The 144,179-nt window shown below is 35.7% G+C and overlaps 1 protein-coding gene across 2 annotated transcripts; it reads left to right on the top strand.

Moving 5' to 3' along the window:
• The first annotated feature begins 71,593 nt into the window (after positions 1-71,593).
• Positions 71,594-132,634, top strand: Triqk (triple QxxK/R motif containing). Of its 2 annotated transcripts, none has more exons than XM_076924148.1 (5): positions 71,594-71,733; positions 82,311-82,462; positions 113,772-113,850; positions 125,913-125,998; positions 131,549-132,634. In XM_076924148.1, the coding sequence occupies exons 3-5, from the start codon at positions 113,790-113,792 to the stop codon at positions 131,660-131,662; spliced, it is 261 nt and encodes an 86-aa protein (XP_076780263.1). In that variant the 5' UTR covers positions 71,594-71,733; positions 82,311-82,462; positions 113,772-113,789; the 3' UTR covers positions 131,663-132,634. The 2 variants fall into 2 exon arrangements, with proteins under 2 accessions (XP_076780263.1, XP_076780262.1); XM_076924147.1 differs by having other exon boundaries at positions 113,769-113,850.
• The last annotated feature ends 11,545 nt before the right edge of the window (positions 132,635-144,179 follow it).

The following is a 144,179-nucleotide window of genomic DNA, read 5'->3' as shown; positions in this document are numbered from 1 at the left end:
CTTCTCAGACTTTCTGATAGGCTGTAAAGCCTCTGTTGTGATAGACACAAAGGCACCGAGCTACAGTGATGTTATCTGCCCAAACCAGGCAAATGCAAATGGCAGGCTTCAGTTCTTCTCCATTCCCACCCCCAAATCTGGACTGTTGGTTGGTATTCTTTTATATAGCATTAACTCCAGTTGTCAGTTACCCCCATCCATTTGAAGTTTCATAAAAATAGTGGATAGAAGTTATTATTTATATCCATAGTTCCTACTACTGTAAATAGCTAATATGCTGGCTACTTAATTTGTGAGATAATCCTAGAGTGACGTGTTTACAACTGTTTAACAGGACAAACACATTCAGAACTTTTTTTTTGTCTCCTCTTTTAGAAAGTTATCCTTTCAGATCTACAATCACCATTTTCTCCTTCTATGGAAAGTTTTTTAGTACTTGGGAAACTTTAGGATTTCAATATATGTTTAAAAACAGACGATACAAATTCAGACTTTCTGTTATAGATAAACAATAACACATGTATTTTTTTGCAATTTTGATTTTTTTAAATGATATGCCTATCGTTTTTGACACTTCAGAATGAATCTAGTAAAGGGAATAATGTTAGAGTAACCAATAGGTTGAAGAGGAAGCAAAAGTCACGAGGGGATCAATTAACGTGCATATATTTTCTTTTGAGTGTGATAAAGCCTTCTGTGAAACTCCAATGAGAAAACCATTGTTAATACATAAGGAGACCATCCAGGAGATGACTGTGTTCTCCAGAAGAAGCCAGCAATCTGCAAGTGGGTGGTCTAAAATGTGTGTGGGACTGGAAGTGGCTTCTCTGAGGCATGAGTGATCATTTTGTTATTGCTAGAAATGAAGATTTCACAACTGTCTCAATCATAATGTTCCTTTTAAATGACTTCAAAATCCTTTTCTCTCAGAAACATGTGGATTTTTACATGTATCTCTTTGCTTGACATGAAAATGAGTCTCCTGTCCTAGTGAACTTCAGGTTTCTGTGACCTGGTGTTTGAGTGGGATAACTGGAGCCCCCTGTGTTTTGCTTCTGGATTTCTCATCACTAGAGTTATCAAATTTTCTTTCCTGGTTGTGAATATTTTGGCCTGGACTTTTACCCACAGGGCAATTGGGTTGAATTAGATTATCTTTTATGGTTATGTCCCAAAATAGTAAACTAGTTGAAGAACACTGAATATTTGTCTAACAAAATAAGACAAAATTGTTTTCTTTGCTTTCCAGTTTGCTAATGCCACTGGGTCAAGCTGTGCATGAATAATTCTGAGTTTCTTCATTTCTCTAGTTAAGTCCAACTTTGAATGAGGCAAGATTTGCCTCATTTTGCTTTAGGAACCAAATAAGAGAGTCAGATTCTAGGAAGGAAATATATTCATTGTATTGAACCTGGACAGACAAAGCACCCCGAGACCAGGGTACTGTCTTCAAGGTGGTAGCTATCACTCCTGGATTACACAGATGAGGACAAAGAACAGGGACAGGAAGTGATTAGCTGGAGTCACAGACATGGTCAAATTGTGCGGTTAATCGTTATCTCAGGTCTAAATCTGAGGGATCCTACTGGCATCAGAATAGATGATTGACTGTAAAGCTTGCTATTACTAGAATTTTAGACAGGCTGGGGAGGAATGGAGGTCTCCGGAATACAGGCTGGGGATAGACAATAGAGTTGTTCAGGGAAACAACTGGGTCTTCAAGTCATTCACTACTGTTTTATTTCATCACTTTAGTGCATTAGTTTATTTCAAAGAGAGTCTCACTCTCTAGCCCAAGTTTGCCTGGAATTTACAGTATAGGCCAAGCTGATCTCAAAACTCATGATGAACCTCCTACCTTAGCGTCTGTGCTGAGATTACAGGTGTGCATCACCGCTTCCAGCTTCAAATTATGTACTTTAGAATAACTCCTATTACTTTGCAACTTAAAGGAGTCTGTCTCTGTTATTCTAAAGTGCATATTTATTATTCAAGATACAGATCAATGTATTGTATTTTAAACTCTAACATTTGTATTTTATTCAATGGACCATGAATGTTTCATAAGCTAAAATGTGATTTTTGAGGGATGTTTTTGGAAACTTATAAGTTTTCTTGATATAAAAAAGAATGTCTAGAGAATTTAAAATGAGATACAAAATCAACCTAGACCAGGGCTCATTTTATGGAATGCAAGGACATTCAGACGACTTAAGTTTCATCAAATCATTTTTTTCTTTTTCTTTTGGCACTGCAATAGCTAATCTATAGTGCAAATATGTAGTTCTTCACAACTCAAATGTCCACTCAAAGTCTGCTTTCCTTCATTGATATTTTTATATATCTGATCCCCATTTACAGTGATGTTGTTATATTCAGTCTTCTCCCCCTTATAGATACTTGACCCTGCTCTTAAATGAGTCTCTGACCTTAGGCAGCTTTGTAAAGAAAACTTACTGATCATAACCACTCTGTTTTTAAATAAATAGGAAGCATGAGGATTCAGTGTCTATTTTCATTTGGTACTTCCGGTTTAACTTTATTTTATGAAAATGAGGTGGCAAAATGACAGTATGTGAGTGAGGGATGGAAGACAATGTTAGTTTTTTTCTCTTTAGTTGTACATATCTGATTCTATGGCTACACAAGCCTCAGCCCACGTAAATGAGTAGAGGTTAGTGAAATACCCTTTCTCTCTCTCTCTCTCTCTCTCTCTCTCCCTCTCTCTCTCTCTCTCTCTCCTTCCCTTCCTCCCTCTCCCTCTTCACATTTTTCCCCCATATCCTTCTCCCTTTTTCCTGAATGCTCTGCTTCAAGGCATGGACCAATATATTCTGTTTACTGCCCTATACAGAAAACTCTCAATAAGCATTATTAAAAATATAAAAATATATAGGACATTCTTAATGCCAAGCCAAGAACTAGAAGTTAAGTACAAAGGATTCAAATACAATATCCCATTACTTGCTTTCATTATGTATTTAATAATAATTTATAGAAGTATCTATTATCAGTTAGTTCTTTGGGTTCTCTGGAATGATGCAAAACTTTGGGCTTACACAGAAACTACAGAGAAAAACGTTGAAGCCACTGATGTTATAGCCAACATCAAAGTATCTGATTTACTTTAACTGGAATTCTGCCTAGGTAACTTAGTTGTTTCTATTTCACTTTTTCCTGATAAATAATGATCAATCAGGTTGAGAATCAATATTAAAATGTTACAATAGCAAATTGTTCCGGAATAAATGAACCCAAAGATGTAATACTATCAACAATATATAAGTAACAGCATTCAGAGAGCACAGTATAGATATGTAAGTCCTGAGGAAATGTATGATGTTGGTGGGACATTTATTAGAACTATCACCATCATCATTATAAAATGGAGTTTATTGTATCTATTTCACAATATTGTCTCTTAAGTTAAAGAGATACAAAGTTATAGTTTGGTACATTTTAGTGACTGTTGTAAAGTATTAGTTACTGTCAACCATATAGCAAAACATGTATTCTCTTCTAATAAATGTGGATGGAAAAGACCAAAGAACCATTGAAGTCCCCTACCAATAAATTTATGTAAAAAGAGGCAGACAACCACCTCTCAAACCCAAAATGTCAAGCTTGTAAAAATAGTATTCTTGGGAGTTACATTTGATCATTTGTTAAATATGGGGATATAAAATGTGGAAATCCACATTCAATGCTTCAAATCCCTAAGCTGGTTTAAAAGGTCAGAGGAAGCCTAAAAGGACCTGACATTTTACCTTTAAAAGTCTGACTTTTGGACTTAAGACTTAACATCATTTCAGCCTGAATGACCCGAAGGATAAATACAAAGCTGGTTTCAGTTGAACTATTTAGAAAGCAGGGGATCTTCTAATTTGTAAGATGGCATTCAGAGACCTTTTTTCCATTAAGAACTCAATCGACTGAAAAATGATTTCCTTGGGTATTCCACAATCTTCAGTGCTTGTGTAAATTCTACGCAGGAGGTGGGCAATGTGCGAAGTTCAATACACAAAATGCAATGGTACAAAGGAAGAAAACTAACTCAAGTGACACCGGCAGCTGGGGTGATCACCTGTAAGCAACACACACTGCCTCGGCTTATCAATTTCTCCTGCAGGTTAATACCACTCACGTAGCAGATAGCCATGAGCCTTTCATTTCTTGAAGCAAGCTCAGTGCCTTTGTCAAGTGATCATTATGATAAATGAATATTTATTGGGTACCACCTGGGTAGATGTGACAAATAGACTAGAAAATAATTATACAACAAATGTCTTGCTATAAATTATACTTTATGTATATTTACAATATTTTATAGGACCAAGTGACTGCATCTAACTTTTCAGAGTTTGCATAAAAATGTCCCTGGGTAAAGGAATGAAGCATTATAATTACAATTCTAGAATTACTTCTGCATATTTTGTACATAAGTACATATGTGTCTAAGTATAACATTAAACCTAGGTTAAAACTGAGGCATGCTCTATGTTTTTGTATATTTATTAAAACTAAATTTATTTTTGCCTTACTGATAAGATCATTAACATTCTCTTGCTAAATTAAAATTTAGAGAGGTTGAACAAGTTACAATTATGAATTGTCTATCGGAACATTGCCTTAATAACATAAAAATAAAGTTTTTCTGAAGAGATGAAACTGTCCTTGCCTATTATGGTAATTAAATTAATGCTTCCATAAGATTTTTCCAAAGAATATTTAAATATAAGTCAGAGCAATGGACATATTTCTCTAACTGAGACACTCCAGGCTTGATTCTAAGAGTTATGATTCACTTTGTCCTACCTTAGCAATCACACTTTAAAAAGTTTCTGGGCATTAAAGATCTCAGGTAGCTTGCGCAAGCATTGGGTAAAGTTTCAGAATTTTCATGATTTGTGAGCATCTGTTTTTTGCATCTACTTAATATTTGCTGAGACTATATTAAATTCATACCCATATAATAGTCTCTGTGGGGGATTCTAAGATAAATGTTTATCCTGGCCTTAATGTAACTTTTTAAATACAACAGTTAATTTCCACATTAATTTTTATGAATCTAAATGTTATCAATCATATAGGATTTTATAAAATAAACCTACTTGCAGGCATCTATAATCTTTCACATACAAAACCTGCTAACTACCAATTTTTAGAAAACACTGATTGCAGAGGCTTAAGCTGGCCAATGTGAGGTGGTCCCTAACATTAATGTTTCAGTGTTACCTTTTAATCTGCATGATACCATAGATATGGTAATGAGGCTGTTGTTGATCCAACTAAGTTATCCTTGTCTAGCTTAGGAATGAATGAGACTCAGACTATTGTTACTTCATTTGATTTTGACAATTACTAATTTACTTTTCTAACTGCTGGCCTAGCTACTTCCCCAATAGTGTACCCCAAATACTTGCTGTTATTCCTGGCCATGTGTCCTGATTTATCTCCTTTCATGGTGGCTTCCTCCTCTCGTGTGTCCTCCTTTCTATCTGCAACCCACCAAACAAATAACTCAAAACACAACTACCTCTGATCCCTCCAGTGTTTGGCTATAGCCATTTTCATTTAAACAATAGGTTTACATTAAGGAACACGGTTTGCACATCAAAAGCTGGTAAACATGAGAATTCATGTAGGCAACTAGACAGAAGTTTGCATTACAATGTTTAGCAATGGACCAAATCTCAACATGAAGCAGGATTATACCTTTTCCAAACCCCAGAGAGACTACTATAAATGGTATCATGGAATTCTTTAGTCCCTTTGAATAGCTCATTCACGGGGAAATTGGAATAAGTTTTTAATGATAAAGGAAGCATGCAGACTGATGCCTGAATGGAAAAATGTCATTCTTCCAGCTCTTCTTGTTATAGAGTGGGCTTAGATTTCAGATACTGGGAGCAGAGGATGAGTAAGAAGTGGATGCAGGTGTTGTGTTCTCACCTTATGTAAGGCTCTGAAGATAGATTTCATGGTGTTAAAGGGAGGCACAAATTGGTAAATATGTTCTAAGAAAGGAACTGGACCAGAGCAAATCAACTTCTATTTTTAAAAACAATTATGTCAAAATCCATCAATTGGTGTAACAAAAATAAAGTTATTTTAATAGAACATTATCACAGGATCAATGTCTCTCACCTGAAAAAATAACAGTTTCTCCTCCATTCCGACAATTATTTTTGATAAATGCTTCTGCTTCACCTCAGCATAATTTCTCAGCCAGGTATTATTATGCTGTGACAACCTTCTATTCCATTGTCATTGTGTCAGGTTATTGAAAAGGATAATAAGTAGATATATTTGCCTTTAGAATGTTAAGAAATAAGTGGCATTCCTATTTCTTATTTATAGATAGTACTTCTTAATTTCAAAGAGTGGTTCTGTGATAATTAGATTTTTATATTGGTAAAAAAAATCAGAGCATATGGCAGTAGTACAGTTTTAATTTTCAAAATTATTTTCTTCTGCAAATATAAAAATTTAGCAATCATCACTAAAATGACTATGTTTATTAAAATAGGAAAACGTCTCATTAGTCCCTTGAATATCTGATCCATTATTTTCTAATTAAATAATATGAAAAAGTATTTGGAGTTTTTCTCACACTTGAATTGACTGACAGTCGGTTTCTCTCTCTGGCCTACAGTTTCCATGTAATGAAGTTCTTCTTTTCTGAAGCAATCTCAACAAAGACCATAACAAGTCAGTATAGAACTCAGGGAAACTCTTTGATGTTTATGCAAAGCTGTTAAAATCCAATAACTGTTGAGAGGTGTGACAACCGTCAATTCATAATTAGTGTTGTAGACATTTTATGCCACTTTGTTGAGAAAAACAAAGGAAAGATAGCCCTGTGCAGTCACCAGTCCTCTACAAAGAAACAACAAGGAAAAAAGTGTATAACTGTTAGATTTATAAACATTGTAAGTCTTTCAACAATAAATTTTAATGTCGGGATGTATAAATTCAGCTCCTCTATCATTTTCTAGAAATTAAATTTGGGAAGGGTAACCTAGCAATGCATAATGTAGGTAAGATAAATTCACTATCAAATAATCTAGAGGTTAAAATAAATTAACTTGATTTTTCTTTTCACTTTACAGTAGTAGATACTAAAATAATGGATAAAGAACAAGTGGAAGAGAGAAAACAAAAGTGATATTACTTAGTTAATCTTTAAAGCATGCAAAAATTATGCCATGCATTATTTATAGATACATTTATTTTTAAAATAGCCTGCAATGGTACGTACCTGGAGTGATGCATCCTAATTTCAGAAAAAGCGGGTTAGTTCTCAAGAGGAAAGCAATAATGTGATCAACGGAGATAAAGGAACGTCAGCATCAGTTTAATGTTGATTCCTTAAGGGAAAAAAAAATGTGCTGCCACAGAAGAGAGGCCAAGTGTCAATTCTTTTACATCAGTGTGTGTATGCTCAAGTCCCTGGCTGGATTTCCCTTTATGTTTTAAAATATTTTTGATAATAAAAAAATATTAGTGAAATAATTGAATCTTTTCTTATGCATCACCCTAAGCATTCTCTACAATGAAGTATCTTCCTTTATTGAGCTTTTATTATGCAGAGATTATGGAACACTGCACTTCATCAGGCATTTTAGGTATTTAAGATCTAGGAAAGTGCATTCAGTGCCTTATAATCTGGTTATATCTAAGCTCTCACCTATTCTTTCACATGCTTCCTATACCCAGTAGCAAATGCACTATTATATCTTAAGAATGCCACCTTCACCTTTGGGCATCTCTGTGAATTTGATTTGCTGTAGGATTCTGCTGCTGACTGAGAGATACACTAATCGGGCTTATTAGTAATTTTAGCTGTAGAGTCCTGAATCAGTGGTTTTTAGGCTAAAAACAAATATATATACATATATATATATATATAAAATATGTGTATATATGTATATTTCTATATGTATATTATGTATATGTACATGTATCATACATATATGATACACATATAGAGAGAGGAAGGGATAGACACAATCAAAGAACATGTGCAACTTGTAAAAGTCTAGATAACATACATTTATTTTTAATAATGTTATCACCAACCATCATTATCATTTGATCTGATTTTACTGCAAAAATCTAGAAATATGGTCATTTAAAGCAAATTAACATGGAATTTAAAAATATTTTTATATTCAAATATGCATGAATTATGCTTTGATAAAATTAAACTTTCCTTCCCCTCTAGTCCCTCTTCTGTCTTCATACTGTTTTGCCCTCCCAACATCATATACTCTCTTTAAATTTAGTTTTTTTTTTTTATTTTGATTTTTTTTTACACTTTGCTTTGTGATCTAGTAAAAGTCTTATAGGTCTGTATAGGCTGGACCTTGTTTGTAACTTTGTTTACCTACCAGATTCCCATGGTGTTCATGTAAAACCTCATAGGATTAAGAAAGTCACTAATGGGCTGGCCAGATGGATTAGTGAGTATAGGCCCCTCCCACCAAGGCTGGCAATCTCAGTTTGATCCCAGGGACCTATAGGATAGAGAGAAACAACTCCCACAATTTGACCTCCCCAGGTATTCTGTGAACACATGAATATCTATTTTCATACATATACATATGCACACACTGATACACAATAATAATAATACATGAACTAGTTTAAATATATATACATAATATATGAAGAAATCCCTGAAGGTCAACGGACACGTTGTTCAGCCCACTGACACTTGTGGGTCTTTCTGTAAGACTGATTCTTACCTGTTGTTTGTGTATTCTACTAGACTTTGAGAAAGGCCGGGAAACATCCTGATTTTCCTGAACCTAATTTTGTTCATCTTAGTGTATAAAGCCTTCTGCCTTGAGAAGCAACACACAGCCTATGTGGCAGTCCTATAAGCCATACTTGCTGCTGTCAGTTCTCAAGGAATTGTGATTTGCGTAACCTTTTATCTGCCTCTTTCTTTGGTCCCATAGCCTCTTCTTTCTTTGGTGACTCTTTATCATAAATCACAATCAGATTTTCTAAGATAGGCAAGCCTCTAAAGATTGCTGCTATGAATATTCTCAGGGTCCAGACCTTAACTTAGCCAGATTACATCTACCAAATAGGTTTATCTGGGCTTAGAAGAACCTTCTCTCTCCTAACCATTATGGCTGGCAATCTTCAATCTTGACATGAATCTTCTGCATGCGTGCGTGTATATATATATATATATATATATATATATATATATATATATATATATATATGTGTGTGTGTGTGTGTGTGTGTGTGTGTGTGTGTGTGTGTGTGTGTGTATGTATATATATATATATCCAGATATATTTAATCATATATGCTTATGCTTAAAATAATCACATACAGTTCCCTTAAAAAATAGAACCTTTTCAAGACCACTTTCTCATCCTCTCATGAAGACATTCTGTGGTGGCTCCTTAAACTCTTTGTGAGAACCCCTTACCCATTTTTCCAACACATGCTCCCTGCTTCCTCCTTTTGTCGTTTTCATATGCAGTGTCTTAGCCAAAATCTTTAACCTTTTAACCATTTTCTCTTTTGTCTCTGATTATTCCTCTTCCTCCCCATCTCACTTTTCTCTCTGTCCCCTTCCCTCCCCCTCTTCCTCTCTCTCTTCCTTCCTCTCTTCCTCTCTCTCCCTTTCTCCTTGTCCATCTGTTCCTCTCCTTCTTTCTCCCTCTTTATCTCCCCTTCCTTTCTTTCCTCCTTCCTTCTCTCCCACCCTCTTCATCTCCTCTCCCTCTTTCCATTTTTGCTTCAGCAATTCAGAGCATGTGAGAATCAAGCCTGAAAGCCTGAAGTTTTCCTTAGAGTGGAGAAAATGGGGACATTGAATAAACAGGGCAGAATGTTTTGTGACAAGAATCAGAGGGTAGAAAGGCTGACAACTGTAGAGAAATTTTTAATCCAGAAATGTGGTTACATTTGCAAGAGATCACATCCAAAGACCTAGATATGTGTGATCCAGCTGGAATGTAGTCAGTCCCTTGGTATATACAGCTTTAATCCCTCTGGCTGGCATACTCACACCTTCAGTACTAACCTTTATAGGTTGTTTAGGATAACAATGATGTCTATTGAGGGTCAGACAAAGTGATAAATCAGAGAAAGATTTGACAGAATGAGTGAGGGGTAGGATATGCCTAAGAGGACAGACAGGAAAGAAAGACTAACTAAGACCAGTGCAGGGAGAGAGTTGGAGTGTAGTTGAGTTCATTTAAGTTTGGTGCAGTTAAGTTGAACGCAGGAAAGTTCAGTTTAGTTTGGTGCAGCTCAGTTGAATAGAGTTGAATTCAGTTAAGTTCATGCAGCTTCTTTTAGTTCAGTTCTGCTCCTGAATTCAGTGCAGTTCAGTTCATTGAATTCAGAGGCAGTTTCTCCAAGCAGATCAATTCAGTCAGAAACTGAATCAGTCAGCTTGGAGAAGAGTTTGAGCCAGAACAAATAGTTGAACCAGCCTGATAAAGTTCAAAAAGAGCTAGAAAAACTGAGTTTATTCAGCAGTAAATCTTGATGCTGAAATGTACTATGCCCAGTCTGAAAGCTGCATCCATCAGGGTCCATGCTTGCAGAAGACTAGATTGTATGGAGGCTAGACGTTTTCAGGCCTAGACCTAGGGATAGTTAGAAACTCTTTGGGCTCAGCCCAAGCCTTGTACTCACAAAGCTGTGGATGGTTCAACTCATCTCATCCTTTCATCTGAGGAAATAAAACCAACATTTAAAGACATGTTTGGAAATACTATCTAGGTCACGAAAAAAGATAAGAATGATGAGAAAAGACACTTATTTTCGGGTGCATGGAACACTAGAATGTCTCACAAAGAATGAGGTCCTGGTGCAGCCCTAAGTAAGTGTAGTCAACCGCTGTGACTCAATAAATCAATGTGCTCCCAAATATAAAGATTTGCCCCTTTGTGTTTAAAGGACAGGTCAAACACAGATATACAAGCACATAGACATGTGGGCATACACATTCACATATCCAACCTTGACTTTGGGAAACTATAGTGTTTTTCTAACATTCATTACCTGTTCTATAGGTGATATGGAAAGCTAGGAAATGTGACCAATTACCACTCACAGAATCAATGTAGGTAGACTCTAGTTTTTACATTAAACTTAATGGAATCATGGTTTTATTTAATAGTGTTCTAGACAATTATAGCATTTGAAGAGAATAGCACACCGCAATACTGGTTTCCATTTTATTTATTTCCAAGTCTTCAAAGCATCATGTGTTACCAAAAATTATTATTCCCGTGTTTCCATATATATGAAGATGTAAGGCAGATGGTTTCTGAGGTCCCTTCAAATACTACCAATGTTTAATAATGGGGGAGAGGCATAATAATAGTTTGTCTCCTAAATTCATTAAGACAAAGATGCAAAAAATTGGATAAACCTTTAAAACTAGTGATAAGTGCAAATAAATCAGTATAAAAATCAAAAGTGGCTAAATTCCAAAAAAAATCTTTGTCCACAAAGAGTACAGGTCATAAGATGTGAAATGACCGTCCAAATGTCTGTTTCTGGTAGATGTGGGAGGGTGGGGTGTGTAGGACTTAGGCTCCAGATGCACTGTATTTTAAAGCACTTATTTGCAGGAACTTTTTTGAAGTTCGGCTGGTACTACTTTACTCATTCACTCATGTTTAGATTTCAGAAACAAACAATCTGAAAGCCATTCTGAAAGAAAATTCCTTCCTCCACAACATAGTCCATAAACTGAGCTGCAACCCTTGCATTTTTCACCATCTGGTCCACAGTGTGAAATGATATTAGTAGCATGTCAGGGAATTTTCTCCTCCTTTCAAGAGAGAGAGAGAGATAGACAGGGAGGGGGAAAAAGAAAGAGAAAGAAAAAAAAATAATCCCAATCTATAACATGAAGAGTAGTAAATGAAACATCTGCCTTCTTGAATGAGTAGATGAACTTTGCAGGCTGCAAGCTGCTGGGGTTTGTCAAATATATGTTTACATTGCTGACTGCTGTGAATTTTCAAGATGGTGACATGAAATCGACTTACTAAAATATCTTTTTCAATTTTTCTAAAACACATGCTTCTTTCTTTCTTTCTTTCTTTCTTTCTTCCTTTCTTTCTTTTGTCATTTTCTTTTTTTAATGTCTTTGTTCCTGATGAAAAGCTTTGCCAAGTGAGACAGCAAGATGTTAAGAGTTCCGCAAAGCTGACATATTTGAGCGGAGGAAAATTATCTAATAAAGTCTGCCAAGAGCTGGCAAGGGCCTCTTGATACAGTCCTAAAGGCTAACAAATACCAACACAAGTCAGAGTTCAGGGACGGGATGATGCTACCCATGTTGTCAAGGAAAGTTCTGCCCAATGGATGATTGTAAGCCTTACTAAACTAAGTCTTAACAAAATCATTAGAGACCAGGAAGATAACATTTCTTATAATATAATAGTTTCAGACAAAAGAGCACACAAACTAATAAGGGACTTTAGAGTGACTAAAGAGAGTTCATAATCCATCTGTAAACAGGGTTTTCTTGTGAATTCCACTAACAACTCACATGCACAAATAATTAGTTATTAATTTGTACAATTTGGTACACAGAAATCTTTGTTCCATTTCTCCTTTCTGCCATAAAGTCTAGATAATAAACTCAAAGCAAATATTAACATCATGAATAGAGATGTAACCAGAAATCAGTCTATTCTCTACTCTTGAATTAGGAGGATGGCCTAATTACAATTGACAGTAAAATTCACCACAGAATATAGTTTCTTGTGAGACACATTCTAAGGTTCTATGGATGCCATGTTTTATTACATTGTCTTGGGTCTAATATCTACTATAGTAAGTTCTTCTCTCTGTGCTTCCTTTCATAAACACATGTTAAGTTTCAATTTTATAGATGACATAGGCAAGTAAAAGAGAAACTATAATACAGAGTAATATGGTGGACAGTGGGGATATTTAAAAAGGAGTTGTAGTATCCAAAAAATGGGGAAATTAATCTTAATATCGATGTCAAGACAGGTCTGAAAAAAAAAAAAGAACAACATTTAACAAAGATCCAAAAGATAAATGTGTTGCCCAATCAAAGTAGAGAGGTAGATGTGTAAAGGTTTTTGGCAAAGGTACAATTCAAAGGACAAAGTGAAGAAGAACACAAATCACTGAGAGAACCAAAAATAACTCAGTGTCATCAAACAGCCAGCCATAAAAGTAGAAAAATTGCAAAGAATAAGTTTAGTCAGCTACTCAGAAAAATTAGTTCATCTAGAATTTTGGTCTTTCAAAGGCAATTAAAAGACATGAAAAATTATTAACATGCATGTTGTACAGTCAAATGTTCAGCTGTCCAACTATCATTGGTAGGTCTTTCATTGGGATAGTAGGTTGGAAAATCAGTGCTAAAATCTAGGAGTAGAGAGACTAAATATTTCAGGAATGGAAACAGGGAGAAGTGTTGACTAGCATTAGAAGTGCTGTAGCTGGAGGTTTGGGTACAGCACTGCGCCATACTAGTGGGGCTGTATTTAGGAAACTTCTATACAAAGAATAAGAAGTCTCAGTTACCCCTTCTATCATTATCATTGCTCCCAATCATTCCTTGATGCTCTTGAAAAACATGTCAGACAGAGGCATTGAAGTTAGACTATGTTAAAATATAAACCAAATTGGTAACAAATATACTCAGTCCAAAGCCCTAGTCCCACAACTCCTGGGTCTTTTTCTTCTTTACAGCTGTTCTTCAGGTCTTACTCAGAGGCCATTATGGCTTCAAAGGTTATCTTTCCCTTCAGAAAAATGTGTAATGTATTTTGTCTGGTAGTTAATTATTTCTCACATACTTCTGAGGCCTCCTGTAGAGGCCTCTTCTGTGTATCTTACTCCAGCCCAGCAGCCTGTATAGAGTAAATTTCAATGAGTGTTTGTTAGGTAGATCATTTTTAATGATCTCTAAGGTCTCATTTTATAAGAAGCATAACTTAGAATAAGCCTTGGAGAAACTGGGATTGTTAATCACATGAACCTATTCTCTTCAACAGAAGGGAAAAAATGACGTCTGGTCACTTGGAATGGCAGAGTCAAAAGTGGTCGGTCAATTAATGATTCCTTGCTATTCTGTCAGGAGCCAGCCTCCACCCAGATTCCCACAATATCTTTAGCATCATTTCATGCCCTAATTCTATAGTAAATAGAACACATTTCTCATTGAGTGATAGAAATATTGCAGTCTGAACAAAATAAAGTTGAAGCATCATGTTTGACTGTGGCAGAAAATTCAGAATTTCAGCCCAGCAATGTTGCTTGCCAACTGTCTTAGTCTCTCTGGGATGCTGCAACAAAGTGTCACAACTTATGTGGCTTATAGAGCCAGTGCTTACAGCTTAGAAGGGTGAGAGGTAACAGAGAGTGACTGGCAGTGCTTGAGGGAGCTGCTTTCTGATTGGTGGAGAGCATCTCCTTGTGCTTTCAAATAGCAGGAAGGTGAGACTTCCCCTGGCCACATTCCTTGTAATGGTGCTCCCCCAGGAGGCTTCATTCACCCTTATGACCTAGTCATCTCCCAAATTATCTCCCTGCTAAAAGGATTACATCAGAGGTTAGATATCAGCATTTGAATTTTTGCTGGAAACAAACCTTCAGATCATAGCTTCAGACAAGTCTCCGTGGGAAACATAAAACAAAACAAAAATCAAACTCTTGGGCCTCAGATTTCTAATTCATGATGAGATTATGAAAGGATTTGTCGAAGTAACTGCATACCACAGTGGCTGATATATGATTGATAAAATTAAGTCATGTTTGTGACTTTATTTTATTAAATAAGCACATGTTACGTGCTCATTACAAAAGTAACAGCAACTGATAAATTAAATGAAATATATGACAGTCTCTACTGGGGAGCAAATGTCTTTTAGCCACTTGCAATGACTTCAGTGGTAAGATATAAAGGCAGAACTCAAGATTCCATACCAGAAAGTCAATGCTAGAGTCCTCTCTTAACAAGAACTTGTGTTTGGTATTAGGTAAATAAGCTTTATAGCATCAACTGCAACTAGTTAACCACAGTTAAGAAGCCAAGGAGGGCTTCTACTTATCTTTAATTTACATTTCAAGTCATTGCAAACAATTAGGTCTATGCTGTGTATTCTTCCTGCAGAGTGGCAATGTTTGCTTAAGGATTGCTGAAAATGAATCAAAATTCCTTGGAGAATGTAGATTTCAGGAAAGCAATATCGAAAGATTTAGAAACTTCAAATCCATGCTCTTTCTTCTGGACTTACAGTTTCTGTTCATTTTAATAAAGGATGCCTAATTTTTCTTCTTGTGGCACTGAATTGGTTTTGTCACTCTGGCAGACTCCTTCAGCAATCTTATCAAGGAAGATTCATTTAGCATCGTCCTTCAAGGCTTAGTTAGTGATGCTTCAGATATCACATTGAAAACTGAATGTATTTAAAGAAATGACTTGGATATTTTGAATGTAGTCTATATATAACATTTCATCCTCCCAAGGAGAGAAAAATATCTATAAATTTATTGAGTTTATATACACTAGTAATAAAATTGGTATAATTAAGCTTTAATCATATAATTAAGTTTTAATTGGTATAATTAAGTCATTTTTACACAAATTTAAAAATCCTTGTATGAGGCACCAAAATGTTTTTTAATAGTGTTGTTTTGAAAGAATTTACTGAGGGTAATATTTGACATGTAAAATATATTAGTCTCATTAGACATTTAAAATGAAAAGCAAAAATGAAGGGCTATTTTTTTCTATAAGGCGTGTGTTTCCCTTGATTATGAATTATTAAAATTTCCAGATAAATTCAAGGCTTGTGTCAATGTGGAATGCAAGTATACCCAACAAGCTGAGTGAGTTAATATTGCTCTCACAACATTGCTCAAAATTGACCATGACAAACATATATTTGTGTTTCTATTGGCAAATTTCACTTGTAATGTCAAATGTTAAAATGTGAAAGTATGTCTTCATGGCAAAACACCCAACAGAAGCAGCTTATGGTGAGAAAGATTTATTTTGGCTCATGATTTCAGAGGGGCTAGTCCACATGGAAGGCCCAGTCCATATCTGACTTCAAGGTGCCTGGTGTTTCTTTCCTCCAGTGGTCCAGGGATCAAGAGATGCCAAGGCCCTGGACCAAAGAGCAGGAGATGCCCAGGCTGTGGGCAGGGTTATAACTTTCAAAGTGATTTTAGTGCTCTGTTGTGTTGTCTAGGCCCACCTCCTAAAGGTAACCAATCCCCTAAAACCTGTTCATCAAGTAATCAAACCATGAGCTTGTGAGGGACATTCCAGATTCAAATAATAACTAAAAATACAAAATTTTAACTTATCAATTATACTAGAATAAATGTAAAAGAATAAAAATATTAATAATTCCTAAGACTTATAAATACTCTATCAGAACCATGCATATAACCACAGACTATTAGTCATTGGAGATTATCTCCTAGAAAAACAAAACATGACCCTGCCTTCTAGAATCCAATATTCTAGTGTCAATAAGAGAAATGTGATAATATAAACATTACCTGTAATAAGCAGAGAAAGGGAAAATAAATGGATAAGTTGTAAATTTCACTTTATAAAACAGAAATTAATTCCAAATGAATTAAACAGTTAAATTTTGTAAGAATTTTAGGAGAAAATATAAAAAATACAAATGAACAGTGCTTTGATCCTTGAATTTGTATAGAATACATAAGTATAAAAGAAAAGTTAAAATACCCAAATAAAATGATCGACACATTGTGTTTATACACAATAACCTGTCCACTAAAACTAATGAAGTAAAAACACAAATGGCAATATCACTCTTATGAAAATACTGAGTAAGAATTAAAATTTGAAAAATACATTGACAGAAAAGATTTAGCGAGTAAATAAATAACTACTAGTATAACAAATAGGTAACTGCTTTGTTAACCGTGTAACAAAGTTAACTTTCTCATAATCAAGATGAAAAGTTAAATAACTTTAGATACAGAAAAATACTTAAAAGTATATACTCTGTCAAGGATGTGGTAAGATTGGCAGTTTTAGTTAAGACAGAAGTATGAGTTATGGGCCTCTGAGATGGTTCAGAAGGTAAAGGCACTTTCTGCCAAGCCTGATGATGAGAGTTTGACCTTCAAGACCCATAAACTGAAAGGATAACTGGCTCCCCATCAGTTGTTATTAAACCTCCTCACGGACAGCATGGTTTGCATCCCTGTATACACAGAGTGGGATGCAGAAGAAGGGAGAGAGAAATGTAGTTTTTAAAGCATTTAAAGAAGTAATTAGTCAGGAAACAGTATCTTTCATTTTATGAAAAATGTTACTGGGGCTGGAGAGATGGCTCGGTGGATAAGATCACTTGTTCATCAACCATAATGTTGATGATTTCACGTCTTCAGAACTCACACAGAAAGCTGGTTATAGCCATCTGCATGCCTGTGCACTGTTTGTTCACTGGTTATCAGCCTATTCCAAGTCTAATCAGAGACTCTGTGTCAAGAGAAAGGGCAGAGACAGACACAGCAGACACCCTTTGTTCTTCTTTGGTCTCTGCACATGCCCATATCCATGCACCCACACATTCAAGGATACACACCACATCACACTTCCAGGCACACACACACACACACACACACACACACACACACACACACACACACACACACACACAGTTATCTGTGAAGCTGTGGACGAGCCTCATTTTTATTTTCTTACTAAAGCTACTGAAACATTACTGTGACACCAAGAGTCACTATACTGGGAGAAAGCTGATCAAAGTTCAGACATAGTGGGGTTAGAAGATTCTTAGTGATATTAATTATCTTATTCCATTTTAAATGATGTCTTAACTCATTGTTTGAAAATTCTACTCAAGTTTACATTGTCTCTTGGTCTTATCCATTACCTTCCAGTCCCTCAAACTTCCCCTTTGTATCACCAAATCATTTTCTTCTGGAGTTCATTTCATTTTATAAATGTAATTATCATTTCTATTATTTTTAAGACCAGTTGGCAGTTGACAGCAGCTAGGGAGGGAAAGTCCCTTTTCTTAGGAATATGGCTGCTGGTAGGTGGCCTAAGCCCCAGTTGGTAACTCACACTCATCCTCACACAGTCAGCTGGGTCTTCAGTTAGGTGTGATTTTGGATTGCCACTTCCTCCCTGGAACTGGCTGGCGCCTGTGAGACTAAAACCCCTCAGGGCCATTCTAACACAGACATGTTAGAGTTGGAATTCAGCTCTCTTTTCTCCCAAACTTTAGAAATCTCTGGAAAGGTCTTCAAGTAGTTTTGCTTGCTTTTGAGTTGTAGATACACAGAGAAAGCTGCCTTTAGGTGGGGTTGAAGGAAGACAGAGAGTGAGAGAGAAGAGAGGGAGAGAGGGTTAATAGGATAAACCACTTATTTTAATTTTAAATGTTTTATTTGAATTCTTTATTAATCTTATAGTGTAGCATCTTTGGTATTTTGTCAGATTATTTTTCTGATTAGGCTTTAAACAGGGCAGCTATACTGAATTCTTAATTTGTTTTCTCTGGGTTAAAATGTTGCAAAGAGCCCTCTGCCAATTGTTTGTCTTCCTTCTTCACACTGAAGGAAAAAAAAATGTTGTTTTGCTTTAGGATTAACAAGGATTGATCTGGTAACTAAACAAAGGACAATCCAAATGTACCCAAGAATAAATATAACTTTGAAATCAAGAATTGGTTTGGTTTGTGTAGAGCTTAAAAACAAAAAGATGTAAATAAAAAACTCAGTGTAATACACTACCTACAAAACAAAACAAAACAAAAACAAAACAAAGAAACACCCATAGCACAACAGCAGTTAAAGCAATAAACTCAGGTTTTAATCAGAAATAATGCAGTTGAGAAAAGAGAAAGACACTAACGTGGAACCAGGCTCATTTCTGAATAAAACACACAGAGCTGTAGGAATAGAGAGTCGCCAAGTAGCGTGGGGACTCAGTGAAGATGGAATCACCACGAGGGGACGCTGGAGGAAGGGCAAGTCCATCTAAACTCAATACAGAGAATTCTTGCTGAAGGTAGGTGGGAACATCAGACATGCCCTGGGAAGTGCTCATAGACGAACAAGCTAAAGAGCTATTGAAGATGATGGGTTATGGGGAATGATGGGATTTGAGGCAGTTAGGCCTAGGAAGCGGGTAAGGAGCCTCAGACAACCAGAAAATTTATACCAGTTTTAAGATATTTAAAGATTTATAACTAAGATATTTTTTTTTCAAATTTAAGTGAAGTATTATCTTGATATTTTTAATGTATGCAACAATACTTAGTCATGGTATTAAAATACAATATTGATAAATATATATTGGCAATCACAAAGTATGTCAAAGCCTCCGTTTGTACAGTGGAGCCTTTCTAGGTCAGTGCTACAGGTACTTAGAGTTTTGAGGCTGAGCTTGTGCCCTAAACAGGGTCTCTCTACGTAGAACAAAGCTGGTTCTTTGCAACCCGGCTTTGGTGTAATGTTTCAGAGAAGGTAAGTGATACCATAGCTAAGACACTGCTTCTGTAGTTTTCTTCCTGTAACTGGTTGAACAGCTAAGATTACTTACATGGTTGCCTTACTTTAGGAAAAATATCAAGTTTTTAGTTACCGGACCCCTTTTCTAATCAATCAGGGAAAGTCGGCGATGCCGATCACCACGGCAGCTAAGGCAGCCCTACCTACAGACAATGGTTAACGTTGTCCTTAGCAGTACTATGCAAATCACTGCACATATTCTCGAGGGCATCCTCATTTCTCATTCAGGATTCATATTTCCTGACTGCTCCCCGCAGCAACTTCGAATGTTCTCAAAAAATGTCTATTCTTCAAGGGCAAGAGTTTCTTTCTGCTTATTCTCAGTACCCGAAATAATCAGTGCCCACGAACTGTAAGAGCTACTGAGTGCACGGGTAAAGTCATGTTTAAATCAAATCATGTTGCTCTCACAGAATTTGAGGGGCAGTTACCAGGGGCAGAAGTTAGCTGGCAAAAGGAAGAGAAAAGATGACCAATGGGTAGTAAATAGTTAGGTTAATATATGTTCTAGGGGTGTGATAATCCCAGTGAAAAAAGCTTTAAGAAAGGATTTTGAATGTTTTTTTATCATAAAAACTGATATTGATGTTTGGCTGCAGGCATCTGCATCTGTATTGGTAAGGCTCTGGCCGAGCCTCTCAGGAGACATCCATATCAGGCTTCTGTCAGCAAACACTTCTTGGCATCCACAATAGTGTCTGGGTTTCATGGCTGTATATGGGATGGATCTGCCCCCCCCCCCCCGCGGGGGGGTGGGTAGTTCTGGATGCTCTTTCCTACAACCTCTGCTCTACTCTTTTGTCTCTGTATTTCCTTTAGACAGGAGCAATGGAGGGGTAAGGGGAAGGACTGGAGGAACTGAAGGGGGTTGCAACCCCCTATAAGAACAACAATATCAACAACGAGACCCTCCAAAGCTCCCAGGGACTAAACCACCAACCAAAGAATACACATGGAGGGACCGATGGCTCCAGCCGCATATGTAGTAGAGGATAGCCTTGTCGGGCATCAATGGGAGGAGAGGTCCTTGGTCCTGTGAAGGCTAGACGCCACAGTGTAAGGGAATTCTAAGGCAGTGAGTCTGGAGTGGATAGGTGCCTGGGAGAGCACCCTCGTGGGGGGCGGGCGGGGGAATGTGATGGGAGGTTTTCTGGGAGGAAACCAGAAAGGGGGAATAACATTTGAAATGTAAATAAACAAAATAACCAATAAAAAAATTTTTAAAAAATGATAATGATTTGAAGAAATATGTTTAACTAGATTTAAACATAATGCAATTATCCATGCCCTGAGGTGGAGCACATCAGCATATGTAATGGGTTTTGTTTTTGTTTTTGCTTTTGTTTTGCACCAGTTAGAGTTAATTTTAAAATTTCTCCGACTGCAGCACCATGTTAGGGCTTTGCTGAGACACAGGGGTCGGTTTCTCTCTTTACCATTACCATCCATGGATGAATGGATGGATGAGAGAGAGAAATTCCTCCTCCTTATTGTCATTAAAGAATTCCAACTTGATTTATAGTATTAACTACACATTGCATTACTATTGATTTGTTTTAGGAAGTCAATAAAAAGTAAGAGACCTCACTGTAACTACAGAAATATACATGGCTTTTAAAATACATTATCTTTAGTTCATTTTAATAATGAAATGATAGAATAGTATATATTTCCTAACTGGTTATTTTTAAGTATCATCTAAAGAATAGTACAAAAATCAGATCAGAGTCATAAACTTTGGAGGAAGTATTTCAGTTTTATGAGCCCCTTTGACAACTATTAGTCTATTCAAACCACTGGTGAGATAAGGTCTGTGCTCACCACGTCACTGAAAGCTTAATGTCTCTCTTGCAGATGTGCATGCAGAGCCCACGCCAAATATTTCACTTAAGGGCACAGTTTTCTTAGCAGGCTCCATTTACGCTGTTCCTCGTTTGAGAGTTTATCTAAAAGACACATTCTGAGAAGCCTCTTCCTCGTGCAGGAATTTTCCTGTCCTGTTTACATAGGTATCATAGAGTGATGTTCTTGATACACATTGCTTCAGTTGGAAAGAGCTTTGCCAAAGAAAGCAGACGGGCAGCTGTTTGTACAGTGCATAATTTTTTTTTTTTTTTTTTTTTTTTTTTTTTTGCTAAATATGGCTGCACCTGTGTAAACACATACTACATTTCCAAGAAATTCCCTGCAGCTGCAGAGACTTTCAGACCTAGCCCAAGTAGTGATTTTTATTAAACCATATAATGTATTTAATAGCTTTTGGTCAGTTGTCAAATTTCAAAAATTATATAAGAAGGCTCATTTATTTTAATATAAAGCTTTTATTGTATTTTTCTACAATCTTAATATGAGGTTGAATTTGCTTCCTGTTTATGCTTCATAGTGCCTTAATTATACAAGTTAGATTTAATTAGCCAAAATGATGTCGTGAACAGAAACTGACACAAAAAAACAGTGGTGTTTCTTACGCCTTCATTCATTCACTCCTTCATTCATTCATTCACTCATTTTCTTTCATTCTCCCCAAAGCATAGTCAAGAAATGTAGTACTTGTTTATACAACATATTGATCCATACCTATTATTCTTTTAAAGTTTTTTTCTGTTACTATAGATCATGCTACTATGGGAAAAAAATGACAACAATGAGCTGGTTACATAGTACTGCTGTACTCCATAGAAATTCTGTAACAGCAATTATGTCCAGTGAGTTATTCATCAATATTGAATTATATTACAGTATTAGAAAATAAACTTAAATTTCAAATTTTCTATAATTACTTATTGCATTAAGCCTATAAACCACTTTCGTAATATATAAATAATTCCCTCCTTGTACACTTCCTTCCCATCTTATCAAGGTATACTTGACAAATAAAAATTACATAATTTTAGTATTTGAAATATATTTTATACATATATACATTTTAAATGTGTTTTTCATAATGACATATCCATCATTCTAGGTAGTTGTTGTTTGTGTGTGAGTGTGTGAATCTATAAGTATGTGTGTAAATTTGTATGTGTGTGTTTGTGTGTGTGTGCTTGTGTGTATATGTGCTATGTGTGTGTTTATGTGTGTGTGAGTGTATGCATTGAGAGAATATTCAAGATCTACTGCCTTAGTAAACTTCAAATTATAACATATTAGTGTTTACTATAGACACCATGATGCAATATAAAATCTTTTGAAACAATATTACAATGAAACTATTACAGACTTTGACCAATGTTCTACATTTCATCCTATCACATGGGTCACTAGGCAATCATGATTCCAGTCTTTTTCTATGAATTCTACTTTTTAAGAGCTTACATATAATAGAGTTCATGAAGTATATATGTATTTTTAATTTTCAGGGCCTGAAAAATTTTAATTAGCATTGAGTATCATTCAATGTGCAATAAAAGACAGGTTTTTTTTCATTTTAAAAAATGAGTAATATTCAATTGTATATTGTGTTTTTTTCCACCTGTGCTGATCCTGATGGACAGTTAGATCTATCATATTTCTTCTCTATAATGAACATGGCTGCAACTAATTGAGAAGGTTGCTGTCTACGAGATAGTAATTTCATTTCTTTTAGCTATGAAAGGCTTATTTGATCATTTGATAATTCTTCCTTTAATAATTTGAGGAAATACTATATGACTGCACTGATATGCATTTCCATAAACAATATACAGGGGCTTCTTCATCTTCACATTCTGATTGGCAGTTGTCATCATTTCTTGACAATAGCCATTCTAATACTAAAAAACTCTAACTGATGTATGAAGTTAACTTGTAGCCCATGCTGGATTTGTGACACTCCCCTTGACTCAGAGTTCCCTTCCATATGCGAGGATTATGCCTGGCTCTTGACTTGCTTGGCTCTATGCAATAATGTTGAGCATCTTCTCATATACATGCTGACTAGTTGTTAATGTTCTTAACAGAAATATCTACTTAAACCTATTTATATATTTTAATCAGATTATTCATGTTTTGTATGTACATGTATTAGGGTGTATTTGTACATGTAGGCATGAGTGTATAATGTGGACAAATGTCTGCACAGGTGTCTTTCCTTCTCAATTGCTTTCCATTTTATTTTTTGAGAATTGTCTCTCACTGAACATGGAATTTGCTAATTAAGCAAGCCTGGACATCCAAAAAGCCCCAAGGATCTCCCTGCCACCACTTCCTCATCACTGAGATTGCAGGCAACATGGCACCTGTCTTTTTATGTGAGTCTCAGAATTTGAACTCAAGTTCTCATGTTTATGTAGCAAGCACTATAGATGTAGCCAATACGCCTTCCATCACTTATATTTCTTGTTATTGTGCTGAACACCTTTTTGAAAGGCTTCCTAAAATATCTGGCTTACAAGTGTTTTCTTCCTTAATATAGATTGTGCATTTTTTCTTTTACCTGTTTCTTTTAGTCTCAGTCACTGGTTTTGTCTTGTTTCCAATGGTTTTTTATTCCCTGAATTCTTGTTATGTTTATATTTGGAGAATCAGTCACCTATTCCAGTTTTTGGAGACTGGCTTTGAAGACAGAAATTCTGTATGATCTTTTACATAATTTCTATAAATTCACCACTTCCCTCTTTTTGTTTTTTGGAGTTGAAGGATGCCATGATTTCTTTTCTGTTGCTGTACAAAAATATTCTGATTAAAGCAACCTAAGAGGGAAAGGTTTCTTTGAGCTCACAGTTTCATATAGCCGATCATAGTGGAAGAGAAATCAAAGTAGCAGGAACTAACGGGAACTTGTCATATTACATGCAAAACCAAAAATATAAAACAATGAATGCTTACATATATCCCAGTGCTCAGCTTGTTTTCTCTACTCTTATACAATTTAAGATCCTCTGCCTACAGACTGGTACCACCAACAGTTGATGACTCTCCCCATGTGAATTAATGAAATCAAGGTGATCCCCGAATTACAAGCCTGGAGGCTTATCTCCCGGGTGATTCTAACTTAAGTCAAGTTGACAAAAAGCAGTATCTGTAACAGAGGGTTATATATCTTTTCTTTATCCTGTGTGGGTTCCCTGGTCTCAGTGATTTTCTCTGGGGTTCTGCTTTGCAGTCTTCAAAGTTAAATATCTTCCCCAAGTCAAGCAGTTCCAGTTCTGAGTCATGCATCTGTTCATGCATAGTCTACTGAAGTTCATGTTCAGTATTTTCCGGGATGCTCATAGGATGCCGGTTGCAAGGTGATAAGGAGGATATAGTGGGCTAGAAGCCCTGAGATAGTTGAATCATGCCCTGTGGTTGAATATGTCCCAGAAGACTTAAGGGAATGCCTCTTGGTGTAGTTAGTAAGGTAGCCAGTAGATGTCATAGTCTTATGTTGACTCTTCTGTCCCAGTCTCTATCAGATTCCACCTATTTCACCATTATTAGCTGCCTTTATACTACTCAACCAGGAAATCCCTTCAGTATTTTTAGTGTGAGACAGGAAGGTTGTCCCTTGGGTAACTGTGGAAACTGTACAATCACTACTCTCTTACTTTTCTTCCTGGGAGAAATATCAGGACCATGTGGTTTTGTTTTATTGGATATTTTATTTATTTACAGTACAGATGTCATCCCCTTTCCCCATTTCTCCTCCCTAGAACCCCCTATTCTACACTCCCTCTTCCTTTATGCTTTTATACCATTTTGATTACATGCATGTAATAAGATCAGTTCTAGGTTGAGGGTCTAGCAACATAATAGATGCAAATACTCGATGAATAAGCAATACAATAAACACAAATAGTCAAAGAAAAAGCAAAGCATTAAACCTAGTTACATGAACACTCCCATGATCACGGTTTCTAAAGGCTTATCAGGATGACCAAAGTATCTGAGCCTACATCCCTATCCTAGTCCAAGGTCATTTTCATGTCTGAAGCATACTTCCTTGTTCTAGTCTAAAATTTAGAATCCTGTCTGAAATTACTTCTTTGTTCTAGCCTAATATTTAAATCCCTGCCTGAGATTACTTCTTTGTTGTAGTCTATGATTTAGACTTCTACCTGAAATTACTTCTTTGTTCTAGTCTAATGTCAGATTCCTGCTTGACGCCTACTTCCCTGCCCTTGGCCAATGTCATATTCCTGTCAAGCAGCCCCTTTCCTTGTTCTTGGCCCATGTCAACTTCTTGTCAAGCAGTCCCAAAGGCTCTACACCTCTCCCCCCTTTTTAATTTTGTTAACAAGACTGAGCCTGTCTTAGATCATTCTGACAGGAATGCCTTTCTTACCTGTCATGGAATATGCATTATCAAAGGCAATACATTTCTGTCTTAGGTTGGTAAGGCTCTGTCCAGAATCTTACCCGTCCTTGGCTTTCCAGCCTGATAATTTTACTGGCCTTGAGCTGTTCTGCCTTTGGGTAGAGGTGACATGAGACAAATAAAACTATTCCTTTCAATGCATCTATCCATGGAAACTTTTTTCTCTGGGACTGCTCAGGATCCTAAAAATTACTTTGGCCCATGGTGATTGTCAGAGTTGATGTTTACTTGGAGAAGGAAAGGCAAGGCTTAGACACACCTACTCAGCTGTTCTGGTGACACATTCCTTTATATCTCTGTGTCTCCATACCCTTTTAAACTTTCCATCATAATATTCAAAGATAATGAAAATTATATTTTTAGATCTGTAGGGAAAGCAAGAAAAATACTTAAAACATGCTTTCAATGATTTTTCTATTTGAAAAGATTCAATTTATGTAAAAACAACAAACATGCAGTAGAATGCCTTCAATGCATTCAAGTCCAGAACAGATCTCTAGCTACTATGCATAGTCAAGTGGATGGTAATCTGCTTCTTGGAGAAATAACCTGCTTTTCTTTGTCAAAAAACACCTCAAAAGGAAACTACAGATAACTACTTCTCTAAGTGTGGCCTGGCACCACTGCTGAGTCTCTCAAGGTATGCTGTGTTTATAAAATTACAAAGATGGGATTTGAGGATTTTGTCAATACAGGATAGTGAAAAATCAACCATGTGATAAAAATACGCAAAGCACAAAACAGAACCAACCAAAGAGCTGCACTGTAGCATGAAACAAAAGATTCTATTGATATAGTTTATGTTTTATATTGAAATTAACCTTTAAGAAAATATCATTTTGTAAAGCAGAGGACACCTTCACCACTCTAAAAAGATAACCTACTAAAAAGTAATGATCTTTGCCAACTGGGTACCAGATTGGAGATTTATATTCAGAATACGAATAAACAAAAACAAAAATTCAATAAAAACTTTCAAATCATCCAAACTAGTAAATAGTCCACTGAACTGAACAGGCAATTCTCAAAAGAAGAAAGACAAATTACCATTAAATATTTGAAGAAGCATTCAATATCCATAACAATCAGGGAAAGGTAAATGGCTACTCTCATGGAAACAAATGACAACAAATTGTAGTAAAGATGCAGGGAAAGAAGAGCATATCTGATTTACTATTGGAAATGAGAAGTTGGACAGCCACTGTGGAAATCTACAAAACAAACAAACTAGAAATAGGACTCCCAAGTGACCCAGATGTCATACTCCACTGTACACATACATGAAGGATTTTTATCCAGAATATTAGACAGACAGTTGCATATCCCAGCAGCTAGTCAATTTAAGTAGCTTATGCTTCTGTTTGCTAAGGGTCAGTAGGACGCTAAAGATGTACATCCAATCAAACAAAACAATTTCCCTAAAATACTCTTCGTTTTTGTTATCTGTGTGAAGTGAGATGATCGTATATACTTTAATTAAATAACAAATTGTTAGTAGATCATATGTGGACACAAATATATAATCTATTGTTTTCTAAGGATATAGGCGTAAATAAGATTGAATATAATGGAAAATTATTCTTCTCCACTGTGTTTATATATGCTTGTTTATGAAAATATAGCAATTTTGTCATGTACTTATAATTACTTAAAATAGTACAGTTATAAAATAATAACAATAAATAGTATTTTAAATTAATGAGCTAATATTTATGAAACTAATAGCAATTTTCAATAGATACAAACACATTGGGAATCAACACTATAACAAGTTTTAAGAGCACATTTTTTTTTTCAGAATAAGAATCTGAGAACTGCTATTTTTCTACTTTGAAGAAACTGGAATATTTGAAGAGAAATAATACTGTTTTAATCTTTTATCTTTTAAAAATATATGTTTAATCTTAAGCTTTTTACCTGTGAATATGTGTACTGTGTGTATAGTGCCCATGGAGACCAGAAGAGGAGACTTGTGTTTTATGGATATGAATTACAGGAAGTTGTGGGCATCCATCAGGGTTCTGGGAACTGAATTGGAGTCCTCTGTAAAAGCAGCAAGTACATTTACTTAACCAATGACCGTCTCTTTTACAAATTAAAGCATAAGAACTAAGAATATATGCTAAGAGCTGAATCAAGTCATAAATTGTGCCATCATTTATACCCCAAATCTCACACTCATAATAGATTTTCCTTTTGTAAAACCGCCTATCTATGATTACATGCTGCTCTCATTGAGGCTTAAGTAAGCAGTAATCCTGGCCAATTGTGTCTCTGAAATAGACATTACTCTTTATATTACCAAGAGTGTTTAAAAGAATGCCTAATACAAGTTAACCTCTGCTTGTCCTAACATTTCATTCAGTTCACTATTTATAGACTTAAACTGTGTTAAACCAAGGTTTACATAGTGTTAAATCAAAGTTCCCTTAGTGAATTACTCTCTCAAGACTGGAGAGGGATTTTTTTTCCTCTCAAAATAACAGAAAATCTTTGGCATAAAATCTCCATGTTTATGTGATCTTTACATTATTATTGATGTTTTAACGCAGCTTTTACATTCACTTCTACATCCCCATTGTTAGCACAATCAACAAACTTGTTCTCAGGCACAGAGTATAACAAGGAAACTCCTGAGAGGATAATACAGGGTCATTCATAAATGATTATGGGTGTAAAATGTGCTCTTGGCTGTTGGGATAGGGAGATCGGTGCTGGTTCTGGAGTCTGCGTTTCTCTGTTATTTGTTGGCTTTACTAGGAAGCTCAAATTCAGATTTCTTAATAGGAACACTATCTCAGCCTGTGTGGGGGTCAAGTAAAACCTTTCTGTGATGAGAGCATGCTCCATATGTCTAAGTGTGATACTCAACATCTTGCCTGGTGATGCTCACATCACTTCTCACGTTAGCCTTTTCCACATTGATTACAGTTCACCATTGACTCATACAAGCAGCTTTTCAATATTCCCTCTGTGATTATGCTCCCTCTTTATTTCCAGATGTTCTTATGTTTCTCCAGTGTTTTCTGTTATTTTTAATTTCTACAAACGTACATTTGCAGAATATAGTGAGGCTATACAGAATGGACTGAATGTCTTCCAGGAAAATCTTGAGGATAGTTCTCAAAATACAAAAATAAAAGTCTTAGTTCTGTATTATTTAGATTTGTTTTTCTTGATCTCTAAAAACCTGAAATGGTTTAATATCTCAGAAATACATGAGGATATCTAGTAAGTACATATTGATATGTTGTGAATGTATTGAAAATACTCAGTTTCAGTGGCATGTACATTGAAATTGTTTTAATACAGTTAAATATATTTCCCGTGTTTCCTTCAAAACATCATCTCATGATTTTTTTAAGTCTTCTCAAACCTCAATTTTATTCATTCCATACACCTGGAATCTTTGATTCGCCAGATACCAAGCACTTAGTGTTACTAAGTATTTTATTCAGCGTTAAACATTTTGATAGATTTTTCACATTGAAAATGGGAGATGAGCAAACTTAGTTGAAATTCAAATTCAAATTATCAGAAATGCACAAACCCAGAAGTCAAAGGTTTTTTTTTTTCCACCAGTGTTAACACTGGGGACTTTGGTGTGGTTTTTCTATAGCAGCTACTAACTATTTTTTTTGGCCCTAGAAATTACCTGAAATATTTTCTCTCTGTCTCTGTCTGTCTCTGTCTCTGTCTCTCTGTCTCTGTCTCTCTGTCTGTCTCTCTCTCTCTTACTGCTTCTCTGCTTAAACATAAAGAACCAATCACAACTGGTCAAACATCCAGTGTGCATTTTTCTTAGCTCTGAAAGTCTTTGTGCCACAGGCAAAAGTAACCTAAAATTTGTGTTCTTCTAAAAGTAACATAAATCTCCAGTACCTTTGAAATTATAGATTTACTACGCATATTACTGAAACATTCATAGTGGTGTAGCTATGACTGATTATAAATAAAATGATAAATTGAAGCGCAACTTCAAAGGAGATGGATGAAATTTCTGCTGTATTTAGTGTAGGAAATGTTAAGAAAGACATTAAAGAGGTACTAGGGATTGTAGAGCAAGCTTGGTATTACTGAGTAGCAGGTTTATAAGTTATAATGTAGCCCCAAATCCTAACCTATCACACTTGTTAAAACATGCTGGGATTAATATTACTTAGATAATATATGCCATTCAGAATTTGTTTTGTTCTCTGTATAGCTCAGTTATACAGTTTTCATCTATCCTACATGTTTTGATGTTAAAGGCATTTATCTTCTATTGTAGACAAAGCTACATAATAAAATTGTACTGTATAGTAATTTTCAATAAATGAACATAAAGCACATCATAATCATAATTATTCCAAAGTAGGCCTAGAATGCTTAGCATAATTTTGCTGCCAACAGATAGTTTTTATTACAAGTAAGCTTGAAAACATTTGAGAGTGCACTCTCCCCCATGGCTGTCATTAATCTCTTTACCCCAATATAATGCAGGAAGAAAAAAATAGCCAGTGGTATGGAGGTGTGTGTGCTCTGCCCCGATATTACTTGTAGCCTCCCATTTTACATCTTCAATACCAGGCTCTAAATTAGTAATAGGGAACAATAATACTCTAGCTGTTTGTATAATACAATTGTTTTCAATGGATTCTACATCATCTTTAAAAATAAAGTTATTGAACATTCAGCTTATAGTAAAATGACGTTCCGTTTTATTTATGATTTCACAAATTATAAAGGTATGTCCCTGAGCTCATATTTTGGAATTTTAAAATGAGTCCTTATACCAAATTTACTGCTATCTGAATGTTTTTACCATTTGATTTTCAGTCTATAAACCAGAACCCTTTTATGCATAGAATCATGTAGCTAAACATCCAAATACATTGCCCACCCATGCGTGATGATTAATTTTTTATTGAACAAAGCCTTAAAATATAGAGCATTAGTTGATTATGTGTAACCAAATGATGTTAGATGTCCACGGGCAATTATCATAAAATATTAATGCAATTTTATCTCACAAAAAAGATAAAAATATGCACCCACATGCTTTTTGACTCAGTTCCTTCATTTTTTTTGCACATTAAAAATGCATATCAGAGCTTCCAACTCAATTGCTTCAGATATGGAGTTGCTTTATTTTTGAGAAACTCTAAGTTTGCTCGAGTGCATCTGAGATAGTAGGAGTCACACAAAGTTCCTATGGTAACGCTTCCTGAAAGCTAAGGCCAACTCACGTTCCTTTCTTTAATAATACATTTAGAATCCTTATTAGAAAATGAGCTACAGTGTAGCACTCAGAGATAAACTATGTTGCAGTAGTCTCTTGAAAAGAAGATAGAAATAAGTTGCTTAATAAAGTCTCAATCATTCCTTAGGTTAGCTAATAGAAGCACCCGTGGTTATAAAATTAATCAGTCCCTGCTATTACTGCAAATTGGTGGAGATTGTATTGACACATCTTCATCTGCATGTCTCATCAGAGGTGTCCGTGCCATTTAGCTATGAAACCCTGGAGGCTTCCTCTGCACAGAATCTTATAACACTTCAATTAAGGGACACCAAGCTGCCAGGCAGACAGCGGCACATTTATTTCTTGATGACTCCTTAAGTTGTGCCACAGGCCTATCATTAAGAGAATATTTTTCACAGCAGGTTGCAAAGATCCTCGTGCCATTAAAAGGAATTGAAAAAGCATCAATTTGTTGTTCCCACCTAACACAGATATTTTTCATTGCTGGGACAGCCATTAAAAACAATCTGTTTTATTGCATTCTGAAAAGATCACATGAAGTACACATAATGATTTATTTTAAAGATGACATTAGGATTAAAACCACTGTGAAAATGTACTCTTTGGAATAAATATTTAGGAAAACAAAGTTTAAAATACACTTTTTTTTTTACACCAAATTATGAGGAGACTTTTATTGATACCTTGAATGACTTTGATGGTGCCTTGAAAGAATGTTTTTTTTGAAAAGGATGAGGGTCATTGGAAGACATGTTTCAGAAAAATGCAGGCCTTGAAACTGCCAATGGAAATTATTTGAAAATTATTAATATAGGAATGAGTTCTCAGGGACCTAATGGCTCAAGTGCTTCTTTGGAAGGAACTGTGTGGGGATCTTTTGAAGGATGAAGTTCAATGACATTAATACATTGTAAAATTCTGATTTTCAGTCAGTATGACTGAAAATCAACTCTAGCACTCAATTCCAGTCATTTGGTTATACTAAGGCAGCTAGAAACTATAGTACCCATATGACATTGCGGGAGACATTCCAATTTCCTTTGCAGCATTTCTCATTACCATACTTGGTCACTATTGAACAAAATGAGGAAAAATACATTGTGCTGTCTTCTTTCTCTTATTGTTTATGAAACTTTAGAAGCTTTTAGCAACGTCTTTAAAGGAAATGGAAGAAATAGCTCATCACTCTGATCAGAGTTGGACAGATTTTTCTAAACAAAGACAATTACAAAGTAGAAACAGCTTTATAACAATGCATTTTATTCTGTCTTTGTGTTTTAAAATGTTAACAGCCCCCGTGTTGTATCAAATAGAGTCCCTGTACTAGTATTAGTCTGAGACTTGCCAACTTATGGAAGTGAGAGATGAGAAAACATGGACAAGAAGAACTCTGTGAACCAGAAAACATGGACAAGAACTCTGTGAATCCTGTGGTGTGCCACTGATGTCACTTCAGCCTGTGTCATTCCTCCTTAGGTTAGTGGATCATTGGCTGACAGTGCTCTGCTGACTTCTTTTCTGTAGGCTGTCTTAAGCAGGATCTATTCCTTGTGAACCAGGTCATTTCTTTCTCCTAGAAACAGCCCACATTCAGAGACTAGTCCATGGGATGGGAGCTACACTGGCTCTGTTCTCTTGCTGCTGCTTCAGACCTCTGAACATCGCTCTCAGCTCTAGTTATGCCCTTTGTGATGAATGCCACACAATACAAAGTTCCCTTTCATCTAGAATGACGACTGTCACTGTAAACTAATGTTAACCTATTCAGCATAGGAACACACCACAATAAACTTCCTACACGTAATTCTCCATGTCAAGTCCAGTCAGTCTCAAAGAATAGGCTTAAGAGATCATGACACCTGCCTAAGGTGGAAAATTTGATTTGTTATTCATGAAAGGGTATACATATGAGTCAAATAGAGACTTATGCTGCCATGGAAGGTCTTGTACCAAAAAAATAGGTAAACTCAAGGAAAATGCCTTGTAGGATGTATGTTCTCATCATAAATAAAATTTCCCTTTGCTTCCTGAACATGTCTGGATTGTGGTTGGGTAAGAGCCTGGGCTGGAAAGAGTGTGAGAGGAGACTGGGAATTTGTATGGAACTGCTCACCTCACCATAGTTACAACTGAACCACAGGCAGGGTTAGGAGATGTTACCTAAGACAGAGAAACATTGCAACAGGGAGTTACTTAACTAAAGATCTGGGATTATTGGTTTTGAGAGAGCCATGATGGATTTAGTCAGAACTCTGATTTAGTGTGTAATGTGCAACTAAACATGTAATAAAGCTTATATTCGTGGCATGGATCTATTCTCTCCATAGGGCTTTCCCTTCCTCTCCCTTCTTCCATCGATTGTCTTATTAACTCTTTTAGAAATAATGGAACATTATTAACTTGGCAATTTAAACTCTCTGATCCTCAATTTTCTCATGGGTAATGAGGGGATAAGAATTTATTTTACAGGATCATTTTTCCATCATTTCCATTAATTCATTCACTCACTAAACAAATATCTTTTGATCCTTCTCTGTCAGCTCAGTGAACCTTCCATGTTGGTCCCCTCCATACTAAAAAGGGGCTATGAATTTAATGGAGAGTAAAAAGAAATTGAAAAATTGAAAACTATAAACTAATAAAAAAGAATCATTAACTTTTTATGTCATAGACCAGGTGAAGGACAGCTATTAAATAAATAATGATGTAAATACATGTGGCACAAAATGTTTGTTCTGTGCCAGAGAGTAAAAAGACAGCCTCTACCCTTCACAGGGACTTGTACAAAGACCAGAATGTCTACAAGGCTGGAAGGAAGAGCCAATCATATGGAAATGCTCCTCTGAGATGTTAATAGCAGTGGGCCAAGTTGGAATGATGGAAAGATCACACTGCAATACAATTCCAACTGCAACTGAGGCTGAGTCAGAAGAATCACACACCAGGGTTGATTTAGACAACTTAGTGAGGTCCTGTTTCAAAATAGAAAAGGGGAGTGTGAGGACTAATATATAGCTGAACATATAGCTTGATACAGCCAGATCAGGCCATAGTTCATTCTCTAAGAACCTAGCACTGTGAGAAAAGAAAGGACAGACAGGAAAAGGAAGGAAGAGGGAGACATAACATATTTTTAAAGAAAAGGGGAATGGGGAGAACATGATAGTGAGGAAGAGAAGCCGGTGAAGGAAGAGTCTGAGCTACAGCATGGAGACACTCAGACTATGGAAGTCAGTATAGCTAAGAAACAAAAGAAATCTTCCAACAGCTGTAAAGCAGGAAAAGGTAAGGGATCTGATGTCTGGTTACTCATATTTAATTTGATGAACATGGTATTCTGGAAAGGTAAGTGGGGTCATAATTTTGTGCAAAAGGATTGACTTCAAAAAATAGCTCATGTGCCAAGCTTACTTAGTATTTTCATGGAGCTGGTGGAATTTGCTTGCAGTTCCCTTGGACTCTTGTCTCTTTTGTATCTTCCTCCTCCTCTTACACTTTCTAGCTCCCTCTATCCTAATAAGTGTTAGCATGACTTGAGGAAAACATTAAGGGTCAAAAATCACTGTATTCTTAAACAAGAGTCTATCAAACAGAGCCTGTTGTACTCCTGGGAAATTTGTGCTGTCCAGAAATACAAAGGGAGTTTCCCAAACTGTTCTGCTAGGTTTTATGGGACAACAAAAAGTAATCCTTGTGTACATGGTATTGTTGGAGGAAAAGGAGAAGAGATTAAAAGTCACCTGAGAGATGAAATTATATATAAAGAGAGGTCCAGGGTGTTGGGTGAACCAGAAGGGGTAAGTTACATGTGAAATGACAATGATTTCTGAAAGGGAAGTTTGAATACCAGGGTATCAGTCTAGAAAGTGAATATATTTTAATGAATACTTTTAATGAGGTATAATAGAGTCCTTTGTTGACAGAAAAAGGGAAAACATGGAAAAATAAATATTAAGACTGTGATAATATTGGTATATAAAATACATAGACAAATATGTACATACAGCAAACTTTACTTAGCATAAAATTATTACAACAAACAAAAATACTATGAAAATATTTGTTTGAAATCTTTTTAAGCAAAAAATATTAATTAAGTTGTAGGTGAGAAGAAATAAAACAAAAATAAGGAAAGTTTTGGGTATAATAGAAGAATTACCATCCCAATTTTTCATAAAAACAACAAAGAATATATTTACTTCTGGCTACTCTTTCTGAGCTTATTAAAAATTGTCTCACTACAGTTTGTTTCTTTTGGATTTATTGGCACACGAATTAGCAAATGTGTTATATGTGTATTTTGGTCACTTTGATGCATGTTCCCCAGACCACCATACTTTGGAGACACACAAGGCTGTTAATTCCCTTGTGCTCCCTTTGAAGTTGGCATCTGTCCACATTCCCATCCACACATAAGCACTGAAGGACTTTCCTTGTCTATGCATTAGTTTGAATTTTCTAGAAATTTCTATGAATAGAATAATACAACAAAATTCTGGCTTCTTCCGTTCTGTGTAATTACCTTGTGATTCATAATTTTGTTTTATGTATCATTACATAGTTTTATGTTTTGTTAGACTATATTACATGATAAGAGTACATTACAAATTGTTCCAATCACCTGTTAATGGACACTCAGCTCATTTCCACAGCCTATCTACTACCAACAAGGCTGTCATCACTAGCAATGTACAAGCCGAATGTAAATATATATTTTAATTTATCTGGTAAACACTTAGGCATGGAAAGACCAGATGTCATAGCAAGCTTATAATTATTACAGAAATTTCCAAAATGTTTTCTTAAATGATTATGCCATGTGACATTTCATTACCATGTTTTAGACAAACATTTCATAGAGTAGCCTTGTCAAAGATAAACCGCACCTGCAGTCAGAGTTTCCCTGTAATGAAAACAAAGTTTAGGGATATCATCTAAACTGCTGTGTCCATGGAACAAGTAGGAAATCTACGACCTGTGTGTGTGTATTGTAGAATTTGAGGACCTTGTCAGAAGGCTCCAGGGAAAGCTCTTAGGAATGGATAATTGTGCTATCTCTCACTTTGAATATATATGATTCTTGTCTATGGATTTGCTGGCCTTTGCTTGACTTGGATAAATGAATAGAATGGAAAATTATTTTAGGTCAGGAGATGGTTCATTGGCTGTACAAGGTCAAGGCAAAGCTTTCTATGCTTGACTGGATTGCAAGCCATGAGCTGATATTGATTGGCGAAGAGATATACAAGACCCTGTGATAAACTAACAGTCTCCTTAATTTAAGAGAGTAGCTCTAATTCAGATGAAGTGCTACTTAAATTTGTAACCATATCCCTGATTTCATTGGTTTAATGGCTTTTTTACTTTCACTGTTGATTTTGTTTCAAAAAACAGATAAAGATTCAAGGACCAACAGGAGGAAAAACAGCTGGAGAAGGAAGAGGATAAGGCACCTGGAGGAGGTTAATGGATGAAAGTGCTCTCTCTTTGTTTCCATTTTTAATAAGACAAACACATTATGTAAAATTTAAAATGTGAGAAGTGTACATAGATGTGGAGATGCAGCCTCCAAGAGGCACTTGTGGTTTTTGATGCTGCTGTTGGCACTGTTTCTTCTTACTACTGACCGGCACTTTGGTTACTATTCCAATGCCTGGAAGAGCAGAAACAATGTCAAAATCACTGCACCTGTCTTAGTATAGCATCTCATCACCATAGCTACGGCAAACCAAGAACCATTTGCTCTCCAGAGAAGAAATGGAAGGCATGGTAGACACTATTTGGGTGCTAATATCTAGGGCTGCAAGTGGTCACCACCAAGGTCACCATTTCTTTCTTTTTATCACCAGCAGCTGCATTCACAAATGAAAGCATGATTAAAAGTTTTTGTTGTTTTTTGTTTGTTTGTTTGTTTTTGCAAATTATTAAGGCTAATAGTGACAAGGCCCTGCAATATTTGGGAGATAGCTTTAACAAATTATTAGCTATTGTTTGTTTTAAAGTAAAATTTCATTGTTCATCTTATATTTTACCTGGCAATGTTCTTGCCAATGCTCTCTCCATAGGGGACTATGACATCCCTCATCACTGTGGTAGCAAATTGTAATATCAAAGCTTACAGAAGTAGGACACTACATTTAAAATGAGCCATCAGAGATCCACAAACTCCAGTGCGTTCTTTCAAACAAGGTTACAGTGTTCTCTGTTTACAGAAGCACAGCTCCAGAATTGAGAGTCGTTACTGTAACCAGTGCCCCAAATAGTCATGCTGGGGCAACTATCTTTGTAGACAAACACTGAAGTAATTAGAAAGGATAACACTCAACATAATGAATACATTAATAGTTCACAACTAATGCTCTTGTCCTGATTCTGTATTTCAGCTGCTGTAAGGGTATTGTATTAGTCCTACCACAGCACAGCACAATAACCGGTGATGCAGTAGTAAACAATTATTATTAAATATTCATTGCTTAAAAGATATGCAAGTAGAAGATATGCAGCCAGTCTATTATTTTAAGATGTGAATGCCTAAATATATATTTTGAAGTTTTAAATGTTTTCTTTGTTTATTTTTGAGATTTTTGTTTAGTTCATTCTTAATTGGCATATAGGTGTACTATTTCTGATATACAGGATAATAATTCGGTTGATGTCTAAAAATGTGTTTTGATCAAGTTAGGAAAAATTAGAAATTCTCGCACCTTAAACATTTATTATGCCATTGTGTTGGGAAGCTTCCAAAGACTTAATGTTCACTTCAGTGTTGTTTGCAAATCAACACAAAGTGCAGTGACATTTCCATTTTCCCATCACATAACTGAACAAGTCTGAAAAATTATTATGAAGTTAATATGACTATATTAATATAAATATATTTTACTAAAGGAGAATAGAGTAGAGGGATGCTCACTGTATAAAATATACATGATATGAAATAGATTTAAATAAACCAACTTTCCAAAATTCACTGTTAAATGCAGTGTAGTACCAATAGAATCGCAAGAAGTGGGTGCACATGTAAATGACTTTGTGAGTGTAAAAAGACTCTCATGACTGAGATCAGTCAATGCCTTTAATTTGTTTTATTCTATTACGCTTTGATTTCAAGAAAATCAGGACTCACTTTCTTTGCAAATATCACCACTCACCCTAATTGTCACTGACTCACTTATTGTTCAAATGTCCAAGGGTTTCATAAATGTAAAAATAGTTTCATAGTTTTTCAATTCAAATGAGGTTCATGTATTTTATTTATAGAAAGTCTTTTTTTTTCGACCAACCATTTTTTCCTGTAATTTATTGAAGAAATTAAGTTATCTCTCTAATAACATTTCTCATGGTTCAGAATCTGCTAATTGCATGTAATACTGATTTCCAATTTCTCTGCCTTAGATTTTCTTGTACATTAGTAATTTAAATAGAAGCTGTGAAGACTAAGTTAATTTTTCATTACTTGTTTGGAAAGGGTACTTTCTAGACTCTTCCATTTAGAGGCACACAGTGTCTGTCCCATTGCATCTTTCTTTGATAGTCTAGTAGTCGGGAGTATGTATAGTCTATAGTCTACACAGAATAGATAGCAAAACAGAGATAACGTTAGTAACGTAATAGGAGTATTTCATCATTAATTGAATGCTATTTTAAAAAGCAACATTTTTCATCTGCTATTCAATCATCCATTGCGCATCCATTTGTCTAGAAAAGGCATCATAAATATGTCATTACATTTGCTGACACAAATGTGACAAATACAAAATCCTCCTCCTTGATATGAAGACTCAGTTCAAAACTTAGTAAATAATGTAGTTTGATATTGACGTAGATACATGAGGACAAAGCAACTGAATGGAATAAGGGTCATTAGAGTAAATATTCATCTAAATTAAATTCTAATAGAAACATTTAGTGTAATGGAGACATGTAATTATTTACAATGAAGAGACATCTTTTCTTCCTCACGATTTCCTGATCTATCCATACTTAATAAATTTGGAGTATCCTCCTAAATATTCAGATTTTTTTTAAAGCTCAGTGTTTTGTTTTCAAAATTGGTGATTTTTATATTATTTTCATATCATTCATTTCATTTCATATCATAGCTGAGTAATGGTCAAATGGACTAAGTGTGTTTCTGAGGACTGCTGACAAAACAGATATCTGAGGGGACAACTTCTATGTCTAGGGAGTGTGACTCCTAATGAATACAGTATATGAAGGTACCTGTATATAGGAATATTACAGAGATGTTCATGCTGTCAGACTATGAAATAAAATGGGTGCTAAAACCACTAGTTATTCATTGGAATGCACAAAAAAGTGGAATATTGTTTCACTGCATTAAAAAAAAATACAGGTTTAATTGCCAGCACACACGAGGCAGTTCACAACTGTCTCTAATTCCAGTCCCAGGGAGTCTAATGTCATATTCTGGCCTCAGTGAACAGCAGGTACATACATGGAACACAGATAAACATATTGGTAAAATGCACATTCACATAAAACTAAAATTTAAAAGCTGCATGTTAAAACTGAACAAATGACTCTATGCATGATGCCTAAAAGAATTCTCCTTAATAAAAATGTGGTCACTATGCTTTTTCCAAACTTCATTCCTCAAACTTTGTAAGTTACTGGCTTTAAAAAACAGGATCTTTGTGACTGACACTGTTCTCTAAATATTCAGCAATTTTTGTTTACTGAGCACCTATGGCGTGTCAAACATTCTTTTAGGCACTGACATTCTAGCCATGGAAATATTCAGTTTTCATAGTACTCATATAAGAGCAAAAGAAATCACATGCAATACAGTGCTTCTGGTTTTCTCAGAGTCTATCGTTGAAAGGATCCGGGATTGAGTGATGGAGAGGTATATTTTAGGAAGACTGAATAAAAGACCTTTGGATGAGAACAAAACTGGAATAGAGACCTGATGTGAGGGAAGAGTCAAGCAATGCAGTCAGCAAAGGAGAATCCTCAGCATTTATTATTAATGTACTCGCTATAGGTTAGCACTATATCAGTTTAAACTCTAAAATGAGGGACAACATGCCAGCACTGAAAAAAAAAAATAGATGTTTTAAAAATTCATGCATTGCCAAGAGTATGTTTCTTTGAAAAAAGAGGAAGAGGAAGAGGAAGAGGGAGAGGGAGCGGGAGCGGAAGCGGAAGCGGAAGCAGAAGCAGAGGCAGAAGAAGCAGAAGAAGCAGAAGAAGCAGAAGAAGCAGACGAAGCAGACGAAGCAGACGAAGCAGAAGCAGAAAGCTAGATACAGGCTTTAGTAATACTGCAGGGTGTTTTCTACTTCTGGTTTGCCAATTCTTTCAGCCTTGAGTCACAGCAAAGTTGGGATCTCTTACAGATATACCCAAATTTTATTTGCATAATATCTTTTTCTAGAGTACAGTTTAAAGGAGCTGTCTGATATTTTTGCTTAGTGTGTCAGTCACCTTTGTTTGTTTTTAATGAAGAGTGCTTATTTTGAATCCATAGCACAAGTAGTTACAGTTTTTTGGACACCTTTCCCCTGAAATCCCTTTCTTCTCTAGACAAAACCTCAATGAATATTAGGTGTAGATGACTATTGGCGAAAGCATACAGATTCTACCAAAAAACCCTAAGCTTTTAGAGTAAGTGCATTTGAATGTTTATGAGGACATTTAAGTTATAATGAGTAAGGCAGAGGCAGGCGGATTTCTGAGTTCGAGGCCAGCCTGGTCTACAGAGTGAGTTCCAGGTCAGCCAAGGCTATACAGAGAAACCCTGTCTCGAAAAAAACAAAACAAAACAAAAGTTATAATGAGTAATTTAAGGGTTGACTTCTATAATTTTTCAGATGTCCCAAATACACTTTCCAACAATTCTGCCTATTTCTGTGTTCTGTCATCAGTCACTGTTACGCAAATTCACTGCATGGCCTCTACACGGATATGCTGTTTTGAGTCACTCTGTTTCTGAGTTTCTAAAGGCCAGAAGACAGATTAAAACTGAAAATCTCTTACCCAACGAAGTATTTCTTGGTAGGTCAATTGAGCACATCGTAAGAAAGGATAACAAAGGCCTAATTAATGAAAATGACAAAATGATTAAAGAAAATGTATAGAATGAATATTTAGGATATCTTGATTGCCAAATGTACATCAAAAATCACCAGGAGTCACTGGGCTACTTACCCTTTCTTTACCTTCTGGATACCCATTTACTTTTTAATTTACTAAGCCAATCTTTATCCAGCAAGGACTTGTTAAGCATCTGATGCTAATCTGAATGATCTGTTATCAAAGAAATTTTCAAAGCATAAGCATTGATAGGTAATATGGACACCTAAACTACTGTGGTATAATTTGATGATTACACTGTTAATTGTGTAAACCTTGGTTTAGTAAAGAGGTGAGGAAGGCCTAAAACTTGAGCAAGAGAGAGAGAGAGAGAGAGAGAGAGAGAGAGAGAGAGAGAGAGAGAGAGAGAGAGAATATCAGCAAAAGCATCCTGAGAGCATTTTCCTTTGGCTTTTAATGATAATTCTAGTGTTACTAAATTAGAGCTCTAAGCTCAGAATATCAATTCTCCACGACCATCACATAGATGGTCATGCATTTCCTTTAATTCTATCATTAATTATAGCAAAGCAGTTGGAGTCACCACCTCTTCTGGCCATTCCCAGAAATGCTCACCTCCTCCCCTCTCTTAGCCAGTGGTTTTTCCAGGAATAAGCAATGACATAATCTGAACTACATAACAATAGTATCAAAGCATTAGGCCATTCCTGGAAATACAACATTCAGAAATTGAATGTCCAAAACCTGAACCGGGCGAAGGTTTCACTACATATGTTTGAGATACCCCTAAATTATCTTTCAAAGCAGAGACATCGTGTTTGTAGGGAACCTTCTCAGACTTCCAGAGAGAAGAAATAGTCAACTGGTTTATAAGATGCTGTTGATTTCTGCAGCAATTTCCTTCAGAAGAGTAGATGAGCGTCAATAAATGCTCATTCATGCTGAACTTTTGGTAATCGACTCACAAGGAACTTTAATGTAATTTGTTTTTACATAAGATAGGGTCATAAAATGCATCATTTTTCTTAGCCAGTTCATACTTGGAAGATTTATCATTAAGAGGTTTTATTCAAGGCCAGACACTTAAAACAAATCTGAGTATTTCTCTCCCACTCTAGCAGAATCTTCCTGGTAAAGAACTGAAGTGCTTCAAATACCCTAGTAAATTATATTTTCTCATTTGGAACATTGTAATAGATTTCTCTACAGAGTGATTTATCATACAACAATTAGGAACCCAAGGGAATTAGATGACCATTTTAAATTTTATCAGCTTGTTTCAATAAACTGTTAATGTGACCCTAATGTTTGGGAAGCACTTTGATATAATCAGATTTCGGTTGTTCAATCTACTGACATTAATGGCTACCTCATTAATCATGGCATTCTCGCTGAGACCTTGGAAGCTGAGCTAAGTTCAGTGCACCGGTTCTTACGATAATAAAAACAGGCAATTTTCGGTAGGGAAATATTCTTACTTTAACTACCAAACAGGTTTTGTTATTCCGTGGGCACTAGCAGGGGTGACTGAAGCTCACAAAACAACAATTAAGATGCCCTTAGACACAATTCCCAAAGTAGACATTTAACTCAAGTTCTCCTTCAATCATTACCTAGTGATGATTTTTATTATTTAAAAGTATAGATCTATATGACAAGATCTAAAATGGGCCAAATGATTAATACATAATAAATGGATGTCTTTCAAGCCCTGGTTGAATTCTGATGCTTTATGCAACTCCTGCAGAGACGAAATGTGCCCTTCTGTTTTGAAACTCAGAGCTAACCTGCAGCACTCTTTCTTAAAGGAAGCAGGGAAACTCGATTTATAAGTTTTTGTAAAATTGTGTGTAAAAGGTAAAGGTTGATTTTAGTACTTCTGATTTTTTTCATTTTGATGACAGACATCTATGCCCCCCCCCACCATCTTTTAAATGTCCACAGAGCTGAGAGAAGCAGTAAATATTGTTTTTATAGAAGTTTCATTAAGTTTCCCACAAGGATTACTGGCAAAGAACGACTGTCAAATATATATCATAGCAGCTTCTAAAGTTATGGTTTTATTTTATTAGTGTTTCTTGTTAAATTTAATAGAACAGGTACCTATTGGAAGAAGTTTATAAAACCTAGTGTGGTTAGCTGAAAAGAAACAAAAAATCAAAAGTACTCAAGTCATCCTGAAATGTTCTTTGCTTTAAAATGATCATTTGCAGGTTCAAGGAACTCTCATCATTCAATTTCTGGATTTATATTATTTTCAGAGATGAAACTGTAGGAAACACAGCCATAAAATGGAGTATAAAATACATAAACATAGAAACAAGGCTTCCCCTTCCCATAATAGTCTTTTTAAAATGTAATATACCTTAACCACCAATCCCATTTTAGTTTACTTTTTATTTATATTATCTGAGTGCACATTCTAGGCAGAGAATTGTATCAGAATTCTGAGTCCCTTGCAGAAATTCCAGTGCAAAGAACTTCTCATATTGACATGAAATTGCATATTCTACGATGGTGCTGACTGATCCATTCAGTCATTAATATCTGTTGAGTACTTTCTGCTTATGAATGTTGTATATTCTATAATTTGTATTATAAAAATAATGAGGATAATTTAATAAACTTTATCCTTTTAAATAAATTATATGTATTTCCCTTTGTGTTTTGTACTCTATGACTGTATGTTTGTTAAAAGAGTAAATGTGTCCATAGGCTAACAAATTATATAAAATATAAAAATATAGACAATTATAGCCCTCAATTGAAGACTCTGCTGTTTCAGGACAAATCATTTGTAGAGGAAAAATTTTTTTAGGAAAGCAAGAATGATATTTGGTTGCTTTACAACCTGATTAGAAGGCATAGCTGTGTGTCATTGTGTGTCAAGTTGCAACTATTAACCACCCTATAAAAATGTTCCTCTTCGTATGTGAAAACTATGGAGATCATGAAAAAAACACTGTGTAGTTCTTCTACAAGGAGGAATACAATTGACTGACAGGCCCAACTACTGTCACTGACAGCACACAGCCACTTTTTGTCCAGGGTCACTCTTTCCCAAGAGGCTTCTAGTACAGATATTGTCCAGATGTTGTAAGAATCAGGACTCCTCTGAAGGGCAGTTTGGTTGATAGTTTCTACTGAACCCACCAGAGCACTCTTAGGCTCATGCTGCAGAGTAATACTCTTCCTGCATAACCTTCCTCCTTCTTCTTTCATATACCTAGATTTGTCCTGGGGTCTGAAGGCTGGTTTTCCAACCTTCAGACCCCAGGACAAATCCAAGCTTCCTCCCCTTTTTCCTACCCATGTTTCCTTCCAGTAGATTTTAACTGTGATCTTTACACCTTGAGGTCTGCAACACATAAAGTGTTGTTCACTGCTTCCTACTAGCTTATATATGTATTAGCAGTTTGGTTCTTATCTAAAAGAGAATTCATAGCTCTTAAAATGATGCATTTCTAATTGTGACTTTCTCTGCAAACACACATAGTAAGTACCTTCACGTTTATATTTGGTTTCTGGGGAGTAAGATATTTTCAATGGCTGTACTTAGAACTGTGACAAAACAGTGCTGGCATTTATTAGACAAGCTTTAATTCTGTTGTTTGGGTTCAACTTAGAGACTAGAAATAAGTAGGTATGCTGTAGAACTATGTACCCATTTGATGGCCCTGGATTCTACCTTAGATTATATAATATAAACCAACCTTAGATTATATAGTATTAACCATAAAGATGAAGTTTTATATATTCTGGATATTAGCCCTCTGTCAGATGTAGGGTTAGTGACGATCTTTTCCCAATCTGTAGGCTGCCATTTTGTCCTACTGACAGTGTCCTTTGCCTTACATAAGCTATTTACTTTCATGAGGTCCTACTTGACAACTGATCGTAGAACCTGGGCCATTGGTGTTCTGTTCAGAAAATTGTCTTCTGTACCATTGCATTCAGCAAAGTGGTTGGATATAAAATTAATGGAAATACATCAGTAGGCCTCCTTTATACAAATGATAAACAGGCACAGAAAGGAATTATGGGAACAATACTCTTCACAATAACCACAGATAATCTAAAATATCTTGGTGTCACTCTAACCAGGCAAGTGAAAGATCTGTATGGCAAGAACTTCAAGTCCCTGAAGAAAGAAATTGAAACAGATATCAGAAGATGGAAACATCTCCAATGCTCATATGTAGGTAAGTTTAATATAGTGAAAATGATCATGTTACCAAAAGCAATCTACAGATTCAAGGCAATCCTCATCAAAATTTTAACACATTTTTTGCAGACCTTTGCAGTGCAATTCTCAAGTTCATATGGAAAACCAAACCAAACTAAACCAACCAAACAACAACAACAACAAAACCCATAGGATAGCTAAAACAATCCTGAACAATTAAAGAACCTCTGAAAGAATCACCATCCCTGATCTCAACTTGCACTACAGACCAATAGTGACAAAAACTGCCTGGTATTATTACAGAAACAAGCAGGTTCATCAATGGAATAGAATTAAAGACCCAGAAATAAACCCACACACCTATGGACACTTGATTTTTGACAAAAAAGGCAATATCATACAAAGGAAAAAAGAATCTTCAACAAATGGTGCTGGTCTAATGGGATGTTTGCATGTAGAAGAATGCTAATTGATCTATATTTATCACCCTGCACAAAACTCAAGACCAAGTGGATTAAGGACCTCAACACAAAACTGGATACACTAAATATAATAGAAAGGAAAATGGGAAATAACCTTGCACACATTGGTACAAGACCATCAGACACCTTCACTTTGTATTCTGCTAATTTCTACTATATTACTCATCTCTGACTATTCCTTTTGTTTATTTAGTACAGTGATTTTCAAATCTTTTCTTGGATCATAGATTCTCCCCTGTAAAACAAATAATATCTACAAACAGAAAATTTTGATATTAAGAATATAGATATTCAACCATTTAACCTCTTTCCCACAGGGGCCTTTAGACTTTTACCTTAAAGTTTGAAAGCTGCCATTCAGATTACTGCTTTTTTTTTTTTTTTTTTTTTTTTTTTTTTTTTTTTTTTTTGGATCTCAGACTAAATTTATACCTCCACATGCTGTAGGAAGGTATTTACGGACCTTACTCCATATGGTGTCATTTTTCCACTGTGACAAAACCTTCTATGAATGACAGTAGACATTACATATCTGAAGCTGCCACCAAAGTTCTTCTAGGGAGACAATTGCCTTTGTTTAGCAAAATACTTTGATAAGTCTTTTATAGAGTAGCATCTGAGACTCTCAAGTCATGGGCTTTGACATCACATTTGAAAGTGACATGTAGTCTGCTCTGCCAAAGGAATGTATAAAAACTAGAGAGTTTGACAAGTATGCAGGAAAAAGTTAGGGGAAAGAAGCAGCAGATAAGAGTCAAGCAACAGAGATGGGTAGAAGCCTGAATTATTTTTGTAGACGCCAAAATGAATGATGTTTACCAGTATAATTTCCACCACTTGGTATAATTATACAGGGTTTTCATTAGGGACTGTCATCTATGTGCTACAGAAACTTTAGCTTATTGAATTATTTTCAAGTTTTAATCCTCTAGATCAGTTATGTTCTTACTTTATTAATAAAGTAAATAAGATCAAGGCACCCTATCTATGTATACTTTTAAATACATATTAATTGGCATGTTTTTAATTAATATATGCTAGTAAGTAGAGGGAATATGTTAGGTGAAAGGAGGTGTCATTCCGGCTTCAGGAATTATATTTTTCTGCTATGTGCTTGTGCTGGAAGATTTAGTGTGTGTGTGTGTGTGTGTGTGTGTGTGTGTGTGTGTGTGTTGCAAAAGGAAACACATTTTAATAAGTCAAACTCTTTCAACAAGGCCACTGCTAAAGAAGTCAGAAATCTTGGCTTTTCTACTTCTCCATATCTTATAATAGACTCAAAGTGGGTGGATAACCAACAAGAACTGTACACCTTACCATGTGTCATTGATTACTTTAGGCACCTTTCATAGCTACTCACAGGACTTGGAACAGTGCTTTGAATTTCAAATGTCTTCTTCTGTGCTTGATGCGCCTAATTATGTCAGCACCAGCTGGAAGGAGATATTGACAAGACAGTTCAACACGGCTATGTTTCCTACATAATTCAAATTCAGTGGCAGGCTTCCACCTCCGTCTCCCCCTTCCACCTTCATCAGCATGAAGTCGAGCAAACATAGTTCTCCATATTAAATGCATACAAAAAAGAAAGAGCATGCAGGCAAGTTCTGCTATGTTTTCCATTCCTCAGTATCAAAGGTCATTAGTATCAAAGGTATCATCAAAATTAACGTCTGTAATAGCCACAGGAAATGCATGTTATGGTTGATTTCAAATAATGCTTTGATACCTTATTAATTTGGCCCTCTGATAGCAAATTTTGATTGCTGGTTTTTCTCCTTCCTGGAATGAAACAGTGAACCATTCTATCTGTTGTTGTCATCTTTGGAGTATAATGGCCTCCTAAGTCCAATAGTGGCTTTAAAAGTTGTATTTCCTGGAAGCAGTTAGTTGCTATCTTAGAATAGCAAGTTTAGACCTTTAAACAATGGTTATATATGTTTTATGTATTTTCCATGTGTGACTTAACACATATTTATAGGATGCCCACCAGGCTCTTAATACTGGGGTTACAAGACACAGGGGACACAGATTTATTCCTCTAGAATGCCCTCGCTACTGAAGGACACTGACAAGCACATAAATAGGCTGAGAGGTATACTATGACAACAAAAAGAGACAGGACATTCTATGATGCAATGGGATCCGCTGAGAGAACAGCCTATTCTTACATCTGGCATTCGGCTCTTCCTTCTCTCTCTCTCTTTTTAAATTTGAAAATAAAATTTACCTAAGAATACACACAAACACACACACATAGACAGACACTCACAAATATGCACACACAGATGCACACACATAGCCACACATGTCAAACAAAAGCATAGCTATGTAGTTTCTCTATTGTATAGCTACATCGTTATCTAGAGGATATATCATCCTCTTATATAGCTATAATATATCCTTTGAGTAGCTAATAAAAGATTTAAAGGAAATGAGCAAATTCTGCATCTGAAACTGCTTTATATAACTTGTCAGTAATCTATATATTTAAGAGCTGAGCAGACATATCTCTTTTCTCATATATAAATCTAAAAGTCTAAGCACATTGTTTTGCTTGTTTGTGTGTTTAGAAATTCTATAGCCTTCAACTTCTGTAATGTAAATAAATGAAACAAGGAGTTTGCTTTTTAGAACAATATGAAATAAATATAAGCTGACCAAAGGTCTTCATCTCCACATAAGTCCTTAAAATATGGACTGCTTCTGAAAATATACTCAGATATGTTCAAAGATTGGGCACAGGTGACAAGTAACAAAGAGGTCTCATACAGAATATGAAGGATTTCCCAGTACTAAAGCACTATTATTGTGATTTTTCTCATCACTGAACATAGGTACAGCAATACAGTACTTATGTGTGCCACTCAGTTGAAGTTCCACATTTAAACAATTTTGTGTTATTTTTAATTGAAGATTCATCCGAGTCACCAGGGAAATGAAACTATTTTCAGCAAGATTAGGGGTGTATGAATACAAATGCTGTGTTTGGTAGGATGCAGCCTTTGCCACCTCACACACCACCACATTTAACTTTATTGCTGCCTCAGCTGACAGTAGACCCCATTCGTCCTCAGCCGCCATGTCCACCTGGGCACCTTCCTTTGTATGTTGTCGCTTCTGTTTGCAACCAGGTCTGAACCACCACTGAATGTGTACCTATTCATTCTCACCCAGGGGGTACTTTGATTAGTTCAAGATGTCACTGTGGCTAGAGGCAGGGCTTTCCTATTGGGCGACCAAAGAAGTCTTCTGTTAACCTGAGGTGAAGTGCCCACCCAATTAAACGCCAGGGATAAAGATAGTGGGTCATGTATTGGATATGACTTTCCATGGCTGAAATGCAGCTGGTTGGTGTCCTTTTGCATGAGACTTAATGAATTACTAACATGTGCTTCTAATCCTTGCCCAGCATTTGACAAGGAACTTCTGTCATTTTCTGAGTCAGTACTCTTTGTGCAAGAAAAAGGTAGATTGTTCTCAAAATGCTTCTCTTCTTCTAAATAGCAAGTATAAAAAATAAATTTAATAGCAAATACATTATCTTCTGAACCAACTCAAGTAAAAAATATTAAATACTAGCCAATGTATCATATTGTTAATGAAATACAAGCAAAGCTCGAGTCTCTAGGAATATCCATTGTGCGGCTCTATCAATATGAAATGAAACAATAATTACTTGCTTCTCTGATTTGATTAAGCGAAGTTAAAAGCCATGCACTCAAATCAATTGGTTAGTTTTCCATTTGTTAGTGGTTACCAATGTGTTTGGCATTAATATACTCACAATTTTGATGGGACATGACATAAATATGCTAAGTTATAGATTATTATTAATAATGTAAAATAAAACAACCCATTTGCTAACATTTCTCTACTTACCATGTGAAAAAAAAAAACTCCTAAGTTAACTAATGTATATACTTGGTGAGGCTGTGACACTGGATTTCAAATGTAGGGCCTCTAGCACGCTAGAAGCTTTTTCTACCAGTGAGCTATACTACCAAAACACATTAACTTACCCAGTGTTCTAAACCAGTAACTAGTTGCTAGTAATTAGGTTCATTTATAAATGAGGAAACTGCTGTAGAAAGGTTAAAATACTTAGATCAATATCTTCTTTATCACGTGTTAAGGCCAGGATTTTGTTACAACTTGACTGAATTCAGAGCCTCTGCATCCCAGGGTGAAGTTGAATTAGAGAAAGCAATGCTTAAAGGGACAGGTCACTTTGACTTTGAGGGATGTTTTGCTTATCTGTGTGATCTTACTGAGGGATAAAATTTTCTTTTTGGCACTTCAGTATCTCAGTGATCAGAAGTTCTGCAAGTAGAAAAGAAGCTAGTTAAAAGCAGAAAAACACTTAGGGACGTTAATCCTGAAGACTGATTTAGAAGAAGATTGGGTTACTCTGCCAATGTGCTTCCTACCTTTGTTCTTGCCTGGCTATTCACTGTCTTTGTTTTCAGAAATGTCATCTCTTATGCACATCAACACATCTGTTCCATGTGGTCTTAGTACTGCTTAGCTCTATGTTGTACAAATTACTATAAGGCAGTTGATTTGTATTCAGTTATGTTATTAGTAAATGTGGAATAATTAATTGAATTAACATATTTATCCTCATAACTTCACAAATTTACATTTTGTAGTGAGGATCTTAAAAATACACCTTCTAAGCAATTTTAAATATATAATAATTATTATCATTATTTTGCATAATTATGTCTGTATGGTATATATATGCATGTTCACAAGTGTGTGTTGATACATGTGCACACGTGTGCCTATTGTCACAGAGGCCCCAAGGTGTCATCAGGAGTCTTACTGTATTTTACCTTACCTTACTTATTTTGAGGCTAGGTATCTAAATTCCAACCCATGTTTGCTAACACAGCCAGTCAAGCTAGCCAGCTAACTCAGAGGGTCCCTATCTCTGTCTTCTGTGCACTGGAACTACTTGTGGACTACAATAAGTGCCAGGCATTTACATTGGTGCCAAAAGTTCTAAGTTCCAATTATGCTTGCATGGCAATTGCTTTCTCTACTGAGTTATCTCTACAGCTCTGAGATAGAAACTACTGACTATAGCTCTTATGTTCTGCAGTATAGCTCAAAAACTTTGTCCTACCAAGATGAAAGATTGTGCTTTCTGGCCAACATCTCTCTGTTTCTTTTCCCTCCATCCCACTGTCCATATCCTGGTAATCACCATTTCACTCTACAAGAATTTGGCTTTGTAAGATTTTATAAATAAATAAATGAATAAATAAATAAATAAACATTATGTATTATATATAAATAAGTATATTAATAGATAATAGATAATAGACAGATCTAAGATGGATGGTAGATAGATGATAGATAGATGTTAGATAGATATTAGATAGATAGATAGATAGATAGATAGATAGACAGACAGATAGTAGTTTATCATTTTGTGTCTGTCCTATCTCATTTAGCAAAAAGTCCTTCAGAGTCATCTGTGCTGTTAGAAATAATAGTTGCTTTTTAAAATGCTGAATAGTATTCTAGTATATATGTAAACCACACTTGCTTTACTTTAATAAGATCTTAGTGTAATAAATACGTTTGAGCACCCGCTGTGTGCCAGCTCCTCTTCTTTGTGTTTGAGAAAACCTGTCAACCTTTTAGAAGAGAAATAATGACTTCCCAGTCCTGCTGTTTCCTCCTGATGGAAGTGGGAAGTGGGTTCCATTAACAGAGAAAGGCGGTGCCTCCAGCACCTGGCCTGTTTTGTGAGAGGAAGTAATTTTTGTTGGGGAGAAGCACCTGAATATTCAGTTCTTCTGTTCCTCCTAGTCTTCAGAAATCTATTCCCTGGAAAGGCAGGCATTGCTCCCCAACAACACAATATTGAGTGGACAGGAAGTGGCTTTGCTCCTGCACAGTTGACCTGGGTGAGCCCAGAGTTGTGAGGACCAGTGTCCTTTCAGTAGACAGAAGCCTGTTTTGTCACACTCCTGCCATACAGCTCAACTTAGATCTGATCAGAGTCGTGGCCAGACTGTGATATCTTGCTCTATATTTTTTAATGATTTTGCTTGTTACATTGAAGTCTGGAATCCCTGTGGGTTCTTGCTGTGCACCTGAAATCCTGCTTCTGTACCATTCTTTCAAAAGAAAGGTTCCTGGCCTGTGGTGTTTTTTTTTGTTTGTTTGTTTTTTGTTTTTTTTTTTTTGTCACATTTATGATTAACCATAAAACAGAATTGTTTAATGTGCTATTTTAAGTTTATATAAATGTGCCACATATTTATTATTCTGTAGCCAATTTTCACCGAAGTTTTTATTAAATTGTGTTCAAACAAGTTTGTAAACAGCAAGTTTATTCTTAAATACTGTGTGATATTAACCATATTAATATGTGTTAAAGGCTTTATCATTCTTCTTGTGGTGGAATCTTTGGCTGTCTTAGTCTTTCTTGGCCTAGGCTACTTAATCTCCTGGCAAAACCCTGCCCAGTTCTGGGCTTTTGCATGTGTTACTTCTGCAAGGCACAAACCCTCTGCCAACCTACTTATGTTCCACCCACATTCTCAGTGCCGAAGGCCAGCCTAGTTCCAGTATTTAGGTTTTAGTGTAGTCATTCTCCCTTTGTACGTCCTTCTCTGACCACCATTGTAGAGACCTTTACCACATGGCTGAGAAGATTGAAAGTCAAAAAACCAGGACCAAAATTTGAAAACACTTCACTGAGTTCTATACAGATGTAATATTTGAGACATCCAACTGGTAAAGCCTTTGCACTGGATTTCAACACAATTAAAATTCAAAGCAGACACATAGTTGGTAGATCAGTTTGTGCATTGAATATTCCCCTTTCTACATGTTACAGTGAATAATTTCTGATTAGAATAGTAAGTGGCTACTGACTTAAGACTCCTTATGAAATCAATACTGGAGGACATAGGAATATATATATATATATGAATACTGATTTGATATACACATAGGAATGCTGATTTGATCTATATCTATATCTATATCTATATCTATATCTATATCTATATCTATATCTATATCTATATATATATATATCAAATCAGCATTCCTTTTAAAATTCAGGGGCATTATTTTACAAAACTTACTTTGTTTATTGTAATAACTATTCTAGCTTAAATTATTATGAAGAGCTCTTACACTATATTTTATACTTACATAAGTTGAGCCTCTACCGAGATTCTTGTCTAACAAATCTTTGCTCTCAAGTAGTGAGCATCATTAGTTCTTTGTGAGGGCTTTCAAAGTTAGCTGAAGAATTAACAAATGAAAGCACACATCACACTGCTAAGTTCAATCCTGAAAAAAGAAACATATGTACCATACCCCAAATTTTTGCTTTAGTTCATTATTTTACATTGAGAAAAAATATGAGGAAATCTTATTTCTAATACACAAGGTATTTTGTAGGTAACAGTCACAGGACTACTGAGACTAAGATGTGAAAATGTCTCTTGCTTTGTGAAATGTACAGGCCACATAATGTTTCCAGTAGGGATACTCTGAAACCTTCATAAAACATTCATACCACTTGGAAAGGGGGAAAAAAGGCAAAGAAAAACCTTCTTTAATAAAACATTTGCCCCTATTACATTGTAATGCTTTAGAATTTATTTATTCAACATCACATGCAGTATATTTGAATGATATGTGCATTCAGAATGAGAGCAGGCTAGGATTATTATTTTGTAAAGAAAAACTTTCCACACAACAATGGTGAGCACTTTGGTAGAGACTTTCCTGGCTCTCTTCTCTTTAGAATGTTTTTTGTATGCTTTTAGTAGTTTGGATTTAGGCTTTTTTTTTTTTTTTTTAAATCAGTATGTTCAAGAAGAAGAAAAAGTTTATATTTATATAACGTTTTGACTAAGGGGTGTTATGATTAAAAAATAAAAGAAAGGAAATGAGTTTTTAGAAAACATTCTTGCTGCATAGCCACAAATAAAATTTACTTGATAATATTTACTTTGAATATATTAACATAGAATTTGATTGAAATTATAAAGGGAAATACATTAAGTCCTCTTGCAAGTCCTTAAGTAAAATATAATGTTTTAAGTCACCAAAGGGTAAAAATATGCATTCACAAATGAATGTGTAATTTCACAAATTCTAACAAAATATTATTTCTAACTTGCTTTCCCAAAAGATTGTTGACATTCTGATCGTCTTAAAAAGTGCAGCAGTATGCAATCAATGTTTACATATCTTTAGTAAAATATGCTACCCTTCCAAAGGAAATGTTAAAATGTTGAACATCTATGTTCTCTACAAGTAAATAACACATTATATGGCTACATTATGACCAGATTATATCTATTAGTTACTGCTGTGCACCATGTAAATCTCTAGATTCCCCTGGGAAATGAGAAAATCATTTCAGACTTCAATAACTAACAATCAGTTATTGCTCTGGGCAATAATAAAGCTGAATGCAATTACCTAAAGTGAAGTTAGCAGTGTAACAAATGAAATACAGAGGGTTTTTTTTCTCTCTCTCTGTCTCTCTCTCTTAAAATAAATGTAGCATCTCCTCACCCCATGTTACTATGTATTGTAATAGGGTCTCTCACACAGCTCATTGTTAGAATAGCCTATTTGGGGTTTGAAATATATGTGATTACAATGTTTAAAGTTACTTTTTATGGTATCATTGACTTGGTTGGTATTCAGAAACATTAGCAATAACAAATAGTAACAACAGTAAATAAAAATATCATACTAGTAAGACCCACAAGCTGGGAAATAGAAAACGTTTGCTTGAACGATTTACATGATAGAGTTATGTTTAAAAAAATTACTCTTCTTACTGAACATGGTAGTTTTTTGCTAGTGTTTATTCATATAGCAAAAAGACCAGCACAGAAACAATGATAAAATTACTGTTCTGAGTTAGTTAGGATAGGCTTTTATGTGTCTCTATTCCTGTTTATTGTTAAAGTATTTTCTGGAATGAATAGTGAAGAAGAGTTAGTAAACAAGAAATGTTAATTCACAAGCTTTGCTCTTGGAATTCCTTTTCTGTGACATTATTTGCTTACCTAAAACTGATTTCCAATTCATTATTTGCATATATTTCTTATTTGTTACAACAGAATGCAATTTCCCTGCAATGGATTTCCCAGTAGAAAGTTAATCCTGCTGTTTCTCAGTTTGCTTAACCATTTCTTATAAATGCAATCATATTTTAGCATTACTGCTCCTCAAAAGAGCTGCTTTTCTGGCAATTAGGATGTTAGCATCTATTTGATGGTGACAATGGCCTTTCCTTAGCTCTGTATTCAAATTGTTCTGCCAAGGAATTTTTCATGCTCTTTACTCTTTTCTGTTTATGATAAATTCTTGGAAGTTGGATGCTAACATCTGCTTTCTGAAACCACCCTCTCTTCCTCTGCAGAGACACATCCTGATTTATTACTGTCCAGTTGTTTATTAAAGTGAGGCTGTTAGCAATTATTATTGTTTAAGGAAATGGATTGTTTCATAGGAAAAAAAAAGCATGCAGGAAAACTGCATGAATACTATCACTAAGAATTGTGTAAGATTGGTGTCTACAAACACTGAGCGTCTGCTTCCCTACAGATTTTTATTCTGTAGTTTTACTATATGTTAAGTGATTGGAGGGATCTCCTTTTTCACAGACCACACTGTTGGGAAATAAAATTCATGTGCCAGTGTAAAATCATTATTGGGCTTTCTTACTTACTTAATTTTTGTTTGTTTTATTTATTTCACTCTAATTGGGCTTTCTCTCTTTCCTACCTTCCTTTCTTCAGTTGATGATTATTGACAACACACTATGTCATAATTATTATATTGTGTCATAATTCCTACTTTTCAAAATAAGAAAAGAGACACATACACTAATCATGATTATGTTTATTTATTGTTGTTTTGTTTGTAATGCCAGCATTAAACTCGGGCCTTATGCATACTGGACAATTATTCTATCACTGGACTACATCCCCAGACCAGACAATTATTTTTTACATTGAATGAGAGGGTCAAATTAAATATTTAAAGCATTTTTTATTAAAGTCTCATTGAATGTTTTTCTATTTATTGGCAATTTTTGAGGATGGACTATTATGAATATTGTATACTATTCTTCCCTCTGACCTCCACAGAGAACTCAGACTCACTAATTGAGTCTGAGAACTCTATGCCAGAGAACACTGTGAAGATTTAGCAAAGCCACTTTGGTTGCTCACTGTTGTGTAAAATGTAATATTTCTTACATTGTCCTTCACAACACACACACACACACACACACACACACACACACACACACAAACCAGGACACTGGTGGCGTTCAGATTTCATATGCATCTGAATTGTTCAGAATGTCTAGAAAAGCACAGAATCCTGACTTCACATGTTGATATTTCTCTAATTCAACAGATTCAGGGAAAAGTAAAGTAATAGCATTTTTAACATGTTCTCAGATGCCGTCATTTCTGGATTAAAGACCTGTGTAATAAGAACTGCAGCATTCCGGATCATGTTGTATTCTTTGCTTTGAGGGGTGGGGTTGATAAATCATATCTACTGGCGCATGCTATTAACATTAAGCTTAACCTGGAGCTAGTTAATCTGTGTCAAGTGGTGATCCGTCACTGCTGTTCTGCTCCTGTCTTTGTATCAGTCTTCAATTATTTGAAAAGACTGGAATATATCTAAATTTTGGATTAAAATTAAACATTATAATGACAAAAGAGAGTGAAAACCCAGGCCCCCCCTTTTTTTGGTAGATGAATTTTTCTTAGGCATCAGAGTGTGACCTGCTATGTATGGCACTAGGTATTCATAAGTACACTATAGAACTCATCCCACTAAAACCACTAGTTCTTCTGGTGATGGCCTACCATTGCCCTCTCCAGTTGATATACTGATGAGACCAGCACACATACAAAATGTTGGGTACCTGATCCTTAGCACAGAGAATTCCTATGCATTTTTCTGGGTTAAAGATATTGTCTAATACAAGGGAAAGAATGTAATATAATTGGGTTTAATATGAAAAGCAAAACTGGAGAGGAAAAACCATTGCCCATTAAATAAGGTCTTTGATTCAAGACTTACAAAAGGATAATTGATCCATTCAGTTGTGAGGCCTGTATTCCTCCATATTGCCATCCTACTTCTACTTGTTCTCCCGCTGGCTTTTGCTGTTCTTCCATTTCCATTCTTGCCTTTGTCATCCAGTACTAGATATTCTTCATGATCTCTGTATATTCTCTGTCCAGTTTATGAAAACATGCCTCCTCCTTCCCACCCTTGACCATCTGCTTCTGTCATTACACTTCAGCCCATGAATTGACCTTTGACAGAAGAAAGCAAGTGAATTAGGACAGGAGTTCAGATTTTGGCATGGTTCGAATACCGCCCCAGGTCACTAGCTGCATTGCTAGAATCACATTTTTCAGCTTGTTTATTCCTCAGTTCCTTTATTTATAAGGCAAGGGCCATTCTCACTTTACAGTTATGTGCTGAAAGTTGTGCTGAAAAATAACCATGAACCAAAACACAGTGTTTTGGCACACAGTAAATGCTTGACCAATTATGTGATTTTTCTTTTTTCCAACAAATTTAATTTTTAAACATTTTATGTATGTATGTATGTATGTATGTATATGTGTATATATATATATATGTGTGTGTGTGTGTGTGTGTGTGTGTGTGTGTGTGTGTGTATGTGTGTATGTATATATGTATTTGGGTCCCTTCTGAGATGGACCCAAAAATGATGTTGAGAAATTTACAAAATATTTTCCAGAAATATGATCTGTGAAACCATGGAGATTTCCTAATTAATGTTATGTCCCTGGGCTGTTTTTTAGTATAGGTGTGTGAAATCCTATGTTTCAGAGTGTGTTTGTGTTGAGGACGACATCACCGCCATGGTAAATGACCAATAGAAAACTGACTCTTTGGAATGATTCTGAGATCTAAGACTGAGAAAATTGCCTGCCAGGAGCTGAATGAGACAATCTTCATCTTAGACAATGAGGAAGCTCAGCATTTCCTGGACATGTGGAAGAACAAAAGAAAAGGGAGGGGCCCTGACTGAGGCCAGGATGAGCTACTAACATCCAACAGTGTTTGCTCTACTGCATTTAAAACTGAATATATTGCATCACAGCCAACAAAAGCTGGTGCTTAAGAGCTTAAGAGTTTCAAAAAGATTCCACAGCTCCATACAAAGGAGAAACCCTGACAGGCCTGCGGTGCACCTGTGTGAGGAGATGCTGTTCTGCCCCACTTCTTCCTGTAAGTCTCACAGCACACACAGATGTGATCACACAGGACCTCAACATTAATCAAGATGATGAAAATAAAAACTATTGTTCCTGATATAGCACACTCTCAAGAAGAATCCTGGCATCCAGCATTCTTTAATAGGCCTGCTCCTACCTTTTTTTTGTTGATATCTTTTGAGTTCTTTCATGTCTTCTCTCTCTAGATTCAGGTTTTTTTTTAATTGGATATTTTATTTATTTACATTTCAGATGCCATCCGCATTCCCCATTTCCCCTCCCTAGAAACCCATCCCCCATTCCATCTACTTCCTCCTTTTTGTTTTTATACCATTTTATATTACAGGAATGTATTAAGGTCAGTTCTAGGTTGAGGAACTAGCAATACAATGGATGCAAATAGTCAAGGAACAAGCAAGATAATAAACACAAAGAATCAAAGAACAAGCAAGTCAATAAACAAAATTCCGTGAACACTTCCATAACCAGTGTTTCTAAGGGTTTATCAGGATGACCAAAATATCTGAGCCAAACTCCCTGTCCTAGCCTAAAGTCATTTTCATGTCTGAAGCCTACTACATGTTCTAATATAAAATTTATATTCCTGCCTGAAATTACTTCTTTGTTTTAGCCTAAGATTTAGATTCCTGCCTGAAATTATTTTTTTGTTCTAGTCTAATGTCACATTCCTGCCAAACAACCAATTTCCTTGTTTTTGGCCCATATCAGATTCTTGCCAAGCAGCCCCAAAAGCTCTCCACCGCTCCATTTTTTTTTGTTTGTTTGTTTTTTGTTTTCATAAGCAAGAATGACCCTGTCTTAGGACATTCTGCCAAGAATGCCTTCCTTACTCATCATGGAATATATGCGTTATCAAAAGCAATGCACTTCTGTCTTAGGTTGGTAAGGCTCTGTGCAGAATTTTACCCATCCTTGGCTTGTCAGCCTGAGGGTCCATTTTCAGGTTTAAGCCTTGTACTTTGGCTGCCAACATGTTGATGTTGTTAAAGACAAGCTTTAACATAATGGGCAGGAATAAAATATTCCCAGGACAAAAAGGGCTAGCATGATCAAACTATATATGCCATTCTTGAAGCTTATAGAAATACTGACCTCAGGCCATGGGCAATTTTATCAGCAGTATCTGCAGCATCAATGCTCAGCAGAGCAGCATTCTTTAAATTCATAAGTTCACTATGCAAAGTTAAAACATCCAGAGAGGTGTTAGAATTATGCCAGATAAACTGCAAGTGTCTTTAAACTTTTTCCTAATTATAATGACTGCCACTGCAAATTTTAGAACTAACATGAATCCAATGGTATTTGACTTGACACTCGAGATGGCTCCTTACTCTTCAACTCTGAACCTCCTTTCAATAATTTGAATAGGATAAAGAGCATCTTCCAACAAACTCAAAAGAAGATAGCCACACAAACATAATTCCACCTCTAATAAAAAAATAACAGGAAGCAACAATCACTTTTCCTTAATATCTCTTATTATCAATATACTTAATTCCCCAGTAAAAAGACATAGACTAACAGACTGGATATATAAACAGGCCCCAACATTTTGCTGCATACAGGAAATGCACCTTAGTGACAAAGACGGACATTACCTTAGAATAAAAGGCTGGAAAACAATTTTCCTAGCAAATGGTCCCAAGAAACAAGCTGAAGTAGCCATTCTAATATAGAATAAAATTGACTTTCAACCAAAAGTTATCAAGAAAGATAAGGATGGACACTTCATACTAGTCAAAATCAACCAAGATGAAATCTCAATTCTGAACATCTATGCTCCAAATGCAAGGGCACCCATATTCATAAAAGAAACTTCACTAAAGCTCAAAGCACACATTGCACCTCACACAATAATAGTGGGAAAGTCTTCAACACCTCACTCTCATCAATGAACAGATAATGGAAACAGAAACTAAACAGAAACACAGTGAAACTTAGACAAGTTATAAACCAAATGAATTTAGCAGATATTTATAAAACATTTCATTCAAAAACAAAAGAATATACTTTCTTCTCAGCACCTCACGGTACCTTCTCTAAAACAGGCCTCAACAGATACAAGAAAACTGAAATAATCCCATGTATCCTAAAAGATCACCACGGACTAAGACTGGTCTTCAATAATGATAAAATCAATGGAAAACCCACATACATGTGGAAACTGAACAATGCTCTACTCAATGATAACTTGGTCAGGGAAGAAATAAAGAAATTAAAGACTTTTTAGAATTTAATGAAAATGAGGTCACATCATATCAAAACTTGTGGGACACAATGAAAGCAGTGCTAAAAGGAAAACTCATAGCTCTAAGTGCCTACAAAAAGAAACTGGAGAGAGTATACACTCACAGCTTGATAGCCTATCTGAAAGCCCCAGAACAAAAAGAAGCAAATGCACCCAAGAGGCAGGAAATAATCAAACTCATGGCTGGAATCAACCAAGTAGAAACAAAAAGAACTATACATAGATTCAGTTTTAAGGGGCTTGAAGACCGGCATCCTTAACTGTCATGGTTGCAGACATTAAACTGTGAAATTTCTTTATTTTATTTAAAATCAATATATGTTTAGTAGGAGTGAGTCAGCATGTTCTGACTAGTGGCCCATAATGGTCCACACATGCATGCCCAGCCAGTGCTTCTGCATTTTCTAACCCCACAACCTGCCTGATACCCAGAGACAAAGATGGAGAGATTGTTACTGGGGATGCAATCTGCTGGTTCCAGCTCTGTGTGTTGACATGGGTGGAGGGTATAAAGACACTCTCCACTATAACAATAAACGAGTCTGTTCCTGCTTCAGAATCTGTGTCATTGATTCTGTGCTTTCTTACCGTTTACTCCCAAGGACCATCTCGGTGGCAGAAGTCTAGGGCAACATATATGAATAATAAAGAGAATGCAGTTCTATGCAAAATGGTGAGTTCATGCATGTGTAAATACATGGAGAACTTTGTGAAATATGTGTAACATGTTCTATTTACTCTTTACACTTGGTAAATATAGATTCATTAATTATAATTAAATTCAAGGAGTACAAGAACAATTTTAAAGATAAAATAAGCTATAGAATATACACGATATTGCCAGAATAATATAAAATTGCAAAAATATTTCTGTACTAACTATAATCCCTTATTCATTATAATTAGCGGTTCTAAGGTATTTATGAAAACAAAACTATAATTACAATCTAATAGGCAAAGTGCCACATTGAACATGATGTCTTAAAACAAAACTGAAAGTTCTACTAGGAGAAAATATAGACTTAAAATCTTTCTAAAAATATTAATAACAATATAAACATAAGTACTATTAATCTGAATTTAATAAAGCAGTAGGACCTTAAATAATACAGAATGTAATAATAAATTATAAATGAAACATATAGTCTTTGGAGAGAAAAATTAGCTACATACCCTCATGAAAGTAAAAATACTTGTTATTTGAATATAAACATGAAAATAATATAAACATGAATATAATAAAATATGAAAACAATGAAAAATTATAATTAAAAAAGTTATAATCATGGTATGAAACAGAAAGTTAGCAGAATTAGGTGTCTTTCTAAGAAAATATATGGTATTAATGTCAGTCCAAGAAGTAAAACATATGAGTAGATCATCAGAGAAATTTGAAATCATAATATTAACTAGCTCTCCTCACAGCTGGCTGTTGCTCCCCAGTACAGCAGCTTTTTAGCCAGGAATGAGCCACTCAGCGAGTCTGTCACAACCCTGAGGGTTAAGGGAGGTATGGTGTGTGATTTCTCTGATTCCAGTAAAATGCAGGTGCTGTTAATCTGAGCTACTTCTATGACTGCCCATTTCTATAGAGAAAATCATAGAACTCTGTACTATGTTAAACTTTATATACATGCTAGCTACTATTGCTATTGAAAAGGATTTAATCCTAATCCCATCTAAAGAACTGGCAAAGAAAGAGTTAAAACATTATTAATAAAAAGTACTAAATTTTGATTATTTTAAGACAGATATAAAATTGGATAATATGCACTGACTTTACTTATAAAATTAAACCAATAAAATATAAGTTAGATTGATTTTATAGAAACATCAGTTATTCTAATGGTGAAACTAAAATACTTGGATTTAGGAACAAAACAAGGAATCATCCCATGACTTTTATAATCAACTCACTTGCAACCATGGCCATGACTTTCCGTTTTTTTTTTGTTTGTTTGTTTTGTTTTGTTTTTTTTTGTTTTGTCTTGGTTTTTTTTAGTATTCACACTTAAAATACAAAACATTGTTTGTATTTAATTAATTGATTAATTAGTTAATTTTGTTTCTTGTTTGTATCATAGCCTCCAGATGTGAATTTTATGAGGACAGAGTCTTCTATGTGCCGTTCTTTGCTATATCCTGTAAGCTCTGACTAGCTTCTGGAGAAAGAATTATCTAGTTTAAATACTTAAATAAGTAAAGTAATTTATTCTATGTTACTTTTGAAGTAATAGTCAATGTAACATGATTAGGGTTGAAAGAGACAAAGTTACTTGATGATTATTACATGTATCAAGGGAACCTACGAATTTTAACTGAAAATACACAAACTACTCAAATTAATGAGAATTTGCTAAAGACTTGAAATCTTTTCCCTAGGACTTTGAGACCAAATGGATACAGTATCTCCATAGTGTTAGCTGCATTTGTTCATGAGTCCTTGCTCCCAAGATCCTCAGAGTTGTCTTGTTTTGCTTTCTATTGCTGTGTGTAGGGGTGAATTTAAAAAAAAAAAAAAAAACAAAAAAAAAAACGGCTCCAACATGTTCTGCTGATCCATGGCTCTGACCTGGGCTCTGGCTGGCTAGCTAGATGCGCAGACCCTGGCACCCACAAGACGCCATCTTGGGAGATGGCTCTTCCAGTCCCCCACGCTGTATCCACAAAGCACAGCTGAACCCCAGACACTACCTGCCATCCTCGCGGTACCCAGTAGAAATGAGACTCTTAATGCTAAATGATTATCTCAAGGATTTATGTATTTAGAAATGCTCAATCAACAAGATGCCCTCACAATCAGAGTTGTTACCCAATATCTAGCCTTTTGATAGAAGTTGCTACCCAGGACAGCTTTCGACCCATCCGTGGTTCTCCATGGCTGATAGCCTTCTTCTCCTCCCCTTCCTCTCTTTCTCTTCCAGCTCCACTTCCTCTTCTACTGCCTAATCACCAAGCTCCACTGTGAATACAATGTAGCAGAATAAGGATCCTGCTACAGCTGTGATAAAACACTGACCAAAAGCAACTTGAGAGGAAGAGTTTATTTGGCTTATAGCTTACAGACCATCACGGAGGGCAGCCAAGGCACTAACTCAGGTCACTATTCTGAAAGAAGGGACTAAAGCAGACACAACCATGGAGTAATGTGTACTGGCTTGTTCTTCTTGACTCACTCACATTTGTTGCCCCTATGATTCAGCACCATCTACCCAGGATAGGCATCACCCAAAGCAGTGTAGGTCCTCCAACATTAATCATATCAAGAAAATGCTCTAAATCCTACGCACAGGCCAATCTGATGGAGGCAGTTCTTCAACTGAAGTTCACTCTTCCTAGGTGTTTATAGTTTGTGTCCAGTTTGTAAAAACTAGCTAGCAAAACCTCCTTCATGGTTTTTAATTCTGTGAATTCCCCAGTGGATAAACACACACACACACACACACACACACACACACACACACACACACACACACATATCCACACATACTTACATATGAATGTATGTACATTTTATTTTTTTTGTCACTTGTTATCAACAGACCCTATTTGGTACAAGAAATAAAAAATGTTTTTTACATTGTAACTTAAACAGCAGTGATATAAATTTATCTTGGCAAGTCTGATCATACAAAACATTGTGCAGACACAAACATAAAACACAGTGAGTGAAAAAAAAGAGCATCAATGTAAAAATAGCATCCATATTAGTACATAATTGACTGAATACTTAGAGCAACAGATGTTCTGGTTAATTTAATTTTTTTATAAATTGCCAAACAAGACAAGAAGCTCTCAATATTTGAGAAAAATCTTTATGAATTGTGTCGATTGATTCACTTCCTTGTATCAAAGAACAATGGGCACACTACACTGGTTTATTGGTGATTCCAGTTTTCTGTCTCTATCTAATCCAATTCTGACCAGTTCTGAACACTGTGATAACACTTTTCTGTTTTAAATTACCTCTTATAATCTCAGGTATTGAATTGCAGATGGTTCCTAAAAAATCACTAATATGATGATTAGTTTTGATTATCAGCTTTTTAGGAATTCTCTAGGAGACACATTCTGGGTTCTGAGCCTATTCCTGGAGAGGATTAAGTGAAAAAGAATGTCCTACCTTGAATGGGAGTGTAGTGGTCTCCTAGAGGGCTCTCCTGGAATGAATGAAAATGAGACATGAACTCATTTCTTTTTCCTTCCTGACTGTACATGCAACACAGCCCGACACCTGAGTTAGAAACATTCTTGTTAGTATGCTTTCCCTGCTGTGATAGAGCATATCCTTTAAAAATAGTTAGCTCAAACACACCCGTCATTAAGAAGCATTCATGAGTAATATATATATATATATATATATATATATATATATATATTTGTGTGTGTGTGTGTGTGTGTGTGTGATTAACTGAAAAAATTGGTACTAGGAATGGGGCTGTGGCTTTAATAAAGTATGAACAAATGTAGTCTGTGGGCCTTTGAGATTGGTTGCAATGCTGGGCTAGAGACATTCTAGAATCTATAAACAAGGCTTACTGATCTAGTCTTATGGGAGTTTGTGGGCTGGTTGGGGCTAGGGTGTTAGAACTTAACATGATGTGTTTTGTGTCAAGCTTACAAGGGTTGGGCATGTGATGTTTAATCTTGATTGTCCATCTAATGGGATTCAGAATCACCTGAGAAAGACACCTCTGGGCACATCTCTGACAGTATTTCCAAAGCAGATTAACAGAGGAGGGAATGCTTACCTTGAACGTGGATAGTACCATCCTGCGTGCTTCAGGCCCAAACTGAGCAGAAGGAGAAAGCTAATGGAGCACCAGCATGTGTCCCTCTCTCTTCTCTAACTGCAGATGAAATGTAGCTAGCTGTGCAATGCTCCTGCCTCTACATCCCCTCCTGATGTATGACTTCCCCTGCCTCTAAATCCCCTCATGATTCATGACTCCCTTTTAGTTACTGTTCAATTGCTGTGAAGAGGCACCATGACCAAGGGAATTTATAAAAGAAAGCAGTGGATCTAAGGTCTTTCTTACACTTTCAGAGGATTAGTCCATTACTATTACGGCAGTAAGCATGGCTGCAGGCAGACAGCCATAGTGCTGGAGCGGTAGCTGAATGGTTACTCTGATCCACAAGCATGAGACAGACAGAGTGGCTGGAGATGGTATGGTTTTTAAAACCTCAAAACTCTTTTTTGACACATCTTCTCCAACAATTAACTTCCAATTCTATCACCATGGAACCAAACATTTAAGTACATGAGCCTATGGGGACCATGCTCATTCAAACCACTACGATATCCCTTTCAACAGCAAACTGAAACAAACTTTCACAAATTAACTTCATCTGCAACAAGAAAAGTAGCTAATACAACTTAATACAAAGTGTTGTTTAAGTCATTAATCTTTTTTTGGCAATCTCCTGTTACTTATTGTTGCCTGTTTTAAAAATATGTTTTGAATTGAAATGAAATTATATCACTCTCCCTTCTTCCTTCTCTCCCTCCAATCCTCCCATCCCAGCCATCATCCCTCAAATCCCTCTCACACATCCCAACTTTTCAAGTTTGATAGTATCTTTCTTTCATAATTATTTTTTCATATATATGTATATATGCACAAATATATAAAAAATATAATTTACTGTCTGTTTGTGTGGTTTGTGTGTATATGGCGACAGGACTGAGCATTGCAGAAACAATAAGGGGACTCACTCAAGAGTGAGGCCTCTTGCCCCGGTAGTCAGAAGTCCTTTTATTTCTTTGTCTTTGGTAAGACCCAGAAAATCTCCCCCTTTTCCACACGAACATGTCCATTTTTCCAGTATTATTGATGCAGTCATTTCTAGAGACAGTTTCACAGAAGACTTCCCCAATATTCTGGCTATTACAATCTCTCCATCCTTTTTTCCGCTATGTTCCCAGCGTCATAGATGCAGAAGCTGTGATGTAGATGTGTCCATTAGGGCTTGGCTCCTCATGATATGGGAGAAATGTTATAATTATTAACTTATTAAATTCACAGATTATTCTATAACTGTAACTTCTCTGATTTTCTGTGCTTGTTAGAGCTATGGTATTTATTTACAGTTTTAAAATATAATCTAAATATTTTTATAGCAAACATATTTTTAGTTATCAGTGTCATTTTAGTTTGTTTTCTAACTCCTGAGTAAAGAAAGGGATTGGTATTACAAGTGAAGGCTGCTTACTAAGACAATTCCCGTGTAAACTGGAGAAAATAGCCATGTGACCAGTTACGGTAATTTTAAGGTACAAACAGGATTATGAAAATTGAGAGAAAATGAGTCATGCAAAATCTCATAGTTTCTCAGTTATTGAATCTGTACATACTGAGGCAGTTGAAATGTTAAGCAAAGAATATGTATGTCACTTAAACAGTACTACTTGAAACTTATGAATGCAAAAATGAACAATATACAGCATAAAAATATTCATTGGATGAGATAGAGCAATGAGCTTGAACATAAAACTATAAAAACTATTAAAACTTATGGGGATAAGTAGAAACTAAGAAGCCAAGTATATATATGAATTTTAAATATATATATATATTTTCAAAGTTTATGATTGTAAATAGTACTCAGAATATATATATTTTTTGTCCCTGGATGTAAATAGTACTGAGAATCAAAATATTTAAAATTATGACTAGAATATTTTTAATTTTGAAAAATTATAAATCCTTGTAAGAAAAGAAACAGATCAGAAACACAAAGGCCAAAAATAATTTAGCACTGTTCCATTGTGTGCTAGGGAAAAATCAGAGCAGGCAGAGAAAAAAGATTCAGGAGTTACAAAGAAACAGATATACTGTCAGAAATATCATAGGCAGAAGAAATTTGTACATAATCTTGAATGTATTAATAAAAACCAGCACCTGGATTTTATGCTCAACCACTATATCCTTGAAAAAATAAAAGGTAAAATGAAAACTAATTACAACACATAAAATGGTTTTTTAAAAAAAAAACATAGCTGTAGGCAAATACAATATTAAATGTTCAAGGAAGCCCATGAAGCAGAAGATAAATAATATAACATGATGTAATGTGTATCTACAGAAAGCAATGAAAAGAACTGTAAGTGATTAATATCTGGGTGAATATTCAAGATTCATTTTTAAGGTTTTAAAAATCTCTTTAAGGTAGCAGCAATCAACCTGTAGGTACGAATCCCTTGGGGGGCATCGAACAATCTTTTCACAGGAATCACCTTAGACCATTGACAAAATACAGATACTTACATTATGATTCATAACAGTAGAAAAATTACAAATATAAGGTAGCAACGAAAATTACTTTATGTCTGTGGCTCACCACATCATGAGAAACTTTATTAAAGGGCCACAGCATTAGGAAGGTTGAGAAGCACTGCTTTAAGGAAAGACCCCACAATAAATAAACACATGCATTATTTGATTTATAGCACATCTAAAAGTAAAATGCATGAAATATCACAGGCTAAAGATATGTCATGGACTGTGTGAAGTTTTTTTTTTCATTATGTATGAGATACTTACAGCCCAATCACGTGGCAAGTGATATCAAACTAGATTGAAAGCCAAAAATATGTTATCTATAAACACTTTTAGATATGTAGACACACGTTGGTTAAAGTAAAATTGGAAATTTAAATAATTCAACAGTCTGCAAAAGAAGGCAGAGCTCCGTGTGACAGTTCAAGCCTGTAACCTTTGTACTTGTTGAGGCTGAGGTAGGAATAGCTCCATGAGTTCCAAGCCAACTTAGGTTACATGATGAATTCCAGGTCCAAGTGGACTATAGTATGGGAACCTATAATAATAATAATAATAATAATAATAATAATAATAGCAACAACAACAACAATAAAAGAATAATGAAAGACACTAGGCATAATTATATGAACAACAGAAAATTTTGCTTCACCACAGATAATATCAGAAATAAAGAACACTTCATAATGGCTGTTCTAAGGTTTGAGTTTCTGAGATCCAGTCTTGTTATGTATTCTCTGCTGTTCTAGTACTATCTAGCCCATGCTGACTGTAGTATTTTGGATAGGATTGGCCTTTATACCCTCATGTATTATTTACATGCTTAGTCCCCAGTTGAGCACTCAGGGAGGGATTGGAGATGTTGGAGAAGGTATGTCACTGGGGGTGGGCTTTCCATTTCAAAAGCCCATGCCATGGCCAGAGAAAGAGCAAGGCTTCCAGTCTCACTCTCTGTTTCTCCCTGTCTGTGTCCGTGTGTCTGTCTCTCTGTCCCTATCTCTCTATGACTTTGTGTCTCTGTGTCTGTCTCTCTTATCTCTCTGTCAATCTGTGCCCCCCCCCCCATATGCATCTGTGTGCTGCTGCCTGAGAATCAGAATGCTCAGATATCAGTTACTTCTCCAGCATCATGCCTTCCTGCATGCTGCCATCTTCCCAGCCATGATAATTATGGGATAAACCTCTGATCTGTAGGCCAGTCACAATTAAATATCTTCTTTTATAATAACAGTAGCCTTGGCCATGGTGTCTTCTCAGAGCAATAGAACATTAACTAAGACATTGACCTAGAAATTGCAAGAACTCTTCTGCCTTGGCCTCCTACACACTGAGAACATGAGTATGTACCACCACAGTGCCTTTCAATGTATAGATTGCCTGTCATTAAAATGCTATTTATTTTGCAATTGGTAAGTTTTATACATACATACATACATACATACATGTGTATATACACACACACACAAATATATATACACACACACACAGACACACACACACACACACACATATATATACACACACACAAGTGTGTGTGTGTGTGGTTTTCCAATATATCTTGTATCTATGCAGGATTTACAAGGGTTGGAGCAGAAATATCATATGCAAAATACGTAACTGAGGTCTAGATAGACACAAAGTATTCTACTCAAAATGTAAGAAGTATTAAATTAGTTGAAAACAACATTTTTAGCATAATTATTTTAAAGGCCTCTTTGTAAGGCTACTTTGCAGTAGTTATTATATACTCTAAAGTGGCCAGTGCCACTTCATATAGTAGCACATGCTTATGCACTAAGTAACTTAACCAAACTCATAACAAAAGGATGCTCACAGTAAGAAATTCAATGGCAGAGACTCATTATTTGCTGTTCTTTGCTTATAGAGCACAGTGTTTTCTACTGGATGTGTGACTAAATAGAAAGGTGCAGAGTTCCAGCAATCAGAATAAATGCTTCAAACATCTGCAGCTATACATATGTGGAGCATACAGCTGTGTTTATTTCAAAGATAACACATTTACATGCCTACAATACATTTACTTAAATGTATATTTTATGCATGTGAGAAATTCAAACAAGGGCATTTTCTCTATGTGAATATGCATTTGAAAAAACGGCTTACATCTATTCTCCACATTTATTTAAAGCTAACAGTATTTATTTATACAATATACTTATTACTACACAATCATAACTCTTTCAGAATAAAACATTTTTAAAAGATTAAAGAATCTTTTTTTTTTCTTTTTTTTTTATTAGATCTTTCATTTACACTTCAGATACCATCCCGTTTCCCCATTCCCCCCCCCCCAAGATTAAAGAATCTTAAATGGGAGCATAGGTCATACACAATCAAGAACGTTTTGGGTTAAGTTTTTCATACATAGTTCAAGCTCTAAGAAGAATTTGGAATTTCAGCAAGATTAGAAAATAAAACAATTTGCCACAAAATATATTCCTTTTATTCCAGTGATTTTGTCACAACATGGTGGCCATTTTATTTGAACAAGGAAGTGTATCTGTTGGGGCTGCACTATTTTCCCTTCTCCCCCAAGCAACTCACACATACAAGCCTCCTTAAGAACATTAATTTAATGTCATTGAATTCTATCTTTGTTTAGGTTTAAAGATCCTGAATATCAGAAAATGATTTAGAAGTACAGAAAATAAAATCATATTTTGGGTTTCATTTCTCAGTGTAATATCATGGGAGACTTCAGAGGAATTGATTTATATGTGCCCTCATTCTTTTTATATGATATTTTGCCTTTTACGACCTTTTGTAATACTTGAAGGGACATTATTATTATTATTATTATTATTATTACTTTTTCTTTTTTATGAAAATAGATTCTTCTGTCATGCAGTACATCCCAACCACAGGTTTCCCTCCATCTGTTAGATCTATTCCTCCATTTCCTCTTCAGAAAAGAGCAGGCCTCCAAGAGACAACAGCCAAACTGGACAAAACATGATACAGTAACACACGGTGAAATCCCTCATATTGAGGTTGGACAAAGAAACCCAATAGAAGGAAAACAGTTTCAAAAGCAGGCAAAAGAGTGAAAGACATGCTGGATCCCTCTGTAAGGAGCGTCAGGAGAACAAAGTAACAGTCACAACATATGCAGAGGACCTTGCACAGATCCATGCAGCAGGACCTATGCTAGCCAAACAGACTAACTCTGTGAGCCTCTGTGAGACCTGCTTAATTGATTTGGTGCGCCATGTTCTCCTGGTGTTCTCCATCCCCTCTAACTCCTACTGTCTGGGTTTTAAATTTAGTTTACATCAGTATAAAGATAATCATGATTGACTCTTGTTCAGTGGTTTGTTCAGTTATAAAAAAAACAAAAAACAAACAAAAAAAAAAAAACAAAAAAAACCTCAACTGCTTCTAGTCTGTGCTTCATACACTATGGATAATAATATTTCCCAGGAGGTTTTGTCAGGATTGTAAAAGCATAATTTAGAAAGCAGTCGATTATCAAAAACATTCCAAATGTTAAATACCTCAATATTATTTGTTCCTGAAACGGACCTGCAATCACAGTCGTTTGTCACGTTTCAGCAATTACTTTCCGTAAATTGACTCTCTTGTTAAAAGTTAAAAATTAAAATAAGAGTATCCCATTCATTTTCTTTTTGATCCTACCTCAACCCCTGCCCCTTGAATCTCTTAAAATGTTTTCAGTGTTGCAATGTTTTCCTAAGGACATGGGTGTGTTTGCATGTAAAAGGTAGAAGCTGGTCACTTATTAAAATAACTTTTGGTTTTCGTTTCATGTTTGTGAAAAAAGGTTAGGCTACACTCTGTACGTCTGCATCCTCAGAAGTACTGAAGATCTAAGGTGTAGAAATGATGGACCTAAGGGCCCGCGCAGTCATGAAGGCTGGCAGGAAAGCCCTAGCCAATCAGAGTGCAGATTGAGGGCTGGCCCCGCCCTTCAGCGTCTAGCCCTCCTGGAGTAGGGGGTGTGCGGCTCCTCGTCCCGCCCCTGCCTCTGAGTGACAGCAGCGTGGACAGCTGCCCACCCGGCCAGACCCGCAGTTGGGCCGCCCTCGCTGGGCAATGCTGAGGTGTGTTTCCGGCGAGGGCTTGGGGGTTCGGGGTCACAGTTCTCTGGATGCGGGCCCAGGGCTGGAATCGCGCTTTCCCAGCGTCTCCCAGCCCCGTGGAGACTAGATCTGGCCTGGGGAACAGCCCCAGGCACTGGGCCTGAGCATCCGGAGGCTCCAGGGGACTCGGGCAAGGAGCCCAGCAGGGCGACCTCCTTTTCGACCGTTCCGGCTTCTCGGGCCCGGGGAGAATGGCCAGACTGGGGTGGGCGTGGCCGCCTAGGTTGCCGAGCAACGCGGGGTGCGCCCTGCCAGCGTGTCCTAGTGCTCCAGGTCCTGAAACTCTCAGTCCCACCCACTTCCCCAGATTTACCCTGGCCTAGGGAATAGCTTCCTGTGCTGTCCACTAACTTGAGGGGCCTCCTTGTACTTACAGGTGACTCTAGTTTCTACTAATCCTGCTCAGGCCGCCTCCTCCCGTGTCTTAACTCCGATTTACTCTTTCCTGTTTTCCCTTTTATAAGAACAGTCTTTGTAAGCCAACATATTTGTAGAGAAGAGTTGCTTTATTGGTTAGTGGTAGTAGTGAAGCGGGGTTACTTTTTCTGATGTTTAATGAATTCCTGAACCCAAACGATGTTGTTGTGTTTGTAAATGGCTAGGAAAAGGGGCTCTGTGGTATATTATCTTCACTTGATCTAATGAACTTCCTCTGGAAGTTGCAACTCATGACAGGAAGAACTTTCAATATGATCTTCCTTGCATTCTACTGTGAAGCATGTTAAACCTCTAAGCATCTATCATTGAGTCCATGTTTAATGATCAACTACAGATAGCTACTGCAAATTTCTTTTGTCGTATCTTTTGGCCCCACATTGATTCAGAAGAACCAACATTCTATATGAAAACTCAAAGGAGAAGGGAGTTGGCTTTTTTTTTTTCTGTGCCCGGTTTCTAGTGTAAAGCCTCATGAAGGGAACATCTCTTGTTCTTCTGTTAACATTGGCCCTCAGTAAGGAAAACCCTTAGTTTTCCTTAGGTGAGAGCCCTCAAACATCTCGTCTGTAAAGTTCTCAATCTAGTATCTATCCTAGCAGGATTGATTTAAAAGTATAAATAAAATAGTGATCTGTAGTAATTCAAAATGGTATTGATTATAATGTCCATTTGTTTATCTTAGAGTATTTTTTTAAATATTCTTGTTTTTTGTCTTATTTCTTTGGTTTGTTGAGAGGTGAGGATTAAGCCCATCCATCTCTTCTCTATTGATTCAGTGTTGTTGCTGCATAGGCAGCCCTTGAAGGGCCTTGAACAGTTTATCTGCCCTTAGCAGTGATATGTCCCGCCCCGACCTGAGAATACTTAGAGAATGGTGGTGGGGTTTTGTAGGGGCTCTTGGAGAGATTAGGAAATGTTCATGTTAAATCTAATAATTTCCAGAGTTTTCGATGTCACCGTTTTGAGATGCGAAGGAAGGCTTTGAGTAAACCTGTAGAGTGGGCAGCATTTGAATAGTAAGTGAAAACTATTTCGAGACCACAACTTTCCTTTAATTTATGACACAATAATTACTTTCTGCCATGTCACACTAAGGAAAACTTGGAGCAGAGTTTTTGTTTTGATTTTTATTTTTTGATTTTTGTTTGTTTTGTAACTCTTTCAAATAGCCTTTTACCCCACTTAACTATCCAAATAAGGTCATTAAAATCTATCTCATTTTTATTAGTAATCAACAAAAACATCCAATGCTGAATAACTTGTTACTTTGTTTCAGTGTAAGCCATTGATCATGTCTATGAAAGCATATTCAGGTAAAAAAAAATGTAATGTTATAGGACAATGTTAAATTCTATTTTGAGATAAATGTTAAATGTGTAAAATTTCTTCTGCATCAGTCTTCATTTTGGAAAATTAACAAAAAGAGGCTGATTATGCTAAGTTCGTGCAACTGTAAAACCATTACCTGATTCTTACAGCTTATATGAAAGATCTTTTATGTTTTAATGTACATAGGCTAAAAAGTATCCTGATTGCTTTCAGTTCCTGGTAGCTATAACCATTTGGCTTTTCCACCGATGCCCCAGTTCCAGAATAATGACTCAGAGGCTTATTATTTAATAATAAATGCCTAGGCTTTAAGCTTTTAAGAGTTGTTTTCCAAGTAGCTCTTAACTCAGTTATCCTGTTGATACTATTCTATGCCACAAGACTGATTACCTCAGTAATCTCCTCAGCTCTGTCTGACTTTCTCAGAGATGGTCAGGTGGCAAATCCCCTGCCTGATTCCCTCTCAGTGGAAGGCCCATCTGGAAGTCCCACCTTCTAATCCTCCCTCAGCTTATTGGCCATTGGATTTTTATTGACAGGCAATTCTTCCACACACTACACAAGAGATTCTCTCTACAGGTAGCTCTTTTCCCAATTTCATTTTTAAATAGAAGATTGTAAATAGAGTTTGTTATTTATTTTGCTCAAATAACCCACAGAAGTTGGTACCAGCTGTAGACATACACCACTGGACAGACAATGCATTTGACTAGGAAGTATGTATTTCTTTTGTAGTAAACGTTGAGTGTACAAAAGGGACTGGTATTAGAACTACTTTGCCTTTCTTTACTGGCCTCTCTATTTCTATTAGAGAAATTAAGTAAAGATAGACTTGACTTAGCATCTCAAGGACACAAACTTTTGTTTCTTGTCTTGGGTTTGAAAACAGTGTCCAAACACCAATTTTTATATTAACAAACTGACTAGGGGTTAGTGCTTTTGATCAGATACCAAATGAATGTTGGTTCCTTGTATCCTTTCTAACCTTCTAGTCCCTGTCCAAGAAACTAGACCTTAATCACCTTGTGGAAAAATACTCTGACTTCAGAATAGATACACTCACTCGGACTTGATGTCGTGTCATCCATGTTAGCTTCCTCACTAGAGTGATGTAGACTGGTGGATTCCAGTCACTGACTAGGTACACCTCTGTATTAGTTCACCTCCTTGTTGCTGACAAAATACCTGATGATAGTAACTTAAGGATGGAAGAGTTTATTCTGGATTAGTGTGCTAGAAGTAGTCCAAGATGGTGGGGAAGGTGTGGAGACAGGGGCATCCGGTCTGCTGGGAATATTACATCAACAGTCAGGAAGAAGTAAACAATACATGCTTGGGCTCAGTTGAGTTTCTCCTTTTAATGCAACCCAAGACCCAGCCCAGGGAATAGCACTGCCTACTTTTAGACTGGGTTTTTTTTTCACTTCAACATAGTGATGATAATCTTTCACAGACATGCACAAAGGATTGTATCTTAGATGATTATAGGTCCAATCAAGTTGATAATTGATGTAACTCTCATATTCTCTTATTGAGAAGCAGCAATTGAATGGGATTGTAGGCCAAGACTGTGAACCTAGCACTCTGGCTTTTTACAATGAGTAACATTTCTTAGTATTTTGAAGTATGCAATAGCATTTTTACATCATTGCAATGACTTTAAAGCAGCTACTTTTGACTTTTGAGACTGTGGATTTAGGAAAGAGGGAGACCTGTCAGCTGGAGGAAGAATAGTCTGTTCTTACTGAAATGCTAAGTGCCTCCATTGGAAAGCATACCCTGTGAGTGTTCATGTCAAAGCACGAAGTGAGGCCATATTTTCCCCAGACTTTGTGCATATATTCATGTGTTCATATCTATAATTTGTAGCTCTATGAAGGTCTTAAACATACTTTTTAGAATATAGTACACATGTATTCTCTCAGCATAACCAAAATGATGCTAATGAAAAATAGTGATAAATATTTATTCATATTTGATTTCCTCGAGAAATTTGTTAAAGAAATAAGAACCATTTATTCCTAGAACTAATTCTTTTACAAACCTCTTAAATACACTTAATCCCTTTTAGATGATAAAATGATAGGTGTTTTTGAAACAGTAGAGTAGTTTGTGTATGTATTTTAGTGAAAATGACATTTTTACGTCATAAATTTGAATAATAAATAAAGAGGTAAACATTCTTGATGCAGTGATATAACAGATCATTTTGTTGAGTCACAGGTAAGAGATATCATAAAATGAAGGTTGAAAACAGCACTAAGAATATAGAAACCTGCTTCTTTTATAATTCCTACAGTTACATAGTTGTAAAAGTAGCAGTCCAGTTAGAATGTGAAACCTAAAATTTTAACTATGACAAAAGATAGATGACTCAATCCAGAGAATACTTAATTTTACATAAAAATGCCTTTGTTGGATTTTGAATAATAATTTATATGGTTACCCATGACAAGATTCTAATTAGAGATTATGGCTTATATCCTGATTTACATGTGGCATACACTAGATGGGAAGCTTTAGATTTGACTCTGGTAGCAGACATATCATTTATTGGGGTTTAAAACTATGCTAGTCTTCAAGTTGGTTGTGTAGGAAGGACTGGAGATTTGTGACTTTCTGTTATTTTTTCAACACGATACTTGAACATTATATTTCATTCTTTACAGTGATAGCTTTCAGTCTCTGAGTAGGGCCAGAACAGATTCTGAATCTATCTTTTCTCTGCTTCTAGGTTTACCATTCTCTAGTTTCATTCCACTCCTCAAATCCGTTTCCCTTAAACATGGGAAATGCTGGATTATACAGAAATGTCCTATACAGCTTTTTATGTACTAAAATATTCTGGACAATATGGAGTTTGACAGTGAAGCCAAGTGGAAGAAAATACCCCATCAAATCAAGGAAATTAGCAAAGAAGCCAGAGGCATGCCTTAAGTCAAAGAAGACCAATTCAGGGAAACTTTTGAAGCTAATGCATTCACAATGCATCTGTGTTTAGAATTCCATCCAAAAAGGACAGACAGTAATAAAGTGATAGTAGAGAGATAGTAGCAAAGATAAAAGATACCATGAAAATTAAAAAAATATATAAAAAACATTAAGCATTTTTATAAACTGCAGTTTTAACATCTCATACTCCTATTTGAAGTTTGACATGTACCACACTGGAAATGACAGTATTATCAAGGCTGTATTCTTTGTGTAACCTCCAGTAGACAATCTTGGTTTTTATTCCTTTCCCTGGTCTTATGGCTACCACATTCCTACGTTTATGGCCCTCTTGTTTCATCTACTAGGTCAGCAAAATTGCATGTGTCTGACTGCTCTTTTGTAGTGCATCTCTTAATGACAGCAAGGATCCTTCAGTAACTTATCCTGGCCTTCGGGGATCAGAATTTGTATATCTTTGGACCAGGTAGTATAATATCATCTCTGATATCAATAAGCCAGAAGTTCACAATGTTTTATTATTATTTAAATATATATTGCACTATTGAATTAATTTTTTCTTTTTATATGTTCTGTCAATTTTAAACTAGATTTAATCAAAGTATTTGGAGACACTACTCCATCATTTTAAGTAGCATACAGAGACACTTTTATGCTCATGGACCACTTCTTATAATTAATACTTTACCAGGTTGATTTTTCCTCCCACCACCCCCGAAAAAAACTAAAAACCAAAAACCAAAAAAGAAGCTAGACTCTTATATACATATATTAGCAGATTTCTGTTACTCAAACCCTAGAAATACAAAACACAAGCAAATATACTTGAAGTTCTCAAATGATTGCTTTGCTGGTTTTGTGGAATTAGACAATTGAGAAAACAGATGAGAAACCACGAATTCTTCCTTCCTAAGGATACCTTCTTTATTTTCATCTTTTGAGAGGTCATATTTTACATAAAAAAGATGTCTTTTGCATTTCTGGGCCTTTCTTAAGCTTGTAAAATGCTGTTCTTTCTTGGCCTGGATGATAAATGTATAGAACTGCTTTTCCATCCAGAGCAATCAGATGTGCTCCAAATGTCTATCAATAGCTTACTTGCCTTAGTATCTTGTTGATCTTCAAAGAGCTGTGCTGCCAACACCAGAAAAGTCTACTTTTCTTTACATTTCATAATTGTGATTTTATTTTAATTATCTATAGGAATGGGTCAACATTTCCATAAAGATCTTAGACTTTGTGTTTGAAATAAGTTCCTATCATATTTGACCATTGTATATTAAAACCAAGTGACTCTAAAGATAAGCATGCAACATTTAATAAGTGAAAAGCATATTATTAAAGGTCTGTCTGGATGGAGCAGGTAAATTATACAGACTAAGTGTAAAATTAAATGTAGTCTTAAAAATTCCCACGAAGCCAAGGTTGGTAAGTCTAGGAGGAAGCTTGCATTTCATTAAAGGGAATAGAGCTATGAGGCGGCTGAAGTTTGTAACAGGGGTAACTCTTGCTTAGAAAACAGAAAGGAGTTCAGCAGCCAGGACAGACGACTCAGAATATGGCTAAAACTGGGACCATAGAGTCCTCGTGGCCAAGTGAAGAAGGCTGTTGGTATATGCTATGCAGAAACAAGTCTGCATCATATAGCTGAGGACATACTGCAGGTTTTAAAGTAGTACACTACATGATCGGATTAGCCCTTTAAAATATTAATTCTCAAACCTTTCACAGTATTCCCCCCAATTTTTTAATTCTGTTATCACATAAATGAAAGTAACCATGAGAAATTCTGATTTCTAGATGTTTTTAATACTGTCCTTTAAAGTATTGTATATAGTTTCTTAGTCACTCCAGAAATACATGGAGTATATAAGACTATATATATCACATGTAAATGTATGTGCTAAATAAGCCAAAAATCACTCAAAAATTTGAAGATTAAGTTACTTATAAGGTACAAAACATAATATTTTCTGGTCTTCATAGGCATATCAATGTAGACAAAACATGATCCATAATTGTATTTGCTGCCTTCTGTGATACCTTTATATATGTCCTACAGAAAATTCATGAAAGCTTAAGATGATTATTTAGTTAGGGGCTACTTAGATCTATTTATATTTTATAGTTTAGATGTAGATAATGCAATCTCTGAACTAAAGCTTATCATTTTGATAAAATTAACATTTCAGTGCCCGAAGAGAACGATTATCTGTGCTTTCTTTTTAATATTGGTTCAGTTGCTTAATGTAATCATTTTCTGGATAATTATATATTGTTTATATATACTTTAGTATTCATATCTCATAAAGAGTCCTTTCCCCCTTTTCACAGGTAAAATGTCAGTCCCCAGCTCAGAACATGTAGTTCCTTGTAAAGAGTGAGAGCTACAGATAGATTTTAATGCAGATTTCTGTCCTTTTCCCTCTCAAGGTAGCATGCTCAAGTAGGTCACTTACCCAATCCCAAGGGAACCATTTCTTCAGTTATAGCTAATTGTATTTATTCCAGAGGGATGTGAAGACAAGTTCTGAGCATACAGCTGGTTACATAATCACAGTACTTGCCGTGCTAACTGCCATTTAACAAATGCCAACTGCTTGATATTATCACTAATTTCATCATCATTTATAAGGGGCCAGGACCCATTATTTACATTTTGAAAACTCAGTAGTTCTGTGAAATGACCGCTTCTCGAGCTTTGCGTAAGCTGTGATTGAGGTGTCAGCCAGGGCTGACCTGTTAGTGGAGTGCTTGTGCCCTCACAGGGTGACCTTTCTCCATTGTGCATCTTCCCCTTACTTCAGGAATCTCAAATACACAACAACGAGGGATGGACATGTTCTCTTTATATAATGTAAATCCTCCCAAGGAACACATGGCCCTGAGATTTTAATTAAGGACCACAGAGTAGATTATTATGATACTTTTATTTTAAACTCCATATTGAGATACATAGTTCACAAGCTTAAGATTTGACATGTTTAAAATGGCATGATTGAATAAGTTTAAAATGTTTATAGACCTCTGTAGCCATCAATACTATCTAACTTTGAAATAATTTTGTATTTAAGCAAGATCTCTTCTCTCCATTAAAAATCACAATGTTTCTCTTTCACCTCGATAGCATAAACATTTTCGTTATTGAATTTTCCCCATTCTGAATTCTTCCTGTAAAGAGAACAGTAGCCCTGATACATTCAGTGAGCGATTCCACCTGCTCTTTTTCACTTAGCTTTATCTCTAAGACCATCCATGTAGTAATGTGCATCAGCATTTGATTAGTTTTTCTGTTCATTGTGGGTTGGTCCCTCTTTGCGGCTGTTAGAATAATTCAGTTGTGATGACGCACATGTGCACACGCACGTTTTGTATGGAAAGCCTTTCTATCTCATGAGCATGCACTTAAGAGCAGAAGTGTTGGTCACATATGGTTCGATGTGTAGGTTTGGGGGAGCAGTTGCTGACTCTCTAAAGTGTGAGTTCACTCTCTCACTTTGCTAACCAATGTGTGAGGGTTCGAATCTCTCCACTGGCATCTTCCTCCACTGTCAAGTTTTTTCTTTTTGTTTAGTCAACTATGAAGAGGTGAAAGTGCTGGGTCATTATACTGAATTTCCACAAGAAATAATGTATGTTCTTGTTGGAAATTTGAAAATCCTTTGGAAAGATGTCATTTCAAGTTTTTTAATCATTTGAAGATTAGTGATTTTTTAAAAAGTTGTTGAATAGTAAGAGTCTTTCATATGATCTCAGTACAAAATGTTTATCCATTAACTGATTTGTAGATGTTTTCTCCAATTGTGTGGATCATATTTGTATTGTTTTTATTTTTTTGGAGCATATAACACCCTGGCTTCAGACTCTGAGAAACTGTTATGCAACTCAAAGTCATGACATTTAAGTCACACATAGAACTAGGATTATTTGGTTGTCTTATCTTTAGGCAGTGGCATGAGATAAGCATTAAGCTTTATTCCATAATAGCATTATTTATTTAACAGGTAGTTTTTCATATTACGACTCTTGACTTTAATTTTTATCTGTACTTATAAATGGCCTAGAGGCTGGATAGATGGTTCAGCAGTTAAGAACGCTTGCTGCTTTTGCAGAGTATTGAAGATGAGTTCTCAGCAGCTACATGGTTGCTTACTGCTTCACCAGTTTCAGGGGATCTGCAGCCCCCTTGGACTCATGTGCATAAGGATGTAAGCATGTGTGTGCTCTCCCATATGCCTTCCCTACCCCCATGTTAGCACACATACACACACACACACACAGACACACACACAATTTTTAAAAAGTGTTTGATATATATCTTTATCGTATTTGAATTAAAAATATTCTCAAATATATGGATTTTAATTTTCAGTAAGTATTATTAGAAAGCAGTTTGGAGTCATATAAATTTGATTCTCATCTATACGAGAGTAATTTCAGTGTAAACTAGAATAAAGTTCATAATTTGGTATATAATATGCATGTAATATGTCTTACTCTTATGTCCAGTGAATACATGTGTATAAATTACATGTACACTGTTATTTTCCATTATTACTGTTAATAACTGTTTAGGAAATAATATGTACTCTCAAGTTTATTATTAGTTACTATTGTATGTTAATGAGATACAAATTGAAATAGCTAAAAGTAATTTGAAATTTGTCTTTTATACTCATGCATGACTCTACAACAGTGGTTCTCAACCTGTGGGTCATGATCCCTTTTGGTGCTTGTGTATCAGATATTTTGCATATCAGATATTTATATTTCAATAGAATTAGCAAAATTACAATTATGAAATAGCAGTAAAATGTTTTATGGTGAGGGAGCCAGCACAACATAAGGGACTATATTCAAGGGTTATTTTAAGACGACTTGAGAACCATTGCTCTAGAATAAACTAGAACAGCTCCCTCTATTTTTCAGATATACCTTTGTACATATATTAAATCAAGTAAATGTTTGTAATGCTATCTTCTAAGGGACCTTCTCCCAGCTATTATTATGGGACTAACTGTACCCTTAAAGATGTATTATCTTCCAAATATACTTTGGCAGTTAAATCTGTTTTGGTTGAATATATTTTTTTGTTAAATAAATAAACAAATATTAAATTATTTGTTAAATAATATAGTGTACAATATTATTGCATTGTACACAATAATATTGTGTACAATACTGTGTACTGACTTGTTACCATATTTATCATGTAGTCTATTGATATTTAGTATATTACTATAGTTTAGTACATTATAATATTTGGTAATTACTTATTGGTTTTAGTGTTGTAAGATGCTAATTAATGAATAGTTAGAAAACCAAGAATCATAGAATGAGGCAAAAGGAAACCATATAAAGCTTAAAATGCTCTTGTCTTTTCATTTGTTTCATTTTAATTTTTAAATTAATTTTGATTGTGTGTGTTCACATTTGTGGTTGTTTATAAAGTATGGTGGGTATATCAGGAGACCTAGGGCTGACAGCAGGAGTCTTCCTCAGTTATATTCACATTATATATTGAGATAGGGTCAGGTACTAGAGCCCAGAGTTTTCAGATTTGGCTAGTTCAGCTAGCCAGCTTGCTTAGATATAGCCCATCTCTGCTTCGCAAGCACTGAGATTTTTGGTGGTTCCCTGCTCCTTGCCTGACTTCTCATGCATTCTGGAAGCCTGAACTTTGATCCTTACGTTTGTACAACAAACTCCTTACCAACGGACCTGTCTCTAGCCCCTCCAGTGTGCCTTGTTCTTAGTCAATTGGGTAACTGAAAATCATCCATTTTAATTTGTCCATATATTCTCATTTTAAATTACAGTAAGAAAAATCAACCAGGAGTGATTTTTGGCAACTGGAGTTGAATTTGCCAGGAATGCTGCAGAGCTTCTGAGACTTTGCTTCGGGAAACATCTCTCTTTTTTGGCCGCTTTCCAGAGTTTCAACTTGGCAGCCTCAAGGACACAGCGTAAGGTGTGTTTTCTTGATTGAATGCTTGGAAAAAGATGTTTTGATTTATGGTTTGTTTCCTTTTACTTTGTTTTTCTTGGTTTGAATTGTTTGTTTCTGGCAATGAACTTGGGCTCTGAATATGGCTTTTTGTTACAGAGGGCACTATTATAATGAGAAAATGTTTTACATGTTTTTATTTTGTGTAATATCAAAGCAAATCAAGCAAGATTCATAAGCTGTAGATTTTATCTGGCTTATTTGTTTAATAACAGTGTACTATTGTGTACTGACTTGTTACCACATTTAACATGTAATCTCTTGATAGTTGGTACATTATTATGGTTTAGTACATTATAATATTTGGTAATTACTTATTGGTTGTAGTCAATGTTGCAATATGATAATTAGTGAACATAAACATAGCTATTCAATGCTACATTGACTGTTTTTTAATTTATTGACACATGGCTCCAGAAGAGTACTAGGAAGGATATAAAGCATAAAGTCTCTTACTTGTTTAATGACATCTTTCCTTTCTCAGTCCTGATTACAATCCTCCAAAGACTCTATAGTCCTTCAAGATGAAAGCTGAGGCACTGAAATCAGCCAGCATTTCTCTACAAACCTGTTTCCTTGTTTTGTTTCTAAATTTATCTCTGCTCTTGCACGCATTTGTTTGTTTCAGGCTTAGAACACACTTCTTTGAGGCTTTCCCCATATCAGCAAGTTTGTGCTTGCTATTCTATTCTGTCTTATTCCTTTTGCATTGTATTAAGATGTCACCGCCTATCTGTACTATAAGGTCACTTTTTAGTTAGAAGGCCTGCCATGAACATGAAGTATTGCTCTCTATCCTGTAGTAATCATCCATATTTAATAAGTCATATATTTTGTATTTACCTTGCTTATTTTGGTCCTTACTAGCAAGGCTACCATATACAATTGTGCTTTTATTCTGAAATGTGCCACACAGGCTCATGTGTTTGAACACTTTGTGCTTTGTGTGGGAGGCTGGAGAACCTCTGGTAGTTGAGGTTTAGTGGAAGAAGTAACTCAGCGGGCCATAGGATATACAGGTCAGCGCTGCATCCTGTCCAGTCTTTTGTTCCTAATCCATGGAGGTTTAAGCAGCTCCATGCTCCTGCTGTCAGACTGTGATGTGCATCTCCCACCATACCTAAGGCCTGCAATGGACTGGATCTTTAATAGTGAACCAAAATAAATTCTTCTTACCTTGAGTTGTTTCTTTTGCAGTTATTTAGTCAGTGCAAGAAGAGTTAATAATGAAGCATATGATGGCTCTGTTTTTGCTCAATCTCTACTAGCTAGTGTAGCTAGAAAACTCATAGCTCAATGTCTTGAAACCACAAAGGTTTATTTCTTATATAGGCGCTATACCCAAAATTCATTAATAGAAAAGCTTAGGAGTCTCCTACACCAAAGTCTTCACCTGAACCCACTTGCACGGTCACTGCAGCAGGGAGAGAGAAGAGCAGCTTCTCAGGCTTGCATTTAGAGTTTGAATAGACAAAGCACATAGCCTACTTTCAAATGCAGGAGTGATGATTACAACATTACCTCCTACCAGAACAAAGGATGGAGAAGAGTTGAGTCATGTTCATAGCTGCCAAAGCTGTCTGCCAGTGTGTGTGTATGTGTGTGTATATGTGTATGTGTGTGTGTGGGGGGGGGCACATGTGCCAGAATGTACACAGAAGATGGAGAACAAACCACAGAAATTAGTTTTCATTTACTATGTGTGTCCTGGGGGGGGGGGGGGGAAAGCCAGGTCATCAGGCATGACAGCCATGTCTGTTTCTATTAAGCCATGTCAACATATCCCCCTTTCTCTTGCTCTGTAGTCAGAATATTAGATTAGTAGGTAAGGAAGTCCTTAAGGACATATTCCAGGAAAGAGAGAACATGAGCACAATCAGTAAACTCTTCTGTGATTTGATAAATTCAGGAATGTGTGCAACTCAAAATGGTTGGAGCATAGTGTGTGTGGGTAGGGGATGGTGGATGGGAGTTAGACAGGTAGAAAGATTGGAAGAAAAGAAAAGGCATACTACAGTAAATTAGAGTAAGAACTGCATCTGAAGACAAAGGGAAATATTGAATTATAAACCCCAGGGGAGGTGCTTGACTAAGCTTCTGAAAGGAGCTTTCTTTCTTTCTTTCTTTCTTTCTTTCTTTCTTTCTTTCTTTCTTTCTTTCTTTCTTTCTTTCTTTTGAGGTTCTATGGACATGGATTTGAGGGAAAAGAACTGGAGTTAGGAAAGTCAAGTAGGAGATGACTTTAGTGAGTGGATAAAGTCTCAGGTTGGGGCATCAGCAGCAAAGATAGAAAGGAGGACAGCAGGTGGAAAGGCTGAGACTGTGGGGAACATCTGAGCACAGAAGAGGCCGTGGTAGAGGCAGGATGGTCTTTGCTTTGACATCAAGACAGAGGCACCACTACAGACAAACTGCTTCTGAGGATGCATGTGTAGATTTGACTGTTGGTGTCTGTTGTGGGAATGTATTATGGTAAGCTTGCAAAGTGAGTGATTCTTACTTGGTGATGTGTGTGTGTGTGTGTGTGTGTGTGTGTGTGTGTGTGTGTGTGTGTGTGTGTTTGACCTGGGAAACAAAGCCATATGTTCACATTAGAATGAAGGTGGATGGAGATTTTGAGAGGTGGGGGAACAGGTGTGACTGTGGAGTGACATGGGAGACAGCAGATTAGAGGGACACAATTGCAGTGCATCACTAGGCATTTAGCAACCTCAGTTACATAGTTTACTGCAAAAACTGTCAAGAAGCTCATTATCTTCACAGTGTTACCAATTCAGAAAAATTTGAAAATATATTCCTTAAAATGATTCCATGTGTCTCTATGAAAATGACTCATGAGATATAATCTCACTTATGGACAAAACTATTGGATAGCATGATAATAAAATTCCTTAATAGAAGAAAACTTTCTGAAACTTAAGTTATTATCTAATACTTTCTAGAAGCAGTTTTATGAGAGTCTTTTATTATAGAACTTTCTAATGTTCTAGGATTACAGCAACATAAAGAAAAAGATATGGAGATTTCCCATGTCTCTCCAGTCCCAACACACTTGTAGCTTTGCCTGTGATCCACACCCCCCACAGTGGTGCATGTGCTAATCTAAGGAGGGCCTAGGAGTGCATCACCTGTCTAAGCTCATAACTCACCTGGCTTCACTGCTGGCTCCATACATGCTAGAGGTTTGAATCTACACATTCAGACTTGTGTCCACCAGAATATGTTCACTGCTCTGGGAGTCTCCTGCATCTTCATCTCTGCTGGGGCTTACAACTCCCAGACATGACATTGCTTCTTATTGTGTCCATAATTTTGCCTTCCCTCCGAATACCATATAGTTGGAGTGATGTAACTTGAGGAACACTTTGAAAAGATGTGTACTATCTGTTTGTGTTTCTACTTTTGAGTATTTTCCTTTCTCTTCATTAGCTCAATTATTGTTAGGCAGATTTTTTAAAAATTTTTTAGTTCTTTATATGTTATATATTTAACCCCTCCGTGAGGTATAGCTGGTAGAGATTTTTCATTCATTCTTTTTTCCTTTTTAAAAATTATTATAAATCATTCCATTTGTTTACATCTTAAATGATATCCCACTTCCAAGTTACCCCCTCCACCAACCCCTCAGCCCATGATATTTCACTTTCCAGTAATTCCTCTGCTGTCCCCCCATCCCACATATGCTCTTTCTCCTCCCTTTTGCCTGTATGAGAGTGCTCCCCCACCCACCCACACTCTCCCTCCCCACTGCCCCAGCATCCCCCTACTCTGGGGCATCAAACCTTTTCAGGACCAAGGGCCTCTCCTCCCATTGATGTCAGGCAAGACCATCCTCTGCTACATATGTATCTGGGGCCATGGATCCCTCTAGGTACACTCTTTGGTTTCTTTCATTCTTTAGTCAGTCTGTTTACTCTGCTGATACTTTTTTCCTGTACAGCTTTTAAATTTCATGTGTGCCTTAGGGTTATTTTCTATGTAATCGAAGTCCTTTTAAAGAAAGTTTGTCTTACCTTTATATCTTGGAGTTTTTTTCCTTCAGCAATTTTAGGGCTTAAAGTCCTATACTGAGGTCTTTAGTCCACTGGGAGTTGATTTTTGTGCAGGATTAAAGACAAGAATCTAATATCTTCTGCATTTGGGTATGTCCAGTTTCTTGTTTTTATTTAGAGAAAAAGCTGTCTTTTTGTCTTCATGTATATTTTTTACATATTTGACAAGAATTAGATGCTTAGCTATCAGGAAAATGTAAAGTAAGATTGCCTTGAGAATCCATTTAAGCCTCTCACAATGACTACATCAGCAAAACCCCACCACCTGCTAGTGAGAATGTGGTGTCAGAGGAGCCCTTCTACTGTTGGTGTGGTTATAAATTGATGTAGACACTATGCCAGTCAATATGGAGCTTTCTCAAAATCCTAAATGTAGAAATATCATCTTACCCAGTTGTACCCCTCCTGTGTACATACTCAATGGACACATTCCTACCCTAGAGATCCTTGTACACTCGTGCTCACTACCCATGTTTTCATATTAGCTAATAGAACCAATATAGATGTCTATGGACAGATAGGTGGATAAGGAATGTAGGCTATATCTACACAATGTAATGTTATTCATTTCTAAAGAAAATATTAGTTATAACATTTGTAGAAAACTGTTTAGAACTGGCAGTTATCTTGTTAAATAAATCTACTGATACCAAGTGAAACAAACACAACATGCTTTTTCTCATATGTGGGAGGAACAGAGTAAGGGGAGAGGGATGGTAGAGGAAGGGCAATAAGAACAAAGTGTGCATGAAACGGCTGTGTTGAAACCCATTACTTGGTGTGATAATTAAAAAGAATAAAAAGAATAATAGCTTTTTCACTAGTTTCATTCACCAAGTAGTTGAGGTTTCGGTTCACTTGTTTTGGGTTTGTCTGTGGATTTCTTTTGTTATACTCCTTTGTGTAGAAATATCATCGTTTTAAGACTCACATATTAATGGATATATCGGTTCTTTGTAAGTGTTAGCAATTACGTGCAGCTTTTTATGTGAATGAAGATCTTCAGCTCCTTTTGATAAATACCATATTGCTGGTTCAATGGTAAGCACATGATTAATTTTGTTAAAAAAAAAAAAATGCCCAACAGTCTCCCAGAGTGACTCAGTTCTGCCCTCATAACACGGATGAAGCTTCCTGTTAAATGTGGCTCATCTTTAGGAAAAGCTGCTCTCCCTCTCAGCAGTCATTGGTCGCCCAGAGTTCCTTGTCCGGGAACGCGACCCCATGAGATGTCCCCCTGCCATGTTAGCATGTCTGCTGATATTACCATTGTTCAGATCTTGTTTACATAGTCATTTCTATGACAGACTGTTCTGGCTCTTTCATTCTTTAAGCCACTCCTGCTGCAATATTCCCTGAGTCATAGATCCAAAAGTTGTGATGTAGATGTGTCCATTGGGCTGGGGTTCCCCATGATCTATAGCTCTCTGCATTGTTTCTACTTGGAGTTGTCTGTATTAATCTCGACTTGTTATGAAAAGAAGTTTCTTTAGTGAGGGATGAGAGACTTATCTGTGGGTACAAGGGTAAGACTTAAAATGTAGTTAGGAGTTATGTTGGCTAACCAAGTGGCAGTAATATATTACTGTCTACAGTTAATGACCTCACTTGCCCTGGAAATTTTGCTATGTCTCTAATGCCAGCCATGATTCCCCACCTTCTTGAGTGGGTCTTCAATCCAACTAGACAGCGGTTGATTTTTACCAATGTGTGAGTGCCACTTACTACATCAGTGTGAACATCTCATGCTGGTCATTGTTGTGGTTCATAATGTCACAGCTGATTGGGACTATTAACTGCTTCCCTCCCTTGGCAGATTGTATGGTATTTTCTGGTGCATGGAAAAGTAGACCACAAGAAGGAAGAGACTTTAAGATTAAATTCAGCTCGAATCATCAGAGTTCTGTTTCCTAAGGGTATGGTTTCTTCAGAAATAGAAGCTTCCCTTCAGCCTCTGAGAGGCAACCTAGGGCAACATCCATAGTCTAAATAGGTTTGGGAGACACTTGCACTATTCTGATCAACCATTTGGAAGGAGGGTTCTCTTGCCTGGTACTGGAGTTTCTTTTAAAACCACTTTTTCTTGTAGAAAGTGTTGTTGGCATTAGCAGCACACTTTCCATATGTATGTGTGCAAACATCAGTTATATATATATATATGTATATATATATATATATACATATATATATATATATACACATATGTGTGTGTGTGTGTGTGTATAAACTTGTGTGTATTGTATAAGAGTTTAACTAAATTCAAAATAATAAGATCCCTTAAGGTTTTGTCCAACAGCCTTGGTGTTATTTGTCCCTTATTCACTCTCCTTATGTAATGACTCCTTCCATCTCCATTGGGATCCCCATTCCCTGTTTTACTGTTTCCTGCTTCATATTGTCTGCATCCTGCTATTTCCACCCTCCATGGGCCCTTTATAGTTTCCTGTGAGTCTCCCTTCCAAATTTTTTATTTGCAAGTGATTGTTAATTGTAAATAACTTTTGGTTTAAAGAAGGCTTCACCTTTCAGCTTGAGGACCCCATCTGGGTGCAGACGTAAGCATGTGCATCCTGCACATGTCAGCTCAGTTTCTGTGAGCACTGTGTGCATCATCCTCCCTGCTGTGTTTAGAGCCCTCCTCGGTGGCTTCCATGACCCTCTTCTACATGGCTTCCTGAGCCTTGAGAAGGGGAATTTGATGGAGACGCCCCCTTTAGGATTCAGGGCTGAGTCTTTCAAAGTCTCTCATTCTCTACATATTGTCTGGCTGTGGGTCTCTGTATTTGTTCCTATCTGCTGTAGGAGGAAGCTTCTCTGATGATGGCTGAGCAAGACACTGACCTCTGGGAATAGCAGAATGTCATTAGGAGTCATTTCTTGCTGTGTTTCTTTAGTAGAACAGTACTATTTGGCTTTACCCAGGTCCCTATCCTATCTAGTTCTAGTCTTAAGAATAGACTACATACCCAACACAAGACGGGCCACAGAAAGTGAACGCAACAGCACCTTTGGAGGATTCTTGTCTTATAATGACATATAAAGGCTTTTTCTTATAAATTTCATAAGTATGTGTTTGTTTGTACGTTTATCTTCTCTCTTTTACCCTCCGGGTCCTTTGCGTATGTGTTCTGGCTTCTGGCTTTGTGTTTCTTTGCTATTCTTGAGGTAAATGAGTCTCTGCTTCTATATGCTTCCTGTACTTTTCCGTGGGCTCATTTCCTTCTATTTGTTTTATCCCATTTGATGTGTTTGTTTTTGCTTTCTCTGATTATATTATTATCCCTTAGAAGACTGTTCTCCAATGAGAAACAGAAGGAGGATGGACTCAGATGAGGTGAGGCATGTGAGGAACTGGGAGACATAGAGGGAGGAAAAACAATAATCAGGTTATATGATATAAAAAGTCTATCTTTAATAAAGAAAGAACAAAAGAGGAAAAAGTACTACTGTGCTAAGAAAGGTAAAGGTAGGTTTTCTGCCTAGGACAGAGTCTGCTTTAAAGTTCCAGTCTGCTAGAGAGTTCATTTTTGTTCTATGCTATATAATATGTAATAATAGTTTTGAGGTAAACTCTGATAACTTTGAGAAAAGTAGCAATAACAAAAGTAAAGCAAAATAAAATAACCTGAGATTATAATAGTGACCAGTACATGAAAAACTTGGAAGGTAACTTTTCCCTTGGTTGATTGATATAATATTTTTAATTAAATAAGAATTATTTATTTTCATGAAATCTTTTTGTTTGTTTGTTTGTTTTTGTGATCTGAGCTACGAAAGGATGTGTAAAGACTATGGTTGGGAATAACCCACAGGCTTTTTACTACCTTCATTTTTATATGCTTTATTTGAAAGGAATGTCCTGGTTTATAATTTTCATGGTTTTTCATGTTTAGAAAGAGGCAGATGGTATGAAAACTGGACTCCCTTATTTAAAGAGAATGTTGATATTTATAACCAAGCTTATCTCCAGAAAGATTTTTTTTGCAGCTGTTCCAGGTTGGAAAAAATATTATATTAAAGTTCTGGCTTGCTGTTCTTTCCACATTTAGGGGGGACATTTTCAGAATGTGAAAAAGTACTGTTTAATTTTAAACATGAATGCGATGTAAACTGTGAGATTTCTGTATAAATGCAAATTCTGTTTGTGTGCTGGGATATTACTCTTTTTGTTTCTCTGGTCTACTTCCTCGATACATCACACTTGAGAAATAATTTCTTCATCATTTTGCCTATATATATATATATCATCAAAGCATTCTTGGAAATGCTGTAGACATTTTCAGAGTTAGATTATATCATTAACAAACCATCTTTTTCACTGGGAAATTAACTTTGCTTCTCTTTATAGTTACTTATAAAGAGTATACTCTCTTTATCCTTGCTGTTTTCTACTGTTTTTAAAATATAAATGCTACTATTTATCTTTGGACAAACCTTAGATACCACTGATTATAGTTTGGTCGAGAATTAACTGCATTTTACACTTTAAACAATACACGGAACCATCTCAATGGGCACATGTCATTAAAGACTGAATTTCCATGCCTACATATGCATATTATCTGTGAACATAGGTATGTCTCTATATATACCAATACACACATACTATTACATGAAGAATGGCTTTGTAATTAATATGATGTGAATGCAATCGTTGATTATTGATGGATGTAGCAGCATGCTTCTCAAATATAAGTACACGCCACTATTTAGATGAGCATTTTTTCAGGATATGAAAGATTATACAAATTGTGATAATGACTAAAATTCATTTTTCCTTTTTAAATTTTGTAACATGAGATTGTACTTAAAAGTTTTCATTCCTTCTCTGGCACCAGTCAGTTTCACTGTTCATTTGGAAATCATGCAAGTCAGGATTTTACTTTAATCTACAAAACTGACAATATCTAGGAGCCATGCTTTCATTATCTCCAGAGACATTTTCTACTGTTTGATGGATAAACCCTGCAAACATCAGTTCTCAGCTCAGGAAGTGAAGGGTCACTCCTTATCTCTGTAGTCAGAACCTTGAGTATCTTAGTTTATCACTTCAGGCAGTTCTGTATCTTAGATTATGCTCTCATTACTCTATATAAGGTTCATGGTTTCAAGTAGAAAAAGGTAAGTGTGTTCTTTGTCTGTTGTGCGCTGCTCTTGCTTTCCTGTGATTCTGTATTGAACAAATGTTATTCTTTACCTGTATAAGTTTTTATTTTGTTAGATTAGAAAAAGTTAAATGGAATTTTCAAAATTGCAAAAGCAGGTATTGCCTAAAGCATCTAATACTCCATTATTGTTTACTGATCATATAGTGAAACTCATAATTCTGTAAAAGGTATGTGTCTTTGTAAATAAAATGTTCTGAATCTTTGATTTCTGGTTTTGCTATTTTTGCTGGATGTGTTTGACTAATATTTGTATGAGCGAGTTTACAAGGACCATGTAGCATGCAGTTGTTTATATTTATTATATAGTTGTTTATATCCTGATTATAATTTTCTCTCCTTCTACTCTTCCCAGTTCTTCCTTACTTCCCCTCCCTCCAGATGCACTCCCTTTATGTCTGATTAGAAAAGACTTGCAAAAGATAACCGAATATAACAAAATAAAATATAATAAGATGAAGCAAAAGCTACCATACTAAAGTTGTGCATGACAACCTAACAGGAAAAACAGAATCCCAAGAGCAGGCACAAGAGTCAGAGATTGAGTCACTTATCCTCACAGCCCCATAAAATACTAGCCTAGTGCTGTAATATATCTCCAGAAACCTGACATAGACACATCTAGGCTCTGCACTTGCTGGTTTAGTCTCTGAGTTCCTATGAGCCTTGATTAGTTGATTTAGAGGGCTTTGCCCTCTAGTTTACTCTTTCCTCTCTATGTCTTACAGTCTTTTTTCTGTGGGATTTCCTGAGCTCTGAAGGAAAGGATTTGATGAAGAACTTCAAAATAGACTCTCTAGAAATGTCTGGCTGTAGAGTTTCTGTGTCTGTTTCCATTTGATGCCAGAAGCAACCTTTCTGATGATGACTGGATAAGGCACTAATTTTAAGAGTATAACAGAATATCATTAGGAGTCATTTTACTGACATTTTTTAAATGCTTAGATCAGTCATGTTTGGTTTTCCCTTAGGTGTCTGATTTATAGTCCCTGGTTCTTGGTTTCCCAAGCAGTGTCAGGTTTAGGTTTCTTCTTGTGGAGTGGGTCTTAAGTCAAATATGACATTGATGGGTTACTACCATAAATTCTGTGACACCACATATTTTGGAGGCAGGACAGATTTTAGGTCAAAGGCTTTGAGGCTGGCTTGTTGTCCATGTTTCTTTTTTGGTACCTGCAGAGTCCTTCCCATAACAAAGACACTAGAATGTAGGGCTTAGGGCTCTCTGTTGGCACCAGCTCAACTTCTTTCTGTTCGATGCGTTATGTAGGTGTTGTCCTGGGGAATGGGGTCACTGCTATTAATTTTTGGAGAGAAACCATTTATCTTAGTCGTTTGGGGATTTAATTGCGACCTTTTTGGCCAACAACTCAATTGAATGAAACCCAGTTCCACCACTGGAATCCTCAGCAGACCACAAGAGATAGCCTGTTGAAACTCCATATCCTCAATTACCAGGAATCCTTATTAAAATCACCTTCATATATTTCAGGAAGTTTCCACTGTACTAAGTTTCCATACCATCCCCAAAATATCCCCCAGTTCCAGCCATCTTTCTCCACATTCTACCTCACAACCTGACCTCCCCACCTCTTCCAGTCCTCACTCACCTCAATCCACCTGTAAAATCTACTCTTCAGAGAGAGCTCTATATTTCTCCTATACCCTCTTCTTTACCTAAATTCTCTCATATATCATTATATATCTTACTTATAAGCTTATTAAGCTTATAAGCTTACTTATCACTTATGTAATGACTAATGTCCACTTATAAGTGAATATATACCATATTTGTTTTTCTGGGTACCCACTCAGGATGAATTTTTCCAGTTCCATTCATTTGCCTGTAGATTTTAGGATGTCATTTTTTTTTTAATCAGCTGAATAATACTGCACTGTAGAAAGCACATTCTTTTATTAAATGACAAAGCTAGGTAGACACTGTGTCTTATGATATCACTATAGAAGTAACAACATATAAAAGACTGAAATAAAAACTACTTGTGAGCTATATTAATAGGATTTGTTTCATGGGGAGGGAGCTTTATTCCATGAGACCAGTTAGTTTGTATTTCCTGATGACTAATATTATAATGTAATTTTGTCTTTATTATTAAATTTATTTTATATGGATCACTTTTGTTTTCAAATATGTAAATTTTCTTTATAATTATATTATTGAATTCAGAAAACATTTTTAAATTCCTGTGCTTGCAGCCTCTCATTTCTGAACATTAGCTATTGTTATTCTGTTAGTTTACTGAGGCAAATAGCAAACTACTGATAATCTCTTTTGCAAATATCCCATAGAGCCCAGCGCAGATGTCAGATATTTGCCTTTTTGGTAGATTGGATCATCACTGGCCTGGCTAGCAATGGAGAATTTCTCATATTTGCTTGGAATTTTAAATTTCTATAACTGACTCTTAGACGAAGATTTAATATGTTGATGGGACTTGATCAGTCCCACCAGGATAATATCCGTCTTTTACAATGCTCTGATGTGGGAACTTCATTGTAGCTTGATATCCCCTGTGCTATTTGCACATAGCATAACCACAGCATCTCCTAGCTACAGGATTTACCCATGTACAAAGTGAGGAGAGGAGCAATTCAACGACACATAAAACAGGCAACTCATGACAGTGAGGTTTTAAGAAAAGAATTGTTTAATGTAAATTTTTAATTTTTTAAGTATTTTCCACATGCATATTGTATTTACATTACTTTTATTTCTTTCCCCATCACCGCAACTTCTTTCCTGTATCCCAACTACCACCAAAATCGATGACTTAATTATTAGTTATATGTTCTATATCATAATCTATGCATATTATATATCAAACATTCTATACTGCATATAATGCACATTATAAATGATATGTGACAATATTAAATTATTAATATCAAATATATACAATATGGCATTAATCAAGTCTATTGAGTGTTGTCCATATGTAAATGTGTTTAGGGTTAACCATTTGTGATTGCATAATCTATCAGGGGACTCATCCCTGGATTCTCAGTGGCCATTCATTGCATATAGCTAGCTATTCACCTGTGGGTGGGACTGTATAAGATTTTCCCAATCTGTGTTGGCATGTCAGCTGGTGTCATTGTGCCGTTCTTGTTTAAACAGCATTTTGTTGAGATTTGAAAGGCTGTAACTTTCTTGTCATATCTAAATGATACAATCTTATGTCTGGCTTTTACAATCTTTCTGCCCCCTATTGTATGATGATATTCTCTGAGCTTTAGAGGTAGGGGTGGGGTTGCAGATGTATCAGTTGGAATTGGGCATCTTATTGTCAGTTGTTCTCTGCACTTTGACCAGTTGTAGATTCCTTTAATAGTCTGTATTTGCTGCCAAAACAAACAAACAACAAACAAACAAACACCTTTTTTGGTAAGATGTGAAAGCTATACCTGTGTGTGGATATAAGGATACATTTAGAATGCAGTTAGAAATCATGTTGTTTAGGAAAGTGGCAGTAATATGTTTACCTCTAGAATCCAAGATGGAATTGTAAATGTGGCTTTTATTTCCTCAAATGAAGGGATGAGATGAGAGCCTTACCCAAACTGTGACAATAAACAGCTTGGGCTAATCCCAGAATATTTCTTTTTCATTTCTAACTACCAGGAGCCTAGACCTGAAAGATTGTAGCCTCCACACAATCTTATCTTCAAGGATGACTAATTCAATCTGGCTTCTTTCAGCTGCTGACTGAATTGCTCTGTTGGTTTCCTACTGACTTTGGCAGTATGGTCTAATCTTCTAGCTTCTTCTCATTCTCTGGCTCATTCTGTTTTTACCTGTGTCTAGCTTGTTCTCTCTAAAACCTGTATCTGTAGAACTGTCCCAATAATTGCTATACGTATACCACATACCACTTTTCTCTCTCTAGCGTCTCTTAAATAGCCTCTCTTTTCTGTACTATCCTCCAGCAAGTTTGGCATATCCGTTCTCTAACTCGTTCTTTAAGTCAGATCTTTCTTGGGTTCATCCTTGCCTGCCCCCCTCACACCCCAACTAATCACTTTCAAACATGTCTGCTTACTTTTATATTCTAACCTTACCTTCAGTGCTAGGGATTAAAGGTGTATCCAGTCAGATTATTCTGTAATCCAGGGTATGTCTGAATTATGTCTAGATTTTATAAACATTTTTAGACTTCGGATGTGATTCTTTGCCAGAACAGTCATGTTACTGGATTAAAATTCCTCTACACCAGCCATGGATAGTTGGCTGAGTCTACAGTAGCAGACATAAACTTCCTCCTATTGAAATATCTTTAAATTCAGGTATATGGCTATTGGTTACCCTTAAGATAAACAAGGCACTATTACACAAATAGGAATGTCTTGCTGGGCTGGTCACTGCTGTGGTCCATAGACTTTATAGCTAGGTAAGTCTATTGATTATTTTCTGCCCTTGGTATCTTGCATAGCATCTTTGGGTATTGTTAGACATAGTTCCCAGGAATGAGGCTTCCAGGTAAGTTCCAGTACTATTCTTCCAAATTCTGTGTCTAAAGTGTAGAATCTTTAGCAGTACTTTAAATCTGGGGGATAACCAAGAACAACAGCAATTATCTACATTGTTTTGAGAGAGTCTAGGAAAACCCTGACCATACCAAGAACTTTTAATTCAACAAGTATTCCATTCATTTTGAAGTTTATGTCAGCTTTTCTCACAATATTATGTGTTCTGCTTTGTTTGTCTTTGTTTTGGAATGCTAGGGATGGAACCCAGACCCTAGTACTAAGCCTAAGCCTTTATATCATTTTATATGTACACATAGAAAACAAAATAGGCAAGGCTGACTGGTTTTACAGGTAGGGTCTATTGTGCATTCAAGTGGAGATAGTTACTATAAAATCCATTAGATATGAAATAAGTGGTTTTGAAGCACACAGACAAGAGACAACACTTCCAAACTCATTTCTTGGGGCTAACACAGTTTTGAAATAAAACCAAGATGAGTACAGTATAAGAATGAATATAGTCTATTTTCCAATGTTTACAAAGAATTCTCTTTTTGTGTCTGTTTTAATCATCTCTTTGAAATTTTGTTTCCTAACATTTTAACTGCTTTTTAGCTTAGTGTTTTATTACTTGTAACTTGAGAGATCATACTTTTGGCATGGTTTTTTATAGTTCATTTTTTAAATCTTTGGTTCGCCTAAACTTTTTTTTTTTAAATTTAGCCTCATTGCTTTTAAAACGACTAGTCCCTAACTAGTGTGTGTGTGTGTGTGTGTGTGTGTGTGTGTGTGTATGTGTTGTATTATAGTGTATAAGGCATATTTTCACAAAATGAACAGTCATATAAAATCTTGGTTGTTTTAGCCATAATTTTTTTTTTTTGACATTTTGCAGGTTAGCATCTATTGTTCCCCAAACAGCTAAAATTTGAAGTCATTTTCATTGGGAATATATATATATATATATATATATATATATATATATATATTCATTTCTGAGAACTATCTTATTTCTCTTTTTAAAACTGAATACTTCAAAAATGGCCAGTGTCACTATGAATCAACTCTGACCTCTCCTTAAGTGAAAGGGTTCTATACCTTTGATGAAATAGAATGGTTAGTATAAGAGATAGATTCTAGAATCTGATGACAATGCAGACTTTCCAGTGTCGTTTCTCATATGTTTTATCTGATAAGTCCATTTTCTCTATGATATACTTCCACAATAATTTAATTATGAGTTTTAGTATTCTTTTTTTAAATTTTCTAGTGTAGTTATATTATTGATATCACAGTGCTTCTCCTTGTTAATTTTTTCCATATTATTTTCCCAGTTTTATGAACTCAGTATTCATTATTGCATTTTCCAGTATAATTTGGTAGCTTTTAAGTGTAATTTGCCTCATGGTTTGTAAATATAAAATTTAATATTGCAATCTGTTTGAAAACTACCGCTTTGAGAAATTCTTACATTAGTGAATTGGTAATGATGATATCACATGGGACATTCATATAATGAATACTTTTAATGTAAATTCTGTTCAACTGAATGCATAGTAGTTTTATACTTTTGACATCTACTTACTAATAAAGCTGTTCTTAAATAAGTAATGCAGAATTACAAAGTTATGAAAAACTAAGTAATCACAAAGGACATTCTGTGGTTCACTAGAGCTATTTGATTCCCCCTCAATATTTAGATTATGCTTATTTCATATCTTTCATTTGTTTTAGAAAATTTATATTACAATATTATGTTTTAGCATTATTAGACATTTTATAATATGCAAAATATGTTTTTAGGCATTAAAATAATCATTCTCAGCCTAGTCATGGGTTCATGCATGCTATGTTTAATAATCATACAAACTGAGTTAAAAATATTTTATGAAGAAAATATTTGTCAGGCCATATATTCTTTTATTGAATGGAAAAGACTAATCTAGGGTCCTCTACCTGCTTGTCTGGATGTTCACACATTTTACATTCAGTGTGACACTTGCTGTCTTCTTCAAGAATACTTTTCTGATATTTGGCGGCCGGATAATCTGAAGTAGATGATGCACATTGAAATGACTAGCAATGAATACAGTTACTGCTCTCATTAAAAATAAATCTGAGACACTCAGTGTATAAGCAACATCTATACAGTTGTTTCTAGGCAAAATTATGAAAATCATGTTTTAAAGATTTTAAATTATGATGGAGTATATTTATAATTCACAATAAATATTTTTATTTTAGCAATTTGATATATGTCATTAGTTATATATACATACTATATAATTATTAAAGTCATGGTTGTTATTGAAAATGGATTTTTTGATATTATATAATCTGATTGTAGTTACTCCACCTCTTCTAAGATCCTTATCACCAAACCAAACCCACCTCCTTCCTGGTCTTTATCATTATAAAACAAATAATCATATTTTTTAAAAAGTAAAACAATAAGATAAAATAAAGAGAAAAGCAAAGATGAATAGGAAAAAACCAGCAAACATGAAAACAAACATAAAAACAAAGAACTAAAGAAAAATAAAAGAAATACCTTTAGATGTAGAGATAAACACATTGGCATCCACTGACATCCTTAAAGACACAAAATTGGAAACCATAATACATAAGCAGAATACCCGTCGGATAAGAAATAGAAAAAGCAACAAGAATGGACAAAGCATTATGTGACAAAACAGGATGCTGCTGCTGCTGCTGATGATGATGATCATCATCATCATGATCATCATCATGATCATCATCATCTCACCGTCAACATCACAGCAGCACAATCCTTCCTTCCATTATTGCCTTTAGGTTTGTTTTCTGTTGACCAACTACTGCTTGGCATGGCATCTGACCGTAAGTGTTGTTTATATACCAAATGAGACAATGCTGGAGAAAACTAAAATTAGATTTCATTTGCCAGTGGTAATCACTTGGAAATAGTTTCTGGGCCAGGTATTGGGGTTTGTGTCCACTTCTACTCTTTGCACTGAAAGCCCATCAGGCCCAGACCTGTGCAAGCCCATAGACTCTGTGAGTTTATATGTACATTGGGCCTTCTGTGTTTAGAAGGCCTAATTTCCTTGGCATCCTCCATCTTTTCTGGCTCTTAAAATCTTTCTCCATCCTTTTCTATAGGGTTCCTTGACCCTTGAGGGGAGGGATTTGCTGGAGACATCCCATTTAGGACTAATTATTCCAATCTTTCTCACATTGCCCAATATGAGTGTCTGAGTTTATTCCTAGCTATTGTAGGAGGAAGCTTTTCTGACGACAACTGAGCATCTCACTGATCTATGCGTATAGCAGAATGCCATTAGGAGTCACTTTGTCGCCACGTTCCTTTAGTAGAAGTAGTATTTAGTTTTCTTCTAAGTCTTTTTCTACCTAGTGTTCATTGCCACCTGAGTAATGTTAGGAATTAGTTTAATCTCATGGCGATGGACCTCTAATCAAATAAGATATGGGTTGGTGACTCCTCAAGCTTTGTGCCACTGTTGCTCTCACACATCTTCTAGACAGTTGTTCATGGTTTTAAAGGGGTTTTAGCTCGGCTGCTGTTTATCTTTCTACTTTGGTAGCATGCAGAGTACCTTCCAGTACCGTGGACTCCTTTACAGTGGCACAGCTAGAACACTTAAAAGGGGATCTAGTTGTATTAAGTTGTATTTTGAGGATAGGCCTCATGGATTACAGCCTTCTGGTTCCGGTCAAATGTTTTCCTGACTATGCCGTGTGACCCGGCTCCTCTTGTTACCATTCCAAAGCTTTAGCCATGATACATCCATGAGTCAAACCAAACCCTTTATTTCTTCAGTGTCTGTTTTTGAAGCACTTTATCCAGTGAGCAAGGTAGCTACCATCTGAATTGTCCATTTAAGCCTGGCACCTGATGCCTCCAGTGAACATAAGCATGCATCTTATGTCAACTTAACTAAAAATCTTGATAAAAAAGGAGCTAGACCCCTTAGAATGTGGCAGCTTCTAGGACAACAAATAAGGAAGTGCTTTGAAAAGGATGATAATTTGTCTGTTGGACACAACCTACCTTGAAGGAAGAATCTGACACTGGGCAATAGGATCACCAAGATAATAAAATTGAATTCTTACTTGGTGAATAAAACAGTCTTCTGTAACTGTATACTGATAAACATGTAAATGAAAAAGAGAACATTATGTGTTCATTTCTAACTAATAAATGTAGGTGGAGGAAATTAAAACAGAATCATTTAGCAGCTGTCAAATTTTAATTCAGTACAAGTAGATCCTGGATGAGTAGCTTCAAATTTCATGAGAAGCAAGATGAAATTTATACAGTTTTAAAGCTTATTGTAAATTATTATGAATTTAAAAAGATGAAAATTCTTAGATTCACAGTGGTGATGCTAAGATATTTCTAGATGTCGTGGGATGGTCGTGTTTTTGCTTACCTTGATATAATGGAGCTCCCTTTCAATCTTGAAAGTGGATTGCTTAGAAGGCAAATTGTGTGGTTGACCTTTCTATAGGTTTCTATTAACAGGATTATTTTTATGGAACTAATAGTGAAGCATATGCTTATGACAGTCTTTATATCTTTTATACTAATAAAATGTTCATTTTTTCTGTCTTTCTAAATTGGACCCTTAATATCTGAGCCTTTTACTGCTTTAACTTTGCATAGGGAAGAATTTACAAGATAAAATTATAGATGATTTTAAAAGTTAGACAAGAAGCAGATAGGAAATGTGCTATATATCCGAGCTCTTCTAGAGACTGGTCAGATACATGTTAAGACTGAGAGCATCTTCAAGTAGAGTTTCAAACTCTGCCAGTACTCAAAAACTGGAATTTGTTCATGTTTGCTTGAATGTACAATGTACATAGTATTTATAGGCTGTTGTGAGCTGCCTGGCATGGGCACTGGAAACTGAACTCCAGTTCTAAGCAAGAACAGTAGATACTTTAAAGTGCTGAGCCATCTTTCCAGAATCCATTGAAAACAATCATCATGATTCTCTAATATTATGTTAGACCTAAAATGTAGAGTTCACATAGAATTGTGATAAATGGCTAAGTCTGCTCTTTTGGGCTGTTGCTTTTTTCTTTTGATGTGTAGCACCCGAGAAAAGCAACTCAAGTGAGCCAGCCTGCTTTGGCTATTAGTTGTAGATTGGTTCATTACAGTGGGCAAGTAAAGGAACAGGTTCCTCAAACAACAGCCACATCATACCCACAATCAGGAGTGAACACTTACTTACCTCTACTCTGCTCACTCTGTCTGCACAATTCCATCAAGATCTCTGCAGAAAATCATCTTACCCAGAGAAGGTGGGTGCTCTGTATCAACTGTTGTAATCAAGACAAACTCTCATAAGCATGCCCAAAGATCATCTCTCAGATGACTCTAGCCTTTGTCAAATTACACCTACCACTTACCATCACCTCTTCTTTCTTACTCAGGGATTATGGAAAAAGAGAAAATATCATCTGAGATGGCCAAGTCTATGGCTTATTGCATTTTGTACCAGCTAAATAAAATGAGGATGTCATTATCTACACAATCATTCAAACCAGCTTGAGTTTCATATATATCCTTTAAAAAGAACATAAAAGAATAATGCATCTGGGGAACTCAAGGTTTGGAGTTGCTGATGTAGCTCTTGTTTCAATTACTTTTTATCTTCTTAGAGAAAACAATTTGGACTATGTTATTTAGTCGTCAATGTGGATAGTACCCTGCCTTGCTTAACACTAATATCTACTTTAGTTACTTTTCTATTGATGTGAATAGACATTATGACTAGGGGAACTTCTAGAAGAAAGCATTTAATTTGGGGGCTCACAGTTCTAAAGGATTAGAGTCAATAACCATTAGGGAGGGTAGCATGTCAACAAGCAGGCAGGCATGGCTCTGCAGTAATAATTGAGAGCATGCTTCCTGAGGTACAAGCTTGAGGCAGAGAGCTAAGTGGGAATGGAGTGGCCTTTTGAAACCTCAAAGCCTGTGCCCAGTAACACACCTCCCCCAACCAGGCCACACTTTCTAATCCTCCCCAAACAGTTCCACCAGTCGGAACTATTCAAATAAATGGACTTAGGGAGGCCTCAGTCAAGCCAAGGCAGTATCTTTGACTATTGCAATATGCAGTCTTTTTCTCATTCTGTTTGACTCACTAAGCATTTATAGACAGTGGTCCAAATTATTTACCTCATTGATTTTATAAGATAATTGTATATGTTTGCTTATTTTGCATTTTAAACTGTGTGTCATCTTCCTTTAGCACTACAGTAAAACCAAGATATGCATTTTTATCTTTGATTTTATATTGTTAGAAACTTCAGCACTAAAACATACATTTGAATTATTTTATTCAAATGTGTGTTTTGACTACATGTATGCCTGTGGATACTTAATGCTGAGGCTGGAGAAGGCCAGGAAAGGGGTTGAGACCCAGGAACTAAAGTTACAGGTGACTGTGAGCTTCTGTGTGCTGCTAGGACTTTAATCCTAGTCATTGGAAGAGCAACACTCCTAGCTATTGGGCCACTTCTCTAATTCCCCTTTAGAAATTTGTTTAAAAAAGCAACATGAAATGTAACTTTGTTTAAAAGAGAGAGTAATTTCTTAGATTAAAATTTTTTTCACTTTAAAAATAATTGCCAGAATTTTTTTATTAGGTATATATAATATACCTTTGAAAGCATGTTGTATGTATGTTTGAGGAGGGTGTATGAGCAAAGGTGTCCTTATACACACCTCATTTCAGCAGCACATCTAATGAGGAGAGGAGACCATCAACTGTCTTTTTCTACCATTCTTCACATTATTTTTGAGCAGGTTTTTTTTGTTTTTTGTTTTTTTTTTTTTCTGAATCTTGCAATTTCAGTTAGGATGGCTGGTGGCTAGCAATCTCCTGAGATCTGACTGTTTCTACCTCCCATGCTTTGGGTTACAGGCTTGTGTGGCAATGCCTGGCTTCTAAGGATGTGTTAGAAATTAGAATTTAGCACTGTCTGCTTTTCAAGCATCATTGCTTACCGCATACAGTTTCCAACCCAATTAATGACTTTCATGTAATGACCACATAGACAATTTGTATTTGAATAATGTATCTTTTTTGGAAATATAGCATAAGAAGTTAATTGAAGCTCAGTTTTTCCTTTCCCTAGTAAAACTTTACTGAATTACAGTGGTTACTTTCATGTTTTGGAAAATGGTCACGTATTAGAGATCATCCCTCTCAGATGGCACTTTAGATTTTAGCACCTACTGCTAGTAGGTTTGCACAAAGTTTAAAATTATAAAAATCATCCCATGGGTTCCAGCTAATGTCCCATCAACCTCCCTGAATGAAGAATGGTATCAACGGCACACACAGCTTTCTGTCTATTCTGGGCAGTATAAATTTAATGTGTTGTTTTCAAGTATGTCATGTGTCCAGATGCCACAACAGGCTGTGCATCAAAAGGCACCAAGAGAAACGTAAGCAAAATATTTGTGGCTATCTTTTGGTGGGTGCTGAAGGATTTCTGTTACAATTATGTCTGAAACAACCAATTCTGTTAGGTTTGAGGAAAACCTAGTCTGTTGCTTTCCTATAGCAGTTACACACATTTTATCAGATGGCTTTGTCACACTCCCCACTGTGACCACCTATCCCTGAGTCCTCCCGTGTCACTTATTTCTGTTAGTGGTATTGCCATCTGTCGAACACAATATTTTGGAAAGTATGCCCTACGACACTTTCATTTGAAAACTCTGTCAAGGACTAGGTGATTATTGAGTATACTTGGCCCTTTCACAGCCTTACTAAGTGTTCGTTATGACATAGATGAGGCCTTGGAATCTGTATTTTGATGAACCATGCTTGAAGTTGAGAATCGTTGTTAATACCAGTTTTTCTGCCTCATAGAACCATCTAGGCTGATTATCAGTTTTAATACAGCCAGCTCACAAGCATCAGTTTATGTGTATGTGTGTATGGCTTATTTGCTTGGTGGACTGTCTTTGAGATTTCTTTAATTGTGTGTTACCTCTGAAATTTATTATCTTTGAACTTCCCAGTCTATAGAATGGTGTTAAAAAAATATATCAAATTTGGTTTCTTTACTGCACAAAACCATTTGATGAGTTCCTGTTGTATTCAGAAAGCCTATCAAAATTAAAAGCCTCAACGATCTAGTCATGCTGCTCAAGCAGGCTGTCATCCACCAAAAAGGCTGAAGGATGTCACAGTCTGCTATCAAACATCATATGTTTGATACATGATCACATGTAGAAGTACTTCTGTGAGCTTGCGAAAGAAGCTGTGGTCAATAGGTTTGATGCTGACAACTATTATTTGGGAAGTCTAAAAGCAAAACAGCACGGAGTCTTAATTGCTGGGGTTCTGATCTAGCAGATCTGGGGAAGGGCCTGGGAACTTGTCTCTCCATGGATACTACACAACTGATGAACCAATATTTTGGCAATCGATGACCTAGAGCCTCTAGTTCTGCTTGGTGAACAGTGGCTCTGCCCCTTGAGACTGGAGACTTTCATCTGTCGGGCTGACTTTTATCTAGCTAACATTTCCCAGAAAAACTGGATTTCCCCATCCCACCTAGACCCTAGATAATTCATGTAAGGTACCAGGACTCTGTGTTGTCTTGGATAAAGCTAGTTCAGGATGAGACACATTCCTTTTTTTCTTACTACCTTTCTGGTAAGACCCATTCAATCCTATGTCCTCCTGTGAACACTCGTGTCCCATATACATCTCTGATATTTCATTGGCTCCCAGTGTATTTTTATATTCTTAAAGTCCTTTGATCCTTAAACAAGTCTTCTTTTTTTTATTTAACCAGATTCTCAGAAGAGACATCATTTTCACAGTCTTTTTGTTCATTTGTTTGTTTAGTTTTTGTTTTTTTTGGACATTATTTTAGTAACCTAGATGAACTTCAAGGCTGATCTTGGAGTCCTGATACTCCTGCCTCTCCCTCTGAAGTTCTGGAATTAAGGGCCATTGCGCCACTAAGCTTACCCAAGCTTAATTAATACTCATGAATTAATATATGGATAATCATCTTATTTCCATATTTCTACTACTTTGTCACTTAGTTTTAAATAATGAGTAAAATAGCAAGAAAAATCAACCAAAGACCCCCATCTTATATGTTTATCGCACATGACTGCAATGCCTTCAAACGTTCTTGTTATTATCTGTGGACATTTCCATCCTGCCTTAGTCTCACTTCAGAGTCTCTGTGACCAAGCTTGCATGTAGCTCTCTCTGTCAAAGCTTGCATGTGGCTCTCTGTGTCCAAGCTTGCACATGGCTCTCTGTGACCAAGCTTGCATGTGGCTCTCTGTGACCAGGCTTGCATGTGGCTCTCTGTGACCAAGCTTGCATGTGGCTCTCTGTGACCAGGCTTGCATGTGGCTCTCTGTGACCAAGCTTACATGTGGCTCTCTGTGACCAGGCTTGCATGTGGCTATATCCAGGTCCCTTCACTATCTACATTTACAATGAAAACTTTATCTTTTCTCTTATTTACTTTATTTATTTGCCGCATTGTGGTCTGCCATTTTGGCAACCTTCGACCAAATTAGTAGGCTCCATCTCAGTAATCATTCACTCAGTTTTCATTATGATTCTCAGTTCTTCCTTAATAAGAAGGCCATTTCAGTCAAATATTTGATTATTTGTAACTCCAGAGTTCTGGTGTTAACTCACCAGAGCCTTGGAGTCTAAAGACCGATCTATTAATAATTCTGATTAACTCTGTACCTTGGCATCTATCAGTACTTCCTCTGTAGCTTGAGGCCCCAGAGTGGGATACTCATCCTTTTACTACCCTTAGACCTTTGCTTTCCTTGCTCTCTGTCTGTTGTGCACATCCTGGAAAAATATGCATTCTACTCTATCATAGGATCTTTTTCTCTGTCAGCATTAAGCCATTGAGAAAGCCAAAGGTAATGTACTATGTGTCATAATGTATCCCTGTGATTCATGCTCACCAAATCCATGTTTTTATATGTACATACCCATGAGTCTGTCTTCTCAAAACTCTACAGTTCATCAAAGCCTCAATCCCAGTCTCTGACTCTCTAGTCTTCTGACTTTACACCTTCTTCTCACAGGCCTCACATTTCACAGCAGTAAATGTGCTACCAAACCCTCCACGTTATTTCCTACCAAAGCTCCCTTCTTGCATGTTCTTTTCATTTCTCTAAATGTGGAGAATTGTCTTTAGAAACCTGGATTATAGATGGTATCATTTAGAAAAGGTCTGACTTTTTTCAGTGGAGATGACCCTAGTATGCATTATTTAAAAACAGGTTATACAGCTGAGGACATACTGCGAATATATTTAAAACAAATTGTAGGGCTTGAGTAAATTTATGAAACTGTGAATAACTTTGTCACCATGTTGGAACGCAAAGCTAATGTGAACCAGGCTTGGTCTTGCATTTCTGTAGTCTTGGCATGTGTAGGTAGAAATAGAAGGATCAAAATCTCATGGACAGCTTTGGCTAAGTGAACCATTAATTTTCAGTTGTTTTGTTTGTTTAAACAAAATTGAGTTTGATAGCACAGTGGAACTCAAATAGAAAACAAATAACCCCAAAAAGCCTTGCCATCATGCAGAAGACTCTACTATATCAACTGCATGGGTAATTTTTGAATATTCTGGAAACAGTGAATGTTTCATATGATCAGGATGAAATATCAGCCATGACCATCATTGTATCCTGCATGATGCTTTAGTTTGTGTTTTTAAACTATTATTATTATTATTATTATTATTATTATTAATCTATTTTCACAGCCCAATCCTCATTCTCCCTCCCAGTCTACCCTGCAACAGTTCCTCACCCCATTCTACCTTCCCCATCTCCAAGAGGATGTCCCTACCCTCCCCCACCCCACCAGACCTCCGTCCTTTCTGGAGTCTCAAGTCTTTTGAGGGTTAGATGCTTGTTCTCTCACTGAGGCCAGACCAGGCAGTTCTCTGCTATGTGTGTGTCAGGAGCCTCATTATCAGCTAGTGTATGCTGTCTGGTTGGTGGCTCAGTGTCTGAGAAACCTTGAGGGTCCAAGTTAGTTGAGTCTTCCTATGGGGTTGTCCTTTTCCTAAACTTTCAGATTTTCCCTAATTCAACCATAGGGGTCCTCAGCTTCTGCCCATTGGTTGGGTGTAAGTATCAGTGTAGGCTCCTTGCTGGCAGGGCCAGGCTAGAGGTGAGCGGTCCCTGTCCTGCTAGGTCTCTCTGGGCTGAGCAGGATGGTGAGTATCAATGGCCCAAAAGAAACATACCAGGCGGGAGTCTTGTCGAAGTAGGAACTCAACTTTATTGCATCAGCCTCTTACTTCTATAAACTCAAAGCATAGGGAGGAGGAGTTTTGGTGGGGTGAGATGACATAGGGTGCAGAGGAAGGGCAATGGAGGGTATGGGGTGACTGACAGGGCCAATGGCAAAGCTCTACATTAGCAGAGGCAGGGCCAAACAGGTCTTGCTGAGTCACCCTGGTATGGAAGTGACTGAAATAGGTCTCAAAACTCGAGCCAGGCTTAGGCTCTCCCACAAGGCCTCAGAAACCCGAGCCAGGCTCTGGTTTGTCCACAAGGCCCAAACCAGTGCCTTAATGGGGCCCAACATATCTGCATCTGTCAGCTGCTTGTTGGGCCTCTTGGAGGGCCATTTCCTGTCTGTAAGCACACCATAGCACCAATAATAGTGTCAGGCCTTGGAGCCTCTCCCTGAGCTGGATCCCAATTTGGTTGGTCATTGGACATCCTTTCCCTTAGTCTCTTCTCCATTTTTTCCCCCTGCAGTTCTTTTAGACAGAGATGATTCTGGGTCAGAGTTTTTGATTTTGGGATGGCAACCCCATCCCTCCACTTGCTGCCTTATCTTTTTACTGGAGGTGGGTTCTACAAGCTTCCTCTTCCCACTGTTGGGCATTTCATCTAAAGCCCCTCCCTCTGAGTCCTGAGTGTCTCTTACCTCCCAGGTCCATGGTTAATTCTAGTGGGTCCCCTCACCTCCTACCTCCTGAGGGTGCCTGTTTCCATTCTTTCTGGTGCCCCTCAGGGCTCCATTCCTGTTCCCTTCCCCAATACCTGATTACGTGCCCATTTTCCCTTCTCTGTCCCGTCTCCCACCCAGGTTTCTTCCTCCCTCTGTTCCCCATGATTGCCTTCTACTCCCTCTTAAGTGGGATTGATCCTTGGGCCTCACTTGGGCTACTTAAATAAAAATTGATGTCTAATTAAGAATTTTCATAGCTCTATTAGGCATAATGCTGAGATATTAATTTTTCTGTGGTCAAGAGTTAAATCTTTTAATAACCTATGTTTTGATATGGATTTGAATATCATAATCTGCATTTAATGCTTTTCCTGGAAGTAGAGACATATACAACTGCTTTGGTTTTCCTACTTTTACACTTTTGGGGGTGACTTTATAAAAAGTGTTGAACACTATGAACATGAGTAAATTTTTTCAGACCTTTCCTAAATGGTACTATTAATGATCCAGACTTCTACAGAAAACAATCTATATCTATATATTTATATATTCTTAGTTAGGGTTTCATTGCTGTTAAGAGACAACATAATCAAGGTAACTCTTAAAAGAGAACATTTAATTGGCTTATAGTTTCAGAGGTTCAGTGGAAAGTATGGCAGCATGTAAGCAGACATGATGCTGGAGGATCCAAGATTTCTGCATCTAGATCCAAATGCAGCCAGAAGAAGACTCTTCTATAGGCAACCAGGTGTAGGGTCTCATTCCACACTGGGTGGAGTGTAAGCACAGGAGCTCTAAAAGCCTGCCTCCACTGAGACATAATTCCTTTAAGAAGGCCACACCTCCTCCAATAAGGCCATACCTCCTAATAGTGCCACTTCCAATGGGCCAAGCATGTTCAAACACACACACATACACATGTATGTGTATAAGCATATGTATAAATATATGTAAAAGTGTATGTATATGTATATAAGGCCACAACTCCTCCAATAAGGCCATACCTCCTAGTACCTAATAGTGCCACTTCCAATGGGCCAAGCATGTTCAAACACACACACACACACACACACACACACACACACACACACACACACACACGTATATGTATATGATATATATGAAAAACCAATGTGGTTTCAATGTGATTTAGCATATTAATACTTTTGCTTTTAAAGATTTCTTTTGTGTGAGTGGAAGTGAAACCAGATATGTGCATGTGAATGCATGTGCCCACGGAGGTCAGAGGCATCAGGTGTCCCTGCAGCTGGAGGTGCAGAGAGCTGTGAACTGCACCACATGGGTGCTGGAAAGAAACTGAGGTCCTCTGCCACAGAGGGTGATCACTTATTCACTAAGCCTTATCTCCAGCCCAACTAAATGACCCAAAATATGTTTAAACCTACATATGAAACAAATTACTGTTTAATTCAAGTTAAGAAACTATACATAAACAGTAATGACATCTTAAAAATTCCAGAGTGTAAAGTTTTAATTAACTAACAAATTTAATTATGACTTATTTTAATATGTGGTCTATGTTTAGAATAATATTGGTATTCATTCTTCTTAAATATGTTATCAAGTCTCAAGAAAGATAAAAAGTTCTCTGATAATTTAATCTGAAATCATTTCTACAGCAAAATTCATAAATAATAAATAGGAGCTTATTGATCCATATTTTAGTTGAGCTGGGTCTCAGAGCAAGTTACCTCCTCAGGGAATTCTGTGTTCTTTATAAGAGAAGGTGACGAGACAGTCTCTAAGGAATTAAATTGTGAATACAATCTTGGTATTGTACATGCTAATATAAATCTGTTATTCCCAATCTGCATCTATCACGACACGTTTTAAACCATGGCTGATCTCATATGCAAATAGATGTCTTATTAGAAATCATGGCAGTATGTGCCAGTGTCTCCCTGGATTTCTTGGAAGTTTGCTATCATGCCATCAAAGCAATAGAAACGAATGTTGATTACTGAAAGGCTTTGAAGAGCAGAACACAGTCAGAACATCTTATAAGTTCTAGATGTCTGAAACACAGATGAACAGGCATGTCTTTAGGTCATTTAAAATAGGATCAATGCATTTATGAGTAAAGCAAAATCTACTTTATGCTTATTTTGCATAACAAAATTTAGTCATGTTCATAGTTATTTTTAGGCTTTTAATTTTACTTTTTACTCATCATTTGGTTAAATGTTGTGCTTTGGCTTTAAAGAATAGAATATAATTATTTCAAACAAAGTAAGAAAGTTGGATTTTTATAATTCTGATCAAGTATTATTATCAATCACTAAAAAATTAGAAATAATAATTATAAGCTAGTTTTTGTCTTTTGTATAGATCTTTAAAATTCCTAAGATATTTATAATTTTATGTATGATAAATATATATAATATATATTATTTATAGTCTGTTTATATTTATAATATCTTTTCTGTTTACAGCTTTCCTACACTTGTAACAATTTAGATTGGTTAACCTTTTTGTCATAATATTATGAAAAGCACATTTGGAAATTAATAAATTTCAGTTTAGATACTGATTTTTATTGCTATAAGTGATTAATCAATATAGTACTGACCTCTTAAGTGTTCCTATTGTTAAATGACTAGAATACAAGGGTCGTGTAAGGACAATGATGAAGGGTTGTTTATGAACAGCCATTTGGTGCACAGACTCAGCAATTTCCTGTGCTTTGTGTGTTTATCTTAAGCATATTCCATGAAAGAACAAAACTATATTGAAGATATAATATTATCTTGTGTTTTATTCATGCAAACTAACTTCTCTCTTGAAATGGGTCTGTCTTCAAGCTGTACACAATTAGGATTAAAATAATGATTCCACTTTACTATTAATAAATGCAAACTATGCAAAATAGAACTGCTATATGAATAATTATATCTATTGACATTATTTATGGCTTGTGTTGACAGAACTATTTTTAATGTTTTGATTTATAACAAGTAAGACTATATAGGCTTTGGTGATGTCTTAGTCTCAGAAAACTTAAGTATGTATCATCTTAGATGTAATAACTGTGGTTTATTAGAGATAAAGGCTTAATTTATTTGACTTTCTGTTATCAGCAGATGTTTTATATTCCTAGGTATTATTATACAATCAGTCTGAAGATTATTATTATTATAAGAAAAGCAAGCATTTTGATGAGCTTCTAATTTTCTTATACATGGGTGGAAGTGGCTTTGCTGTGTTGAATGATAGCATTATAGGCTATTTCTGTGAGGATGTATAAAGAATGTAATTTAACTTGAACAGACTTCGAATGTAGTTGGTATCTGAGTACTCTGGTAAAACCCATTAGGAAAATTCTGTTTATTTGGAACCTGAAAGAACTCCACTTTTATTAATCCAGTACAAACCTGCGAGACTAGAACAGATTGTCCTGCCTCAAATTCTGTCCTGAGCTCCTTGAGGTTTCCAGACTATGAAAGTTACAGCGTACCCTTTCCCTTCATAGTATCACCTGTGGGGAGATTTTGTTTTGAACTAAATCATGATCATTTAGAGAAACTCCTGTGTGTATTCCTGTGTGTGACTGCCTCCTCTGGCTGTCTCCTCCTTCAGTGTGAAGGTGACATCACACTGTACAGTTGCCTCCCATGGCACTAGATCAGCTTCTTCAGAGAACGAGGACCATGGCCTGTTTTCATTCACCCAATCTTGTGCTTTAAGTTGTGTCTATCTTACGAAATAGTTTTCTCAATTTTTGCTAGTCTCCATAACCACTTACAGGGAGTTCCATGTGCCTGTAATTTTGTCATATTTTCTTTCCTAAATATTGTTCCATCAGCCTTTTGGCTATTCTTTGAAATTTCTGGATAGTTGCTTTTATCCTCTAATTTCTACTCAGAGATAATCTGAAGTAATAGATACAGGGCAACAGTAGCTCCCATCAATCTCTCTCTCTCTCTCTCTCTCTCTCTCTCTCTCTCTCTCTCTCTCTCTCCCTCTCTCTCCCTCTCTCCCTCTCTCCCTCTCTCCCTCTCTCCCTCTCTCCCTGTCTTTCTCCTCTTTCTCTTTTCTCTCTCTCTTTCTGTCACATTCTCCTCTACTGTCTCTCTATCTATCTCTTTTCTCTTTCCCGTTTCTCTATCCCTGCCCTCTCAGATGAGAAATAGTAACTGACTTTCAAACTGATCTTCAAAGATTTTTCAGTTTTTTTCTTCCAATCTGCTTTTTAGAAGTTAGCTTTTCCAGCCTCTTAAGCCCCAAGTTCTTAGAACTCCTGTGCCTTTATGTATTTCTACTTATTAATTTTTAATTAAAATATAATTATATTACTTCTCTACTTCCTTTCCTTTCTTCCCTAGACAAAGGCAGCTAATGACTGCTCAGGGAGGGAGAGTTAGCCCCTCAGTCCCAGGAATACAGCCCCTAATTGGTACCCAGTACAAAGTACTCAGTCCTGAAATCATGAAAGCTCAGGTCACACTAAACAGACAAGGCAGACTGTATTTATATATTTATGCATATTTGTTATAATAATAATAATAATAATAATAATAATAATAATGAGGCCTTTGTGGTTTTAATCCTTAAATGACTTCTTGCTTGACCATATCTTTTTCACCTATTTTTTTCACATCGAACTACGCCAAAAGAAACAAGGAGCAACTTCGGAGCACTGGTGTTTGCATTGCATTTGTGAACATTGTGACTATAGTAAACACGACCCACAAATATCTACTGACTCACAAGAGAATTTAATTCTTTTCTCGAGGATGACAAATTATTGAAACTACTTCTTCCATTCCTTGGATAGTCAAGTCTCTAGAAATGGGATCTCCTAAATTTGTCTGAGGCTCATTTATATTCCATTGCTTTAGGTGGGGGAGAGCATACATGGTCATGCCTGTGAGTTTTTCATACTTACACTTGAAAATGATACATTCAAATTCCTATAATAAGAACTTAATTACTATTTTAATTAAAGCTTGGCAATCTAGTCTAACAGTGAAAATAAGAAGTAAGTATAGATTTGGTGGAAAGAATATAGTTTCTGGTGCAACAGTTAAATTTAATAAAGACAGAATATGACACTGATTGGAGGATTAGATACAGCAGCACAGACTGCAAACCTGAGAGTAATAACACGGCAGTGCTCTCTGCTGCTGTAGTATACAGGATGCTGCAGTATACAGCCACCCTGGCCACACTCGTGAGGCATATTAAAACCCAAACCATTCAACTCACATACTTTACCCCCTCCATTCAATTGTAACACAGTGGGTAACTGCAAACAAATTTGTCATTTACAGATACTTCTCTAATATTCTGTCTTAATTGAGTTTAGTTCTTGATGAAAATTAAAGTGACCTAGAATAAATGAATAAAGATTTTATTACCAGTAATTGTATAGCTGATGATTTATTTGTAGAGTGTAGTTGTCTTTTGTAGATGTTTAATTGAAGTTAAGTTCGTAGCAGTTTTATTCACTGCTTTAAAAAGGATTTTAAAGAAGTCTTTGGGAATTTTTTAGATAGATTTTTAAAATATATTTTATTATAATGGTTTTCTTTCTTTTTAGCAGGCATTTTGGAGATCAAAGATGGGTAGAAAAGACTCTTCCAATACAAAACTTCCTGTTGATCAGTACAGAAAGCAAATAGGTAAGCAATGAGCTTCTGCAAATAGAAGCTAAGAAATAGACAATATGTCAGTTAAAGAATCCATTTTCTATAATGTATATGACTCAGAGAAAAACAAGAATAAAGTAATACCTTAAAGGTTTCTAGGAGGAAAAGCAAATGTAAAACTGCATACTAGCAAGGAACATGCTTCATGTGTTTGCTCTTTCAGGTGCTTTGGGGGATTTTGTCAATTGAATAAAAGTAAAATGAATATTGATATTTTTATGAATAGTGCTATTCATTTGTACTATTTACAGTAGTTTATATATTACCATCTCATAAGTTATTTCTTTATATTCATTCAAATATTTAGTTGTGTTTTCTCATTATGGCTGTGATTTGTATTTTCAGAATACTTCATTAAAATGTGCTGAATAAAATATAAATGTCATTTCACGTGTAGATCTGAGCTAAGAAAGAAAACGAACTTCCCAGGAGTCTTAAGTAAGGAGTTAGAAGAGACAAGATGCAAGGCGTTGTCAATTAATGTTCCAAGCATAGCCTCGGAAAGTATGAAGAGCCCTTGGGGAAGATGGCCATCTAGAGAGAAGATAGCACATTTAGGGAGAGAGCAGGAAGCGGCTGGCACCTAAATGCATGCTTTTTCTATGTGCTCATAGAGTACTCTTATACTAGGCAGTATGCAAGGAAAAACATAAGACTTTAGAGAATTTGTAGCATAGGGACATATTGTGTTTAAAAGTGTAATAAGGTAGAAATCAGAAGCTAAACGACCACTTCTCACAATCAACATACCACACTCTTCCTCTTCTCTCTACCTCTACCCATTTCATATTTAAACAAAAATGTAATGAATTAATAGAACCTCCTTAAGTAATTGTAAAATAAAAAAGATTTCAATGGATTCAGATAAAATAAGTAAAATAAGTTAAAAATATAATACACATTTATTTTATAGCATTCCCAAAACATGCACTATATAAATGTAAATAATTGTAAAAAATGTATAAATTAAAAAATAAAAATAAGAATACATAGGCTAGTGAACACATTTTGTATTTTGTATTAACCATATAAAATCTATGTATTTTTATGTATACACACATACACATATCAATATTATGTGGCTATAGAAAATCCAATTAAAATATCAATTATCACACATAATGACTTCTTTTGTATAGGATAAATCCACCTAAATATACTCATAAAATTTCTGTTTAACATGAAACAATATTATTTAACGCAGCCATGTTATATCTCTACATGCCACAGCTTTGCTCTGTTTGATTTACATATCCCCATTTCTGTTCTTCAACTTGATAAGAACCAAAGAGATCCATCTCTTCTTTTTCGAATCTTTTTCCTTTGAGGTTATACTATAATTACTTCATTTCTACTTTCCTTTTGCCCCTCCCCAATTCCCTGTTTCCCCCATTGCTCTAGTTGAAGTTAAAGGGCTCCTTTTTCTCATTTATTGTTGTGTACATATTACTTCATAATTCAGTTGACTCAATTTATCAGGCGGTAGGCACAATTAAGTAAGATTATTTGGAATAAGGCAACTTGAAAGGCCTCTATTCCATTTCAGATATTGTATTTGTTAATGAAACTTCATGGTCTGGACCTCTACTCTCTACTAGCATTCTAGTCATACTAGCTATCCCTAAGAATTGTCAGTCAAGCCGTAACACAACATTATAGGGAGTTACTTACCTGCAGATCCAAAAGCTTTCTCATCCTTCTTTCAGAGAAGTTCCAAAGGCACCCAAACTGATCAGGTTCATCACAATCATAGAACCCTTTTCCTGGTACCAATTTTCCATTAGTTCCTTTCATCACTGCTGGGACAAATATCTGACAAAAGCAACCTAAGGAAAGAGAGGTCCATTTTGAGTCACGGTTCATAGGATGTAGTCTAGCATGTGAGAGAAGGCATATTGATAGGGCTGAGAGACAGCTGGTCATTATTCCCACAGGCAGAAGCAAAGAGAAATGAACGTTGCTCAAATCTCATTCTCTTACTCAGGCAAAAAGCCCAGCCAATGGTACATGGCCGCATAGTTCACTGTAGGCATCCTCTTTTCAGCTAAACATTGTTAGAAACATCTTCACAGATAAACACAGAGCTATAATTTCATAGTAATTCCAAATCTAGGTGAGTTGGCAATTTAAATTAACCTCAAAAGTTGGGGTGAATACAATTTGGTCAATGTGAATGATATTTTGAGTTTGGTGTCAAATTTGGCCTTTTACTAATTTATAGATGATCTGAGCAACTGTTTTCTTATGAATATGAGATATTAATTTTTGCTTGGTAATGTCTTTGTTTAGCTTCAGAATATAAGTTGAACTTCCTTGGAAATGATATGTTCTCTCTAATATATTTTGAAAGAGTTTACAAAGAACACTCTTTTCTAAATGTCTGGTAGAATTCATCTGTACAGGCATCTGGTACTAGGATGCTTTTAGTCTGGGAATTTCTGATTACTGACTGATTCAGTATCTTTATTTGTTATTTGTCTATTTAGGTTTTCTATTTATATTTGATTCCTTCTTGGTTCCATGAGCTAAAAAGAATGTTTTGGGGAGTATGCCCATGTTTATATAAATCCTTCCATTTCCCCTAGTTATTCAGTTTGTTGGCATATAATTATTCATGATAGCCTGTTACTCTCTTTTATGTTTGAGTTTATAACCAGCCCCCCCCCCAGTATTTGTTCACTTTCCTCAGTCTAGAAAATCCCTACTCTCTTTTGCTAATGTTTTTCCTATTGCAATTTAGTCCGTATAGTATGTCTTTAGTATTTATTCTGCTAATTTTGCACTTAATTTAGATTTACATAATTTTTATCTACTTTGGGTTGTTTAATTGAAATGATTCTCTGTAATGCAGGTAGCTATTAGTTCAAACATCACTTCATACTGTATCAGACCATTTGCTTCTTTAACAAAACTAAAGTCAGGAATGTGTGAAGAAGAAAGGTTCCGGAGGCTACCCACTGGCTCGCATATCACATATGCCTCCATGATGCTTCTTATCATCTTACCTTATCTTACCATATCATCAGGTATCACGTGGAAACCAGGAGAAAGCTCAAGTCAGCTCACTGTGTTTCTGCTCTTAGAGTCTCCGGTCCCACTATGTCCCATCCTGATGTCCTGCATGACCCTAGTTACCTCCAAGTATTAGCAACATTTGGGTTGTCAATTACATTTCAGCATGAATTTTGAAAATCACATTCAAACTCTGGCTCCTACTTTTGCTGCACACAATTTGTTCATTTTCATGTCACAAAATTGATTATTTAAGTTGGTTATTTGCTTTCACATCACATTTGTGAATTTTCCCATTTGACTTGCTGATGTGTATTTTCATTGTATACAGAAAAGGTATTTTAACTGAGTTTAGTTTTCTTCCTTATGTTTGATAAAATTTGTTATTCCTTGTGTGTGATACATAATGGAAAATATAAGCATGCCCTCAAAACTGTGTAATCTGCTACTACAGAATTGGATACTCTATATTCATGTATGAGATGTATTATCTAGTTTTACTAGTTTCATCTTGGTGCTTTATCCATAAAAATCTGCATACTCTCAATAAATTATTTTCTGTCATAGTGATCTTTTGAATTTCATAATTTGTCTATCATTCATCCATATATCAATGCATATCAATATCTATCTATAATTATATCTAATTTTATCTACAACTCTAGATATCACCTCTCTATTTATTACCTATCTATTTATCTCACAATACAGATATATGCATATATATATATATATATATATATGCTTTTATGTATGTACTTTAAGGTTTAGTACATACAAAGTATATCTTCTTAATCCACATGTTTCAAAGTTGATGGAGTCAACTAATCTCAGAATGGAAAAATTGTCTCTGACCTTAACATGAATAGGGTTTGTTTATTTTCACCCATTTTGTAGATAATACAGCATTATTCAGGCTTTGTACTGCTTTAGGGACTGTATGAAACATAGAGGTATTTTGAGATATACATGTTAGCTGTATACTAACAGCATTTGTAGACAGCATCTGAATTTTCCTCGATATGAGCATCTACTGAAGTTCCTGGACCTATCCTCTGAAGACAAAGGAACATTTATAATTACTATATCGGTTTCTTGAATTGACTAATGTATAATAATATTGTTACTTCTTTATTTGTCACACCTTTTATAAAGTTTGTTTCTGTCAGATGTAAGTTAGTTACTTCTGTGCTTGCTGGCTAGCTGACTGTAGCGTTCTCTCTCTCTGTCTCTCCGTGTGTGTGTGTGTGTGTGTGTGTGTGTGTGTGTGTGTCTGTCTGTCTGTCTGTCTGTCTGTCTCTCGCTCTCTGTCTCTCTGTCTTCGTCTCTGTCTCTATCTTTCTCTCTCCCCCTTTCGCTCTCCTCCTCTCATCCCTCCCTCTTCAATATCTTTTCTGTTTCTATAATGACACAGCCTATGTATCATTAAATCTAAAGTGATTCTCATCTTGAATGAATTTAATTGTGTCTTTTAAAATTCTGCTCAGCTATTTGTTTCTTTATTGGTACATTTAATCCATTTACATTTAAAATAATTGTCAATAGAACATGAATTACTTTTGCCATTTTGTTGGTTTCTAATTTTTAATTTTTTCCTCCCTTGCTGTTTCTTTGCAATTTGATGATTCTTTAGTGCTATAGTCTTTATCTTTTCTGTGTCTACTATTGATGTTTGGCTCTAATTGCTCAGAAGCTTACATGCAGCATAATAGTCTAGCTAAAGCTGGTAGCAACTTAAATTGCATACAAATCTGTAGAGAGAGTTTTTTGGTGTTATAACGTTTTGCTAGATACTTTGTTCTTTGCAGTCAATCTTCCTAATGTCCTGTCTGCTGTTGAAAGAAAACTACTATCTTACATTTAGATACAACACTGCTCATCTAATTATGATTTTCCGATCTCTTGTTTTATATATATATATATATATATATATATATATATATATATACACATTCTCCATTGTTCAAGAAAGAAAATTAAATTGTTCTATTATAATGACATATCTTTACATTTCTATCCATTTTATTGCTTACTATGTCAAAATTAATATTTATTTTTATTTTGTTTCCCCATTTCTTTTTTAATGACTTTTAAAGTATTTAAAAAGTTTTGTTTGTTTATTTTCTGAGCCTTTTTGTTATAATTTAGTATCAATAACTTCCTTCTGGCTTTTGACTAATTCTCAATTATCTTTCTCATTCTTTTTTTTTTTTTTAACCTGGACTTTAAAATTTTATGTTTTCTTATATAGTCCTCAAAAATGTTTATATTTGGATAAACATTTAATTTATAACTTTAAATAGAAGTTCTTTATTTTCCAGCTTAAATTTATATTAATTTAAAGTTAATGTTCTCTTTTAGTTTACACCCTATTCTACAGCTCTGTAATGTTTGAACTAAATATTTTCTTTCATAAGTATATAATTGAATTTTTTTCTTTTTTCCTTGGGATTTTTCTTTATTCTCTGTTTTTTTTTCTGTCATATTAGATTTACTGAAATGTAGTGTTTATCAACTTTTAAAACATATTGAGTGTTCTTATTTCTCATATGTAATAGGTGTTTGTATTTATTAACATTTAATATTCTAAAAGGCAGATGCTCTTATTTTTATTGTATCTATACTGATATTTACAGAAGGAACTTAGTAAAGATTTGCTTAAATATTTTTAATTTTTATTTTTTAGATTATAATTACAATATTTCTCCCTTCTCTTTCCTCCCTGCAAACCCTTCCCTTATAGGCCTCATTGCTGTTTTTCAAATTTATAATCTCCTTTTTATTAATTGCTATTACACACATATGTATATATATGTGCATATATATTTCTGAATGCAACATGCTCAATGTATGTAATGTTATTTGTATATATGTTATTGGAAAACAAGTTGGTGAAGAAGACAGTGTCTTCTGCCCTTGGCAACTTTCAAACACCTACAATAATCCGTGAAGGGCCAAGGTCTCATGGGCTTTCAGGTTCCATTTTGGCTTGTCTCATGTTGTTGCCTCTGTCTGCTTCAATTTTTTTAACTTAGGAAATTGCTAAAAGATATAGTTGATTTAGTTATGTAACCCTTCTGAAATGTTTTATTTTCTCATGTTAGCCATTTTTGTCTTATTTTCCTTAAGTACCATAAATCTTAGTGCTTGTTTATTTATATGGTGGTAGTAGATGATGTCGCCTTTGAAATCTATAATAGCTGTCATTATTTTCTGCCCACCACTAGAAATTTTTGTAATTATCTCCATAACATCATTAAACTAAGTGTTTGGGCTATGTTTGCATGTTTAGAAATTAGTTTATCAGGTTGTTTGCTGTAATCAAGATATCTATATAATTTTGAAAAAAAAATTAAATTTTAATAAGTACATTACCTTTATCTTTTAGGAAGCATATGGTATCATTTTATGTGTCCAACAAGAGCTAAATTTGTATATTCTTTAGATCAATGTCTAATTTTTTCATATTATGTAATAATTTCACCAACTTGGATATTATTTGAAGTATACAATTTCTTATGAATATTTGTAAGTTGGTTTATCTTTAAGATATCAAAATGCAAATTGTTTACTTATGTGGTTATTAGAGTTTTCTATAGATACTCTGAGAAAGACTGTTGAGTTTTGGTTTTGTAGTGAAATTTCTGCAGCTATATGGTGTATCAATACAGTAAAAAATACCTTATGGCAGTTCATATGGCAGTTTGAAAATTATGTAACAAATTGTCTTGACATTATATTTACTTCTGGTAGTATAAGAAAAGATTATAAAATATTTTTGACTTTTGAATAAGATAAGAGGTATTTGAAGCAGTTGAAAATTATTCTAAAATGTTGAAGGCAAGATAAAAGTCTTTACTGTTGATTAGCCAATAATATTTGTCAGTGCTTTTGGCATGCTACATATAACTCATCTTCCAATAATTCATTTGAGTAATTAAATTTAGATTGCAAATTTTTCTTTTCAAATGTTTTGACTGTTATCTCTCTTCTTTTCTATTGTATCTTAATTGGTGTGGTCTATATAAATGGACAATAAATTATATATCTTTGTTATAGAGATCAGACAGTGAATAGAGCTTGGTATTCATCCCAGACAGAATTATGATGGAATGTATTTGAAAGATTAAGGCACCGAATTTACTTTTTTTCTAATTAAAGGCAATTAAAGATTTGCAGACACAAATAAAAGACAATGAATTGAGGAGTAAGTGTAGAAGCAAGTCCATTTGCAGGTGAAAGGCTGTGCCTTTGAAGCAGAACCAGCTGCATTCTCATCTGGAGAATAACAGTTTAGGAAGCTTTTCTGCATGTGCCTGTTTGATAGCACAATGGAGTTCTAAGCAGCTTATGCAGCATTCAGAACAGACGGAGCACTGACAGAGCATTAACGCTGGAAGGTGGAGGCTGAGGAGAAGCAGCAGTGCTGCGTGATGAGAGCGAACATGGCCAGTGTGGAGCTGAGAGAAGAGCTGTATGCTCGTGGCAAGATGACCATTTATAAAGTAGTAACCAGACATGATAGTGAGCCTGAACAGTGATCTTGGCAAACATAGTTTCCTTTCTGCCCAGTGGTAAAGATGTGAGTAGAGTAGAGCCAAGGGCAATTGTCTGGTTTTTGTTCATTTTTTATGAAACTAAGGAAATTCCTACTTAAGGACTTGTAATATTAAAGCATCTACTATGTTAAATATGAAATAATCGCTTATATATAGATGATATATTGATTTAGAGCATCATGTAAGTTATTGCATCCTTTGATAAGACAATGTGATATGGGGAGTGATTATTGATAACTAGTATAGTATTAAAATGTGTGTCTTTTACTACAAATATTTTATGTATGTGTTTTCAATATTTATGTGTTATATTCATTTAAATATTTTTTCTTTATGGGAAATGCTTGGTTTTAAAAATATTTTAATATTATTGAATATATAAAATACATTTTCAGTAATATTAAATTTTGTTAATATCAGACAATATATTTTGATCACATTTACCCCCTTAGCGACTCTGAGAGATGCTTTCTCCATCCTCATTTCCCTACCTATCCAGCTTCTAAGTTTCTTCTGTATCCGCCATTTCTTAATCTCTGTACATTGACCAACTGCAGGTTTGTATCTAACATTTCTTAATCTCTGTACATTGACCAGTTGAGGGTCTTTATGTTAATTGTTATCTACTGCAAAAAAGAAGCCTCTCTGGTGAGTGTTGATAGATACACTGATCTATGGGTATATCCATTTAACTGAATAATAGTATTGGCTTAAATCCAATTGCCTATAACCTAATTATCCACAGGTTCTTGGCTCCATTAACAGTGCCAGATATGGTTTCTATCTAAAATAGCTGGTGTTAGATTCATTCAGAAAGTCATTGATGACTTCCATAACATTCATGCTACTCTTCCATCAGTGGGGATCGCTTTAAGAATAAGTAATGAAATTATGCCATTTGTAGAAAAAAAGGAGGGAGCTGAAGATTATATTAAGCAAAATAAGTAAGGCTTAGACAAAGATCATCTTTTCTCTCATATGCAGGACTTAGATTAGTCCAAATACACACACATACACATATATCTACACATATGCACACACATACAGACACATGATTTTTTTGAAAGAGTATTATAGGAGCAAACAAGATAGCTAAGTGAGAAAGATACTTGCCAACAAGCCTAGCAACTTCAGTTTGATTCCAGGAATCAACACAGTAGAATAAGAGGACTGACTCCAGAGAACTGTCCTCTGACTTCCACATGTGACCTTTAGTGCATGTAAATACACACAGTCAATAAATGAAGGAAACCTGTTTTAAAGGTATCAGAATTATATTATAGAAATGAAGTATAACACAATTGATAAGAAGTAGAGTTGGGAAAAATCATTATTGAGTATACAGAAATAATGCATATAGTATGGTAAAATAATTAACAAAGTATCTTTGGAAGAAAGAATTTATTTTGCCTCATGGTTTTCAATGTTGTAGTCTATGGTCTTTTTATTCTAAGCCTTTGACAGCAGGGGCATGTGGCAAAGGCTTACTCATTTTCTAGGTGACAGAAGTTAGACAAAAGAAAGGGTCTAGGGACTAGGTGTAACCTTGGAAAGCTTGCCTCCAGTGACATACCACCTCCAGGTGTATCCAACCTTCTAAAGTGTCCCTCACCCCCAAAAAGACATGACCAGAGGAGAGCTAAGCCTTCACTGCACTTTATATCTAAATCTTAACGGAGCAGATGGCAGAAATTTCAGACTGGCTTTTTTCCACAAATATGATAAATATGTTGATGATATAAGTATACATGAAGTATATGTATATTTAACATATGAGTTTGCAACCTATACCTAAAAACAGGAAAACTTGTGCTAACACAAATATCTGTGTGATTATCTTTATTGTCTTAAATTATCAGTTTATGGTTCCCTGTATACAATTTAAGTTACTGTCTTGGAAATACTTGGGTCATTTATTTGCATTTATTTGCTGTTATAGGTACTTGGAGATTGAATCCCAGGCCTCGTGGATGCTAAACACATATGTAATCACTGTGCTACACTGTCCACTCCTATTGTATTATTGGCATGTCCAGAATCAAAAGCAAGCTTAATATTTTACACATAAAACTCTTGATTATCTAGTTTGAATAACTAACTCTACATACAAGTGCCTTCTGTGTATTACAGTTTTTACAGCCATTATGGGCAAAGAAGTATCAATTTCATATACACGTGAAGACCACATCTATAACTATAGTATTGGGGATGGGAACACAGGAGAATTGTTGCCATGAGTTCAAGAACAATATGGTCTACATAACAAGACACTGTCAGAAAATAAAACATTCAAATGTTAGTAGATAAATGAGGCCTGAGTTGGAAGACTTTAGAAGATGCTTTGTAAGTGTTGTCACTGCAAACTGTTTTGTGCAGTGTATGCTGTTGTGTGTCATGGACCATGGACCGGAAGGAGAATGGTAAATTAATGCCAGATGTGCTGTTTGGGAATGTGCCAGCTGTGTATTGATTTTAATAACATCTACTATAAATACACATGTAGATGTTCACATCCACCTCAATGATAATCTAGAAGCTTTGTTCCGGAAAAGTATAGATGGGAGAGAGTAATTTAACCAATGGTTTCATGGCACCAAGCTGCATGGTAAATTTATACTGTTACACTGACTCTGATACTGTAGATCTTATGTGTGTTATGACAGAACATTATATTAAATAATGCAGATGCTGGATGAATTGTGTTGTTTGAAACCATCATGCATACTTATTTTTCTTTTTACATTGGGATTGTTATAAAGCATGTAGAAGATAAATAGGAGTGCTGTCTTTCTGTTCATCTCTTAGATTTTCCCATTTATTTTTAGATTTTCCTCAGGAGTATGCTTGGTAACCCTGAATGGAGAACTGTGCCGCCACATTCATCCTTCTGAACTGTTTATATCTCTGCAGGAATCATGACAAGAATAACTTGACTGTTCAGATGTGAAATCAGAATGAACACTTGTCAAGTTTTCTCTAATTTTTTTCAGCAAAATTAAATGTTACTAATTTAAAGTGGGTCAGAGTCATGTTTTTCTGAAAATTATTTATTTCTTGATTTAAATTTAGAACATTTGATATGCATTATTTTACAATTGACTCATTTCTGAATCATTAAACTCAATCAACAAATAACACTTATTAAGTTTCTGCTGTTAGATGCAAGAGGGGCTGCACTGCAGCAGGGTGAGCCATATACTCTTGCTTTAAAAACTAACACGCGGCTCTGCAGCCAGAGAAGCACTTGTATGCGTAATGAACTCCACCATAGAATGTCTCCTTCATTACTGTCCATTTACCTCACTCCTCTGCCATTTCTACTTCTAAAAATCTATATGAAAGTTTAAAGGTACTTTTGAATCATTAGTAGACACATTAAGAAGCAGATTTATTTCACATTAAATTTTTATGATCTCCTTTAGTTTAGATCAACTACTTTCAGATTTATTTGCACATGAAGAAGATGTGGATATTTGGAGCGAGTCACGGTATCATTTACATAAGAGAAATGTGCACATGAGCTCTGGAAACGGACCGCTGAGAGGAGAGGGGCGGAGTGAGAATAGGAGAGCAGAGTAAAGACAGGAAATCAGCTCAATTGTCATGTGCGCACTGCGCAGAATCATGGCTTACAGTTTTTGTACTTTATATGACTTATTTCCCTTGAGTGTATTAAAATACATATTTTTCTTATTAATCCTTTTGTTCTGAAATCTACTTACCCCCCTGAGGTTGAGTAATGTTTCTTGTGTGGCATGTCATTGGGGTCACCAGATGGTACACCAAAACCAAAAATTGTATGACCTTAACTCAATGTTGCTTGTTTCTTGGCTGTGAAGTGTGGTAAAGAAGATTATCATATCTAAATGTGTTTTCTGCGATATTTAGTTGTGTGTGTGTGTGTGTGTGTCCTTTGGTGGAGGGGATGAAAGTAAAGGATGTATTTTACTTTGTTCTAATGAATTTAGAGAATTGAAAGTCAATTGTGTGTAGGTTATTCTTTTAGTCTCAGAGAAAAACCACCAAATATTACTGAAGTTAATCGTTTAAGTATTTAGTGTGTCTACAATATAATAATTCAGGAGTTATTTTGTAATTACTAAAACAAAGTTAACTTTACAAAATAATATGGTAATATAGTTATGTATGTATTATTTATCAGTGCCTTTATTTCCAAAGGATGCACTTACTGTGAATATCTTAGTCTCTAAAAAATTAAAGTTGTAATTTTGCTCTTGACATTCTTTGCACATCAAATCAAGATGTCTGTCAGAGTCTTCTTCCAAAAAGAGTAAAAAGGCACAGTGATTTGGAGTGATGTCTCTGCTAATCTCTAATGTGAATGTTCATGTGGTTCCCTATCCATGTTTTACTTTATGTAAACATTCTCAGCATTTCAAAGGTGACTATGAATTTTTCATTATACATAAACATAACTCACTGTCTGAAACTATTTCTTTCCAGGTAAACAGGATTATAAAAAAACCAAACCTATTTTACGAGCAACCAAATTAAAAGCAGAAGCAAAGAAAACAGCAATAGGCATAAAGGTATGCTTCTGTTCGATAAAATTATAATTTTATACGTGTATGCCACTTCATTTTACACATTTTCACAACTGAATTGTATTAGTCTTGATTTCTTGGCATCTTAAGCTTGGTGAGATCTCAATATGATATCAAAAATGAAGGGTTTTGTAAATAATTTACTTAATTCAAAACATCTTTACCATCTTGAAATTTTGAGGGTTCTCAAAAAAGTATAATTAAAGCATATAACATAAACAGTATATGGAAAATAAGTTAGTCCTAAAGTTATTGTTCTAGCTGTTATAACTATTGTTCAAACATTTCAGTCATGTCTGTGGGCTTCTTCAGATTCTTGGACTTTGAGTAAATTTCCATACATAGTCATTTACATTACTGTTGTAATATCACTGTCTTTTTATTGTCTGCAGTACTCTGTATAATGAAATTCTAATGACATTCCCAAACTCGTCCTTTTGGCAAACCAGTGTTTATCTGCTTATGTGGGATGAATGCAACTGAGAATGATGTCAACAGATACTAGTTCACTATGCTAGTGAAGCCAATAGAATTATCTTTCCTATTATTCATATCAAATGTTCACCGAGGATTTAGAATGAAGTAAGCTGGGTAGGAGAAGACATTTGGAACCAGTGTTACCAAGTGTGTAAAGGAAAAATGACCAATACACATATTTTATTTAAATATTGAACTGTTAAAAGAAGATTTGGGTTTTCATCTGGCAGATAAAAAATCAATTTTTCTAAGTTATAGCTTATAACAAATGCCAAGGTATTACCAGCAAGCTGTAACAGCTGTTCAGCTGCCAGATGATATATTTGGTTATCTTCCAGAAATTGCTATTATGATCATGAAGCACTGCCTGCCTTTTGCTTCTGGTTGCTGATGTTGATCTAGTTTACTGAGTGATGCGCTGTTTGTACAGCTCAGTCCCCTCAGTTGCTGTTCTGATGTAGGTTTTAACAGTAAAATAATTTTTTGTTTAAATAAAACCTTACATTTTATTTTTTCAAATACACAGGAAGTTGCACTCATTTGTAGAAGATACAATGGTATGAAATTTTAAAAAGCAATGCTTAGCATTTATTTTCTGTTTGGTCTCATGGTAATTTGAATCTTATAATAGGAACAATTTTAACATTGTCCCCCAAGGAAACAATTAATATTTGGCTTTTTGATTTATAATATACTAGGCATTTAAAAAAATACTAATGTAACAAAATATATTCCTAACATAGTTTAATGAATAGTTATATATTAACATTTGTGAAATAATGCAGCCACTTATATTTTATATACTACATTTTTATACACACCTCTTATTTAGTTTGCTATTATACTTTTGTTTTGGCTTGCTTAGAAGAAATCACTGTGTTCTGATTATAAGTTAAACTCGAGTACTCACTATTGTTAGCTAATATCTGCTTTAAAACCTATGAAGAATGACTTTTTCTTACCTTAGTCTCACAATTTAAAGCCTGTACTGAAAGTATCTAATATAGATATATTTTAATAATTTGTCATATCATTCTGATTGCTAAGCCTTGAGAATCAGAACTACTATTTTTCTTGCATAAATATATGTCTGAGGCCATTTCTATGATATGAAACTTAAGAATCAGAACCATGAAGGTGTCTTGCATTTGAAATCTAGCATAGTGATTAGTTTGCCCCGTCAAACCTTCATTGCCTTGTCATCTTGGCATAGGATTTTAAATAACAGAGTTTCCTTCAGCAATTGTCTTTTAATACTTTTTAATTTCCCTAGTGAGTGATTTTATCCACACTGATAATGTCAGAGAAGCAACCGAGGACTAATGAACATCAAACATGTTTGACTCTTCGCTAGTTGATACACGATGACCATAATGTCACGTTACATTATACTTTACTACTTTTGAGTGAATTATGTCCATAGAAAGTGTGAACAGTTCCACAAAGCAGAAAAAGCACACCAATGGCTATAAAAGTAAGCATACAATGAAGGACCCAAGGTCTCATCCCTTGTGACCCTTGCTGCTGCTGAGAGAGATCTGAAGCCTCAGAAGCTGTATTTGGAGATGGAGTCTACCATCATCGTTTACCTCAGAAGGATCCACACAGATGAAAGGACAGGGAAAACAATGTAGAGCCTTGAGCTTCCCATGGCCATGGCATCTGTGAATACTGAGTGGTAGAGAAAACTCAAACTTAGCTGTGTCTAGTTTGGATAAAAAAAGACTTCTCATGAATGTTTGTCAGGGCCTTCCTTACTTCAGTTGACCCTGTATTGTGTAGCCATTAGGATATGATACAAAGTGCTCTTGGATGTGCTTATGGAGATAGTATTGTGGATATTCATGACTTAAAGTCTTGAAAGTGTCACACACTTTTAATATGCTTACTATTGAAGTCATATAGACATTACTAGATACAGTGTTTCTGAGAAATCACTATAAGCTATTACAATATTGTAGAATCTCTGGAAAAAGATGGGTAAGACATGATTGTTTTGAAAAGAGTGTACATACAGGAAATCACCTCCACTGAATAACCATGTTAAACCAGTGCACTGAGCCTTGAGAGTGAATACTTGGGAGGTAGGGCATTTACCTTATAAGGCTTCTGGTGCCTTGTTGTAAATGTACAGCTGAGTAATAGAAAATGTTTTGGAGAAAAAAAATAGTTTGAGCTTAATACATAAATATGTCATATTAAGTAGAATTTATTTCTAATTTAGAAACCACCCTTAATCTATGCGTCATAAGTGTGAATCAGAATCATAACTGAAGACATACAAAGGCTATAAATGGCACTAAGAGCTATTTCCACAACCAACTTTCATACTTGGTTGTTTTTCAAATAGAAGATTAATTTCTCATCTTTAAAAATAATTTTTATTTTCCTTTATTAAAAATAAATTTGTATGCAGTATTTTCTGATATGGTTTCCCCTCCCCCAAATCATCTGAGATCCTCCACACCTCCCTCCCCTCCATATCCACACCCTTTTGTCTCTCACTAGTAGCCAAACAGGCATTTAAATAATAATAATAATAATAATAATAATAATAATAATAATAATAAACCAAACAAACTGTAATAGGACCAAACAAATGAGAAGAAAAGGCGCCAAAAATTAAAGCATGAGAAACATATATAGATGCAGAGACACACATATGTACATATCACTAAAATTCTCATACAATTCAGATACCTGTGTTTCCCAACATGGAAAAGGAAACAAATCTTCATTTGCTAATTTTAAAAGCCTATTAGGAAAACATAGTCATCACAAAGGAATAAGGATAGAAAACTTAGCTTCTCCACATAAATAAAATATTCAGTGTCAGGCAGATCCTGCCAGCATCCCTTTAGGATGAACAGCTTGAAATGTTGTTTGTTCTTTTTGTTATTTCGGGTTCAAATCTGAATAGCAGCCAAGACTTGGAAAGGGAGTCATATGCCTACAGGTGTCTAAGGTTATGGTCATAGCCTCCAGCATTCTGAAAGCTTAATTTTGAGATTTGATCATGGCATGAACCTTCAAAACAGTCACCCTCCATGGTGTTTGCCTCAGTGAAAATGCATTTTGAAGGAAACTGTTTGTGACATGGCCCACGGTGATTTTTAACTTATCTACACACTGACCAGACAACACTGAAGGACAGGGGCCTTTTTATACATAATCTCTGCCTTCTACTGCCAACAGTCTTCTTCATACCTGTGAATGTCCTGAACTCATTTAATGAGGGAATAGCAGGTTGCCTTAAGAACAGTGGATAGAAAAACAGTCCTTAAGATTGATTACCAGTAAGATGAGAAACAGGGTCTTGAGAATAAAAACATCTTTCTTTCGTTAAGCTTCTGTAAGCAATGGCTGCTGTTGCTTTAAAGTGTCCTGTTGTCCACTTTACAGAGCAGATGGGGTTGGTGGCTGTCACTTGTTTATTACATCCTCTTAAAATTAGTGGCCGTTTACCCAGATGGGCCTGGGAGCACAGCTGCGGATAGGAGAGAATAAATGAAACCTGTCTGATGTAGCCATGCCCTTTTGAGATGTCAAAATGTTCCAGCTGTAACAAAGAAAATTTCACTTTCATTTGACATGATATTGATGTATGATATTTTAAAAATCAAGTCGCACAAAATTTGTTGACACAGGTTTTTTATTAATATTTATTCTCATAGTTTGGATATTTAAATAAATGTAATCAAGAAAGGGAAAAATCTTTACATAATGTCTATCCATATTTTCAGCGTTTGCCTGAAATTTTATGTTGAGTATACATCAAATCCATTTTAATGTTTTTTAAAGTTTATTAGGTGGCGCATGTTGAATTATTTATTTTACATTCATATGAAATATAAAATATATTCCTACAAATGCAAATGAATTTCTTCCCCATAATACAAAGCAAGATAAGGGGTGAGATACAGAGGTGGAAATCAGTAGGTATTCTAGAGGCTGCTGGGTCAGGGCTGACTCTGTTCTTTCTTCCTGTGCAGTAAAATAACATGTTAATATTGAGAAAGTTACTTCACAAAACACACACACACACACACACACACACACAGACACACACTAATATTTTGAAGGAAATGTGGTTTATAGTATATTAAATTTTATCCATTATGTAATAGTAATGATTAATAAAATTAACATCGAAGTACAAAAGGTAGCATATAAGCCCTGTCTTCTGAGCTAAAGTGAAGCACATGTCTTATGAGCTCAGAGTTCACTTTCCCACTCTGTAATTTACAGATCTTTGGGTTCTACAAAGTGGAATGGGTAGCTAGGCACGTTGGCAGAAACCTACAATCCTAGGACTCCAGCTGTAGTCTAAGGAAGAAAGAACAGTAGCTGGAGGCCAGAGTCAGCCATTTACCAAGTTAGGGGCCAGCTTATCTTAAAAAAAAAAAGAAAGAAAAGAAAAACACAAACAAACAAAAACAAAGTAGAGGATAGGAGGAAACAGAGTGAAAGAAACAAAATCTAATAACAGTGAAGAGGAGGCGGATGTGGAGGTCAGCAGGGAAGGAAATAAGGAATGGTGAGAGAAGGGGAGAGGGAAGAAGGTATTTTATAATTCTATAATAATCTCACAAATGTGTGAATTGTTATGTTTGTATATCATCTATTTCTTGAAATCAATTATCATGGGCATTTCTTCCCAATAGGAAATAGTGATAATTTGTAAAATATCTTCTGGTAAGTTACATCACTAATGAATAACATAATAGTTAAAAAAAATAACAGTTACATGTACTCAGTCAGAGAACAACTGGAATATATAAGCACAGACTGCACTGGTTATATTTAAAATTTTGATGACAAAATTAAGAAATTCTATTAAACACACTTCAATTTTACCCCTAGAAAAATCATAATAGAAATGCCACACTCAAACTTATGTACTTGCTGCTGCAGTACATCTTGTTAATGAAAAATAGATGACTAATTGATAAGTATTGAGCTGACATTATTCATCCTCCACCATGGAGTAACGTTGCTATTGTATGTGCTGAGGCTGCTGTCATCATCAGCTCACGTCTGCCATTTTCTCCTCTCCAGGAAGTTGGCCTCATGCTAGCAGCTATCCTGGCCCTGCTCCTGGCGTTCTATGCTTTCTTTTATCTCCGACTGTCCACAAATATTGACTCTGATCTGGACCCAGATGAAGATTAGCTGAGCAGCAATCAAGAAAGAAAAGGAAATAAGTCTGATAAGAGCATCTCTGGAGACAAACACATTGCCAATTTCCAAAGCTAGAACAGTTTGAAAATGTGCTTCCTGGTACTGTCAGTTTGCAGAAATATCTTTGTGCTTAGTGGCATAGGGTATCAAAAAAGGACCTTACTCAGCAATGTAGGATCACGTATGCTACGTGATACTTTATAAATCTCTGATCTAGCAGATAGCCTATTCATGGTACAGTTAAATAAGATGGCGACATTTTTTTTCCAGATTTTTTTCAATTTATATGAATAACTCCATTGGTTACAAATCACTAAACCTATTATATCCTGTGTATATTATAAGAAACATATATATTGCCATTTGCAGAAGCATACTCAAAATCATATTCAGACTGCAAGAAGGAATAGAAAGTCATATGAAATTGCTATTTTACAAGGAAGCGTGCTTTCTTCCCAGCCATATTTTATGTCATTAGGGAGACTATCTGCACATACATCCACAGTAATCTTTTTCTTCCTTGCCAACTGTTAGTGCACATGTGCTGCGTCAGAAATGGCACCTGGATGACAGAAGCTCAAAGAGTCACATATGTCCCTAAAGTGGAGTTTCTCGTCTCTTGGGCTGCCTGAACTGGTGTAAATAGAAAGTTCAGCTGATCTTGATTTTAATTAACTTATTACACCATTAATATAAAGTTGGAATTCTATATTAATTATGTTGTTCTGGCTGCCTGCAGTATCAGTTTGCCTCTCTTGTTAGGGAGCTGTGTAACAATCTGCCATTTAATTGTGCAGGGTTTTTTACACTGCAGAATTAGCAGGAGTGTACGTACACAGAATAATTTTATTGGCTCGTCTCTTAAATTTGAACATTACAAAGTTTTTTTAATTGCATTTTGTCTCTTGTGAATTAATTATGACTCTGTAGAAGAAATAATAAAAAAATATATGTTACATGTTACTTTTATGTGTAGTTTTTCGTAAATGTTTTCTATGTATTTTGTTGTTTAGTGTAATGACTATCCAATATTTTTATTGGTAATCAGAATTTTAACAAAATCGTAAAGTACAAGAGTACACAAAGCCTAGAAAGTATATATATATATATATATACTTTATATATATTTATATTTATATATATTTATATATATATATGCTCCTCTTTGATATAAAGATGAATAAAATGGCTATTTTGAAGTAAGTACAGGATTTTGGAGTGTACATTGACATTATGAAAAAATAAAAACAATTCTAAGATCATTTCAGTGCTTGCCAAGAAGCGGAAGCTCTAATAAATACTGTAGGAATAAATCAAGCTTTATAGCATAGTTTCTAAAAGAACAGATATTCTTTGGTACTTTTGCAAAAAAAAAAAAAACCTCAGTATGTCAGTGTAGCATTTGTTCTGTAGAAATTTTTAAGTAGCACAATTTATTTCATCAGTGTGAAACAGCCAAAGGTTCCAATATCCTCACATCTTATTTATGCCAAACATCAGAGGGCAAAATTTAGCCAGAGTTATTTGCTGGAATCTTCCTTTTGAACTCACAGACTCAAGAGAGGGAGCGAGAGCTCTTACATGCTCACCACAGAGGACCCATCCAAGTGGCATTTTTAGGAAAGGTTGCCGCATTTTATGCCATGTGGTCTGTCTGTTCGAGAAGTGGGAGGCAAGGGAATATCCAAGCTGGCATTTTGGATTTGATGGGCCTTTTACTTTCCTGAGTGACATGCCACATGTCAAGAAATGCTGCTTTCTTCCAGTCTCGTCACATTTACGTGAGCAATTCTCATTTAGTTATTTCCCTCCCATATGGTGTTAAAAACAGTCACATCGAAGGAAGCATATTTCTGGTTTTCTGTGATAACAGAAGTGAGAGGACATGTAATAATTGCTTATCAGTACCTATCCAGGTTAGATAGTTCTGCAATTCCCAGTGTTCAAAAATAGATGTGTGTCTCCTGGAAATGTTTGACAAGTGGCTGTTCTGAGAGAAGCACCTCTAATCCTGTTTCACTCATGAGATGTGCTCTGGGGAGAAGGCATTGTTTTTATAATAATAAATATTAGTTGAAATCTGCTGTAAGAATAAGCAAGTTCCACTACCTGAATTTATCCATGTTCTGGGTCTGTTTGTGTAGCTGGTTGATTTATGACATTCCAGGAGAACAAATCCCAGGCTAAAAGCTTTGATTTCAGCAAACATCAGGTAAAGAGAGACAATGATATTTTTACATAATACCGTTTTCACAAATGCCAATTTCATGAACTCACATTAACTGGAAGCAGCCAATCTTCTAAACAGAAATACCAGACTGAATGTCTAGTTTGAATATTTCAAGGCAGAAAGATGTTAACTCCATACTGTTTCAGGGGACCACATTTTTTGATTAGTGGGTAGCATTTGTCATAAATGTGGGATTAGAGTCAAGTATAATGTTTAGACATGGCCACTCCTCCCATAATAATGCACACTGCCCAGAATGACCAAAACAAAAGTAGAAAAACATTATAATGTTCTTTAAGGGATGTTGGAATCTGCTAACATGCATTCTGGCATAAATTTCCAACTGAGGGCACATTGCTGCAGAGAGTTGTGAATGACATGCAAAGGTTATGATTTCACATGCAAGTCTAGATAAAATCATTTCAATTTATTTGAGGAGAAATATTGTAAGAATATAACATTACCTAAGATTCTTTCTAAACAAAGAAAAACCCATTTTAGTGCAAATATAAATTTATTGTTTTGCAGGTGCAAAATATATCAAGAGTTTCTCTCTCAACTTCATAAAGACTAGTGGCATCCTCTAACCCCAGTCAATGGCGGGGAGATCTTGAGAATATGTTTTTGCTTTTTTTTTTTTTTTTTCTGTCATTCCAGTTTTTGGTCCTCTGCTCATAAATTGAAGTGCATGCGAGAATTTGGCTTCAATCATTTTAGTTGACTCAGAGTGATTTCTCACATATTAAATGCTAAACAGTTTAAATTTAATAAATAAATCTAAACACAATATTAGTCAACCCAGAATTTAGCATTTTTTTGGTTGTCTGGTGTATTGGAAGATATTATATGTATAAATTTTATGTATATATGATTGTTTGTTGCAAATCTAAAGAACTGCTACAAAGTCGATATGAAATAGGAACAGCGGTCTCTTTTAAGAGATCAATGCATATTTATTTAAAAACATTCTTAGCATTTCACTTCAACTTACTACGCGTATTCACTTCAAATGAAAATAAAATTAAACTTTTATTATAATGTTTACGTGAATGCTAAAGCACTCAGTTTTCTCGGCTCTAAAAGTATATAGTCAATAATAATTCACCAGAGTGAATTGTACATTAGATAAGCTTCATAAATAAATGCTTAGAAATTAAACACGTTTCTATTTTAATGTACTACATCTGTAACAAACTTCCGAGCCAGAGACTACCGAAGCTGATTCTCTAGTCTCTCTCTAACAACAGGGAGACTTCTTTACACTTACCTGGGGCTTCTCTGGGGGCAGGGGCAGGGGAAATTCCTACTTCTCTCTTAGCAGCGCTGCCTTGTCTTCTTAGCACTATACCAGTGTAGCCTGGATAGCAAGATGGTAGCTAGATGTTGTTCCACTGACACCATTATCTAAGATCATTACAACCTCCCATAGAAACGATATTGTAGCAGATGAATCGAGCACCTACGGAAACAGTCTCAGCGTTTCCCTCAGCTGTAATCGCATAGGTAGGTACAAAGGAGAGGTGGAGAGTCGTGTGCAGAAGTGTACCACCTTGGACCAGTGATAGCGGATCAGAGCATCACTTAAAACAATTAAACTGCAGCCCCACTCTGCATAGTAACGCCTCGTTACACAATTTTTGTATCCTTAGCAACAGATATGGGATGCTTATTTCAAGAAAAATAAGTTACTTTACACGCCAGAAGATTTTTTGATGACAGTGCCCCCTCCTATTTTTCATTTTTTAAAACAACAACCAAATTGGTGGGGAGGCAGCCAAATTTTGAGGTACCAGTGTTTCTCGAACAGATGTCGCACCATTATTTTTTAGCTCGTTTGGATGAATAAACATGTGAAACTGTGAAGTATTACATTTTAGATTTTTTCATTAAAAAAAGAGACAATCTGTTTACTGTCCTAATTGAGACAACAATCCTCATGGTTGCCAGTTTTGGCAGTCATAACAATGAACTATAAATATTTGGACCAATCAAGTACATGGTGAGTATAAAGGCTATAGCATGTGTAAAGTTCTGTTGTCACGGGCAACCATCTTAGTATGTCTTATGTGTTTTAACTTCATCCAATAAAATTGTTTGTGTGGAGCTAAACTTTTGTGGTAAAGCTTAAAGAAGTGGGTATCAAGATCTAATTTCATTCTAGTTTGTCAACCTCTTCAGTGTACAGCTGTCTATCTGCAGCTAACAACTTGCGTCTGCACTTGCCTTGCTGAAGGAGGAGGGCAGGTTCATCATTGCCTTTTCTCTGGGGTGTGCCTGATGATAACAAAAATCTCAAGAGTAGCTTTCTATCTCTCTCTCTCTCTCTCTCTCTCTCTCTCTCTCTCTCTCTTATCTCGTTCCCTTTCTCATTTTTATAAAACATTATACACATCTTAAGTCTGAAATTGCCATAATTGGTTTATGGTTAAGTGACAGAAAATGAAATCTATAATTTGTTCTGTAAAGACTAAAATAGAGACATAGAGGAGGCTATAACACTCATCTTCCCATGGTGTTTTACTTGAAACACCAAAATGGTACCCTTAGTTTGCTGGATAACTAGCTGTCTTGGAAGTCCCAATCATTTGTGATCCAAGGAGATTTACTATTGCTGTTGATCATTTGTTATTGTAATTTACAGAATTTTATATATTTGATGTATTTTGTCTATTGTAATCACCTTTTTATTACCGAAATGAAAATTTTTATCATGGTTGACACAGTATTTTCATTAAAATAATGAAATATGTTCCTCTACATTACTTAACATTTTCTGAAAGCAAGAGCCGATGCAATAAGAGTTTATGTACATATAGAGAGATGCATATTCTATATATGAATATATATATGTATTTGTGTAAGTCAGTGTATGTATGTATGTATGTATGCTGTGAATTGGTTTGTTTAAGATGGGCTCATGTAGCCCAAGCATGCCTTGACTTTCTGATTCTACTGTCTTCACCTTCAGAGTACATGGATTCCAGTGTGAACCACCATGTTAAATTTAAGATTTTTAGTATACTAAAATGTTGAGTGAGATTTATATAATATATTCCTTCATAACATAAATGATAATTAATAGTTCTCTTGATCTACACATATATGAAAATAACTCACAAGTTTGTAAATATAATATTATATGTATTTTTGCTAATGTCAATTTAAAAATGGTGCATATCTATAACTTAGAAAATATGATGAACCTTCATTAAAAAATACAAACTCTACACAAGAACATAAGAAAACTTTAATACAAACGAAATTCCCATTTATCCTAAAAGGATGATTCAGTTGGACTAACAAATATTCTTTTGAATACAGTAAAATTAATATAGAGAAATAATATGCAAACTATTGACATAGTATAACATGGTAAATATAGTATGTAGTCATAGGAAAAACAGAGCAGCAGGAAAATAAATATGTAGTAAGAGATCTAAACTTATATACATATTTAATGAATATATAATAATGATGAAGAGATAAGTTATTAAATTATTTTTAAAATTGAGAGTCTTTTACAAATATAAATATGCCTATATACCTTGAGTTATAACTAAATTAATTTCTGATTAAACTGTCAGTCTCTATGAAAAATAAAATCATATAAGTTATGAGGAGAAATCACAGATATCTTTATAATTGTAGTAGAAGATTAATTCTTGACATCAACTAATGAGTTAAACGTCATAATGTAAATGCTCTTAGATAGCCACACATTAAATATAATCTAACATTGCATCTTGACCTTTATTAAGGATCTGAAGAGACAGTGTCGTGCACACACTACTTGAGAGTGGTCATGAAACTTGTTTTCTAGAAGGCTCTTTTACTGTGTACATTAAAGCTTAAAGCTTTAAGTGCTTTATGTAGTTTATATATTTGTTGCAAGATGACACCAGTAGTGTACAAAATGCAGGTAAGAATGTTAGGCAAAGCACCTTTCATAATAACCAAAGAACCAAAAGCAACGTAAGTGCCTAGCACAAGAGCACAAATGAGCCGTGTGTGCCAACAAAGTAAGCATGGTACAGTTCTTAAAGTGATAAGTATTTAGCTGAATGATCAGAGAATGAAAAGTTCTTATAAAATCACATGACATGCAATTTTGTTTAGTTTTAATGTTTCTCTCTTTCTAAATATGTGTGTGTGTGTGTGTGTGTGTGTGTGTGTATGTGTGTGTGTGTGTATTAAATGCATAGAAAGGGCATTTAGAAAGGGGAATTGATCTCTGTGTACAAGTTAATCTTGATTTACTTCATTGTAGTAAGCTGAATTCTTCATCTCTATTCTTCAGAGTGCTAAAAGGGAAACGTCTCATTGAGCAACTTAAAAGTTCAAATACCTACTAGGCATGCTTCTGTTTTTTCATTGTCTCTTTTTCAGTCACTTAACAGTTATTAAGTATCTGTTAAGTATTAAATGTGTCTTGTCAGCCTTCACCATTCCTCAGGATAAGCATCAGAGATGAAATAGTTTTACTGTCTTCACAGTGACAAAGTCATTTATTATTTACACACAAACTATTTACTGTTTATTTTCTGAATTCCACTCACTATGCTTTGTGCTCACAGAAAGAAAATGGCCAATACTTGCAGGCTTGTATTTTTCAAATCCTAGTTTGATAAGTGTACTTAAATGCTTTAACCTCTCTTCTAGCTTACCAGAGGTAGTGGAAAAGAAAGGTTAATTTGGCAAAGGAGAAGGTGGACATATTTAGTTCCACTCACAAGCATCATTCATGAATCAGAAACAACAGTTTGACCCAGAAGAAACCATGAGGCTCTGCCAATCAGCCACAGTCAGCAGAAGTGGCAAAAAGCTGCAGGAACACCACCTGAAGTTCTTCAGAGTATTTATTTCCCTGTATGAAGTCACAACAAGCAATAATCAGCAAAGAGTGGCAAGGTGAACCAATACCACACAGCATTGCCCACTGTTCAGTTATACCTATACCCTTTCCAAACATATGTCCTCTCAATTGTCTTCTCTAGCTAAACATCATATGCCTCCTTTTCCAGACAGCTTCCAGAAAAACACCATGTGTCTGTTCTTAGCAAAACATACTCCTATGTGTCTGCTTCAGCACAAACATCCTCTCATAAGTCAATTTCCAGAAAAACATCACATGGCACACACATGACACAACTGAGTCTCCAAAGAAACAAGAATATTCAAATATCAAAAGGAGAAAAAGCCATTCACTCTTATCTCATAAGAGTAATATTGACAGAAACAAATTATTTCCTCCAACAGGAAAAAATGAACAAAAGGGTAAGATGATATGAGACTGGATGGGAAAAGTCAATAAAAGAGTACTGAGGTATTTGGTGCCCAGTCCAGTCCATCTGCTCTCTAGAATAGACTGTATGCATGGAGCTGATGGCCTGGAAGGCTGTTAATGGCCCATTGTGCTCACTAGTCTTTCTCTGCTTTAAAATGATTTTCTTTAGTTTAATCTGAGAAATTCCTGAATACATAACATTTAAGATGAATTGGTTCCCAAGATTCCCTGGGATTTCTCACTCCCATCAAATGAGGCAACTCCTACTGAAATTTTTCATATAATATATTCCACACTAGTTATCTATATTGTAGCTGATTTTCTCACTCATATCTAAGGGGGAAAAACCTCAGTGGGTTTTATTGCTGGCTCTACAGTTCTACAGCATTGCTCCTGACCTATGTTTGACCAAGCATTACACTCCTTACACTGAGAACGGGTCCTCAGTAGCGGCATTGCTACTGCAGAGAAGGTGAGGGGCAGGTTAGTCTTTGTGCAGATGTCTACTCTGTGAGTGTTGATACCCCTGAGTCGGCATCAGTCACCATGTAATTTTCAGAAGCAAAGAACTAGAAACAATAACGATAATCACCATGACTCTTAAGTGGAAATGGGAAAGCATAAGATGACCCTTTACAGTGCCCGTCTGTCATGAGAGGCATTTTGTTCGACTATAGATATTCCTAAACTTAATTAGTTGTTAAAATTGAACCCTGTACTACAGATGACACCTATGAGTAGCGAGACACTGAGGGTATCATGTATAGAACGTTGCTCTCCAACTAACTGTTGATATCATAGCCTTGTTATTTTATTCACAGAGGAGGGGAACAGGGACTTTAAAGTATCTATTGTCAATTAAATGAGCTAATTTTATTCAAAAAATTTTAGACTGTAAGATTTTAATCTCAACATTTTCTTTCAACAGCTTTATATTCTGGCATTTGGATTTTTATTAGAATACTATTCACTATAAAGAACTTTTATGCATCCATAGCTTTAAAAGTGAGTCTTGACAGTCAACTTGTTGACACTTAGAATAATCAGGGGAAGGAGCCTCTAATCCTGTCTATAACGGCTTTCCAGATTAAGTTAAAGATGGAGGGAAGACCCCCCCCCACTGAAATGGAGGGGAACCTTGAAAGGAGAAACAAGCTAAGTGTAGGCATTTATCATTGTTTCCTGACTCTAGATACAGTGGGACCAGCTACCTTCCCCTGACACCAACCCTTCCCTTCCCTGCTATGATAGTATCTTCTTTGCTATGATAGAATGCATCCCCAGGATGGTTTAAGTCAAAATAACAATTGCTTTGTCAGGTTTTTGTTACAGGTATGAGACAAGCAGCTTAGACTGTAGCCAACTGATAAGTTTTTAAAATGTGTTTGGTTCTTAGCCAGCCTTTTGGAACTTCCTGTGTGAACTCTTTATCACTAATACACTAGTTGGATTTTATTTTATTTTTTGTATTTACTATCAACAGAATTTCCTAGCTTTTATTTTTCTCTCTAGCACCTTGGGAACAGCGTTGTGTATATTGCCACAGTGTTATTACTGAGAAGCTGTCTGCTTCCTGTCTCAGTAGCCTGTGATCCCTCTGTGAAACATCCTGAGCAACGTAAGATCAGGACTGCAGTCTGGCACATAGGGGATCTGCCTATTCTGACGTCCTTACCTGAGAGACCTCCATGCCATTCCTTGGAAGACCATGTGACCTGCATGCTTTTCAATGATCATCCAGTGGTTGTCCTCTTTCTCTGACGAGATCTAGTAATTTTTAATGTGATTCAAAAGTCAACAAGAGAAAAGTCTGCCTTAATACAATCCAAATGTAGCCTATGGAACATGCTGTTTATTTATTTTTTCCATTTCATTAAAACAGTTACATAAGTTTCTGCTTAAAAACTTCCTGAGTGTTTTTGTCAGAGACATTCTTAGATATGTTTTAGTATTTATAGTATCCTGGCCATTTTAAATGAATTTATTCATTGGCAATTTCACATGTGTCTAATGCATTCTGGTCACACTCATACACCCACCTTTGTCTCCATTCCGCCCAGCTGCCCAGCTAATCTCCTCTCCTCCCACTAAGTCCCTATCTATTTACATTTCACCATTTTACAATTATTTTCACTGCTGTGTAGAAAGACAAAGAGTGTTTGTACAGTAATCACATTGACATTGTAGTATTAAACAATGTATTAATCCTAATATTCTAAGAAATATTATAAAGACTCAGAATAAGCATATGGCATTGAGTTCAAATAGATGGTAATGCTGTCCGTTTCCCACTTTAATACTATTTAACTTTCCTTGTCATCTCACACTGAGTTAGTACCTTCAGTGCATTGCAGTGTAAACTTTAGCTTGGGTCTCTCAGACTTGTTTATGGGTAAGCCTGCAAACCTTTACATAAGTGTTGTCTTATGAAGTCTAGCCCACTTAAAATCGGAAATCCTATTTGGTTTGGGGCTTTTTATGTACTTTTCTTGTTTTTGTCTGCTTTTCTGTAACAGTATTGCTATTTAAAATAGTCATGTTTTACTCATGTTAGTCATTTATACATCTATCAGTCATCACCATGAAATACGGATTGTTACCTAAACTGTTTTGAACAAATAACTAGATGATTAAAATTATCGATATTTAAATTGTATTACAAAATATTTTCTGGTTTTATTTGGTTGATTCTGTAAAGACTTGCAAGTGTACTACCCTGCTTATGAAAGGGCGTTAAGAATGATATCGGGGTAATATGAAACAGTAATATTGAAGCTGGTTATCCTTCTATTTTCTTTATTCTTCTCTCATAGGATGCATCCCAGTCAAGGCCTGCCCTCCTCCTTTCTCTCATTCCCTTCCACCCCTCCTCTCTCAGACCCACTGCTCCTTTATTTTCCTTCAGGAAAAAGCAGGAATCCCAGTGATATCAGCTGAATATGGCATAACAGGATGCAATACGACCAGGCACAAACTCTCATATTAAGGTTAGACAAGGCAACTCAGTAGAAAGAAAAGGGTCCCATGAGCAGTCAAAAGAGTCAGGGACACACACACACCCCTGTTAGGAGTCCAACAAAACCCCCAAGCTAAACCACAGCATGTATGCAGAGGGCCTTCCATAGACCCATTGAGGCTCCATGGTTGCTACTTCAGTCTCTGTGAGCCTCTGTGAGTCCAAGATAATTGATTATATGGGTTTTCTTGTGTTGTCCTTGGCCCCTCTGACTCCTACAATCCTTCATGCCCCTCCTCTTCATGTTTCTTCCCAATGGTTGTGTGTGGGTCTCTGTATCTGCTAGATGAGTCCTCTCTGATGACAACTGGGCTAGGCACTGATCTATGAGTATAGCAAAATATCATTAGGAAATTTTTTTTTCATTGACCATTTTCTCCCCCTGGTCTCTGATTCTATGATTCTAGATGCTTGATTCTACCCTAGGTCTCTGAATCCTGGCTAGTGTCATCCAGGCAGTGTCAGGCATGGGGCCTCTCTTGTGAGTTGGGCCTCAAATTAGACCAGTCATTTGTTGGCCACTCCCCCAAAGCTCTGAGCCACCATTGTGCCAGTGCATCTGACAGGTAGGACAGGTTGTGGGTCAAAGGTTTTGTAGCTGAGTTGATGTTCCAGGCTCAACATTGAGAGCCTAGCCTGGTTACAGAAGAAACCTGGTTCAAGTTTCCTATCCTCCATTACTAAGAGTCCTCACTAGAGTCAGATCCATAAGTTCCAGGGCATTTCCACTACACTAGGTTTTCACTTCACTTCCTAATGCTTACCTATTCTCTCCCAGTACTTTCTCCCTTCATTTCTCCTCCAATACCTGATCCCTACTGTTCCCATACTAACCAGCTCCTAGTCCACCAACAAAATCTGCTCCTTTTCCTCTGTCCTGGGAAATCCATGAGTTCCCGCTAGATGTCTCTTCTTTAATCTAACTTCTCTGTGTCTGTGGTTTGTACTATGATTATCCTGTATTTAACAGCTTATACGTGAGTATATATCATGTTTGTCTTACTGGGTCTGTGTTGTCTCATGAAACATGTTTTTTTTTTGTTTCAGTTACAAACCTGCAAGTTTCATGATGTCACTTCTTCAAACAGCTGAGTAAGGCTCCATTGTGTAAATGTACCACATTTTCTTTATCCATTCTTCTGTTGAAGAACATGTAGGTGTGTATATATATATATATATATATATATATATATATATATATATATATATTCTATTATGTCTATTATGAATAAAGCCACTATAAACATAGCTGAGTAAGTGTCCTTGTGTCCTTGTAGTAGGATGAGATGACTTTTGCTCATGTGACCAGAAGTGGTATAGCTAGAATTTGACATAGATTCTCAATTTCCTGAGAAACCACCATACTGACTTCCATAGTGGCTGTACAAATTTGCACTCCCACCAGCAAAGGAGGAGTGTTCCTCTTGCAGTCCATACTTGCCATCAGGAGCTGTCATTTGTGTTAATGATCTTAGCTATCCTGACAGGTATAAGATGTAGTCATCTTTATAACAGTACTGACTCATTCTATTACAGAATCATGTTAAAGTTTAATGGAAGCATGATCTATGTTATGTATCATCTATCTAATCTATAATCTGTCTCTATCATCTATCTATCTATCTATCTATCTATCTATCTATCTATCTATCTATGTATCATCTGTCTATAGATATGCAATCTATATCTACCCATCATCTATCTATGTATCTATCATCTATCTGTCTATTTATGTATCTATTTATCTGTCAATCATGTATCTATGTTTTATATGTATCTATTATGTATCATCTATTTTTCTACTTCTCTACTTATCTCTTCTCTTTTACAATTTAAGTAAGCATCTTTTCTTCAATATGTTCAGAAACCAGCCTTTCAAAATCACTCTGTATCAGATAAGTCCTTCATATAAAACATGGTTTTGAGATTTGCCATTTGACCTAATATAATTTTTTTTCTGAAATACATGAATTAAAGC

The sequence above is a fragment of the Arvicanthis niloticus genome, chromosome 25 (assembly GCF_011762505.2).
Source record: "Arvicanthis niloticus isolate mArvNil1 chromosome 25, mArvNil1.pat.X, whole genome shotgun sequence".
In the NCBI taxonomy this organism is placed as follows: domain Eukaryota; kingdom Metazoa; phylum Chordata; class Mammalia; order Rodentia; family Muridae; genus Arvicanthis; species Arvicanthis niloticus.
The sequence above is the reverse complement of the archived record's forward strand: the minus strand, read 5'-3'. Positions and strand labels throughout refer to the sequence as shown.

Excerpts from the sequence above, each read along its gene's own strand:
- Triqk (XM_076924148.1), top strand. The coding sequence starts at position 113,790 with ATGGGTAGAAAAGACTCTTCCAATACAAAACTTCCTGTTGATCAGTAC. Across the intron at positions 113,851-125,912 it reads TCAGTACAGAAAGCAAATAG|GTAAACAGGATTATAAAAAA; the intron begins GTAAGCAATGAG and ends ATTTCTTTCCAG. Across the intron at positions 125,999-131,548 it reads AAACAGCAATAGGCATAAAG|GAAGTTGGCCTCATGCTAGC; the intron begins GTATGCTTCTGT and ends TCTCCTCTCCAG.